The 137,216-nt window shown below is 47.9% G+C and overlaps 2 protein-coding genes across 3 annotated transcripts; one reads left to right on the top strand and one right to left on the bottom strand.

The window, feature by feature from the left end:
- Window positions 1–6,507: 6,507 nt before the first annotated feature.
- Ezr (ezrin) lies at window positions 6,508–65,464 on the top strand. The gene is made up of 13 exons (XM_045158901.1): window positions 6,508–6,660; window positions 35,238–35,321; window positions 40,987–41,082; window positions 42,049–42,323; window positions 43,233–43,316; window positions 44,296–44,442; window positions 52,875–52,971; window positions 59,351–59,514; window positions 59,862–59,992; window positions 61,361–61,521; window positions 61,927–62,019; window positions 63,630–63,881; window positions 64,156–65,464. Exons 1-13 carry the CDS (start codon window positions 6,649–6,651, stop codon window positions 64,318–64,320), a joined length of 1,761 nt encoding a protein of 586 aa, XP_045014836.1. The 5' UTR covers window positions 6,508–6,648; the 3' UTR covers window positions 64,321–65,464.
- Window positions 65,465–66,143: 679 nt separating this feature from the next.
- Sytl3 (synaptotagmin like 3) lies at window positions 66,144–120,905 on the bottom strand. 2 transcript variants are annotated; one of them, XM_045159396.1, is made up of 15 exons: window positions 120,796–120,905; window positions 116,189–116,407; window positions 111,306–111,370; window positions 92,999–93,050; window positions 91,406–91,475; window positions 89,587–89,665; window positions 84,943–85,067; window positions 82,697–82,825; window positions 76,379–76,557; window positions 74,967–75,069; window positions 70,361–70,531; window positions 69,689–69,794; window positions 68,722–68,824; window positions 67,379–67,584; window positions 66,144–66,265 (listed from the first exon to the last, which is right to left on the bottom strand). In XM_045159396.1, the coding sequence occupies exons 1-15, from the start codon at window positions 120,903–120,905 to the stop codon at window positions 66,156–66,158; spliced, it is 1,827 nt and encodes a 608-aa protein (XP_045015331.1). In that variant the 3' UTR covers window positions 66,144–66,155. The 2 variants fall into 2 exon arrangements, with proteins under 2 accessions (XP_045015331.1, XP_045015332.1); XM_045159397.1 differs by lacking the exons at window positions 84,943–85,067; window positions 89,587–89,665.
- Window positions 120,906–137,216: the final 16,311 nt, after the last annotated feature.

The following is a 137,216-nucleotide window of genomic DNA, read 5'->3' on the forward strand; positions in this document are numbered from 1 at the left end:
TGTGTGCACCTCCTTGTGCATCTGGCTTACGTGGGGTCTGGGGAATTGAACCTGGGTCCTTTGGCTTTGCAGGCAAGTGCCTTAACTGCTAAGCCATCCCTCCAGCCCATCCATCTTGATAAAGTATCATCAATGCCCTGTGCACTTTTGTGAAGCTTGTCTGAGTGCATTGTCTCCTTGTCCTCAGACGTAGTCCACAGTCCCGGTCTGGAATTTTTCTCCCAAGGTTAAGTGTTGAGAGATATTCAGATCCTTGTTTGGCCAAGGGCACTCTACACGTGTTTGTTTTCCTATTGCTTATTGACTGTCCTTTCTAAGCCAGCGAAGCTAGAGATTGGCAGATTGTGAACTTGCTGTAGTTGCTTGAGATTAACCTGGCACCTGCATGGAGACAGGCAGGGAGGAGAGGTGAGAGTGTCAGAGGAAATGACTGTTCTGTACAGCTTCTCCCGACCTTGAATTGTTTCCAAAGCTATCTAAGGTGAGGGAGGCCTTTCTCCAGTTTGACCTTGCCTCAAGAACTCCAAGCCAGGTGCTCAAAGCCCTCTTCCACCTCATGCAAGGGACAGACATACAGTTATATTCCACTGCCTGAAAAGCTGAAACCCTGAAATGAGACAGCAGTTAAGGTCAGCCCCTAGATGAGCAAATAGCAGGACAGTATTGGGCTGGAGAGGTGGCTTAGCGGTTAAGGTGCTTGCCTGCAAAGTCTAAGGACCCAAGTTTGATTCCCCAGAACCCATGTAAGCTAGGTGCACATGGTGGTACATGTGTCTGGAGTTCATTTGCAGTGGCTAGAGGCCCTGGTGCACCCATTCTCTCCCTTCCTCCTTCTCTCTCTGATAATAAATAATATTTTTGATTTTTTTCAAGATAGGGTCTCATTCTGGCCCAGGCTGACCTGGAATTCACTATGTAATTTCAGGGTGGCCTCAAACTCACAGCGATCCACCTACTTCTGCCTCCCAAGTGCTGGGATTAAAGGTGTGTGCCACCACACTCAGCTAAATTTTTTTTTAAATATGCATTTTATTTGTTTATTTATTTGAGTGAAAGAGGCAGAGAGAGAGAGAAAGAGAAAGAGAGAGGGAGAGAGAGAGAGAGAGAGAGAAAATGGGCATGCCAGGGCCTCCAGCCACTGCAAACAAACTCCAGATGCATGTGCCTCCTTGTGCATCTGGCTTACGTGGGTCCTGGAGAGTCAAACCGGGATCCTTTGGCTTTGCAGGCAAATGCCATAACTACAAAGCCATCTCTCCAGCCCCAATATTTTTTTTTTAAAGAATAGAACAGTATTCACAACCCCAGCCTCCACTGCTACGTCAATTCCGAGGCACTGATTATAACGCACATACCAACCAAACCACTGCTTTCAGATACAAACAGCCTCACAAAGGGTGAAGACGCACGAGGTGAGCAACATGCGTCAGGGTCCTGCTGCATCCACAATCTCAAAATCAGGTGTGCATCAGAATAATGTGTGGGAGAAGGGTGTTAAAGACAGGTTCCCAGGGAACCATAACGCATAGGAAGGGTGCCATGAAAGGGCCTTGGTGTGTGCCTAAGCTCCCCACCACGGTCCTAAGTCAGTCTCACAGACTGCCCTGGAATTCAGACTCCTAGTTTCTAACACAGATGAACATAGATGACATTTGAACACACTTCAAAAGATACAACATAAATAGCTTTATTGTGGTGGAACAACTTGAAGTTGACTTGTAATGTTTGCAGTTATGGGAGGCACAGGAATGTATATGTAAAATACCGCTTGGCAGTATTACATCTTAGGCAAGAAAGAATATACACACAGGCTGGAGGCATGGCTTAGCAGATAAGATGCTCACCTGCAAAGCCGAAGGACCCAGGTTCGATTCCTCAGGACCCGTGTAAGCCAGATACACAAGGTGGCACATGCTTCTGGAATTTGTTAGCAGTGGCTGAATGCCCTGATGTGCCCATTCTCTCATAAATAAAATAAAAAATTAAAAAAGAGAATATGCACATAAGTTGAAAATGAGCAAGTTCAATGTCTGCCTGGTGTGACTCAGCACGTAGGTCTAGGAAACACAATATATTATCATCTCCACTTTATGATGAAGAGCTGGAAGCTTTGCCCAAAGTGACCAGCTGGGAAGTGCTAGAAACAGAATGTGACCTTTGCTGTTTGTTTGTAAACCCTGTCATCTTTGCGTTTTTACCACATCGCCACCGGCCAGTTTTCAGAATTCCTCTGCAGGGGAAGGTTCAGAAATACTTCAGAAGGTCTTGGGCCACTGCTATTTCAAACATCCATTTAAGAAGAGCATATATTGTAAACTGAGATAAAAATTAGCTTAGATATCCTATCGGTAGTGCCTACTAAATGTGATAAGGCAATGGAGGTAGGGTGTGTTAGGAGTTATGTCCAATCTAAAATTTGTTGTGAGCCAAGCATGGTGGTGCAGGCCTTTGGTCCCAGTACTCGCTGCAGTGAGTTTGATAGCACCCTGGAGCTACAAAGTGAGTTCCAGGTCAGAACTCTCTGGACTAGAGTAAGATTCTGACTCAATAAAAAAAAAAGGGGGGGCTGGAGAGATGGCTTAGCGGTTAACCGCTTGCCTGTGAAGCCTAAGAACCCCGGTTCGAGGCTCGGTTCCCCAGGTCCCACGTTAGCCAGATGCACAAGGGAGCGCACGCGTCTGGAGTTCGTTTGCAGAGGCTGGAAGCCCTGGCGCGCCCATTCTCTCTCTCTCTCCCTCTCTCTGTCTTTCTCTCTGTGTCTGTCACTCTCAAATAAATAAATTAATAAATAATTAAAAAAAAAAAAGACAGGCTGGAGAGATGGTTTAGCACTTAAGGCATTTGTCTGCAAAGCCAAAGGACCCAGGTTTGATTCCCCAGGACCCACGTAAGCCAGATGCACAAGGGGGCACATGCATCTGGAGTTCATTTGCAGTGGCTAGAGGCCCTGGTGCACCCATATTCTCTCTCTCTCTGCCTCTTTCTCTTTCTCAAATAAATAAAAGTAAATAAATATTTTTTAAAAATCTTCTTGTGGGTGATTTATATTTTAAATTTTTTTTGCTTATTTTTATTTATTTATTTGAGACCGACAGACAGAGAGAAAGACAGATAGAGAGAATGGGCGCTCCAAGGCCTCCAGCCACTGCAAATGAACTCCAGATGCATGCGTCCCCTTGTGCATCTGGCTAACATGGGTCCTGGGGAATTGAGCCTCGAACCGGGGTCCTTAGGCTTCACAGGCAAGCACTTAACCGCTAAGCCATCTCTCCAGTCCTTATATTTTATTTATTTGCAAACAGAGGTGGAGGGAGCAAGAGAGAGAATATGGGTACACCAGGGCCTTTTGCCACTGCAAAGGAACACTAGATGCATGCATTACTTTGTGCATCTAGCTTTATGAGGGTACTGGGAAATCAAACCCAGATCTTCAAGTTTTGTAAGCCAGGGCTTTTAGCCAATGGACCATCTCTGTAACCTCTATCTTTTTTTTTTCTCTTTTTCTTTTTCTTCATTATTATTATTTTGATGTAGGGTCTCACTCTAGCCCAGGCTGACCTGGAATTCACTATGTAGTCTCAGGGTGTCCTTGAACTCACAGAAATCCTCTTACCTCTGCCTCTCAAGTGCTGGGCATGCATCATCACGCCCGGCTTCTATCTTTCATTATTATTATTTTTTAATCAGGCTGAAGAGATGGTTTAGCGGTCAAGGTGCTTGCCCGCAAAGCCAAAGGACCCAGGTTTAATTCCCCAGGATACACATAAGCCAGATGCACAAGGTGGTGCATGTGTCTGGAGTGTGCAGCAGCTGAAGGCCCAGGCACGCCCATCCTCTCTATTTGCTTCTCTCCCTCTCTCTCTCTCAAACAAATAAAATAAAAAGTTAAAACATATTTTTATTTATTTATTTGAAAGACAGACAAAAAGGTAGAGAGTGAGTATGGCTACCCCAGGGCCCCCATTGCTGCAGATGAACACCACACACATGCTCCTTTGTGCATCTGGATTTCCAAGGATACTGAGAATTGAACCCAAGCGGTCAGGCTTTGTAAGCAAGTGCCTTTAACCACTGAGCCATCTCTCCAGCCCTTTATATCTTTCATTTTAATATTTATTTGACAGAGAAAGAGGAGAGAGAATTGGCGTGTCAGGGCTTCCAGCCCCTGCAAACAAACTCCAGATGTGTGTGCCCCCTTGTGCACCTGGATATGTGGTTCCTGGGGAGTTGAACCTGGGTCCTTTGGCTTTGCAGGCAAATGCCTTAACCACTATGCCATCCCTCCAGGCCTCTTTCGTTTTAATAAAAAGGGAATTCTATTTTTTTGTTCAGGAGGAACAGACTCTCCTGATTTGAAAACTGGCCTCCCTCTTTGCCCAGCCTCTGAAACGCCTATAGCTGGAAGCCACGGGCTCCATGCCCTTGGTTGGTCACTTCGTGTGCACAGTCTCATTTAACCCTACATCTGTGTAGGAGGTGCTGCTAGACTCTTCTTCCTATTAATTAGGAAACTGAGTCAGAGCTTGGAATTTTGCCCAAAGTCACTGGCTGCTCTCTGGGGAGAGAGCCTAGCGCATACTTACCGCTGCAGGCATTTTCCATGCGTCGTCCTCGGACCTCATCCAGCGCGCAGCACACCCTACAAAACAGGTGCACCTTCACAGATAAGAAGAACTAAGCACCACCTACTCGACTTCCCCAGGAAAGGAATTCAAGAGCTCGGGTCTCAACCTTCAGCCAACATCCATCACTTGGCGGGTCAGTTAAAACCGAACCCCCTCCAGGCCGAGAACCCCTAGCTGGGGGATGCCCTGGTGACTCCCATGACTCTTAAGTTCCCAAGGGACATTGATCTTGCTTATCTCTAAGGCAGACTTTGAGAAGCAAACGCTTTAGTGCGATCCCTCTAATCATCTCACACCAGATTTCCACCAGTCACCAAGGAACAAGTGTCTAAAAAAATAATTCCCTTGATTTGCTTATTTAATAGGTTGGTATTGTGTATATGTAAGTACAATGATTGAGATGGGGAGGTAATATGATGGAGAATGGAATTTCAAAGGGGAAAATGTGGAAGGGGGGAGGGAGAGTATTACCATGGGATTTTTTTAAATAATCATGGAAAATGTTAATAAAAATTAAAATATATATAAATATAAATATAACAAAAGAGAGAGGAAAGGGAGAGTGAGAGAATGGGCACACCAGGGCCTCAAGCCACTGCAACCGAACTCCAGATGCATGCACCATCTTGTGCATCTGGCTTACGTGGGTGCTGGGGAATTGAACCTGAGTCCTTAGGCTTCACAGGCAAGCACCTAAGCCACTTCTCCAGGATCCCCCGCCCCTCCTTGGGAACTGCTAGTGACAACAACCAAAAACATTTTTTAAAATTAAGTCCTAGAACTTCTGAGACAACTCCCAATGGAACTTTCTGTTAGTCATGTCAAACGAGGCCACACACGAGTCCTTTAACCGCAGCAGGCAACAGTGGAGAGCAGTCTTCTAGGCTTCGGTCCCTCTGGGAGACTGCGCGGGCCACGTGCGCGGGGACACCGCGGCCAGGTAGCGCGCAGGCGGCCCGGGGCAGCTCCACCCACGCGAGGCCCGGCCACAGTCCCCGGGCCTCGGGTCGCGCGGTGCAACGAGGGACCCTCGTGCGTCGCCCGTCCCATCGCGCACAGTTCCCGGGCGAGGGTCTGGGTGCGCGCAGGCAGAGCTGCCCGGGGTCCCGGGCCGGGTCGCGGCCATCTTGCCCGGGACACACCTCGCCGGTCGGGCGCGGAGCAGCGGGAAGGGGCGCGGCCCGGGGACCCGCCGCCGCGCCGGGGACGGTCTGGCGCGCGGGCGGCGGGGGCGAGGGGAGGGAGCGGGTTTGCACGCGCGTGTGCCCAGACCGGGCCGAGGGAGCCCTCGTTCCACGGGACGGGTGCGGGCGGGAATCCCACGCGGGCACGGGGGTGGGCGAGCCCGGTGCGGTCGGCGGCGGCGGCTTGGCTGCACGACCCTGCGGTCCCCTGGTCCCGCACTGGATGCGCCCCTTGCGGCCACTCCTGGGAACTGACAGCTTATTTTATTTTATTTTTTTAATTAAAAAAATTATTTATTTATTTGCAAGCAGAGAGATGCAGAGAGTGAGTGGGCACGCCAGGGGCTCGGGCCACTGCAAACTCCAGACACATGAGCCCCCCGGCCCGCCCTTGTGCATCTGGCTTACGTGGGTCCTAGGGAATCGAACTTGGGTGCTTTGGCGTCACAGGTAGACGCCTTAACCTCTACGCCATCTCTCCAGCCCTTACTTTATTTTTATTTATTTTTATTTTTTGGAAAAAATAAAGAAGTGTTTCTCAAAGGTTGGGCGGATGCGGTTTCGGCCCCGGGGCAACCGTTGCTCGGCGAAGTGAAACTCGCCGCGCGCTCGTCCCCGCGCCCCGCGCCCCGCGCCCCGCCCCGGACCCCGCGCGCTGGGCGGTGACTCAGCCGGCGCCGCCCGGCCGCTTCTTAAACCCGCGCGCCCAGGCCAGCGGGGCGTGTGCTCCGGGCTTCCCTCCGCCTCCGGCTCCGGACGTGTCTCCACCGCTGCTGCTGCTGCTGCTGCTGCACAGCCGACTCTCGCGCAGGGATCCAGGCGGCCACCAGCGACCGAAAATGCCCCGGCCAGTAAGTGAGCCCAGCCCGGCTCGCGTGCGCCAGGCGCGGGTGCCCGGTCCAGGGATGGTGGTGTGGGATAGTCTTTTCTCCAAGGAGCGGGGGGGGGGGACCCCCCCAGGAATCGGGCGCTGCCCGCTCTCATGGGACCTGTTGATCCATTGGATGGGACGCTTTAGAGCCCCTTTGGGATGCTTTCCTGTCGCCAGCCTTTTCCTTGGGGATTCCGTCCGTCTTTAAAAGTGGCCGCTAATCCGACTGGGAAGTTTCTCAGCAAGTGCAAAATCGGTGGAAGACTTTTTTGGGGGTGGCTTCCGGACAACCTACACCTGTTCTCCCGGTTCCTTCAAGTGACCGGAACCACTTTGCAAACCCACACCTTCCTGGGCGACTTGAAGGGCATTTGGGGGAGAGGAGAGGCTCTGTCCTGAGGGTAGCTTGGCTTCAGCCCCTTGGCCACCAGGCCCCAGAGGCGCGGCCCTGTCGACCCGGGTAAATGCTGGGTGCTGCAGGATCCCTATCTCCGAGAAGGCTAGCCATCGACTTGAATTGCAGACGAGGCAGCCCCGGAGCCTTGATAAGGAAGCTCTTGGGCCGATCCCAGCGGTGCCGTTGAACTTCAGCTCGTTAAAATGTTGCGTGCCTGCTTCTCCGACCCTCCTTTTCTGATTGTGTTGAGATTGCTGGTGGGACCTGGCGGGGAGTTGGGGGTGGTGGAACAAGGCAGGCTCTTAGTGAGTGGCATGTCTCAGAAAGTTCTTTAACACTGGTGAGCTGGGGAGGCACTGGGCAGGGTGTGTGAGTGTGTGTGTGTGTTTGCACTTTTAAAACTTTAAAACGATGGACAAGATATCAAGACTCATCAATTTACTTCTAGTCGTTCAGACCATTTGGTTCTGTAATCAATGTTTATGTGATTTTTTTTTCTACTTTGAAACATGATTTATGAAAAGAGGCCTTCAATAGAAACCTCATTTTTCTGTTAAGTTAAAGAAATTAGTAGGGTAATAGTTTTGTGTGTGTGTGTGTGTGTGTGTGTGTGTGACATCTTCAAGATGACTGATGCATGAGACAGAAGATTTTCACCCTACAAAAAATTCTGGAACTTAAAAGTGTGGCCCATCCAAGCGCCATGATACCTGTAGTCTGAATCTGGCCTGCTACACCTTACCCTGAATACAGCGGAAACCAGGAGGGGTCTGGAGATTAGTTCCTCTGAGTCTTCTTATCTCACTAAAAGATTCAGTCCATTTGTTTTGTTGTTGTTTTTAAGATAGTACCCAGAAAAAAAAGTTAGTAATCCATTTCTAGTCACTGCCTTTTCTTACCACCAACTGTAATTTTTTTATCTTTCTGTTTTTCTCAGTTGTAAAATGTACATAGTATGTAACTTATCCTCATAACCATTTCTAATTGTGCCGTTCAATGGCGTTAAATAAATTTCTGTTGTTAAACAATCAACAACGCCATTCACCTCTGGAACATTACAATACTAAAGTCACCCATGGCGTCCGTTCCACACAACTCCCCAAACCCTGGCAACGGGCGTACTACCCTTCCCCTGTGAATGGAGTATTGTGGGGGCCTCGTGGCAGTGGAATCTTCCAGTACCTCTTTTTCCTTGGCATAACTACTGTCTTCAAGTTCATCTGTGTTGCACTGTGTGTCAAAATTCTCTTCCTTTTTAAGGTTATTTCTTATGGCCCTTATGCTTGAATGTCATATTTTTTTTGTTGTTGCTGTTGTTTGTTTTTCGAGGTAGGGTCTCACTGTAGCTCAGGCTGATCTGGAATTCACTATGTAGTCTCAGTCTGACCTCGAACTCACAGCGATCCTCCTACCTGTGCCTTCCCCAGTGCTGAGATTAAAGGCGTGCACCACCACACCAAGCATTCCTGTCATATTGTTATATATAAGTCTTTCGTGGTAAGAACTTGTTTCTGACAAAGTTAGCTGCTAAACTGTTGAGAAAGGAAAGTAGCCATCGCCTGTGAGTGTGTCTCAGAGCCTCAAGAACAAAGTAATTTTTCTGGAAGAGTATGTTTTGTATAATAGCCACAGTTACAACTTCAGACTTCTTTGAGCAATCTCCTTTTAGGTGCCGGTATGGTGAAGGAAGTCCCTACCTGCCTCAAGGGACTGTGATTCATGTTAGAGCCACCACACTGATCATAGAGAATAGGGAAATCTAGTTGGTTAGTTTTGTTTCATTGCAGGGGGTGGGGGTTGTTTGTTTCCTGCCCGGGTGAATGTTAAATGAAGCATGCATGGCAAGCTCTGTAGGTATGCCCTTCAAACAAAGGGTTATTGATTCTTTTTATTTAAGCCAAGCTAAGAATTTCATTAGGTTGCTGGAGTGCCACTGGATGTTTCCCAGGGGTAAGGGGCAATTACAGTAAGCCGTGGATACGTGGGAATCATGGGTTTGGACTTCCACCCGGTAGTTGAGTTCTCTAAGCTGAGTCAGTGGATTGGTTTATGCATAAAACAGCACAGATGAAACAATATTCATACCCTGCTGACTAAAACGATCAGGGGTTTATCCTTCAGCGAGCAGGTGTCCCACACAGAGTGTGATAGGATTCTCGTCCTGTGGAGGCCTACAGACTGGTATTCCAACCCAGAGAGACATTTGCTTCAGTAAGACCCTGACCACTTCCCGGGCTTCCAGAAAGGAAAAGTAAAGGGTGACTGAAGGACAGTCAGTGGTGGTTCCCTGGAGAAGCCCACATTTTAGTCGAATCCATGGGGGAAGATCTGGTGCCTGGAGGGATGGCTCTGCCTGGTGTCTGGACTGGTGGTTTCTATGGCTGCTTTAGGACTCTCCCCCGAGCACTGATGGACTTAGAAGGAGGGCTGACTGCTGCTCAGGAGCGCCCCTTGGCCTCTGTTCCACTGGTCCCTGGGGCAGGGTGCTGTGTGGCCTTCTTGGTGTACAGGGGCGGGGTTAGCACTAAGCCGGTTCAGGAAGAGTTCTTGCACAACCCTTCCAGGCAGAGTGGCTCCTTTCTCCCTTCCTGCCTCCCTCTGTTCTCCCCAACCCGCTTTCCAGGTCTGGTAGGTAGGAGGCAGGGCAAGGAGGTGTGGGGCACTGGAGAGCACCCCTCCTAGCCCCCCCCCCCACTATAGACAAGCCAAGGTATCAAACTACCATGCCAAAGCTGTCCGGACCATCCACGAGAGCTGCCACCAAGATGCCTTAGCTGTCCTGACGTTACGGGGAGTTCACCCCTCTGCAAGTGTGTTTGAAGTTCTATCCCGAGCTCAAGCTTCAAGATAAATTTCTCTGTCTTGTAAATGCATTCGGTGTTGCTAGGTATTGAACCCTGGGCCTCACCTCATACTTACTAGGAAAGCACTGTAGCACTGAGCCAAGGTAATTTCTGAAACTACCTTTTTGAAACTACTGTCTTTCCACTAGATTTGTTTGTTTGTCTGTTTGTTTTGAAGTAGGGTTGACGTGGAATTCACTGTGTAGCCTCAGGGTGGCCTTGAACTCACAGTGATCCTCCTATCTCAGCCTCCTGAGTGCTGGGATTAAAGGCCTGGCTCTTCTAAATATATATATATATATATATATATATATATATATATATGTATGTATATATATATATATATGTATTATTTATTTATTTATTTGAGCGAGAGAGGGAGAGAATGGGCATGTCAGGGGCTCCAGCCACTGCAGAGGAACTCCAGATGCATGTGCACCCTTGTGCATCTGGCCTACATGGGTCCTGGATAATTGAACTAGGATCCTTTGGCTTTGCAAGCAAACGCTTTAACCGCTAAGCCATCTGCCCAGCCCTCTCCTCAATATTTTAACAGGGACAGATTTTTTTTGTTTATTTTTATTTATTTATTTGAGAACAAGAGAGAAAGAGGCAGAGAGAGAGAGAGAGAGGGAGAGAGAATGGGCGCACCAGGGCCTCCAGCCACTGCAAATGAACTCCAGATGCATGCGTCTCTTGTGCATCTGGTTAATATGGGTCTTGGGGAACCGATCCTCGAACCAGGGTCCTTAGGCTTCACAGGCAAGCGCTTAACCGCTAAGCCATGTCTCCAGCCCAATATTTTTTAATTTTTTTAATTTTTTAAATATGTGTCTTCAGCTCTTCCCTTCACTGAGGAGGACACATGGCCCCATTCCCCCCTTCACCCAGGGCAGATGGTGAACTAGGTAGCTAAGATCTTGGCACGTGGGGGTGAGGAAGGCTGGCCAGGACTTCTGCCATCATGGTGCTGTAAGGCATGATGAATATTTATAGCTCACCCATTAGTCCTGCAGACGTTCGCTCTGCTCCTGTGAGAGGTGTTGAGGCGCCCAAGTGGCAGGCACAGGAGTAGCTCCTGTCATCCTGGCTTTAAAGTCTGGTTTGGTGACAGATGATAGTCACAGAAAACGCAGAGCTCCTGTTGGTGCCTGAAGGGGGTACACTGTGTGGGGGGGCAAGACTATGAGGTGCGAAGGACAGGAGGCAATGCGGACTGTCTGAACAATGACAGGGTGTTAAATGGGGGAGGGGCACCTCCAAGCATCCTGGCCCATCAGGCTCCTGGTACCACTGCAGAAAAAATCAGTTGGCTGTGCCTTGACCATACATACGTAGGCGTTTTTATCTTAACTCAAGGTTTTGACCTTCTACAAGAAGGTGACATGACCGGGTTTGCCTTTTAGAAAGCTGACTACATCCTGGAATGTGGAAGCGCACAGGAACCAGAGGGGTCATTGAGTGACCCAGGAGAGATGGTGTGATAGCTTGGGCCCACGGAGGTTAAAGGGAAAGGCATGGGTGGTGCATTAGGATTTGCAGGGCCAGGAGGTGGGTGCGGTGGCCTGACTTGGCTTCTGATTTGCTCAGCCGGCTGAGTGGTGGGGAACCAGAAAGAACCTGCTTTGTACATGTTAATAAGGTTGAAAGAACTTAGGAAGTTTTGGCTTCAACCCCATGGTGCCATTATTGGTATCTGGAGTGCAAATGGAAGAGGCAAGAGGCGATAGCTGGACGAGTCTTCAGTTCTAGAAGGACAAGGCTGGCAGAATGTAAGGTACCCAGTCTGCCATGAGCTGCTCTCTGCAAGAAGCCCAGGACCAGAGCTTAATTTGGCAGTGGCCACTGGTGTCCCCTATTATGGGTCTGTTTTTTAAAAAAATATTTATTTATTTGAGAGAGAGAGAGAGAAAAAAAGAGAGAGACAGATATAGAGAGAGAATGAATATGTTAGGGCCTTTAAGCCACTGCAAATGAACTCCAAGATGCATGCACCACCTTGTGCATCTGACTCACGTGGGTACTGGGGAATCCAACCCAGGTCTTTAGCCTTAACTGCTAAGCCATCTCTCTAGCCCTGGCTCTGGTTTGAAAGGGGGAAAAAGAACTTAGATGTTCCTTATGAAACCATTCCTCTTTTCTCTCCTATTCCTTCCACATTGGCCACTTTTGCTAATTGTTCTAAATGATAGCATTGCAATTTTGTAACAGAATTGGAATGGCTTTATTAACACTGTCAGCTTGGGAAAGGAACACAGTTCCACTTAGTAAGTTATAATTCTGTTCCATAATTTCTTAATTCTGATCTTTACTTAGACTTAAACGTTTGTGTGGCTATGACAACTTGGAGCGTGGTACCGTGGTTAAATATGCTCATCCCCTTTTAGTGTGTGCTTGTTTCCCCTCTGATCTGAAACAAGACTCACAGATTCACAGACCGCTTTCAAAATCAGGAACATACACTGAGTTAGACCTTTTATTTCAGTAGTAACTCAACTGAGACTTCCATTTATTCTGTTTTTTTTTTTGTTTGTTTGGTTTGGTTTTCCGAGGTAGGGTCTCACTGTAGCTCAGGTGGACCTGGAATTCACTATGTAGTCTCAGGGTGGCCTCGAACTCATGGCGATAAGACATGCGCCACCACGCCCAGCATTACTCTGTTTCTTTTTCAAAATTTAAAAAAAAAAAAATTGTTTGTTTGAAAGCAGAGAGAGAGAAAAGAGAGACAGAGAATGGATGTCCCAGGGCCTCCAGCCACTGCAAATAAACTTTCAGATGCCTGTTTCACTTTGTGCTTCTGGCTGTAGATGGGTACTGGGGAATCAAACTCTGGTTGTTTGGCATTGCAGGCAAGTGCCTTACTTGCTGAGCCATCTCTCCAGGCCCCTGTTTAATCTATTTTAATTGAAGGTATGAATAACATAATAGAGAATGCCATAGAAGAGACCAAAAGGTTATCAGTTCCCTCCTAACATCTGTCATCCATGCATGTGGACCTAAGGAATAAAATTTAGTCCACACATCGGTAGAGGTTTTTTGTTTGTTTGTTTTGGTCTGTTTTGTAGTCCAAGGTGTAGCTAAGGATGACCTTGAATTCCTCATCCTCCTGCCTCACCCTCCCTAGTGAGGCTAAACAGTGCACCACCATACTTGAGGCTGTACTGGGGATGGGACCTAGGATCTTAGCTTGCTAAGCCAGCACCCTACCAACTTAGCTACATCACCAGCTCGAGAGGTCTTTAAAGAGCCATACAAAAATCACTAGATTATAATGTGGATTAGAAATGTTTTGTTACGATATTTATAGTTAGCCCGGTGTCACGGTGCACGTCTTTAATCCCAGCAATGGAGAGGTAGAGGTAGGAGGATTGCTGTGAGTTTGAGGCCAGCCTGGGACTATAGAGTGAGAGCGAACCTTGAAGGAAAAAAAAAAAAAAAAAGGAGCGTGAACTGTTTAGTAAAAGCTAGCACTATGTCTCCGTCTCCTTCTGGTAGGTTCTAGTTGTTAAGATGTCCAAATGGCTCTCCCATGAGGTACTTCCTGTGTGGTTAAACCTAGTCATGGGTCATGTCATGCCTGGAGCTGGGATGGGGAGAAAAGTAGTATTGGCTTTGCTGGTGAGAAGTTCTCAGTGTAAAAGGGAAGTTGAGTGTGCAGGCACAGATTGGAGTGCTGTGAGGTAAGAGAGAAACAAGCGTCAGCGGTCCTCCCTGTTGGCCAAGTGCCCTGGGGGATATGAGAGTTGAGGGTATTTCCCTTTATTCAGTGAGATTGTGCTGTTTGAGAAAGGAAACTTCCATTCACATCATTACCCTTTTAGTCTACTGCATTTAAAAAAATATTTAATTTATTTATTTAAGAGAGAGAATATGGGTACACCGGGGCCTCCAGCCATTGTAAACGAACTCCCAAATACATCCATCACTTTGTCCATCTGGCTTCTGTGGGTCCTGGGGAATTGAATCTTGGCTTTGCAGGCAAGTGCCTTAACCACTAAGCCATCTCTCCAACTCAATTATTTTATTTTTTTTTTAAATTTGTTTATTAGAAAGAGAGAGAGAGAGAGAATGAGTGTATTAGGGCCTCCAGCCACTGCAAACGAACTCCAGATGCATGCACCACCTTGCGCATCTGGCTTATGTGGGTCCTGGGGAATCCAACCTGGGTCCTTATGCTTGTTCACAGGCAAGCGCCTTAACCGCTAAGCCATTTCTCTAGCCCCCCCCCCCCCTTTTTTCTTTCTGAGATAGGGTCTTGTTCTAGCTCAGGCTGACCTGTCATTCACTATATAGTCTTAGGGTGGCCTCCAACTACTGTGTAGTCTCAGGGTGGCCTTGAACTCACGGCAATCCTACTTCTGCCTTCTGAGTGCTGGGATTAAAGGCGTGCACCACCCATGCTTAGCTTGGAAAAAAAAATTTAATTTTTTCATTTACTTATTTGAAAGAGAGGGAGAGAATGGGTGCACCAGGGCCTCCAGTCACTGCAGAACTCCAGACACATGTGCCACCTTAGCATCTGGCTAACGTGGGTCCTGGGGAATCAAACCTGGGTCCTGTGGCTTTGCAGGCTTTGCCTTAACCACTAAGCCATCCTTCCAGCCTAGAAAAAAAATATTAAAAGCAAAATAAAAAATTTCTGACTTTGACTCCATTTTTGCTGAGGAAAATAAGAATGGATGTTACTTGACAGTGAGACTGCACACAGGTCAGTACAGGTATGTCACATTTTGCCATCTTTTTGTTGACCTAAAGTTAATTTCCACAGCGCAGTTTTGTTTTCCGTTTTGCTGGAGGGCAGATAATTTCATACTGCTGTGTGCTGGTTGTCTGTGGTCAGGTGGTTGAAATCATTGTTTCCCTTTACGGAAGGGGCAGGTGAACTAGTGTGTGTCCGCGGAATGGCCTGTGTTGCTAAGGTCTCCCAGGCACCAATGGCTTTTCTGTTTCTCACAGTTTTTAAGACAGCAATGTACAGCAGACACAAATATATCCTGTAAAGAAAGCCTGGGCTGTTTACTCCCTGTCCCTTTACAGAAAACAGTCGCCAATCCCTTGCTTCAAAGCGAGGATAAGGTAACTATTGTTGAGCTTTTGTCATGACCTTGTGTATGTTTTATGGCTAGGCCAATATTTGGAAGGAGAGCCACCTCTTTGGTTCCAGTTTTTACAGAACTGCTCTCAGAGAACAAAGCATCCATTTTATTAGTGCACAGCCAGTGCATCCTAGCCCTTGTACACACACAGGCTCCTATTGGAAAAGCCATCACCAGGCATCCGGTAGTTGGGGCTGAGGTAATATTTTAAACAAGACTGGTGTGAGTGGCTCTTCTTTGTGTATAGAGAAAGTGGCAGTGTCTTGTGTCACTTGCTAAGCCATCGTCTAGTGACAGATTTTTGGCATCTGCTAAAAGCAATTTGTACCTGGTATTTAAGTTGGAAAGAGAATGCACATAAGTAATTTTTTTTTAATGATTGAAAATTTAAAATTAACAGCTGATCTACTATCGTGTGTGTGTGTGTGTGTGTGTGTGTGTGTGTGTGTGTGTGTGTGTGAATTTCTAACTGTGGACAGCTCCGTAAACCAAATAAATAAATAAATCAAAATAAAAGAAACATTATCGGCTTCTTGAATAAACTTTTAAACTCTTGCTTGACTGACAGATAATAGAGGCTGATGGAGTAGGAAGGTGTGCCTCACTCTCAGTGGGTGATCTGAACAAGTATCTGTGGCTGGCTCTCTCTGCTCCTCTGAACAAGAGCTGGCCTGCCTAGCTGTGAGTGTGTGTGTGTGTGTGTGTGTGTGTGTGTGTGTGTGTGTGTGTGTACCTGGCCTTGTGCCTGGCCCTAAGGGTTCTACTTGCAACTAAGTTGGAAAAGCTTTTTTTTAAAAAAAAAAAATGCTTTAAAAGTTTCCCCATCACATAATAAACATCCTTTTCCCTGCAACTTAAACAGTGTACTGAAGCCTTGCAGTAAATAGATTTGTGCCTCGCTCTTTCTTTCTCCTTTTCCTCCCACCATGAATATAATCTACTCCCCCCTCCCACATTTAGATTGCCTGATGTGCCCAATACACTATTGAACCAAAAAGAACCTTCTAAGGCATTGGATTGTGGCCCTCTTTCCCCATGGTCTTAACAAATGATGGCAGACCGATTTCCATCTCATGTGCATTTCTCCTCTTTGTTCACAAGCCCTGCCCCCTCCGTGGCCTAAGACTTAGGGCTCTCCCGAGTCTGCAGGGAGCAGTGTCCTCCTCAGCCCCTCCCTGGGGAAAGACCTGCTTTTAGATAGATACCTAATACATTTTCATCGAGCTTTGCAAAGAGATAGAGTTATGTTTTATTCTTTAACTTACTATTGCGTGAAGAGTTAAAATCATTGGGTAAAGTGACTTGAGTGGGTAAGGTGTGTTGGCTTTTGTTTTATTTCTTTGTTCCTCTCTTTCTTTTTTTTAAAATTGTTATTTATTAGAGACAGAGAGAGGGAGAGAGAGAGAGAGAGAGAGAGTTAGTGAGAATGGGCACTCCAGGGCCTCTAGCCACTGCAAACGAACTACAGAAGCATGTGTCACCATGTGCATCTGGCTTATGTGGGACCTGGAGAATCGAACCTGGGTTCTTAGGTTTCACAGGCATGTGCCTTAACCGCTAAGCCATCTCTCCAGCCCCTCTCTTTTCTTTTTTAGTTTTTATTTATTTTTTGGTTTTTCAAGATAGGGTCTCACTGTAGCCCAGACTGACCTGGAATTCACTATGTAGTGTCAGGGTGGCCTCGAACTCTCGGTGATCCTCCTACCTCTGCCTCCCGAGCGCTGGGATTAAAGGTGTGCGCCACCACGCCTGACTCTTTGTTTGTTTGTATTGACTTTGTGTTGGAACTGTGAGGCAATACAAAAATAAAATAAAATGTGGTCTTGAGCAGCGCTGTTTCTCTGAGGCCTCATGTCCATGGGGATTGAGTGGACATAAACCATTGCTGTGCTGGACCCCCTTAGGTACCCGCATTGCTTCTGTAGCCCTGGGGTTCTGGGAGATTATCGGGAACTGCTTGCCTGTGGGTCTGTTGATTTCCTGTACGGTGAGTCGTGGCAGCAGATCCAGCTCTGCTCTTCATGTTCCTAAAGAGAAACTCGATTGACCAATGCCTTGCTAAGAGCTTAAAGCACACATCTCAGATTGGGATCAGCCCATATGCACTAGATTACAGTATCTATTAGTTTCCCATTAAGGTGCTGCCTTGCCTCCCTGTTACATAACGAAGGGTGTTGCTCCTGGGTGCTCCCCAGAGGCTTTTGCTTACATAATAAACGGCTGTTTGGGTGAGCCTCTTAAATGGGCCTTAGACAAGGAGGTAGGTCAGTATTGAGAACCTGGTTGTACAGGGCAGTATGGACGTAGTGTAACGACAAGGCAGCAGAACGTATGAGGATTTGGGCGAGTTTGAGGCCAGACTTTGACTACAGAGTGACTTTCAGGTCAGCCTAGGCTAGAGTAAGACCTCAAAAAAAACCCAAACAATAGCAACAAAACCCGAGCACGCCTGTACTCGGGAGGCAGAGGTAGAAGGATCGCCATGGGTTCAAAGGCCACCCTGAGACTATGTAGTGAATTCCACGTCAGCCTGGGCTAGAGCGAAACCCTACCTCAAAAAACCAGGAGTTCCTGGTCTGGGGAGCTTGTCCTTGGGGTATGGTGAGGGAGGTTCTTCGTGGACCCCTGAAGCCAGATCACGTCAAACGAGACCTGTGTGATCTGATTAACAAGAGCTGTCTTTCCCTGTCTGCCACATGTTAAAGATCTCTTGTCAGAATTGTGGTTGGTGTGGAAACTGGTGACGTTGTTGTCGCCCATGACATGACCCCACTGTATATTCCCCAACTTTTAGAGGTGTTTCATAAAGATGGTGTTGTGACCCAGCCGAGAGCAGGACATCATTATTATTATTACTATTTTACTTGAGAGAAACAGGCAGAGAGAGATAGAAAGAGAGAGAGAGAGGGAATGGACGCACCAGGGCCTGCAGCTACTGCAAACGAACTCCAGACACACGCACCACCTTGTGCATCTGGCTTACGTGGGTCCTGGGGAATTGAACCGAGGTCCTTAGGCTTTGCAGGCAAGCACCTTAACCACTAAGCCATCTCTCCAGCCCCAGGCCATTATTTTCATAGCAACTTTCTCAGACTTGAAAAACTAGAAACGAACATAATAAAGTACAAGACATCTCCTGAGTGGGGATAGTATATAGCCATCTTAAGAGATTCTTGGACAATCTAAATCCTGGCACTGGGCGTTGGAGCTGAGGCTAGGAGAGGGAGGTCGGCAAGAAAACCCAGGAAACCAAGAGGTAGGGTGGGGATAGGCAGTGGTAAGGGCTGAATAATATGCACCATGTCATCCTCCTCCAAATCATGTGACTGTATGTAGTGTCATGTGGATATTACTTCATATTTGATGATGACAAAGTTGGAACAATTTGGTTTTTAGCTTCCTATAACTTTGAAGGCATGAATAGTTTTTTTGTTGTTTGTTTGTTTGTTTTGTTTTGTTTTTTAATGTTCTTATAGCCAGGCATGGTGGCGCACGCCTTTAATCCCAGCACTTGGGAGGCAGAGGTAGGATCGCCACCCTGAGACTACATAGTGAATTCCAGGTCAGCCTGAGCTAGAGTGAGACCCTACCTCGGAAAACAAAACAAACAAAAAATGTTCTTCTGGGGCTAATTTATTCAAGCAAATTTTATAAACTCACTGATTCAAGTTGGATTTTTTGAGAAAGTTGTTGGTCTTACTCTGTTGGTAGGTAGCAAAAAAGACTTCATAGGTAAATTCAGATAAATCTTGTTTACTCTTACAGGAAAAATAATCTGAAGAATGTTTTTATTTATTTGAAAGAGAGAGAGAAACTGAGTGAATAAATATGGGCATGCCAGGGCTTCCTGCCGCTACAGAGGAAATCCACACACCAGTGCCACTTTGTACATCTGGGAATTGAACCCACGCTGTCATCAGGCTTTGCAAGCAAGCACCTCTGCATTTAACTGCTGAGCCATCGCTCCAGGTTTTTTTTTTTGTTTTTTTTTTTTGGTTTTTCAAGGTAGGGTCTCACCGTAGCCCAGGCTGACCTGGAATTCACTATGGAGTCTCAGGGTGGCCTCAAACTCACAGCAATTCTCCCACCTCTGCCTCCCGAGTGCTGGGATTAAAGGTGTGCGCCACCACACCCGGCTTTTTTTTTTTTTAGGCAGGGTCTCACTCTAACCCAGGCTGACCTGGAGCTCACTTTGTAGCCCAGGCTTGCCTCCAACTCATGGCCATCCTCCCGCCCCGGCCTGCTGGGATTAAGGGTGTCACATACAGCACAGGAAAAATGTTCTTTAACACTGCACAATATCCCTGCCTTACTAGGGGCAGATATTTGTCTCAGAAGCAGCACTAGATTGATGTTCCTCTCTAAACCAACAGGTTAGCAAAAAGAATTAGAATGGTTTGACATTTTCTTATTTCTCAGTACTCCCCCCCTCAAGCCCCCCATTGGAAAGACCTCACAAACTTCTATATTTACAAAGAAAAAGGTGCACTCCAAGTGGGCAGTGAGTTGAGTGTGCAGACCTAGTTTCCCACGCCGTGAGGCTAGAGTTAAATCCAGGATGGCATGCAGTAGCCATCTTGACCTTGTCCTTTCTGTCGGTATGTATAACCAAACACATGTTTCCGTGAACTAAATCCTTGCTGATGAGACACACCTGGTAAAAGTAAAGTCAAATGTTACAGGATCAGGATTCCACAAGGTTGTAAGATAAAGTGAAAGTGACCTTGAATGGGAACTTATTTTGCCCACCTTGGGGTGGGAGAGCTGGGCGTGGATTGATTTGTGTTTCCAGAAAGCAGAAGTCTTTTGATTATTTCTTTCCCCCTACCCTATGTAATGTCTGGGAATTCTGGTTTTTATTTCCCATAGTAAATCCCAGTGTGGAAGAAGTTGACCCCATTCACAGACGTTCACAAGAACCTGTTAAACAGAAGTTTAAGGTGGAAGGGCACAGGAGGAATATTTTCATAGACTGTTTGTTAGCAGACCAGAAAGTGGCATCAGGGGTTGCTGTGCCACACAGGCCTGGCCCTGGCAGAGGCTGGGGCAAACGTTGTCTGCGCAGATCAGCGCAGGGGCTCAGCACGCTGTGTTCCCAGCCCGGTTTGGAGGCCCAGGGAAGTGACCCTCTTTAATGTGAATGCTCTGAGAGTTCCCTTCTGCTTCTTGGGGTGTGATTTTTCTCTGATCTTAAGAGCACAAACAGGACTGGTTTGTCCGCTTTTTGTGTTTGTTAAGCAGTCTCGTTCTGACAGGAAGTGGGTCTGGGGGTAGGAAGTGGCTTACTTTCAGCAGAAAGCTATCGAGAAGGACTTGAGATTTCGTTACATGCTCTTGGAAGTTATGAGAATTTTTATCCTAGAATTTAGAACACAAACTTTTCAGTTCAAAAGCTTAAAACCATTGATTTAAAGACGTAGTTTTAGGAATAACATTTAAAGGCTGTTCAAATGTAAGCATTTAAAAACTTTTATCTATTTATTTGCACAAATGTATGTGAACACCCAAATGCCGGTCCTGCTCTATTTACATGGGCGGCTGGGAAATTGAAGCACAGGCCAGCAGGCTTTGCAGGTAAGTGTCTTTAACCACGGAGCCATCTCCCTAGCCCCAAATAGAAAAGTATTTGGGGGGCTAGAGAAAAGGCTTAGTGGTTAAGGTACTTGCCTGCAAAGCCAAATGACCCAGGTTTGATTCCTCAGGAACCACGTAAGTCAGATGCACAAAGTGGCGCATGTGTCTAGAGTTTGTCTGTAGTGGCTGGAGGCCCCAGCACACCCATTTTCTCTGTCTGTGCCTCTCTCTGCTTCTTTCTCTCTCTCTCTCTCTCAAATAAGTAAATAAAAATATTTTTAAACAAAGGGTTTTTTTTTTTTTTTTTGGTTTTTCAAGGTAGGGTCTCAGTCTAGCCCAGGCTGACCTGGAATTCACTATGTAGTCTCAGGGTGGCCTCAAACTCATGGCAATTCTCCTACCTCTGCCTCCCGAGTGCTGGGATTAAAGGCGTGTATCACCATGCCCAGCGGCGGTAGTTCTTAATTTTTTTCTATTTATTGATTTATTAGAGAGAGGGAAGGAGAGAATGGGTTTGCCAGGGCCTTCAACTGCTGCAAACAAACTCTAGATTCATGCACCACCATATATGCATCTGGTTTATGTGGGTTCTGGGGAATCGAACCTGGGTCCTTAGGCTTTGCAGTCAAGTGCCTTAACTGCTTAGCCATCTCTCCAGGTTCTTTGAACACAGAAACAATCTTGTTTTTGGTCAAGCACTGAAATAGACTAGAAGTGTACAAGCATCCCAGAACTTGCTGTTACAAGGTGTTTGTAAGTAGTAAGAACAGAAAAAATGAAACAAAAAATTGTTGTACTTGGTACACTTCCGTTTCATCTGCCCTGCTAGCAGCTAACATTGGAAGTAGCGACCATTCAGAGCCTCTTTTTATTTGGTTACATACGGCCTGGAGAGATGGTGTAGCGGTTAAGTGCTTGACTGTGAAGCCTAAGGACCCTGGTTCAAGGCTTGATTCCCCAGGACCCACGTTAGCCAGATGCACAAGGGGGCGCATGCAGTTCGTTTGCAGTGGCTGGAAGCCCTGGAGTGCCCATTCTCTCTCTCACTCGCTATCTGCCTCTTTCTCTCTCTGTCACTCTCAAATAAATAAATAAAAATCTTTAAAAAAATGTATACATACATTTTCCGAAATTAAGTGAAGGACCATGCTTGTAATGACATGATAATCTTTTGGTTATTCTTGGAGTTATATTGGTTCCTTGGACTCCCCCCGCCACACACACACAGGTAGGGTCTCCCTCTAGCCCAGGCTGACTTGGAATTCACTATGTGGTCTCAGGGTGGTCTCCGAAGTCACTGTGATCCTCCTACCTCTGCCTCCTGAGTGCAGGGATTAAAGGTGTGCGCCACACTGGCCCAGCCTGGTTCCTTTGACCCCTGAGGTGACCACCTTGCTTTTGGTTAGTGATTAGCACCTGGGCAAATGTGTAACCGAGGGCTTTGAAACACCTCCCTCAAGGGGGCAGGGGTGGGCAGAATCGTTTTTGGTCCTGGAGGTGTTAGGTTGTAGTGGGTAAGTCTTGATGTGTGCTATGGTCAGGATTTCAGTCAATTCACCCACTTGTTACATCAAACCATATGTGGGTGAACTTGAATTGTCTTGCTGGTTACCCTTCTTGTTGGGCAGCCCCCTCTCTCCCAAGGGCAGGGTCTGCAGCTCTGTCAAGGGCACTGAGCAGCCCAGAGAGGAACCTGTGCTCAGGACTCCACCACCAGGTCCATTTCTCAGTGACTCTGTATTCCTAGGAAAGTTAAAGGAACTTCAGAGCTGCAGGCCAGCACTCTGACCTCTGTGGCCGGCTGTCTGGTGGTTGCTGACTCGTGTGACAAGTGGACATTTGTCAGCTCTGACACTTGATAGTTTTATTCTTCTTATTACTTACGCAATCCAAGACTGATGTATAACCTAGTATTATATAGTTATATGGAAATTTTACCATATTCTGAGAGTGTATCCTACCCATGTCTTTCTTGCCTTACTATGCTACGAACTAAATGATGTAAGAAAAATTTTTTTTCTTTTTTCCTGAGGTAGAGTGTCACTCTAGCCCAGGCTGACCTGGGATTAATTTTGTAGTCTCAGGGTGGCCTCGAACTCACAGGGATCCTCCTACCTCTGCCTCCCAAGTGCTGGGATTAAAGCCACCACACCTGGCTATGAAAACTCTTTTTATTGTTGTTGTTCATTTTTTTTCTCAATTTTTATTAACATTTTCCATGATTATAAAAAGTATCCCATGGTAATACCCTCCCCCCCCCTTTCCCCTTTGAAATTCCATTCTCCATCCTATCCCCTCCCCATCTCAATCTCTTTTATTTTGATGTCATGGTCTTTTCCTCCTTTTATGATGGTCTTATGTAGGTAGTGTCAGGCACTGTGAGGTCATTTTATGTCTGGAGGGAGCACATTGTATGGAGTCCTTCCTTTGGCTCTTCCATTCTTTCTGCCACCTCTTCCACATTAGACCCTGAGCCTTGGAAGGTGTGATCGAGATGTTACTCAGTACTCCAGTCACTTCTTTCCCGAAAACTCTTTTTATAAGAAAACTTTTATTGACTTGCCTAACAGTATTTGTTGTGATGAACTGCCTTTTGCATCTGCATGGGTCAAAGCTGCCTCATTCTTCGCGAGAATGCCGTTTGCAATGATGACCAGTTGTAACGTAGAGATGCGGAGAGGTCGGCAGGAAGGGATATCAACCAGTGGATCGTCTTTGTCCGTGGGACTGCAGATTAGCTCAGGGCCAGGGCATTCAGACCGTTTATTTATTCTGTTGTTCCCATATTCTCTGCGCCTCAAGACTATGCAGGAGGCCTGGCAGTAAAAGCTACGGCTTGTTGTGGGAGATGCTCAGTCTGCAAAGTGCTTGCTGTGTAAGCATGAGGACCTGAGTTTGGGTGCCCGGCACCCATGTGAATGCTGGGCACAGTGGCTCACACCTGGAACCCTAGAGCTGCGTTGGCACAGATAGGTGGATTCCTAAAGCTTACTGCTAGCTAGTCCAGCTGGGTCAGTGAGCTCTCTAGATTCAGAAGCTAGAGAGACCCTGTCTCAAAAAATAAAGTGGGCGGGCTGGAGAGATGGCTTAGCGGTTAAGCGCTTGCCTGTGAAGCCTAAGGATCCTAGTTCGAGGCTCGATTCCCCAGGACCCACGTTAACCAGATGCACATGAGGGCGCAAGCGTCTGGAGTTCATTTGCAGTGGCTGGAGGCCCTGGCACGCCCATTCTCTCTCTCTTCTCTCCCTATCTGCCTCTTTCTCTGTCTGTCACTATCAAATAAATAAAAACAAAACAAAAAAATTTAAATAAATAAATAAATAAAATAAAGTGGGCAAGGGGCTCGGTGGGTAAGAGCAGTTGCTGCACAAGCATGAGGACCCCACTTCGGACCCCAGCACCCACATAAAAAGCCAGGCATGGGCCAGGCATCGTGGCGCATGCCTTTAATCCCAGCACCCGGGAGGCAGAGGTAGGAGGATCGCCATGAGTTCGAGGCCACCCTGAGACTCCATAGTGAATTCCAGGTCAGCCTGAGCTAGAGTGAGACTCTACTTCAACCCTCCCCCCCAAAATAAGCCGGGCATGGGTGTGCACACCTGACACCCAGTGCTGGGGGGTGCAGAACTAGGAGGCCTGTTGAGGCTGCCATCAACGAGCCTGTAACTGAAAAGTGGTGTGAGTTGCCGGTCCACTGAGAGACCCTCGATGTCTTCCTGTGGCTTCTGCCTGTGTGCACACCACATGCATTACACACACGCACGTGTGCGTGCACACACATGCTCACACCGTGAATACTACACAGGGGAAAAAACAAGGTGGAGAGATGGCTTAGCGGTTAAGCGCTTGCCTGTGAAGCCTAAGGACCCCGGTTCGAGGCTCGGTTCCCCAGGTCCCACGTTAGCCAGATGCACAAGGGGACGCACGCGTCTGGAGTTCGTTTGCAGTGGCTGGAGGCCCTGGCGTGCCCATTCTCTCTCTCTCTGCCTCTCTCAGATAAATAAATAAAAATTAAACAAAAATAAAGTGCAGAGTGACTGAGGAGGACCCTCCACCATTGTCACACACGTGTGCATGAGCACCCCCCCACACACACACACACATCCACTCAAACACAAAAGAGCAATAGCTTAAAGGTGTGTGGGTGGGTGGGTGTGGAATTTCTCCTGGCCCAGCCTTCCTTTGGGTGCTTGGTGACATACAGCTGTGGGCGGTTTAGGGAAGAGCCACTGTTGCCAATTGTCAGTCGACAAGCATGTGGATGCCTTTGTCAGCCACAGTATCAGGTCGATGTTGTGACTGGCGTGTGTATGGACTTCATTAAGTGAACAGTCCTGTTGTAAAGACTACATGTTGTTACATTACGTATCTTCTGTGTTTTGATATTTTTGTGTCTGTGTGTTTTCATATTTAATGAACAGTTGGGCATAGAGTTGTTCTTTGGCCTCCCTCTGAAATTTAATTTTATTAAAAAATACCTATCGCCAGGCATGGTGACACACACACGCCTTTAATCCCAGCATTCAGCCTGACCTAGAGTGAGACCCTGCCTTGCAAAAAATAAAATAAAATAAAGCTATAGACGCGGAGGGAGACCTCTTAAGCTCTTTATTTATTTATTTTAGCTTTTTAAAATTTTTATTAATTTGAGAGACAGGGAGAGAGAGAGAATGGGTGCGCCAGGGCCTCCAGCCACTGCAAACAAACTCCAGATGCATGCACCCCCTTGTGCATCTAGCTTATATGGGTCCTGGGGAATCTAACTGGGGTCCTTTGGCTTTGCAGGCAAATGCCTTAACTACATAGCCATCTCTTCAGACCCCCCCCCCCCCCGCCTTTTATAAAAATGCACAGACAGTTCACTTGGTTTGGGGCTTAGGCAGTGGTTGAGTTCAGGCGTCTGCATTTCTGCCCTAGGCCCGTAAAAGCTTACCAGGTCAATAGAAATGTTTTGCAGAAGTTGGTTGGTTGTTAGTAGCATGTGTAGAAAATGACCATTTGTCCTAGTAAATGCTATGACAGTGTTTGTAGCTTTTTGTTTTGTTTTGTTTTGTTTTTAAAGGTAGAGTCTTGCTCTAGCTGAGGCTGACCTGGAACTCACTATGTAGTCTCAGGGTGGTCTCAAATTCAGTCCTCCTACCTCAGGCTCCCAAGAGCTGGCATTAAAGGCGTGCGTCACCATGCCCAGCTTTATAGCTTTCTTAAACATTTGAAGGGGGCTGGAGGGATGGCTTAGCGGTTAAGGCTTAGCCTAAGAACCCAGGTTCGATTCCCCAGGACCCACGTTAGCCAGGTACACAAGAGGGCACGCGCAACTGGAGTTTGTTTGCAGTGGCTGGAGCCCTGGCGCGCCCATTCTCTCTCTCTCCCCTTCTTTCTCTGTCAAATAAATAAAAACATTTGAAGCGGGTCAGGATTCACAGGGCATAAAACGGGGGCCCATCTGTTCTAAAGAAAACTGTCATCTAGGGCCAGCATGTGGAGAGGGAGAAGCCGCGGCCTTCCCGGGAGCCCTGCTGCTTGCTGACCGCACCCCGAGCTTGGCGAAGTTGCAGCCCTTTCCCCACCGCTCATCTCGGCCCAGTTCCAGGGAACGGTGTTCTCAGGAGCTCACTGGGTGCCTCTTCCCGGGCTCCAGCTAACGCCACAGCTGAGCAGGACCAGGTGGCCAGTGCAGCTGGCCAGACTTCTCCCGCACCAGGAAAGGGCATGGTCCAAGATGCCCTCTCGGGCCAGATTTCATAGAACATGTGTGGTGCTGCCTGTTGACTTCAGCAGGAGCAGTGCCCATGCAGACAGGGTGGTCTGTTAATCTGAGGAAATCTCTAATAAAAGGAATAGTCATTATTTAAAAAAAAAATGGTTAGGGCTGGAGAGATGGCTTAGCGGTTAAGCGCTTGCCTGTGAAGCCTAAGGACCCTGGTTCGAGGCTCGATTCCCCAGGACCCATGTTAGCCAGATGCACAAGGGGGCGCACGCGTCTGGAGTTCGTTTGCAGAGGCTGGAGGCCCTGGTGCGCCCATTCTCTCTCTCTCTCCCTATCTGCCTCTTTCTCTCTCTGTCACTCTCAAATAAATAAACAAAAATGAACAACAAAAAAAATTTTTTTTTAAAGGTTAAATTGAATTGAGTACTGAGTATGGTGTGCTTAGCACCACTGGAGTTCGATGCAGACCAGCTGATTGATAAGTAAGTCCCTCCCTCTGTGGAGGGGGGTTGCTGGGAGAGCCCCGCTTCTCACGCTTGTCCTGGCAGAGCAGCTCAGAGGTCAACTCACAGTCCCAGGGCTGGCATGGCTGTCAGGGTCAGAGGAAAGTGACGTGGGAGTGGAGGTGGGAATGTATATGTATGCTGCTGTGTTGGCATCAGTTTGATGGCTGGCACAGCCTTCCCCCAAACATCTATAGAATGTTTTCATTTAGAGCTTAAAACAAAAAGCAGTATGCTTAATGGGATGTTTAGTTTTTAAATTTAATCTCTTTTTCTTTCATCTTTGTCTCCCTAGAGATTTTGTTTTATTATCAAATTGACCTTATGTAGTCTAGGGTTTTGGAGGGGACATTGCTTTTCAGCTGTTTATTTAAAGCCACTAAAAGCAATAGAGGGAGTCAAATTTTACTCCAGTGGACATCAGTTAGATCAAACAGAAGAGGTATATCCATGCAGTGAAATATTATATGGTGATACAAAATGAATAAAGTTGATAGATATTACAACACAGATGAACTTGAAAATGCTATGCCTTGGTGACAATAGCCAGCCCCCCCCCACACACAAAACAACATATTAGAAGAGTTACCTTATCTGAAATGTCCAGAATAGACAGCTCCACCGAGCAGAGAATAGGTTGGTTGTTGGGGTTTGGGAGGTTAAGAATAATGGGGGGACATCAAGTTTCTTTGGGAGGTCACAGATTTTCTAAAATTAGTTGGGTGTGGCTATGCAAATCTGTGATCCCAGCACTTGAGAGGTTGAGGCAGAAGGATTATGAGGTAGAGGTCAATTGGGCTAAAACATAGCAAAACATTTTCTCAAAAAAAAACCTAAAACAAGATAGCAGTGTTTACTGAATAATTCTGTGAATGTAACAGAAACCACTGAATGTACATTATAAGTGGGTGAACCTTATGATATGGAAATTTTATTCCACAAAGCTGTTATAAGATAGCACACTAATGACTCGACAGGAAAATCAGTATACACTTTTGAGTTAATTCTTCAGTTGAGAGAAGCAAGAGCTTGTGCAAGTAATCTCTCGTCTCCCTGAGAGGTTTCCCAGTCACACTCCCTTTTGTAGGCGGACATGACCGAATCCACTTCCTATCAGAGCATTTGAAAGGCCTTATCCAAATATTTGGAGACTGTTACAAGTTGCTGAAGTGGCACCTTCAGAAGAGGTCTGGAATGTTGGAAAACAGCACTGACATTTGAAACGATAGGGAAGGTCAAGCTCCTGGGGTAATTGGGCTGATTGGATAGTTCCTGAGTTGAGAGTGAATGCTGGTGTGATTAGGTGGGAGGGGGGGGACGACTCTTATCACCAAATCCACTGCCTGAAATTCAAACATTCAAATGCTACTATTTGAATTTCCTTTCTGTTTCCAGTGGCTTTCTTGATTCTTGGATATAGAAGGAAATCACTGTAATCTTTTTTTTTTTTTTTTTTTTTGGCCACACTTTGGCTGCGAAAATCTTGAAGGTTGTCTCTTGCCTGTAAATTTGTGGAGGAATCAGTCTCTAGGACTTGTTCCTCCTGCTGGAGCTTTTGTCAAAGTCTGCATTTATTCTGTAAAACTGCGAGTGCTGAGCTGGGGAGATGGCTCAGTGGTTAAAGGCACTTGATTGCAAAGCCTGACAGCCCCAGTTTGATTCCCCAGTTCACTTGTTAAACAGGACGCACAAAATGGTACATGCATCTGGGGCTCATTTGCAGCGACCTGAAGCACTGGTGTACCCGTGTGCCCATACGTTCTCTCTCCCTCAAATAAATAAATAAAAATATTTAGATTTAAACATTCAAATGCTACTATTTGAATTTTCTTTATCAAATAAATAAATAGAAATATTATTAAGTTAAAAAGTAATGTGGGTGTAGAAGAGATATTTCAGGGTTTGTTTTTTTTTTTTTTTTGGTGTGTATGGTTTGTGTACATGTGTGTACCTGTGGGTACATGTGTGAGAAATCTTTAAGCTTAAAGTCTTTGAGGAGGCAGAGGTCTTGCCCAGAGGAAACATGAACATCAGAGATTTATTTACCAAAATGTAGGAAGGAACTGGGAGATTATTTGACATAAGCCAAAACTCAGCAGTGACACATGGATTAGAATAAAGTGCAAGATTTTATTGTCATTTCATTCATTGTCTGTTTTCATTCCTCGCATCCTTAGATAGCATTTTGGTAATTAAACTGGAAAGACTCAGAAATCATGCTTCCAAGTATATTTGGAAGTCTTACTCCTTTGAGATGTTCCTGTGAAAAGCATCACTGGGCAGAAGGGCCTGGGAATTCTGGGCCAGACCGTCACGGGATTTCATGATCCACACCAGCGAAAGAAGAAAAGAGAATTCATACTTAGGTGACCTTAAAACATGGCCGCAGCCCCCCCCCCCCATTTCTCCCCTTTCTCTTCAGAGGCTGAATAACTTCCTAGAGAACTGCACAGCCATTGGCTTGGGACGGCGCCAGAAGCCACGCAAGCCAGACTTGGAAAAGACGCAGACAGTTTGAGCTGGGGTGGGGGGGAGGATCTTCAACTGCCCAGAGGTTTCCAGCTGGAGGAGCCAGCGGGTGGGTGCTTGAGGGACCAGCCAAGGAGTTTATTTGGTTTTAACAGGGTGAACCATTACCGATTAATTACAGTCAAGCCAGGTTGGGTAATAAGGTCTCTAAGCTCTGAGCCTGCAGAGTTCAGTCCCCTGCTAGAAAATTGAGAACAGGCGTCCGTTCGATCTTCTATCTTCTACCAGTATTCTGGTTTTCTCCTCCTGCTTGGGTGATGTCATTGGCCTTGCTCTGTCCCATGTGCCCCTGAGAAGGCCAGGTAGCTCATCCTTCTCACCCTTCGCCCCAGCCCCAGCCAGCTGAGCGCATCACACCTCACTTGCATCAGGCATGTCAGACCAGAAGGAAGACCAAGCCCTCCTTACGCAGATCAAGTTACTGAGGGCCCGGGGCGGGGAGTGCCTCTGGTTGGGGGTCTTCACCTCTTGACACCCACTGTTCCTTCTGGTGACACCCACATTTGGCCTGTGCTCAGAAGCACTTGAGCGACTTTTGAGAATATGGGGGTGTGACGGCTCCCACCTGTATTTCATCTGAGCACCCAGGAGCCCAAGGCACGGAGGGTTATGAGCTCCAGGCCAGTCTGGGCCATGAAGCCAGACCCTGTCTCAACAAATCAAAACAGGCAAAGAATTACAGGTTTCTGAGCTGAGACGAGACACTCAGGGGTTGGAGAAAGCATTCTGGGGGTGGTGATTAGGAGCTGAAGTCGGGAACCACTGGGGTGTGGCAGCCATGGAGGCTGGTCCAAGGGAGAAGGTGGGACAGGTGCCTGGTTGGTGTTTGTAGACTGAATGAGCGCAGGGCATGGCAGGTGCCCGCCCAGGGCCAGGCCTATGTAACACTGGAGCAAAGGTGTTACACCCTTCAGAATGTGGGCTACGGTAGGTGTAAGCTGAGCTAGCCTAGAGTAAGAGCAAACGTAATGCTCTGAAAAGGTTTACTAAGCCAAGGTTAGATACGGTCCTTGCCAATCAGCTGCCTGTTCACTTGGACAAAGATAAGATTGTGAGTTCAATCCTGATATCAAAGAATGTTGTGTCTTAACATGGTTAATAGCCCTGGTGAAAATACCTATGAAGCTCAGGGCTGTTCATTTTCTAAATATTTATTTATGTGTGCATGCTGTAGGAAAATCCCATTATTTTTTAATCTGTAGAATGCTACTTACCTATACTTTTGTATAATAATTTCTGTCATAAGCAGTGGAGAATTGTGGTGACTAGTTGCTTATACATTTTGACACTTGCGAACTCTAGGTATGAATGACTGTTTTCTGAGCTTCTTGCCCCTATAATTCTCGAGGGTGGCATTTTGACCATCTCCAAACTAGAAGGCATGCTGTCTAGCATTGTGGCGAGCCCCAGGAGGAGGGGGTCAAATGATTAACTGCTTACTGTACATACAGACACATGTGATTGTGCTGCCATCAATACTGGCCTTGTGGGACCTAAATCCAGGGCCTTCCTGCAGGCTTGACAAGGGCTCTGAGCTCCCTCCCCGCCCATCAATACTGCTTCTGACAATGATGTGGTCGGGGGAATTACCATTTCAATAAAAACTGCCGGCCAGGCTCTCTGCTCTTTAGTCTTTCACACCGCTTGGATTTGGATTTGGGAGGCGCTAAGCCTATGGACTTCCGTTCTTTGTGGGACTGTCCTCGCGCATTGAGAACCATGACGTCCTCCTTTATTTCTGTGGCGCTGGTGTAACTCGGGCAGTGGTTTGCATCCAGGTCCTCTGCGTTTATTAGAAACCACTTCTGGGAGCTGGAGAGGTGGCTTGGCCTTGAGGGCTGCTGCTCAAGCATGAGCATGTGCCCGCACCTGCTTTTAGATGTTCCAGCGACCATAACGTGGGCTTAGGGGCACTAAATGTTTGCTGGTGCTTGGGATAAGCTTGTGGGAGGATCGCTTGCACTGTCCACGTGCCAGTAACACAGGAAACACTGGTGGGTCCTGACAGATTGGCAACACATAACCCCTCTCTTAAAGGCTGTGGACCATGAACACAGCGCTCGCTTATCTGCCTGTTGCCTGGATTGCTTCAGCACACCTGTCTCAACCTGATGTAAAGATTACACAGGTGTGAGATATACATATACATACTGTATAGGAATCTATGTTATTCTGGTACCTTGGGGGTAGGGGCATCTTAAAATGTGCCCAGTCAGACCTGGATGGTGGCAGTGGGATGACTGAGCAGTGGACTGGAAAAGCCTCTTCACTCTGGCGCTGGCCCTTCAAGGTCAGGAACCATCAGCTGCCCCTAGACGTGAGCGTCTGTGTTGAAGACTCCGTCCTGGGGACCACAGTTTCCCGTGGGTATTGCAACGTGCTGTGAAGGATCATCCCATGGCACGATCACCTCAACTTAAAACTTAGCAACATGACTTGTTGCTGCTTCTGCTGTGCACATGCAGCCCTCGAAGTGGGAAGTGTGGGTTTAGAGACTTGTGCAGGCCCTCATAGCAAGCTTCGTTTAAACAACAGCTTCATATTTTTATCTATTATTTGTGAGGAGAGAGAGAAACACAGAGAGAAGGGCATGTCAGGGCCTCTTGTGATGGCAGAGGAACTCCAGACGCACATGCCGCTGTAGCGTAGCTGGCTTTACATGGGTACTGGGGAATCGAACCTGAGCCAGCAGTCTTTGCAAGCAAGGGCATTTAATCACAAAACAATCTCCCCAGCCTGCCAAGCTTAGCTTTCAAGTTCACTTACTGCGCACTCCTGAGCCTTAACAGCTAACATCAGCAGAAGTGTTTATTATACAAGCCTTTGCTTGCTTTCTCAGAGTTCTGTAAGCTCTGGCTCAAACATGAACTGGCTCAGAATCTTCAGGCAACAGTACACAGCCAAATGTGGTGGCACGTGCTATGATCCTAGCATTCAAGAGGCTGAGGCAAGAGAGCTGCCCACGAGTTTGAGGCCAGCCTGGTTTGCGTAGTGAGTCCCAGGCCTGCCAGGGCTACAGAGAACTACCTTGTCTCAAAAGCAAAACAACAGAAGCCAGGCATGGTGGCGCACGCCTTTATTTCCAGCACTCGGGAGGCAGAGGTAGGAGGATCACCGAGAGTTCGAGGCCACCCTGAGACTCCATAGTGAATTCCAGGTCAGCCTGGACCAGAGTGAGACCCTACCTCAAACACTAAAAATAAATAAATAAATAGGTCTGGAGAAATAGCTCAGCAGTTAAGGCTCTTGCCTGCAAAGCCTAATGGCCCATGTTCGATTCCCCAGTACCCTAAAGACAGGTGCACAGTGGTGCATACATCTAGAGCTCATTTGCAGCTGCTGAAGGCTCTGGTGCACACTTTCTCTACTCTCTCTCTCTTACTATTTCTCTCTATCTCTCTTTCTGCTTACAAATAAAAAACATAAACACTTTTTTCATTTTTGGTTTTTCAAGGCAGGGTCTCGCTCTAGCCCAGGGTGGCCTTGAACTCACGATGATCCTCCTACCTCTTCTTCCCAAGTGCTGGGATTAAAGGCGTGTGCCGCCACGCCCAGCTCACAAATAAACATTTTTTTCTTAAAGCAACAAATCAAACAAAAAAAGCGAGTACATTTTTCATTCCTACTAGTGTGCTTTCTTTAGCGCACAGGATGGCTGAGCCGGTAGTTCAGAGAGGAAGAAAGGTGCATCTGGACCCCGCGTGGTCACCTGCTCCCTGCACTTGAAGTTGGCATGCCCTGTCCTCCCTGTGAATGGTTTGGACTTCGGAGCTGACTTTTCCATCTCTGACCTATGTCCATAATTAAGATTCATGCTTTAGTTTATGCTTCATAATGGCCATTTTTTGGAATAAAAGGAGTTATTGATAGCAGAAAAAAATACACACGTAGGGTTGGAATTAAAGATATGTGTCATCATGCTCAGGGCCGTGTGTGTGTGTGTGTGTGTGTGTGTGTGTGTGTGTGTGTGTGTTATTAAATTATTATATTTATTGAGGAAAGTAGAGCCAAGGAAATGCACCCACTTGGCTAGAGATCCCATGTAGAGGGCCTGGGAAAAAGTGTGGAAAGAAAAGAGAAAAGAAAGTTCAGGGAGCTTCTGCCATGTGGGGAGCTGGAGGGGATAAAGAATGCATGTGGAGAGTAAGGGCTGGGGTCCCTCCTGGCTGGGCCTGGGCCTAGCCATCCCAGCCCCAGCTGGAGGTCCCAAGCGATCAGAGAGAGCGAGAGAGCACATGGCTTTATATTTTGATATGACTAAATCTTTGAGTCATTTAAACATTTTTATTTATTTACTTGAGAGAGAAAGACAGAGAAAGAGAAAGAGATTGGGTGCACCAGGGCTTTTAGCTGCTGCAAACTCCAGATGCATGCGCTACCTTGTGCATCTGTCTTACATGGGTCCTGGGGAATTGAACCTGGGTCTTTTGGTTTTGTAGACAATCACCTTAACTGCTAAGCCATCTCTCCAGTTCCAAAAGACAAAAATGTTTCCAGTTCTTTTTAAATTTTTTTTAAATTTCATTTTTATTTATTTATTTGAGAGAGAGAGAGAGATGTAGATAGATGATGATGAAAGAGAGAGACAATATGGGCATGCCAGGGCCTCCAGCCACAGCACAGGAACTCCAGACGCGTGCTGCACCTTCTGCATCTGGCTTACGTGGGTCCTGGGGAATTGAACCTGGGTCCTGTGACTTTGCAGGCAAGTGCTAAGCCATCTCTCCAGGCCTAGTCTAATCTTGCTTTTCAGCCAATGCCAGTGTTTCAACTTGTGGCTTTGGGGAAATAGTTCTTTAGAGTCCGGATGGAGGGTTGTGCCTCTCTCCTATACCAGTGAGCCTTTGTACGCATGTCAAAGCATTGCTCAGTTTTCAGTCTTGAACATTGAGGGAGGTGGCGGGGGGGTGGTGGTGGATGTTTTGTGGGTGCCCTGGCTAGATCTGGGGACTCCTGTGGTTGGCTGAGTGTAAGTGCTGTCAGTCCCCGCCCTCCCGATGTCACCTGTGCCGGGGGAGGTTACCAAGGCACCTGTGAAGTGGGGTGCAGCAGGCTTCTCTTGCTTGTATGTGCCCCTGCTGCTGCGTGGCGGTGGTATCTCCTTGTGACCGTGTGAGGGGTGTCCTCGCGTGCCTGGGCTTTCTCAAGGGAGAAATTGGAAAACTGCCTTAAAATCCGTTTTTCTGTTTGCTTTTTGAAACCGCACTGCAGTGACAGAAGAAACGCTGTAAGGCCTTCCCATCACCTGGACACGTCAGTTCCCTGTGACCCACCATTCTCATGCTATGATACGCCCCCTCTTTTATCTAAGTCGATCTCACACGTTTGCATGATAGTCAGCTTCGTGCTCCTTTCCTTGCCACATTTTTTTTTTTTTTAATTTAGAAGCAGTTTTCCTTATTTCAACTGTGTAATCAACATGTTAAATATCTGGGTGACAGTAAGTCCTGTGTGTTCACCACACCATTTCTTTCTCCAACATTCAGGCAATTTCTAATGTTGCCAAACTGTTGGGCAAATACCCCTCCTCACTTTTTCCACGTCCTCCATTGACTCCCCCCACCTCTGGTGTCTCAGGGGCTCGAACTGCCTCCCCTGGTTATGGTGGGGGTCACGAGGCGCGGGGAAAAACACATTACCAGAGGTTTCTCGGCAAAGCCGCCTAGGCTTAAGTGGGTTTTAAAGGCAAAGAGGCCGGGCATTGGAACTCAGATTTTGCACTTGGCGAGGCTTCGAGCAGCTGTCCCCATTCAGGGCTTGTAGCAGGTGTTTTGTGACTCACGTGAAGACAGGTGTTAAAGAAAACACGCAAGTGCCAAGTGGCTCTGGGGCTCCTGTGGAAGACGGAGGAGGCCACGGGTGCAAAGAGCGCTCAGTTACGTGTGACTCCTCCCGCGCTGTCTTTCAGATCAACGTCCGCGTGACCACCATGGATGCGGAGCTGGAGTTCGCCATCCAGCCCAACACCACCGGGAAGCAGCTTTTCGACCAGGTTGGTGTGTGACCTTGAGAGAGGGAATTATCACCTACAAAACCACATCCAAATCACTTTGTTTCCTAAGTGAGTTTTCTTGTTTTGTTCTCCTGAGGCAGTTGATGAAAAGTGTCTTTGAAAAGGTAAAGTCCCATTCTATGTCATGGTGACATTTATTTAAAAGAAAAAGGTCAAGGTATTTTTGTTTAATATATTTTTTTTTCCAAGGTAGGGTCTCACTGTAGCCCAGGCTGACCTGGAATTCACTATGTAGTCTCAGGCTGGCCTCAAACTCACAGCGATCCTCTTACCTCTGCCTCCGAGTGCTGGGATTAAAGGCGTGCGCCACCACGCCCAGCTTAGTATTTATTAAATATTATTTTCCCCCCAGTAATAGCTGTTCCAAAAGCAGCCTTGTCTAACGGCTCAGTCTTCCCCAAAGTGGGGCACAGTGCATTATTTGGCATTACTTTTGTAGCTTGGTGTCATGGGTCAACAGTCTTTTTTTCTGCACAAGACCAGCTAATAAATACTTCTGGCTTGCAGACCATGTAGTCTGTGGCATAACTGTTCAACCTTGCCATTGAAGTGAGTGTGGTGAGAGATTTTCCCCAAACCATTTAAAGAAATAGAGACCCATTCTTAGCTTGTGGTCTGCACAGGTAGTCATTCAGACCAGCTTTGGCCCACGGGCTGGAGCTGGCTGCCTCAGCTTTATTTAGAAACCTCCTTTGCGGTTCAGTCAGAACCAGCTTTGCAAAGAAGAGCCCCATGTCGTGGGCGTGGTGACGCCGTCAGTCACCTTGGACGGTTCCAAATCCATCACGCTCTGTGGTCTGCTTTTTTTCTCGTGATATTCTACGGAACATTGTTTTTTGTTGTTGTTTTTATTTTTATTTTACTTAATTAATTATTTATTTGAGAGAGAGAATGGGCACACCAGGACCTCTAGCTGCTGCATATGAACTCCAGACATATGTGCCACCTTGTGCCTCTGGCTTACATGGGTCCTGGGGAATTAAACCGAGGTCCTTTGGCTTTGTAGGCAGATGCCTTATCCACTAAGCCATCTCTGCAGCCCACATATTGTTTCTTTTCTTTTTTTTTTTTAAATTTTATTTATTTATTTATTTATTTGAGAGCGACAGACACAGAGAGAAAGACAGATAGAGGAAGAGAGAGAGAATGGGAGCACCAGGGCTTCCAGCCTCTGCAAACGAACTCCAGACGCGTGCGCCCCCTTGTGCATCTGGCTAACGTGGGACCTGGGGAACCGAGCCTCGAACCAGGGTACTTAGGCTTCACAGGCAAGCGTTTAACCGCTAAGCCATCTCTCCAGCCCCATATTGTTTCTTAACAAAACATTTGTATGTGGTTCATTCCAATAGGTAGCTCTCACAGCAGATGACTTGGTTTTGGTAAGCAATTGTTCCAGCAGGTTATTTATTTATTTATTTATTTATTTGAGAGAGAGAAAGAGGCAGATAAAAGAGAATGGCGGCACCAGGGCCTCTAGCTGCCACAAACAAACTCCAGATGCATGTGCCACCTTGTGCATCTAGCTTATGTGGGTACTGGGGAATAGAACCTGGGCCCTTAGGCTTCATGGGCAAGCGCCTTAACTGCTAAGCCACCTCTCCAGCCCTCCAGCATATTTTTAATGATTCTTAGATGGAATCGAGTGGTGCCTCTAGCACGCACCTCAGGGTTGGCCTTAGAAAACCCAGTCCTCTTTGCTCTCTTTCTGTTCCTCTGCCTAACTGTGTGGACTAAATGGGCCCAGACAGCGAGCAGCAAGGAGTATGCCCGGGATCCCCGCGTGGCGCTGACCAGCAGCTTGGGTCACTGGTGAGCATGCCACACACCTCACCCTCAACATCCTGGCACTCACTCAGGTCTACAGAGGCACTTTCTGGGGATGGCGGGGCAGGCGCGTGCCCGTGTCTGCACCTCCCGCCTCTGATAACTGGTGGAACAATTCCAGGTTCCAGAGAGCAGAATCCACTTTGCTGGGCTAACTAAGTTCTGTCTGGGGACAAGGGTCCAGAGGCACAAGACCAGAGATGAGTCACCAGGCCCTTGAGCCAGAGCCTGCCTTCCTGAGCAGCCCCTGCCACAGTGGGGCAGTGCTCCAATTCGGCAGCAAACCTGAAAACGGGAGCGCTTGCTTTGGGAAACCTGGGGGAGGGGGGATCTTAGCATGTTTCCTGGCCCCACCCATGCTTGATCCCATCTCCCATCTTCCCTGGCCAGTGAGCGCAGGGTAATGTTGGGTTAGCCCTGCAGCAGAGTCGCGGGAGCCCGGGTGTGCCCAGGCCAGCCCCGCAGGGATGGGTGTGGGCTAGGCTGCCTGTCGTTGAGACACCTGTCAGTGTTTTATTTTTATTATTTATTTATTATTTTTTGGTTTTCTGGCTGACCTGGAATTCACTCTGTAGTCTCAGGGTGGCCTCCAACTCACGGCGATCCTCCTTACCTCCGCCTCCCGAGTGCTGGGATTAAAGACATGCATCACCACGCCCAGCAACTGTGGTTTTTTGTTTGTTTGTTTGTTTGTTTTGTTTTTTGAGAGGATAAAGGATAAAGATATTTGCTACTGTGGGTAAAGCTGGATTTAGGGTAAAATTCTAAAGGTTGCTCACAAAAGATATTCCTAAAGGAAGTTGAACGAAACGTAGGTAGCCCAGGTCTGGGACCTGAGCCTAGACAGAACCGTGACATCCAGCACTGGCTCTGCCTCTAGCCAGCACATCTCTTGTCACCTCCTGGGCACTCTAGTCCTTATCTGTAAATTGGGGGGGGAGGGGAGGGCGGGGTTCCTAAGCAAAATTATTACTAATTTTTTTTTTTTTTGAGAAAGAGTCTCACTCTAATCCAGGCTGACCTAGACCTCATTCTGTAGTCTCAGGCTGGCCTCAAACTCATGGTGATCCACTTACTTCTGCCTCCCAAGTGCTAGGGCTAAAGGCATGTGCCACCTTGCCTGATATAAAATTATTTTTAGCTTTTTGTCTAGTTCTAGCCCAGGCTATGTAGTCTCAGGGTGACCTCAAACTCACGGCCATCCTCCTCCCTCTGCCTCCCAAGTGCTGGGATTAAAGGCATGCGCCACCATGCCCAGGTCAAAGTTATTTTGAGAAGAAAAGTTATTTTGAGCAGAGAAGGAAACTTCAGGAAGATTGGAGGAATGCAACCATAGTTACAGAGGACTGCTATGGAAAGCGTGTTCAACTCTGCCAAGCAAAAGAGACTTTGGACACATCCACCTTCCCCTCCCAAGCCAGCATGATGGCATCTCCTCTCTAACAGCCTCTCCACACCCAGTGGAGACTGGGTGTCACTGCGACTGGGCTCCACGGTGCGCTGGAGAGCCATGTGGGGGAAGAGCTGGCACTGAACAGCCCCCAGGGCTGCGTTGGGGCCTAGGGAACATAGATCTTCAGCTGTTGCTTGAAGAAGTAGACCAGTCCCTGTCCTTTGTAAAGCCTGCCATCCCCATCCAAGCCCCTTTGTGGTGGAGGTGAGGCTCCGCTTCCATGCTGCTGAGGTGTCCCTTTATGTGGGAGGACCTACGGATGGTGACACAGAGGATCTTAAAGGCGGTGGTGAGAGGACATTCATGTAGGAATCTTGGATTTCCCCCGTAAGCAGCATCTAAGGATGTCGTTTTAGAAGAATGTATTGATGAAGACAAGGCCAAGTGCAACATGTCATTTGCGGGATGCCATGGTGAGGGTGGCATGGCTCTACCGAGGACTGGTCACTGGAAATAGCCGCCTGCGTAGGACGTGTGGCAGGTCAGAGCAACCAGGGATGGTTTTCAGTGGAGACTTTGGAGGCCTCAGCTGCAGCGGATGGTTGCAGACGCCTACTTGCCCTTCCGCGCACACGCGGGAGTTGTCTCTGAGCCGTGGCCCCGGAAAGTCAGTGCGAGACGGGCGGCTGTGCAGGGGGAGGTCAGGTAGACGGGAGTGCTTTTCCAGGCGCCTCCGGACCAGGCTGAGGCTGCAGGTGGGCGGGTGATGAGGCGAGGCTGGAGTGGAGCAAATGCCTGCGCATGTATGTGGCACTTCCTTGTGGGCCCTGAAGTCTCCTCAGGTGACAAGGAGCTGCTTTGTGGAGAGCAAGAAGGCAGCAGATGGAACGTAGACCCGGTCCTGGCTGTCCCTCTTCTCTGCACCGGGCTGCGCAGGCGCACGCGGCACATGACCTCACAAAGACCCGGGAGCAGAGTGCTGTGTGAGCCTGGCTTTCCTTCACGTCATCCCGTGATAAAATCTCGGGTACAATTAATGCACCTTCCTTGTGGTTTTCCCAGACCCTCCACATCAGATCTCTAATCACATGGGTGCCTTTCCTTGGCTCTGTACTTCCCTCAGTAAATATACTTATTTAATAATATCCTTCTCTGCCTTTTTTTATTCAGTTCTTCAATTAAAATTAGGCATGAACTAAGGGTTTAGGGTTCATGGACCTTCCCGAACTCCTGGCACCCCATTACACCACCACACCTATATGGGTTCTGGTGTGCTCGGTCCTTTCTCCTTAAATATCAGAGGAGCTTTGTGTGAAGAATGGTAATCCAAGAAAAAAAAAAAGAATGTTAATCCAAAAAAAGATTGAAAGATAAAAAAGGGTTGAATGTAGTGTGTCATGAGATTTACAGTCATGTGTCCTTGACATGGCACTCAGGTTTAATGACACCCAGTGCATCCAACTGTTACTGCTTTCTCTCTCTAAGGCACTCATGAGAATAATCAACTTGGGGTTCTCTCTATAATGAGGGACTTCCCCCCACTCATGCTGTAGGGAATTTTAACATGTGAAATCCTTGCTATGACCTACATTTAAAATCCTATCAGCAATGAGAATTTCACATTTCTAGAGGCCTACATGGCCCTTGTCAGACATATACCTAAATGTCCCAACCCATTACACTATTACTACTTCTAAAATCTGCCACCATCTGCTTCCTTTCTCCCAAGGACTGATTTCCCTGTCTTTTTAAAATGTTTTACTTTTATTTATTGAGAGAGTCAGAGAGAGAGAGAGAGACAGAGAGAGAGAGAGAGAGAGAGAGATAATGGGCACTCCAGGGCCTCCAGCCACTGCAAACAAACTCCAGATGCGTGCGCCCCCTTGTGCATCTGGCTTACGTGGGTCCTGGAGAATCGAACTGCTGGGATTCTTAGGCTTCGCAGACAAATGCCTTAACCCCTGAGCCATCTCTCCGGCCCCCGATTTCCCTGTCTTTAGTAAGCCAGATTCCTGCATCGACCAGCTAAGAGGAAGATTGCCAAATGTTCTCCAAGTTATTTTAGCCACTTCCCACCGGAACACTCTTGTTGGTGAACCACAGGTCCCATGGCTCTGTGTGTTCACCACAGCTTGTCCTGGAGGTTTTCGCTCAGGCAAGCCTCCTGCCGTGTGAAGGGACAGAAGTGAGAGAGTTTGTAAGACTGAATGATGATCCTTGTCTGGTCAGATTTATACTAAATATATATCATTTGTGGCTTTGGCGGAACACCTTTGAGTCATGGGTTACTTGAGACAGTACGGGGAAGGCAATGCTCCTGGGAATGGCTAAGAACCTGGTGTGTGTGTGGGGGGGTGACCACTGGAGGCTGTTGTCCGAGTGAGGGAGTATCTCATACCTGGGTGTCTCTTGTGCTCTCTCACACAGGTGGTAAAGACTATTGGCCTCCGGGAGGTATGGTACTTTGGCCTCCAGTATGTGGACAATAAAGGATTTCCCACCTGGTTGAAACTTGATAAAAAGGTAAGTGAGGGTTAACTATTTACAGGCTGTTAGTTGGGGAGCTGTGCTCCCTGTGTGTCTTTTTGTTCCTTGTTTGTTAAAAGTTTTCACAGACAGAGGGGCTGTAGGCTTCCAGGAAGGGAGGATGTGGGATAGAGTTAGATCTCGGCATTCCTCCTCATGGCTCCCGCGGTGAGGCTGGTGATGGTTAACTGCCTCGCTTTAAGTTGACCTTGGGTATTTTTTTTTTTCCAATGAGATTAATCTTAGAGACCATGAATCACCCACTGTGTTGTCAGAGCCTGTTGTTGCTTTGTTTGAACCTGTGATGGATTATCTTCCAGCTCTAAGGATTGTGTAATGCCGCTCAGTTAGAAAGAGAAGACACCAGCTAGATGTGCTTTCTGCTAAGTCTTTGAAAGCTGTACTTTCCCCTCAGCCCGCTTCTTCCCAGGTCACTGTGACAAGTCAGGGCAAGAGTGGAGAAACGGGTTGGAGGGAGAACCTGCCGGGGTCAGTTCCAAGGTCCAAGGCCAACCGGCTTGGGGACAGATTCCAGAATCAGGTCACTAGTTAGTGTTGGGCATGGGGTCATTCGCAAATCCAAGTTTTCTGGGGTGCCAAGAGAGACAGGATGGGTTGAGTACTTAAGAGTTATTAGTTAGTGTGTGGAAGTGCTTTCAGTTGACCTTTTCTTTTCCTTCCAAGGTAGGGTCTCACTCTAGCCTAGGCTGACCTGGAATTCTCTATGTGGTCTCAGGCTGGCCTCGAATTCACAAAGATCCTCCTACCCTAGCCTCCTGACTGCCGGGATTAAAGGCATGTGCTACCACGACCAGATTCAGCCGATCTTTTTTTTTTTTTTGCTCACGTGCTGAAGCAATGAATTTCAGAGAAAATGCTTTCTTCTGAAAGCCAGCCAGCCCCAGGGCTTCTTTGAAGTCACTGGCTTTGCGTTGGTACTGAGAGTTGTCTTCTGTTACGCAGGTGTCCGCACAGGAGGTCAGGAAAGAGAATCCCGTCCAGTTCAAGTTCCGGGCCAAGTTCTACCCCGAGGATGTGTCCGAAGAGCTCATCCAGGACATCACGCAGAAGCTGTTCTTCCTGCAGGTGAAGGAGGGCATTCTCAGCGACGAGATCTACTGTCCCCCCGAGACGGCTGTGCTCCTGGGCTCCTATGCCGTACAGGCCAAGTTCGGGGACTATAACAAGGAGCTGCACAAGTCAGGGTACCTCAGCTCCGAGCGGCTGATCCCTCAGAGGTGAGCAAAGGTTGACCTGGCCCTGGCTGAACAGGGGACTCCACCCTGGGGAGCTGAAAGGAAAGGGGTGGTGTGAGAAGGAGCCGGGGACTCCGTCAAGGTCAAATGCTCCTTTAGGCCAGAACTGAAGTCATTTCCTAAGTGCCCTGCACTACGGAATGTCCTGAGCCAGCAGGTTCCTCTAAGGCGCTGATGATTAACTGAGACACAGCCAGGGAAGGCATTGCCCTTTCTCGTGGGTCTGACGGGTGACTGTCGCCTGGGCTTTCCTGGCAGTCACGCTTCTCCTGACCTGCCTGCGTAGCTCTGCCAGGTGAATGGTAGTAACCTGACCTCTGCTGAGGCTGCCATGATTTACTGATGGCCACGGAAATGACCCCTTTGGAAGGAAAGGTCATTTAAATACCTTTTGTAACTTGCCCAGCGGGGCTGGGTGTGTCTTGTTCAAAATGGTAGATCTTCAGGTTTATCGTCGGCAAGGAAAAATCAGAAAGTAGAGACCAAGGAGACGGCTCAGTGAGAATCGGTCCAGATCCCACCTAAAGCTGGTGGCTGTAGAGGGCATCTGTGATCTCAGGGTACCTATTGCCAGGTGGGAGGCAGAGACGGGAGAGTCCTGGCCAACCAGCAGTGAATGAGAGACCCTGCCTCAAAACAAGACCAGAAGGCTGGAGGCAAGGACTAGCGTCTGCAGCCGTCCTTTGACCTCCACACCCGTGCCGTGATGTGTGTGCATGCCAACACATATGCATCAGCGCACACACACCAACCAGAAAGTAGCAGGAGAAGTCCGCCGTGATTGGTTTATTTGAGAGGAGAGCGGGGGTCTGAATACAAGTGGGAAAGTGTCCTTGTGGCTCACGTCTGAGGCCCTTGGAGACGACGGCCCTGTGTCTTCTCACAATGCAGAGTCATGGACCAGCACAAGCTTACCAGGGACCAGTGGGAGGATCGGATCCAGGTGTGGCATGCGGAGCACCGCGGCATGCTCAAGTAAGTGTGGCCTTTTCAGCTTGCCTTCTTGTGGGCCTCCGGTCCTAGTGCCTGGTGAGGTACCTCAGCTTAGTCACAAGTGGAGTTTGGGCTGGAGAGATGGCTCAGTGGTTAAGCGCTAGCCTGTGAAGCCTAAGGACCCAGGTTCGGTTCTCCAGGTCCCATGTAAGCCAGATGCACATGGTGGCACATGTGTCTGGAGTTCGTCTGGAGGTCCTGGTGTGCCCATTCTCTCTCTCTCCCTGTCTCTAATAAATAAATAAATAAATCTTTAAAAAAAGAAAGTGAAGTTTCCTTTGGGTGGGAGGAATTGGTCTTCTCTTCCTCCTCCTCATTTTTCTCTTCTTCTTCCTTTTTCTTTTCTTTTTATTTTTTTGGAACAAGAGTAAGTAAGGGGGGGGGGGAAGCAACTTAATTTAAGCCTTCAGGTCCTAAAAGCTCTCACCCTTCCTTCAGAGCAGAGGAAGTCTCATGTTTGGCATTCAAGTTAGTGGAGGGGACCCTGTTCACCAGAGTTCATGACAAAGCATGAAGGAGGGACAGGTGGCTTTAAGATAGATATAAGACCATGTTCCCTGCCCATGGGCACCATGTGCATCTCAGCACTGTCCCAGCCTTACCATTTCCTTGAGCTTTTGGCCTCATAGACCAGAGTCCTTGGAAAAACCTTTGCTGTGGAAAATGATTGGAAGCCTAGAGCTGGGCTGTGTGGAGAGGGAAGGTGTGTCTCCCCAGAAACCACTGCGAGTTTCTCCTGAGTGTGTGGGACACACTGGTGACAGGGCCCAGAATACCATAGGTCCCCTCTAGAGTGCTGCCTCCAGGCTGTTCCAGTCCTTGATGCCCAGCAGCCTCTACCTGTCCCGGGCCCTGCTTGCCCGGGCTCAGCATGCAGCTGTCGCCCCATCCTGCGTGACTGGCGGGATGTGACAGCGGTGGAGGCTGCGCACCGTCACACCCCTGTTTCCCTTCCCCCTAGAGACAGCGCCATGCTGGAATACCTGAAGATTGCCCAGGACCTGGAAATGTACGGAATCAACTATTTCGAGATCAAAAACAAGAAAGGAACAGACCTTTGGCTTGGAGTTGACGCCCTGGGACTTAACATTTATGAGAAAGATGACAAGTGAGTTTATGTTTGGAGTTGGGTTTTGGCTGGTGTTGAAAGTGGTAGTCACATGTATGAGAGTTAATTCTGAAGTGTTCATTTAAGCACTTAACAGCTGAGGGTGTAAATCTTAACGGCTTTGAGACTGCAGTTGCTGTTTTGGAGGGCTGCCCAGAGGGGAACACCTTTTTGCCTCCCACAAGGGAGCCTGTGGAAAGGAAAGGCCAAGGCCCGGAATTCGGTGACCCCAGGACTCCGAGGCCTGTGAAAAGAAATGGAGGAGAGTGGCAAGTGTCAAAGGACTCCATTCGCTCCCTGGGCAGGGTAGACGCCTGGCTCTTAAGGCTTGTGCTAATCCAACCAAGAATATTGATAGCGTCATCAGACACTCTGGGATTCGGTCAACAGCAGCCTGCGTGTGTGAACAATTAGCTAAATCCCCTGAGCCTGCAGAAGGTGTCTAATTGCTTCACAGCAGTTACATTGTCTGTTAAGCAAGGTCTGCGAGCAGAGCAGAGGGTATAAAGGGCCGTCTGGCGCCTGGAGGCTGGCCTCCTGTCGGCTGCTCACGGTCACTGAGAGGCTGCGTATGCGTGCTTGCATCCCCCCGGGGACTGGAAGTTACCTGCGCTGAGAGGATGTTTCCTGGCAGCTTCTGGGATTTAGGAAGCAGCAGGAGCTGGGCCTGGTAGCTCACCACTGTGATCCCAGCCCTGGCAGAAGGATTGTGAGTTTATGGGCAGCCCAAGCCACAGAGTGACATCCCGTGTCAAAAACAACAACAACACTCTGGAGAGATGCTGTAGCAGTGAAGGCGCTTGCCTGTGAAGCCTGAGGACCCAGGTTTAGTCCCCAAGGACCCATGTAAAGCCAGGTGCACGTAGTGCCACGTGCATTTGGAGTTTGTTTGCAGTGGCTGGAGGCCCTGCTGTGCCCATTCTGTCTGAACTAAATGACAAAACCAATAACAAGGGCTGGAGAGATGGCTTAGTGGTTAAGGCACTTGCCTGCAAAGCCCAAGGACCCAGGTTTGATTCTCCAGGTCCCACGTAAGCCAGATGCACATGGTGGCACATGCATCTGGAGTCCGTTTGCAGTGGCTGGATGCCCTGGCATGCCCATGCTCACTCTCTCTCCCTTTCTCTGTCTCTATCTCTAATAAAATAAATAAATTAATAACAAAAGGAAGGAAAGAGGAGAGGAAAGGAAAGAATGAATAAGCAAGTATCTGGTGTCATAACAGGGAGGGGCTCCTTGGGTTCCTGCTGCGTGCCCCCATGGTCCTCATTTCCCTAAGGGACTTCCTGACAGATCCTGTGGTAGCCCTAGGCTCAGGCCTGGTGGAGACAGCTGCAGTTCTCGCTGCGGAGGTGTGGGGCAGGAACACTCTGGGGTCTCCACACGCAGCCATTTGATCTCCAGGTGACGCAGAGCAGCCCAGAGTTCCAGGATGGATCAGGGTTCTGTGACTTGCGTCCTGGTCGCCATCCCTAGTACCTGTTGGGATGAGCCACTCTGGCTTTCCTCACCACCCTTTCTGAAATGTTTCTCCTCTCAGCTCTCCATACCTCACTTGCCCCCTCCCACTTCTCTGGGGTCTTGGGGAAATGCCCCTGTTGCTGCAGAATCTCCCTGGTGCCAGCAGCCCAGAGCACAGGGACATTTCAGTGTGCAGGACAAGGTTGCTGCCTCATTTCCACACCCTCCACCTGCACCCAGGTGTGGCTGTGCAGGGCCAGGGGCGGGTTCCCATCCCCTGGAAGGACCGGCGCTCATGAGAGAAGGATGAGTTACGGGGCTTCAAGTGATAATGCCATTCAGAGCGTCCCTGGAAGCCAAGGAGAACCTAGGAGTGAGATGTGGGGAGCCCAAGCCTTGCTTCTGCCCCAGATTTGCTGGGTGCAGCATTGGTAGAGAAACAAAACATGTCTCAGGAAATCAAGGCGCCCAGGAGCCAGCCCACAGTTCTTCCCTGAAGCCGCTGAGTTGAGAGGCGGAGGCTCTGGACAGAGGCACGGCGGCACCCTGGTCTTCGTGGGAACACAAGTGGGAAACTGCCTCTGTCTTTGAACTTCATTCTCGAATGGCTAGATTTTGTAACAGCTGTGGCCAGGGCCGTCCAAACAGGTTTTTCCAGCTGCAGGCAAGAGCCATAGGCACAGGCTTGCTGATGTCAGCTTATAACCACCACAGCCCACAGAAATGTTCGATTTTTTCTCCCCCAAGTAAAATTTGAACCGTGTATCCCACCCAGTCTGACCCTTGCTCTCCCCGCATCCCATTCAGCAGCTCTGTAAATGGGCTTCAGTCTTCTCCCAGCTGGCCCAGTGTCCCTGGGCCGCTCCACGCCTGTCCCCAGCCCTTCTGAAGAGGGCACGCCTATGTTCAAAGGAAAAGCACTTAGGTGGACACTGACATGATAAGCCCTCGCCCAGACATAAACAGGGCAGGTGGCAGGATTGTTCTGGGCCCTGAGGATCAGAGCTCTGGTCTGGCTGGGCTGGGGGCCGAGTTGCCCCCAGTAGAGCTAATGGTGAGAATTAGATATGCTTGATATATTGTTCATGGGAGAAATCGGACCTGCAGAGTAAGGTGAGCTGGAAGAGATTGAGCGCTCTTTTGCAAATAAGCAAATCCATCTTTATCGTATCCTTTTTGGAACTCAGCAGGCTGTAACTGGGAAATGTCTCCTGGGGGACCCCCTTTTTGGTGGTGTACGCCACTGTTTAGTGGTACATTGGAGTCCTGAAAGCATTTGTCTCCCCTTTCTTGACCCCTTAGCTTGGAAGAGGAGGGAGCAGATGCCCTCCCCCACCGGGCAGTAGGCACACTGAGAGTTGAACTGAGGCGGGCTGTAATTCTGCTCGGCACTATCATGTACAAAAACTAAATTAATGCTGAAGGAAATGGATCCTGCCCGCCCTCCCCCCACAGTTTTTCAGACCCTCCTCCCTCTTTCCCCTTACCTTTTTCCTGTCCCGACATCACTCTTACTATAAACCAGCCGTGTAGGTAGAAGTTTCTGGCTCAGGGCTTTAACTCTTCGAGAGAGGATGCCAGGGCAGCTTGCGGACAGCATGAGGGAGGACCCGTGAACCCCCTGAATACTGTTCCTCAGGGACAGACCTGCCACGTCCTGCAGCGCCGATTGAGTGTCCCTATAGCTCACCAGCCTCCAGCTGACAGGTTTCAGGTCACTTGTGCCATCTTTACTTTCCCCGGGACATGAAAATTCAGAGCACTAACTACAGCTCAGCATATTTTGATGTAAACTTTAAATATAGTGAAATGGAGACTTGTGCATATTTGCTGAGTTTTAACAAATAAATACACCTATAAAATCTAAAACCTGACTTGGAGAGATGGCATAGCAGTCAAGGCACTTGCCTGCAAAGCCTAAGGATCCAGGTTTGACTCTCCACATCCCACATAAGCCAGATGCACAAGGTGATACGTGTGCAAGGTTGCACATGCACACGAGGTGAGGTATGCATCTGGAGTTTATTACAGTGGTTGGAGGCCCTGGTGTGCCAATATTCTCTCTCCCTCCTTCCCTCTCTCTCAAAATAAATTTTCAAAACATCTAAAAATCTGGGCTGGAGAAATGGCTTAGTGGTTAAGGCACTTGCCTACAAAGCCAATGGACCCAGGTTTGGTTCCCCAGGACCCACGTAAGCCAGATGCACAAGGTGACGTATGCATCTGGAGTCCATTTGCAGTGGCTGGAGGCCCTGGTGTGCCCATTCTCTCTCTCCCTCCTCACTTATTTCTCTCTCAAATAAAGAAAAATTTTTGAAAAAAATCTAAACTCTTAGCAAGACATAGAACATTATCATCACTGTAAGTAGCACATGCTTCTGTGATCCTAACTGGAACCCGGTCTGTTGTTTGTTTGTTTGAGGCACAGTGAGACCCTGCGTCCAAGAAGGTAGAGCGCAGACACCTTACCTTTGTCCTCTGACACGCTCCCACACATGAACAAAACGTGGAAAGGAAAAGGGGATCTTTTTTTTTTTCTTTTAATATTTTTATTTTAAGAAGAGAGAGAAAGAGAACAGCAAGCATGAGAATGGAGGGTGTCTGCACAATACAAAGCTAAAGAACTCCTGACACATGTGCTACTTTGTGCATCTGACTTTACAATGGGCCTTCAGGTTTTGGAAACATGCCTTTAACCACTGAACCATCTCTCTAGTTCACATTTTAATTTTTTTTTAAAGTTATTTTTATTTATTTACTTAAGAGCAACAGACACAGAGAGAAAGAGGGAGGCAGAGAGAGAGAGAGAGAGAGAGAGAGAGTTTTAATTTTTTAATACTGCACATTCACAAAATGCTAACATACATCACATATAATATAGTTTAGAATCCTTACGTGATGATTAGAGAGATGACTTAGCAGCTAAGGGCACTTCCTGTGCAAGCATGAGGGCTTAAGAGGGCCTGAAACTGTCTCCGCTTGATTCTCCAGATCCTAAGTGTGCTGGCTTGATTGTGAATGTATGACCTCATAGTCTCAGATGCTTTATTAAAATTGAGTTTGCAACTTTTGCCCCTAGCAGACAGATTATTGCTACAAAGGGTATGTCACTGGGGCTGAATCCGATTCCAACCCAAAGGTGTGTGGAGAACGGTTTGAGCTCTGACTGTTCCAACATGTAGTGCTGGTTGTTTGGTGGATTTTCTCTCTCTTTGGATCTATGAAAGATGCCACTTCCTGTGGATCTGTAAGTGTGAAATAAATCCCTTCCCTCCATAAACTGTATCTGGTTAGATATTCATACCAGAAATGTGGAGCTGTTGACAACAAAAAAATCTGATACTTGAGAACAAAGAAATAAAGATTTCTACTGTTGAAGGTTTCTTTTAAGAGATAAATAAGTAGATGGGAAGGAGGGATGCAAGAACTGGGATGCAGTAAAAGAAGAACAGTGTCAGCAACCAGAAAACCTTGTCAAAATGTGTCCTAGGAAAGCATTGCAAGTGTTGTACCTCATCCTTAATAATTACCTTCTTATCCACCCAAGACTGAAATAATGCTGCCATTATGAAAAACTGTCTACACAATTCACAAAAATGATAACTCATTTCACATTGTGTGCATTCTTTTTTTTTTTAATTTTTATTAACATTTTCCATGATTATAAAATATATCCCATGGTAATTCCCTCCCTCCCCACCCCCACACTTTCCCATTTGAAATTCCATTCTCCATCATATTACCTCCCCATTACAATCATTGTAATTACATATATACAATATCAACCTATTAAGTATCCTCCTCAGAAAAGGGGATCTTAAAGACTTTCATTTTCCAACTAGGGTTAAGAATTGAAGGAAGTTTTTTTAACCCAGAAGTGAGTCTCAATAATGTCCATGCTCGGCCCACGAGGGCTGATGCTATAATTACACTCATGAGCGGCTCGGGGTTGTTATACAGGCTTTCAGAGCCCTGAAAGGACGAAGCCAAGTCTTGAAGCCATGTGCCATACCCAGCCTTTGGCAGAACGATGCCTACTGAGCTTGGAGGCCTGTCTGGAGAAGCCGTGTAGACAAAATTGACCTGACCATCTCTGTGGCCAGCTGTTGCCTGTGGCCTCTGGGGAAACTGTTGCTCTTCTAGCCTTTTCGTGAAAGAAGGACACGGGCTGAGGACACTGGCATGACTAGGCCAGTCCTCTGCTCCTTTCCAGTGTCCTGGGAACTAACTGTAAATGGAATCCTATCTGTAAAAGTTCTGTGTCCCATATGGGACGGAACATACTCCTTGCATGTCTGGGTGCTAAGCATGTTAGCCCCTGTGAGTGATCCTGTACGATTGAGTTATACAGAAAGGGCCTATGCTAGAGGCTTCCACGTATGAAACAGCCTGGCTCGTGTCCTGTGTCACTTCTACAGGTATGCCATGACTGCCAGGCCCTAGAAGGACTGTGCCATGCTTAGAAGCCCTCTTTGGTCTTCAGAGGCCACCCTGCTGCCCTAACACATAACACAGCTTAGGGAAGAGAAAATGGGCACACCAGGGCTTTCTGCTACTGCAAAGGAACTCCAGATGCTTGTACTACTTTCTGCATCTGGCTTTAAGTGGGAATCAAACCTGGGCCTTCAGGCTCTGCAAGCAAGCATCTTTAACTGCTGAGCCATCCCTCTAGCCAAAGACTTTTTTAAAAATTTTTTTATTTATTTGAGACAGAGGGAGTGAGAGAGAGAATGGGCACACCAGGGCCCCTCTCTAGCCACTGCAAATGAACTCCAAACACATGTGCCACCTTGTGCATCTGGTTTACGTGGGACTTGGAGAATCAAACTTGGGTCCTTAGGCTTCGCAGGCAAGCACCTTAACCACTAGGCCATCTCTCCAGCAAAGAAAATTTTTCTCTTGAGGTAGGGTCTCACTCTAGCTCAGGCTGACCTGGAATTCACTGTGTAGTCTTAGGGTGGCCTCAAACTCATGGTGATCCTCCTACCTCTGCCTTCCAAGTGCTGGATTAAAGGCGTGTGCCACTGTGCCTGTCTTAAAAAGTATTTTGAGAGAGAGAACATGGGTACACCAGGGCCTCTAGCCACTGCAACACCCTCCAGATCCACGTGCCATTTTGTGCATCTGGCTTTTTGTGGGTACTAGGGAATTGAACTTAGGCTGTCAGGCTTTGGAAGCAAGCACCTTTAACTGCTGATCCCAGGACTGTTTCAGATGGCAGATTTGAATGGTGGTTTGAAGGATTCTGCTTACTTAGTATTATTCCTGGGGAAGTATTGGAAGAGTACGGAGGCGACATGATGTAAGAAAAGCAACGTGGTCTTGGAATCTTCTGATAGAAAAAGCTAGGGTTCAGGGCAGTGGTGGAATGGCATTGCTTGTGCGTTTTGGTGTTTTTATTTGAAGCAGAGAATGATAAAGAGAGGTAAAGAGACAATGGGTGCATCAGGTCTCCCAGCCACTGCAAAGGAACTCCAGATGCATGTGTCACTTTGGCTTTATGTGGGTACTGGGAAGTCACATCTGGGTCATTAGGCTTTGCAGTCAAGTGCCTTACCACTGAGCAATCTCTTCAGCCCCTCTTGTGAGTATTTTTGGTACAGTCTCAGGGCCATTTTGGAGCTGGAGGGTGACAGAGGGCAGCAGCTTCTGGCCGGACAGGAGCACACACATCACTAGGATGAGGACCGGGGGTGTGGAACCCATCTCTCCTCCCGACCACCAAGCCACAAGCAGCTGGTTTGCATGAAGTGAAGCAGTAGTGGTATTTCAACAGCACTGAGCACTTCTGTGCAGAAAGGAAGGGAAAGTAAGCGGCCTGGGCGGGAGAGGATGGGTGGTGGCAGCCCAGCACCTTCTGCTGAGAGGATGGATTGGGGGCTGTTAATCTGCTCCGGTATGCTTGATTAAGGGTTATGGTAACGGATTTGAAGAGAGGAATGGGCTGGCTGGTAAGGAATTAGACCAGCAGACCGAGGGTAGCGCTCTAGCACTATGAAGTATGGGTAAGCTGGGGATGTGGGATGTGAGGCAAGAGCTGTGGGAAGAGGCAGGTAGGACAGAAGGGCGCTCATGATTAAGAGTAGCCATTCACAGCCGGACGTGGCGGCGCACGCCTTTAATCCCAGCACTCAGGAGGCAGAGGCGGGAGGATCGCTGTGAGTTCAAGGCCACCCTGAGAGACTACAGAGAGAATTCCAGGTCAGCCTGGGCTAGAGCGAGATCTTACCTCACAAAAACCAAAACAACAACAGCAGCAACAACAAAAGAATTGGCAATATTACCAAGCAGGGTGACTCAATGTAGTTAAGTCCTGCAAAGAGAAAACAAAGTTGGATCGCACCAAGACTTAATACTTAGAGCCATCTGACTTAACCTGGAATTGTATTGGCTTTTTTTTTTTTTTTTTGAGGCAAGCCCAGCAGACTGTTTTTTTAATGCAAGAGTAAGGGAGAGAATTGGCACGCCAGGGCCTCCCGCCACTGCAATCGAACTCCAGACGCGTGCGCCCCCTTGTGTGCATGTGCGGCCTTGCACACCTGCGTCACTGTGCATAGGGCTAACATGGGACCTGGAGAGTTGAACTTTGAATCCTTGGGCTATGCAGGCAAGCATCTTAACCCCTAAGCCATCTCTCCAGCCCAGAGTAGACTATTGAATAGTGGCATTTGTCATTAATTATGCTCATTGTATTAGCTCTATTTTTTTTATTATAAAAATTAAGGGCAGGGTTTCCAAACATGGTGGTGTTCCCCCTTAGTCCCAGCACTAGGGAGGAAAAAGTGGGAGGATCTCTGTAAGTTGAAGGCCAGCTTGAGACAACATAGTGAATTCTAGGTCAGCCTGGGCTAGAGTGAGACACTACCTCAGAAAAAAAAGGAGAGAAAGAGTAAATTTGAAAACCTCTCTGTTCAAGCACATATACATCTAACCATCCCACCTCTTTTTTTTTTTTCCTTTTTTAACCTCAGGTTGACCCCAAAGATTGGCTTCCCTTGGAGCGAAATCAGGAACATCTCTTTCAATGACAAAAAGTTCGTTATCAAGCCCATCGACAAGAAGGCTCCTGTAAGTTCAGAAAGATTCCACACAGAACTGCTTGACCTTCTTACAGCTGAGTGGTTCTCAGGAGAACACTGAGGTTTCTCTGCGTTCCTAGAAGCCTGTACGACTCCAAGTTTCTTGTCATGGGAAGTCGGGGATGCTTTGGGCCGTGTGACTTACCGCTGCAGTGGGAGGCGGTTATGGGGACAGGATAGGTCTGTTCAGAGCTAGGTGCTGGAAGGGGTGGGGAGATGAGTTCGCGGGTGAAGTGCTTGCCTTGCAAGCGTGAGTACCTGACTTTGGATCCCCGGATCCCAAATGCTGGATGCTTGTCATGGGCGTCTGTAATCCCTGAGCACCTGCAGGAGGGAGAAACAGGAAACTCTCATGGGCCACTAGCCTGGCAGACACGGGGCAAACGGGGCAAGATGGGGAAGGTGAGCCCCGGCACCTGAAGTTGTCCTCTGAATTCCCACACATGGGTGCCCATATACACGTACGTGAACATAGACATCATACATCACGTGAACCATACCTACACACACAAGCTGGATGCTGTACCTCAAGTGCTCAGATGGTCTTCATTCCGTAGGAGGAAAGGACAGTTCAAATCCTTGACCTCGGCCACGTGATAGGCATTTCTCAAAATGGCACATTTCTGCTGTGGCATACCCAGCTTGTACAGTGTGTATGTGGGCAGCCACCCCAATCCCAGGCACGGACCTGGGGGTAGGGCCCATGCCAGCATCTACCCAGTGCCAAGCAAAGGATAAGACGACGTGACCCTTAAGTATGAAAGACCAGAGTGTGGCTTTCAGAGCTCCCTTGAGCTTACCATGCGTGTCCAGTGCGTTGCTGGCCATCGGGGCTTCCTCACTGCCCCTCTGTGTCTTCCGTGGTGATGCCATCCTGCCTTTTGGGCATGGTCACTCTGCCTCAGCATGTGGTATTCACCTGGGCATGTCATACTCTTCCCATGTGGGAAACAGATGAGACTGGCGGGCAGGCGCTCACCCTGGGAGGACAGGCTTAGGGAAGGGATAACTTCGTCATGTCCTGGAATTTACGGGTGTAGATTGTGAGCTGTCAATTTCGAAGCTTTTAGCTGTTGTCAGCTCAGAATATTTGAGACAGATACGTGACTGTGTTAGGGTAGAAATGGCATAAGAGGGCTGGAGAGATGCCTTAGTGTTTATAGGTGCTTGCCTGCAAAGCCTGTATTTGACTCTCCAGGTCCCACGTAAGCCAAACACATAAGGTGACAAAAGCGTGCAAGGTGGTGCATGCATCTGGAGGTTGACTTCAGTGGTTGGAGGCCCTGGAGCATCAATTCTCTCAGTCTCTCTCATTTAAAAAAAGAAAGAAGAAAAGAAAGAAGTGACACAAGAATTTATGTTACCCTCCTTAGCGCCTTGTCTGGGTGTTACCACAGTTACAGACTGGGGACTTCTGAGTTTTCATGTCACTTCTGTTCCCTCCTTACAACGTTAAGTGTTAGGGAGGCCAACATGGGCTGCGTGTGTACTTAAGCTTCTTGGGGCCAAGCACCGCTTTGCAGTGGCAGACCTCCTTGGGACGTCCCAGGGTGCTGCTGACTGCCCAAGACTCTTCCCACACATGTCCTAGTCCACCGTCATTTAAAACCAGCAGGTGCTGACATTGTTGTTTGCGAAAGTATTTTCTTTATTGAAACGTTTCCTGCTGTTTGTAAACTCTAGACTCCTTCTCCATGGGGAGTCACATGGTCCTTTAAAATTAAACCAGTATTTCGCATACTCTCAAGCTCCATGGTAACAGTTCACATCAACATGCAACCTCACCAGCTGAGGGTCATAGTGTACCCATGTTATATGGGCAGTGAGATTGGCACAGTTAGAAGAGCAAGGACATGCTGAAGTCTGTGGGCAGATGATTGTTGACTCAGTGAGATGCTTCTGATTTTATAGATTTTATAGAAGCAGAAGTTATTTCTGGGCTATACTGTTTCAGAGAGAAAGAGAAAAAGAGAGTGATGGAAAGAGAGAAGAGAGTGCTGGCATATAGTTAAACTTGTGAAAACATGAAAATGTTTCACAATTGTAAAATGTCATAGAAGCAGTTGCAATTCCTCTGGCTCAAAAAAACATTGGTGTGGCCGGGCGTGGTGGCACACGTCTTTAATCCCAGCACTAGGGAGCCAGAGGTAGGAGAATCGCTGTGAGTTCAAGGCCACCCTGAGACTCCATAGTGAATTCCAGGTCAGCCTGGGCTAGAGTGAGACCCTACCTCAAAAAGCCAAAAGCCAAAAAAAAAAAAAAAAACATTGGTATGGACACAGTCACTCCTGAACAGGTCTGTAGGAACCCTCACTCAAAAAGAAGAGAAAGGCCGGGCATGGTGGCACATGCCTTTAATTCCAGCACTCAGGAGGGAGAGATGGGAGGATCACAGTGAGTTCAAGGCCAGCCTGGGCTAGAATGAGACCCTGCCTTGAAAAACAAAACAAAAGTGCTAGAGGGATTGCCTAGTGGTTAAGGCACTTGCCTGAGAAGTCTAAGGGGTTTGATTCTCCAGATCCCACATAAGCCGGATGCACATGATGGCTGGAGTTCGTTTGCAGTGGCTAGAGGCCCTGGCATGCCCAAAGAGAGAGAGAAAAGGGGCCATTGCCCACTGTGTTCCAGGGTTGTACCCATGGCATGGACAGTCATAGTTCTCCATTCGGGTAGAAGAAAGGAATAAAGCCAGGCTAGTAGATTCTGGTGGTGACTCCAATGCTGCCACCATGCTGACAAGTGACGTGCTCTAAGGAGATGGAGGAATGGAGGAGCGATCCCGTGCGTAGTTCAGACCCTGGAGGTGTCACCGGGGAGGCAGCGTTGTCTGGGGCTGGGGGGTGGTGAGAGGAAGTAGGGTCCTCCTCACCCTCCCACCTCAGCAGGGCTGCCCAGTGGCTCTACCTAGCCTCAGTGTTTCACTGTGGGTAGAAGAAAGCCACATGTTCACGTTTTAAAAGGTTTACATAACAAGCAGGGGACTGGAGAGATGGCTTAGTGGTTATGGCGCTTGCCTGTGAAGCCTAAGGACCCAGGTTTGATTCTCCAGGTCCCATGTAAGCCAGATGTACATGGTGACACATGCATCTGGAGTTCATTTGTAGCGGCTAGAGGCCCTGGTATGCCTATATTCTCCCTCCCTCTCTGTGTCTCTCTAATAAAGAAATAATAATTTTTTTTTTTTTTTTTTTTGGTTTTTTTCAAGGTAGGGTCTTGCTCTAACCCAGGCTGACCTGGAAGTCACTATGAAGTCTCAGGGTAGCCTTGAACTCAGCAATCCTCCTATCTTGGCCTCCTGATTGCTGGGATTAAGGCGTGTACCACCACGCCCAGCTAAGTTTTTTTTTTTTTTTTTTTTTTAATGTTTAAAAAAACAGAAGCAGGGCTGGAGAGAGGGCTCAGCGGTTAAGGCGCTTACCTGAAAAGCCTAAGGACCTGGGTTCGATTCCCCAGTACCCACATAAAGCCAGATGCACAAGGTGGCACAGGTGTCTGGAGTTCACTTGCAGTGGCTAGAGGCCCTGGTGCACCCATTCATTCTTTCCTTCCCTCCTTGCAAATAAATAAGATTTTAAAAAGCAGAAGTAGAAACCCTGATGGGAGAAGGTGTGGGGTTCTTATCCGGCACCTCCTTGCAGAGGGTGCCTTGGAGCCTGCCATTTTCTTCAGGGAACTTGAAAAACCTGCTCTGGAGAACCAGCTGTATATTAAAAGCTAGCTAGCTGCTTCTCTGCCAAGTCACACAGCACGCTGGGGCCACATTTGGACTCTTATGGCCTGCCCAGGCGGCCTGTGAGGGGCTGAGGTAGTCCACCTGTCCCTTCCCCATAGAGCCTTTGGTAGCTGTGGCCTCCCAGAAAAGGCAGAAGGCTTTCAGGCAACTGCTTAACTAACCACTTCTGAGTTGTTGGAAGAGGTCTCGTGTCTGCTCAGCTGCTTCGCTCAAGCCCTCTGACAGGCCGCCTCAGCGCCCTGTTCTGGGCCACAGAGACAGGCCTCGGGAGGGCAGCTTCCCGGAAGTCCTGCCCGGGCTTCCGGCTTCCGGCTCCTTGGCCTGGCTGGATTGGAAGGGATTTGCCTTCTTTTTTCTGCGTACTTTTCCTCACTGCTGGTTTCCTTTTTTTTTATAGCTCAGGTCGTCTACCAGTTGAGAAAGTTGCCCCTCAGTCTCCTCCTGTTGTGGTTTTGTGCTGAGAAGCACAGTTTGGGTGCTTGAAATTAGAAGGCTTTGTCTTTATTTTTAACTTTGAGAAACTCGGCTTCCTCAAAGGTATAGGAGAGATTCCCTCTCCTCACCCACACAGCAGCCAACTCCTAGTAGTTTCGAGACCTGTCTTCTGGGGACAGGGTAGGAGCAGCTCCGTGTTAACCTGCAGCTTTGACCCTTGAAATATTTTGATTGATTGATTTTTTTTTTTTTTTTCCTAAAGGGGAGTTGGTAAAAATGAGTCACAATGGAACGTATTTGGGCAGTGTGCCTCTGCAACTATAACATAAGGTTGTTTTCTCTTGTGTAATGAGATAGTTGGGTAATAAAAATTCCTATTTCTCTTAGCTCTTTGGACTCCTCCCTGGGAAACCCGATGATTTAATAACCACTGTGTGTGAAACCAGAGGAGAGCCCCACCCCAGGAAGTTCAGGGTTCGGCTGGCCTCAGCCTCCTACCCCAAGGCTTCGGGGACCCATGAAAGACGAGCAGCTACTTGGGCTGTACTTGGGTGTGTCACCCCACTAGTCCAGTGTGGCTTTGGGGTTGGGGGGAGGGGACAAATGTGCTGCTGTCTTCCCACCCTGCCTCCTGTTCCAGGTGGTCAAGAGGAAGCCAACAGGCATTTTCAAATGCCTCAGTTGGGCTCCTCCTCTGTTCCCTAAGTGAACCTCTGGCAGAAAGGAGTCAGGATCCAAGGCCCTCTGTCATCCCCTGCCCTAAATTTGTGTGGCCACAAAATTTCCCCAACATTCTGTCGCCATGGAGAAGCCTTCTCTGATGGGGGGTTAACACAGCAGCCGCGTCAGTGAGCGGTCACTTTGCCGTCACTCAGCTTTTACTGTCCCAGGTACGGTTTGCGCCCCTTACGAACGTAACCGATTTAATCCTCATGACAGCCGCTAAGATACTGTCACCCCATCCCATGTGGACATTGGGGCTGAGTGATGAAGTGAAGTGACTTGTTGAGGGCAGGACGTAGACCCGCTGATAGGTATTCGCTGGGAAGACAGAGATGTGGGGACACACCGTCTGTTGGGAGTCAGAAATGCCAGCGCAAGGTAGCGCAGTAACATGTTAGCTCGCTGTGGCAGGACCCCCCCCCACACCCGGCCCATCATCCGCAGAAGAGGGGCTGGGACCCTTCAGTGGACAGCACTAGATGATGACATGTGCACTGTCAAGATGGCACAGATACTTGCGTGGGCTGTAAGACTGGCACAGCAAGGCTGTGGCATGTGTCAGGCTCAGGAATCTGGAGCGCCCGGAGGTCAGGATGGCGACCTGACTGTGAGCCGGTGGCAGTGTGAGACCTGAGAGGCTGGGGCAGAGGAGACAGGAAGCTCAGGAGAAGTTAAGGTAGTCCACAAAAGAATGTGTCTGGGGGGCATGGTGACGGGGGCTGTGGGACTGAAGAGGGTCAACACCAAACGTGGTGCCCAGAAAGCAGGGCAGCACTGGGCCACTTCTCAAGCCTGGGAGAGACCTTGCTGTGTGAGATCCATGCTCTGAAGTTCACACACTTGTACACACATGGACCACAGATCAGAAACCCTCCCTCCTCCACTTGCCCCGTAGAACAGTCATTCTAGGTCCTGAGAATATACATTTCTGGCTCCATCCTCTGCTCCATTTGGCCTCTTCAAAAAAGCTCAAGATGGACTGGAGAGATGGCTCAGTGGTGAAGGCTCTTGCCTGCAGAGCCTAACAACCTGAGTTCAGTTCCCCAGGATCCACATAAAGCCAGATACACAGAATGACACATGCATCTGGAGTTCAGTTGCAGTGGCTGGAGGCCCTGGTGCACCCATTCTGTGTCTCTTCTCTCTGACTCTTTTGCAAATAATTGAATAATTTTTTTTGTTGTTTTGGGTTTCTGAGGTAGGGGCTCACTCTAGCTCAGGCTGACCTGGAATTCACCATACTGTCTCAGGGTGACCTTGAACTCTCAGTGATCCTCCTACCTCTGCCTCCCAAGTACTGGGATTAAAGGTGTGTGCCACCACGCCCTGCTAGTTTTTTGTTTTTTCCAGTCAACATATGGGGACTTTATTAGGTCCCCAAGGCCGTGGCTTTACTTGACCTTCTTCTTGGGGCGAAGGTCTGGGGCAAGGAAGCCATCCCACGTGGGGTCCACGTCACCCCTGTTGTGTTCCGCAGGACTTTGTGTTCTACGCTCCCCGTCTGAGAATCAACAAGCGGATCCTGCAGCTCTGCATGGGGAACCACGAGCTGTACATGCGCCGCAGGAAGCCGGACACCATCGAGGTGCAGCAGATGAAGGCCCAGGCGCGGGAGGAGAAGCACCAGAAGCAGCTGGAGCGGTGAGTGGCCCCACGTGCGACGGACGTCACAGCCAGCTGCCGGACAGCCAGGGCAGCGGCACCCCGGGCAGCCGTGTTCTTCCTGCATGCTAGAGCCTGGGGGAATGGAACCTGGATCCCAGGCTTCTGAAGCCTTGCCTGGGCGTTCCTGTTCCTATGGTGCCACCCAGGTCCCCTGCATCACAGACCGCGCAGGCATGGGCTGTGGACCCCTTCGCTTCTGACCCGGCCGAGACCTACCAGGATGGCAGCTGTGGGGGGCGGTGGGGGGGGGGGGTTGTGCCCACTGTGGACCGAGGCGTGCCCAGAGCCTGATCCTCGGTGCCGCCGCCTCCTCCCTGTGCCAGGCAACAGTTGGAAACCGAGAAGAAGAGGAGAGAGACCGTGGAGAGGGAAAAGGAGCAGATGCTGCGCGAGAAGGAGGAGTTGATGATGCGGCTGCAGGACTACGAGCAGAAGACCAAGAAGGCCGAGAAAGGTCAGGGGCCACGGGCCGTCCTCGGCGGTCCTGCTGGGGCCCGGTGTCTGCTCCCACACACAGGCAGGCCGGTTCCCCAGGATGGACTCCCTTAAGAGCGTAGGTCTCAGTTGCACACAGTCCCCCAAAACGGACCAGAGAGATGATAACGCAGCTATTAGAGGAGAAGGTGATTCTGGGGGCGATCCCTGCACCCATGTAAAAAGCCGGGCATGGCCACTCATGCCTATAGTCCCGATTTGTGTGGGGCGCAGCTTGGAGAGTCACTGGGGCTCACTGGTGAGCTAGTCTGGTGGGCTCAGCTATGGGGGAACAAACAAAGAAACAGCATCCGCTGTGAAAATGTGCATACACTATACATGTATGTGCCCCACATACACTCCACAAACACGCCAAAAAAAGCAATTCTGAGCTTTATTAACTTCAGTGCTCATTGTTTTTTAATTCTCCCACAATTCTTTGAACTAAGTTACCAAGTCACCACCGTCTTCCCGAGAAAAACATTAAGGGTCAGTGAGACAGAGCCCACAATCAAACTCCAGTGAGTCACAGAGCCACGGGACGCTGCCCTTGCTACCAAACACGCATACTCAACAGCTAAGATCAGGGCTGCAGAAGAGGCTTAGCGGTTAAGGCACTCGCCTGCAAAGCCAGGGGCCCATGTTCAACCCTCCAGATCCCACGTAAGCCAAGACGCACAAGTTGCTGCAAGTGTGCAAGGTTGCGCGTGTGCACAAGATGGCACACATGTCCAGAGTCAGTTTGCCGTGGCGGGAGGCCCTGGTGCACCCATTCTCTCTCTGCTTCTTTCTCTCAAATAAATAAAATATATATATTAAAAAAATTTTTAAAAAGTCCCAGATCAAAGCCCCTTGTTGGCATGCTTACTACTATCACAACCAACTGTGGTGACAACTCCAACACACGTTCCAGGATCAAGGGCTCAGCCCTGCCCTTCAGGGCATTCAGAGCAGAGGAGAGATGACGCGTGCTGGAGCCCACGACACTTAGCAGGCCGTTTCCGTGTCCTAGCCAGTGCCCAGATGATGTTGTGGTTGACGAGGTGATGGTGCCCAGAGGCTATAGGACCAGACTTGCTCAGCAGAGGAATGACTGGTCATCTCTGCACAGTGGCCCCCAACAGGCTTGAGGAGGTTGTCATGGAAACATAACATGGATGAGCCTTGAGATGTCTCTAGGGGAGGCGTACCACCCACCCTGTGACTCAATCCAGGACTTTGTGGTTCTGGGATTAGCTTCCATCCATCCTCTCCTCCTTCAGCCCACCTGGATTGGGAATGGAAGGTTAGGACCCCTCAAGTTCTTGGCCTAGGGTTTCCAACCCACTCGGATCTGTGCCCTCTGTAGAGCTCTCAGAGCAGATCGAGAGGGCGCTCCAGCTGGAGGACGAGAGGAAGCGAGCCCAGGAGGAGGCCGAGCGCCTGGAGGCTGACCGCGTGGCCGCCCTGCGGGCCAAGGAGGAGCTGGAGAGACAGGCCCAGGATCAGATAAAGAGCCAGGAGCAGCTGGTAAGGACTGCCTGGGTTTCAAGATGCTGAATTATGGAGAGTGGCACCTGCCTGGCAGAGGCTGTCAGCTGGGGCTGTAAGTGGATCTGCCAAAGGAGATGGCAGCCACAGATTGGGCCGGGGGGGGGGGGACTGGGGGAGGCAGGCTTGTCTGAGTCCCCAATAAGAAAAGTGATCATGTGTGTGGTGTGTGGGGTACCACAGAGACATGAGGTGGAACTGCTGGGTCCTGTTGTCATGGGGAAGTTTGAAGGCAGAGACACCACTTATCACTAGGAAGGACAGACTGACACACACACACACACACACACACACACACACACACAGAGAGAGAGAGAGAGAGAGAGAGAGAGCTCACAATGGATTCTGCCAGGAGTCCAGAAACCACTTTACCCGCCCTTCTAGGCCACAGAGCTGGCGGAGTACACCGCCAAGATCGCGCTGCTGGAGGAGGCGCGGCGACGCAAGGAGGACGAAGTTGAGGAGTGGCAGCACCGGGTGAGTCTGTGCCCCGGAAACTGTGAGTGGTCGTGGGGTACGGCCTGCGGGGGACGGGGAGTTAGAGGGAAATATGGTTTAGCCTGAGGTCACATCAAGAGCTTCTGAGACCTTTCACAATCCTCTGCAGATGCCATCAGTACTAGCGAGACAGAAAGCCCCCCAGGAGTAGGCTTGACCTTACACACCAGTGAGTACGTGCTGGTGTTGGATTAGCCGAGGAACAAAGACCTACTTATTCATTTCCCCAATTTGTTCCCACCTCCCGCACTGCTCAGCCATCATCAGACACCCCTGATCGGGAACAAGTTTTAAATCCGCTTACTCGGGCATCCCCTGCAATAGGGGTCACGGAGCTTAAAACAGGAGCTGGCTGTTGGAGTCCACTGTAGGACCTTGGAGGTTTCCAGGCAAGGTTTGATGACCGAGCTTCTGTCCCTCAGCTGTGTGAGTGGGGGCTCAAACTCTGAACCTTGGTTTCCCCACAGAACAGGGGCAACATCCAACATGTCAGAAATCCCGTATACAGGTCAGCTGGAGCAGAGATCACAAGCCTTACGCAGTCTATCCCTGCAGACAAGTCCCCGTGCCCTCCAGGACAGGGCACTGCCTACGTAGCCTGGCGTTGCCCATCCCTACCCCATTCCAGTTTCCCAAGTGGTTACGAGCAGAACAGCTCTTAGATTATTGGAGAAAGTACTCATTATAAAACATTAAGTGGAAAAGCCTGGGTTTTTTTTTTTTAATTTCTTTCTTTCTTTCTTTGAAAGAGAGAGAAAGAATATGGGCACACTAGGGCTTCCAGCTGTTGCAAATGAACTTCAGATGAATGCACCACTTAGTTCAGCTGGCTTTACTGGGTACTAGGGAGCCGAACCCAGGCCATCTGGCTTTGTAAGCAAGCACTTTAACCGCTGAGCCATCTCTCCAGCCCAAGAAGCTTATTTAAAAAAACAGATCAGATTAGGCTCACATCCAGAAAGGGGATGAAGGTGATAGGAGCGAGTCTGTGCCCCATACTGATGCTGGCAGATTCAAGGTGATGGGCAGGAAGGTTCTTGATGACCAAGCAGCCCCCCTAAGAGAGACAGACACACACACAGACACTGCTCATGGCGACATTAGTAGTTGTAGGACTTGGCTAGTTTAATGATAGATTATCAGGAACACAGACAAATGACTATATACTGGGATTATAGACAGAAATGCTACTTCAAAAGTATACCTGGGGGCTGGAGAGATGGCTTAGCAGGTAAGGCACTTGGCTGCAAAGCCTAAGGACCCGGGGGTCCATTCCCTAGCACCCACATAAAGCCAGATGCACAAGGTGGTGCATGCGTCTGGAGTTTGTTTGCAGTGGCTGGAGGCCCTGGCACACCCATTGTCTATCTCTCTATATCTATCTCTGTCTCTCAAATAAATACAGATAAATAAAACATTCAGAAACGATCTGGTCTGCGGCATCTCAGTATGAGTGGTGACTGCAGAGAGAAGGCCCTGCGAACCTCCGCTCCGGTTCTGGGAGCCAGGCGGAGGCAGCGAGAACGCACCACCACTTCTTTAAAGGCAGTGGGGGAGGAGCCCTAACCCGTCTACTAATGTCTCCAAAGGCCAAGGAAGCCCAGGACGACCTGGTGAAGACCAAGGAGGAGCTGCACCTGGTAATGACGGCGCCCCCGCCCCCGCCGCCCCCAGCCTACGAGCCCGTGAACTTCCACGTGCAGGAAGGTCTGCAGGACGAGGGTGCGGATCCCACGGGCTACAGCGCCGAGCTGTCCAGCGAGGGCATCCTGGACGACCGCAACGAGGAGAAGCGCATCACCGAGGCCGAGAAGAACGAGCGCGTCCAGCGGCAGCTGCTGGTGAGCGGGGCGGGCGGGCGGGCGGGCGTGGGGCTCGGGGGGCCTCCCAGGAGCGCTTATTTTGCTTCCATCCACCCAAGCCGGCTTTGCACAGGGCCACCTCGAGCTGATCCCAGCCAGCGCCCTCTCCTCCTGCCTGCTCTTCCACGATCCCTAGGAGAGGGATCTCACCACCCCCCACCCCCACCAGCCGCTCCACGGGGTCACTGTGATGTCGCTGGGACATTGTGGCACGAACAGGTAGGTAACGAGTACCGACTGCCCCGTGTTGCAGACCCTGAGCAACGAGCTGTCCCAGGCCAGAGATGAGAACAAGAGGACCCACAATGACATCATCCACAACGAGAACATGAGGCAAGGCCGGGACAAGTACAAGACGCTGCGGCAGATCCGGCAGGGCAACACCAAGCAGCGGATCGACGAGTTCGAGGCGATGTAAAAGGCCGGGACTGAGGGTGGAGGGCGCCTCGCCGCGGGGCTCTGCCGCACTTGGCTCTTGAGTACTCTAAATCTAGAAACCTCCCTCCCTGCCCCCAATGTGTTCCAGTACCTTTAAAAAAAAAAAAAAAGAGCAGTTACCTGGCAGAAGTGTTCTGGCCCGGAACCCATGGAAGCCTTCCCGGTTGATTCTTCCAGCTGTATCGTAGTGCCAAACAGGCCTGATTTTGATGCGAGTAACGGAATCTCTTCCTGCTTCATGCTTGGAGCAGGGCCGATGGGCTTCAGGTGCCTGTAAAGCCTAACAAGCTTCGCGCCGGCCCACGTGACTCGAGGTTCACTGTCATTAAGACCACACTCCGCGGCTCACATGTGTGCCATACCTTCCCTAGTTTTGAAATGAGCTGATTGTTTGATTTGTTCTTGATTTCTATGAAGGATCCCTCTCTGCGTTTTGAGGGGTGAAAATTATTCTGAAATTTGAGTCTTAGTAAACACTCCTCCCCACACAATGATTTCCTCCCTCCAGACACCAGTGGAGGCTGCTGGCAGAATCTGTAGCAGTCATTCAGAGTGAACAGTACAGGACTCTCTGATTTAAAAAGCAAAACAAAAAAAAAAAAAAACCTTGTTTTCATCCTTAACTGTTAGAATACATTGTTGGACTTATATACCTAATGATCTGCTATAGAGTATAGTATTTATATATGTGATAATATGGGTTTGTAACATTAGTTTTAAAAAGGGAAAGTTTTGTTCTGTATATTTTGTTACCTTTTACAGAATAAAAAAAAAATATTACATATTAAAACCATGTCATCACGGCACTTGATCTGACGTGATGTAAGGATAGTAATGAAGCCGATTACCTGCTGTAATCACACCTGTACAAAAAATCATAAGTGTTCCTGGTGCACGGAACTGCACACTTCCGTTTTCTATCTAAGCTTCTTGTTTGAAAAGCATGCATTCGTTATAAGATCATTCAGACTCCAGCCATGAAGGGACCCACACCCGTTTGTCGCGAGCGCCTCGCTCTCGCCCGCTCTCGTTCTGTCTTCCTGTTCATGGGCTGCTCCAGCTACGGTGTCACGTGCAGGTGAGCCCACACTGCACACATACGCAATAAAAGCTCTCCGAGGCAATGTCCAGCAGTGGGTGTCTGCTTGCGTGGTGGGGGGCTGGGCTCGGCTGGGTTCTGTGTAGCGCCCTAGGAGGGACACTCGAGTCCCTTGGGACCCCTAGCAATCACTAGCTGGAAAGCAGGGTTCCTCCCCAGCTGTCTGCAGCTAACCTGTGCTGAGGGGTGAGGTGGGGGGTTCTACAGGAGAGGATGAGGACTAGAATGCCCCCCCCACACACACACACACATGCACACGAGGTCAAAGACAGGCTTTTCACTGTAAATAAACACTGGCAGGCATGTGTCGCCCCTTGAACATTTATTAAAATCAGACCATTTTCCACATCTCTCAAGAGGCAGTGAACCCCTGAGACCTATGTAGCCATGGTAATTGCTCTTTAAAACACACACAGAGCTGGGCGTGGTGGCGCACGCCTTTAATCCCAGCACTCGGGAGGCAGAGGTAGGAGGATCGCCGAGAGTTCGAGGCCACCCTGAGACTACATAGTGAATTCCAGGTCAGCCTGAGCCAGAGTGAGACCCTAACTTGAAAAACCAAAAAAAAAAATAGAATAAAACACACACAGGTATGGTGCAGGGAGATTGGGATGCTCTAGGCAGGTGACCAAACTGTAGTCAAGTGCATATGATTCAGAGGTTCTGGGCCCACATCGACCTCACGTCCCTCTGACTCCCGCAGGGCGGGCGGCGCCTCAGTACAGGGTGAGTGTCATGTCAGTCCATAGGTTGGGGCTGGACAGGACTTTCTGCCACTGAAGCTTTGACTGCGAGCATGAATCCGCGTCTCCAGCCGCACCTGCCTCTGTAATGACACAAGTCCACAGTGGTTGATAAGGACTCATCCTTCCTCAGCTTCTTTTTTTTTTTTGTAAAAACAAATGGCAGTGAGAAGTGTGTGTCGTACCAACTCAAGACTGCATGAAAATGCCAACCTGGCCCAGCAGTTACAGGAGCTCGCTGGCAAAGCCTGATGGCCCAGCTACCCATTTAAAGCCCACTTGTCACTGGCTGGGAGCAACAAGAGACTCTTGACACACACATAAAAAGCCAGCTTCAGATGACTAAGTCTCTGCATCAGGTGCCGGTGTCGTGAGGAACAGAATGTGCTGAGACATTTCTCAGGACAGTCCCCCCCAAAAAAAAACGTGACCCCTGTTCCCATAGTTTAAAGAGAGGAGGAGACCGAGTGGCTGATTCTTCCCCATGGGAAGTTGCTGACCTTAATACCAAGGCTGGGTGGTGGGGAACTATCTCAGCCTCGGACCCATTTGTTGGTGGAATGGATTTCCCAGAGGAAGAGATTATGTCCTGTTTAGTATTCCTTTGGGGGGGGCGGGGGAACCTAGCAGTATTATTGGGTAACTCTCAGTTGGAGGTCTGTGGAGTTGTGTGTAGTTATTTTGGGGGGGGGGGCGCCAGCGCTGCAGCTAAATGGGGCCTAGAACCTGCCTGCTCCCAGCAGGGCATTTCCCACACAATGCCAGAAGCTCCCCTGGTGAATAACAGTGAATGATGCCCTTGTTTGTCCTCAGTGAAGTCTTTCCAGAACCGCCATTTGTTTGGGTTAAGGTATTTTTCCTTTTAAGAATATAATCCTCTTACGGCTGACACCAGAAACAAAGGCAAATAACTGTACCTTGCCTGTTTTGAAGCCTTAACCTTCTGTTTCCTCAGCAGATTTAAATCTGATTTAAATTGCTGAAATACTTTGCTGTATTATCACAGTGAGACCTATACTTAGGAATTGCCGTCATGGTGAGACAGGCAGCTTCAAAGCCAGTTAACTCATGACCACTGAGGGACCATTTTCTTTCCACGGTATCCACGTAGGACAGTCACTACGGATGCAAAGCTATGGCTTTCACTATTTAATAAGCTTCCAGTGACCTGTTGCCCAAGAAGTAAAGAGACTTACTTGAGCCAAGCCTGGCTCCCCCGAGCAGGCGGTCGTTCATACCGAACAGGGCTTGGTCCCAGACGGTTAACTCCAGGCTCGATCGTTTTAGCTGAGACCTGCTCACACCGTTGAACACAAAGGAGTGTTTCCACTGGGGACAGGCCTGCTTCTTGAGCACTGGGGACTTAAGTCGCAGTGTTTGCTGGTCTGGCAGAGTAAGGCAACTGAGGAAGGGAAATATAAACCCTGAGGTCACAGGTACTCAGCTTCGCAGCATTGAATTAAAACAACAAAAAAAAAAAGTAATTCTGCAAGGAACACGGATGGGAATCTCAAGGTTTGGCCACATGTCTTCTCTCTAGGATGCTCCAACTTTAGGGTAGATTGGGATTCTGAGGCATGTGGCCCTCACTGTGATGCTTCTCAGTTCCTCATACCCATCCACTGGCACAGCCCGTTAAAACCGAGGCCCAGGGAACGGGGCTCTTAGACACGTGATCTCAGCTTGCTGGGTTCTCAGGGAAAATACGTTCAGAAAAGTTAACTTGCCCAAGGCCACGCTTGGGGGACTGTAGGGTTGACTTTCCCGACAAGGTAGGTCATTGCTTTTCCATGTTGTCCGCAAAGGAGGGTTTAGCACAACAAAATAATTGTTGATTTTTTTCCCTTTGGGGGGGACTATGACTGTAGTGACTAAAAATGACAGAGTAATCCATGTGGGGGTTAATCTAAGAGGAGGTGTTAGGCTAAGGAAATGCTCACTAACCACACTCCTTTCTCACACTTGATTTCAAAACTGATTTACTGATATGGCAAGAACTGACAGAATTTGAATTTCAAATTAAAAGGTGCTATTACTGGGCCTGGGGCGATGTCTTGGTGGGTAAAGTACTTGCCATGCAAGCATAAGGACCTCAGTTCGGGTCCCCAGCACCCCATATCCCCAGCACCCCATGTAAAAGCTGGGTGTGGCGTTGTGTGCCTGTAAAGCCAGCGTTGGGGAGGAGGAGAAGGGAGACTCTGGCACTTGCTGGCTAGCTAGTCTTGCTAAATAGATGCGCTCCAAGTTCTCTCACTGAACCTGCCTAAAAAAAAAAGGTGGAATGTGACTGAGGAAGATGGTCAACATCAAACTCTGACCTCCACATACATGAGCACACATGTGTCTACATGTGTGCATAACACACATATGCCAAAAAAAAAAAAGCCAACTTTTAGCATGTCCAAATCCCATTACTTAAAAACTGACATAAGATGAATTCAAGTGGCCTATACTTTTTGGTGTTTTTTGACAGCTTTCAGGGCCATGAATATCTGCTAGAGAGCCAGTAAACAGCATCTGATTACATCCTATCACTTACCCCTTAACAAATGAGTTGAGGGTACCATCTGACCGCACCGGCAAATTCTTGGCTCCGAGCACAACCAGACAGAGTTGACCATTAAGTGACAGCTGATCGGTCCCTGGAAGGAAAGGCAGAACTCAAGTCAAGCCCATTTTTTTTTCCCTGATAAGTTAGCGTGCGGTACCAGCGGCCCCAAACGGACAGTTCCACAGCCTCCAGGCAGAAGAGGTGCACATCCCTCATAGGTTCGATCAGCTTTCCTTACACATGACCCCTGTGGTTAGGAGAGGAGGACTGTTGAAACCCAGGAAGGGTGAGAGTAGCGGAGAGAAAAGACGTGAGAGCTCCTAGCTGGTTGTCGCTAGTGGTTTGGGGACTGGGAGCCACGAGCTGCTGTGCTCACAGATGCTTGCTGAGGGCCTCGGGGCTCCAAGGCTGTTTCCTCTCCCCGCCCAAGTTGCTGAACTGTGGCAGTATGTGTCCTTCCTCTGTCCCTTCTCTACCCTCACAGCATCCCCATGCCCTCTGTAATCTAAGCTAAATCTCTGTGAAGTGCTTGAAGAGCTGCCCTTGACCCTTGCCACTTGCTGGGCAGCAGCTCTTCCCTCTGGGCATTCATGTACCAGCGCCCAGAAGTGCTCACCGGTTCCTAATGAGCCAGACTCTCAGCCCACCATGCACACTGCTGCGGAGGGGCCCCTCTCCCAACGGCCACCAGAAACTGTCCAGCCTGCAACTTAGGTGGGGTAAAGAGGGCCCTGAAGGCCTTGCCTGCTCTGGCCACTCATCTCCCCTCAGGCCATGGGTTCCAAGGAACGCTGTCCCAGGCTACCTCTGCATCTGGGTCCCTGGGTGTGTGAGATCAGTGGGCAGAGGGAAGGAAGTGCCAAGAACCATTCTTTGCCCACCTCAGACTGCCTATCCTATAGGCTTTGGGGACAGTGACCAAGACAAAGAGTTCAGGGGTCTGGAGGTCACCTACCTTCATGGGCCTCCTGGAGCTGTCTTGGCCCCACAGGGAGGACAAGTTTGGCCCGTACAGCCAGTTCACCATGATTCTGAGGAAGAGTTTCTTCAGGTTTCTCTGTCTATGGGCAAGAGGCAGAGCTCAGCAGCAGGGTCCCTCACCCAGAGCCATCTGTGCCCCTCTGGCTGTCCCAGCTCTGTCAATGCTCCCCACCAACCCCCACAAAGCCTCTCAGGCCTGGGAGAGCCCAGGGATGGGGTGGTCATGTGCCTTGTGGTCTGCGCTTCACCTGCACTGACTCGACTCTGCCACCCTCCACCACCTTGGCATGGAAGGAGCAGTTCTGCCACCTTGCAGATCAGAGACTGATGGGCTTGAGGAAACAGGCCCCGGGGGGGGGGGGATACCGAATAGCCCCAAGGAAACTTTGGATACCACTGGGCTTGAAAAAAAAAAAAGCATTGCCACAATGCCAATTCTCTCATAGCTGGCATCAGGAGTGATGCCTTTGGCTTGGTGCTCTGCTCCTAGCCTGCTTGTCAAAGGAGGCTGGTTGCTAGCAACAGAGTTGTCCCAGCACAGTGTTCACGTGGACAACAGGAGTGAGAGAGCAGAGCACACAGCCTCGCCTCTGAAACGTGAGCTCACAGTAGGAGTGGGCACACTCATCCCCAAAGCAGACATCACCTTGGTCTGAAGTGGGTACCAGCAGAAAGACTGTGTGGCACTGTCTTCAAAGTCCCATGTGGCCAGAGGAATGATGACTTCTCCAAGAAACACCCTCCGGGCAAGGGTGCCCAGGTGCCACACAGAGACCTGCAGCTGCCGGGTCATGAGCTGGGCAAGGTCCATCTGGTACTGCACAGGCAGAGACGAGGTGGTCATCAGGGTCCTCCGGCTCCACCCCAAGCCTTCCCAAGCTTCCCTCCCAGGGGCTGAGCCACAGACTGCTGCAGTAGGAATCCAGGTGTGGTAGGGTGCGCCCAGCTGTTTAGAGCCAGGAGATGGGGGGCGGGGAACAGACCTCTCCACCCACTCCCCCAGTGCCCTGGGCCTTACAGTTACTGAGAACCCTCCTATTCCCTTATTTCTCAAAACCAAAGATTTGAGTCCAGAACTCCTGGAAAAAATAACCCAAGAACTGTACCAAGGCAGGATCTGAACTTACATAGGATCAGTGTCATCCAAAAATACCAAAATCCAGGGCTGGAGAGATGGCTAAGCAGTTAAGGCATTTGCCTGTGAAGCCCAAGGACCCAGGTTCAATTCCCCAGGACTCATGTAAGCCAGATGCACAAGGGGCACATGCATCTGGAGTTCATTTGCAGTGGCTACAGGCCCTGGTGCACCCATTCTCTGTCTGTCTCTCTTCTCTCTCTCTCTCTCCTCTCTCTCTCTGCTTGCAAAAAAACACAAAAAACAAAAAAACAGGCTTTTGTTTTTTAAAAATGGTAAGTATTGGGGTGAAGGTATAGCTCAGTGGTATAGAGTGCTTACTTGGCATGTATGAAGCCCTAGGTTCTACTGCCAAAAACCACGAAAGTTCTTTTTCTTTTTCTTTTTTTTAACTTGGTTTTTCGATGTAGGGTCTCACTCTAGCTCAGGCTGACCTGGAATTCATCTGTAGTCTCGGCGGGGTAGCCTCGAACTCACAGTGATCCTCCTACCTCTGCCTCCCGAGTGCTGGGATTAAAGGTGTGTGCCACCACGCCTGGTGCCCGGCGAAAGTTCATTTTTAAAAAATGAAAATGGTTGGGCTGAGGAGATGGCTCAGCAGTTAGAGGCCCTTGTTTACAAAACCTGCTGGCTCCGTGTTCAATTCCTCAGAACCCACACAAAGTGGCACATACATCTGGAGTTTATTTGCAGTGGAAAGAGCCCTGGCACACCTAACTCACTCTCTTTTTCTCTCCTTACGAATAAATTTTTAAAACCTGCTGACTGGGGAGATGGTTTGGTGGCTAAAGCACTTTCCATGCAAACATGAGGACCCGAGTGTGGGTGACCGTCGGCCACATAAAATGGTGATGTGCGCCTGTCATCCCAGCACTGGGGAGGCAGGGACAGGAGGATCCCAAGGATTTGCAGCCAGCCACCCTAGTTGAATCAGTGAGCTCTGGTTCCCTGGGTGACCTTAGCTCATGAAAATAAAGGGGAGAAGCTGTATAGGAAGACAGTCAACATCGATTTCCAGCCTTCACATGCGCAAGCGTGTGTGCGCACGCGTGCGCACACACACACACACACGTAGAGCTCCTGAGGCACGGTTCCACGGTTCCTCTCTGTGGTCACTGGCTGGTTTTCATCTGACTTTTTAATTATTTATTTATTTGAGAGCGACAGACACAGAGAGAAAGACAGATAGAGGGAGAGAGAGAATGGGCGTGCCAGGGTTTCCAGCCTCTGCAAACGAACTCCAGACGCATGCGCCCCCTTGTGCATCTGGCTAACGTGGGACCTGGGGAACCAAGCCTCGAACCGGGGTCCTTAGGCTTCACAGGCAAGCGCTTAACCGCTAAGCCATCTCTCCAGCCCTCATCTGATTTTTAAGTCCTTGTCCTGTCTGCCCACACATCTTGCTTTATCAAAAGAACCCTAAGTCCTCCTGTTGCCATATCCTGCCCAGTGCCCCAGCAGGATCAGGCAGCCAGTTAAGCCCAGAACACAGGGCTGCACCTGCCACCCTGAGAGAAACAAGGCTGTTACAAGGTAAGGCAAGGGGCACAGCGCGGCCTAAGGCCAGTGTCTTCTGTCACTGCTCTGTGCCACTCGTTTGGCAGCTGCTTGTCCATTCCTGGGGTTCTCTTTGGCTGGTCACCATTATCTGATGAACAGGACTGTTTCCCCCCCACAAGGAGTGACTACACTGTGTCAAACAAGATCCACTTTTCCATTACCTGTGGTCTCCAAGGCCCACCCCAGTGGACCGAGGTCACTACAAACTGTGGAGTCGGCCACGGAAATGGCTTCAGAGAACGAAGCATGCAGTAACCAAGACCACTCAGAGCCGGTACCCATTACTCCCCACGCCCTCCCCAGCCTCCACCCCAAATGTCTCAAAGGAGATATGAGGCTCCCTGGAGTCCAGAGTCCAAGGAGCATGCTGATCAGAAACCTTTGACGACCTATATGTTCACAGGTACATCTCTTTTTATTTTTTTAAGATATCTTGTTTTTATTTATTTGAAAGAGAAATAGAGAGGCAGATAGCAGAAGAGAGAATGGGTACCCCAGGACCCCCAGCCACTGCAAATGAACTCCAGAAGCACGCACCATCCGGCTTACATGAGTCCTGGGGGGAATCAAACCTGGGTCCTTTGGTTTTGCAGGCAAACACTAAGCCACCTCCCCAACCCCACAGGTACTTTTCTGATGTGATAGAGTGTGCTCAAGATAGAATGAGGCAGACTCACACATGCTCCTCAAAACCTGTCAGGGTTCCCACAGCCTCGAGCTTATAAACTGGGGAGATGTGGAATAATGGTTTCCCCAAGGCTCCCTAGCTCTCAATCCCTTCCTTCTTTGCATGAGTTTAAGAATAAGTCCGGGACTGGAGAGATGGTTTAGTGGTTAAGGCACTGGCCTGTGAAGCCTAAGGACCCATGTTCTCCAGATCCCACAGAAGCCAGATGCACAAAGGTGAGGCAAGCACAAGGTCACACATGCCCACTAGGTGGCACAAGCACCTGGAAGGCGATTTCAGTAGCTGAGGTCCTGGCACACCAATTCTCTCTCTCCCTCTTTAAAATAAAATAAAAGATATTAAAGAAAAAAAGAAGTCTGGAACTGGGGAGATGGCTCGGTGAGTTCGGCTCCCCAGCTTGCACATAAACGCCGGGCACATGTGGTGACCTGCCTGCGACCCCGGAGCTCAGGAGGCAGACTCAGTAGATTCCCCAGGGCAAGCTGGCGAGCTAGGCTAGTCAACTTAGTGAGCTGTGGCTTTGAGTGAAAGATCCTGCCTCAGAGCCACAAGGATGCTCAACATGAACCTCTGCTGACTGAATTAAGACACCCAATGCCAACCTCTAGCCTCCACAAACACACGTTCATGGGCACTGCCACACACATGCACCCACAAACATGCAAACACGCATACGCACATACGCAAAGAAAAAGGCATGGCTTGTGTTGGGATGCTCTGAAATTAGGCTAGAGATAGAATCCTTCCCAATGTATCTGGACTATAAACTTGTTACAACCGGCTTAGAGAACACCCACGGGTAAAAAAATAATTATAACTGATCTCTTTGAGACTCTGCATGCAATTTAAATAAGATAGGTACAAGTTTAAAAATGTATGTATATCTTAACTAGTCCTCCTCTGGTTTCGTAAACTGAAGTCTAGCACAAAACACTTCACTAGACTTACGGTGAGTCATTCTGGATTTCGACCTAAAATGTGAGAGGGGGCTCAAGTGTCCAAGTCGGCAGGCATGTGACTCAGCAGGTGGCCGGCAGACCAACCAGCAGTGGCCTGCTGGTGGCTTACAGAGTGGAGCCTTCCAGAACAGGACATCTCAGGCCCCACCCATACCTGCTGAGTTAGCCATCCGCAACTTTTTTAAAAACCCCAGGGGGATTCCTGCACCCATGACTTGTGACGACAGCCATTCCGCTGCCGCTTTCCTGGGAGGCTCCTGCTGCTCCTCAGCTCTGGTTTCCAGCTGGTGAGCACTGGTTCCAATGCCTGCCTCCGTGTGCATCTAAAGTGCTCGGCCAGGAACACAGACCCAGGAAACAATGGTTATGATTATTCAATGAACCTGGGGCTCTGTGCCAACCCCCAGCTCCCTGTACTTGCCAAGAAAGCCCAACAAAGCCTCCTCTCCTCACCAGTGTGAGACAGCAGGATTGCTGGGCTGCCCAGTCCTGAGTTCTTCAGATATCATAACAAAGAGGCATGTCTACAAAGAATGAAACTCAACGGTTGCATCTCCAGGGGCCCTGAATGAGAATGTCCCTCCTGTGTCCAGTCAAATGCCACCAGACGATCTTTTAAGTCACTCTGAGCTCAGTTGTTTAGCAAGGCAGGTTCTTGCCCACCACTTTCTCAGAAATGATTAATCAAAGACATTCTCAAGTCTGGTGGGGTCTGTACTTTTCCTGTACGAAGGCTAATGTCCGCTTGCTGCCCACTCGCCACTGGTTGACAGAGACACAAAGAATGCATAGGTGTCTGCACTTACGATTCACTGACTCAAGGGCTTGTAAGCTGCATGTTGGACTGTGACCCCGTTGCCCAGCCTAGGGTGGGGAGGACTCCGCTCAAGAATGTTTGCCCAGCAAGTACCTTCAAGGTCTCCTCGAAGGTCGGGTCCAGAGTGTTCTTTTGGACTCCCGTCTTGCGTTTGCCCTGGGAGGACCTGTCGGGCAGCAGGTACGTCTTTACATACCTAGTGGCCAAAGGCAGAAGGGCAATATGGGTGCTCTGCATGGGGTGCAGTCAGAGGGGCAGAGTCCACACATGGGTGCTGTCTGCCTGGCTTTCCGTGGGAACTGGAGATGACAGGAAGAGCTTAGTGACCAAGACCAGGACTGGCTTGTTAGCGTTGGTCCAACACGCTTCTGACCAAGTGTTCACCATAGAATCCTCCAGAAGTTTCCTGGGAGAGGGAATAAAGCTCCCTCCTGCCTTGCTCAGGCTCTGCTCCTGGAATCTCTGTCCCCTCCTCACCTGGCACTTGATGAAGACCCTGGAACCACCTGTGTGCCAGGCCCCCTCCCTTCACCCCCACCTCTCCCACCTAACACTCCCGCCCAGCACAAGGAGCTAAAGAGGAACAGAAAGTTCACGACTTACAATTTGCTGTTTCCCCATGTGGACTTTGAACACTGCATGTACCCCTACCATCTGAGAGCCCTGGTTTTGAACTTGTACATAAGTAAAATTGCTCATATACGTTCTTTTCTCTCTCTCTCTCTGTATTTTTCATCCTTTTTCAACTTGGTCTTGTTTTGTTTTTCGAGGTAGGGTTTCACTCTAGCTCAGGCTGACCTGGAATTTACTATGTAATCACAGGGTGGCCTCGAACTCACAGCGATCCTACTACCTCTGCCTCCCGAGTGCTGGGACTAGAGGCATGTGCCACCCTGCCCGGCTAACTTGCTCTTTTTTTTTTTTTTTTTTTTTACATCATCATATGATTTGAGAGCTGGAGAGATGGCTCAGTAGTTAAGTGTGCTTCCGGCATAAGTGTGAGGGCCCAAGGGGGCCTGAGATCACCTGAATTCAAATCTTTAGAACCCATGACTCCTCACTTTTTTTTTTCTTTTTCTTTTTTCAAGGTAGGGTCTCACTCTAGCCCAGGCTGACCTAGAATTCACTACGTAGTCTCAGGGTGGCCTCAAGCTGTCAGCAATCCTCCTGCTTCTGCCTACCGAGTACTGGGATTAAAGGCGTGCATCACCATGCCTGGCTTTCTTTCTTTCTTTCTTTTTAAAATTATTTACCAAAGAGAGAGAATGGGTACACCAGAGCCTCCAGCCACTGCAAACTCCAGACACACACACCACCTTGTGCATCTGGCTTACGTGTGTACTGGGGAATCAAACCTGAGTTCTTAGGCTTCTCAGAGAACTTAACTCCAGCCCCATTTTTAAAAAATATTTATTTTCATTAATCTTGGACTCTTACTTTTCCATGTAAATTTTAGAATCAGTACCTCTATCATTTTATGTCGAAGTTTGAAAAGAATCACTTACGGATTGTACTTTTTCTTCTTCTCCTCTCCACACGCAAGGTTCTTACAGGCCTTGATGCATATCTCTAAACAATGGGTTTTAAAGCGATAGCGAATGGCAAATTCCACTTCCCCAGTCACATTAGCGTGTTCAAAATGACCCATCTCTGTGCAGGTGCTGGTAATGCTAACCAGGCTTCCCTGAAATCAAGAATGACAGAAGTAATAAATGACTTCGCAGTTCATATGCACCAGTTTACACTTTGCCAAAGTAAGTCACCACCTGCAGTGTCCTGAGAAGTGTCCTCAGAGGGCCTAGTTTTGCCCAGATACTGTCTGCCAGCAATTAAAGGTTACACCATCCCATTCTTTAATCTCGTTCACTTGGGACCGAGTGGACTATCTCCAGTACAATTGTTCAGTGATAACCTTCAGGCCAGATAGCATTCATGTGTAATGCAGCGGAGGGGGGGGAGGAGGCAGGGTCGGGTTTAGGGTCGTTGCTAAGTGTCTGAGGTTGGGAGTCTAGTGAACCCGGATTCCAGGCTATGTCAAATGGGAGAAAAGAATACTTGTCTCAGGTCGTGGAAAAGATTAAATAGAATGAGCTAGCTACGTGGAGTATGCTGTCGAAGATAACAATAAATTTTATTTAAAATCTTTATGGGTATCTAAGATTAAAAAAAAAAAAAACAACTACCCTCATAAATCGGAACACTCTAAGTTTAGATGATGAATAAAGATAAAAAGCACAGGATGTCTGGGCCTAAAAGATAAAGTCAACCACTTTGTCACTATTGAATTTGCTTAGATGACTGTCACGATTTGCATGTAATCAGGCTTGGGGCTGACTTTATGGGAATAGTGAAGCCTGGATAATTTCTGCTTCTAATCCCAGCCAGCTCCTCCACACGACCATGCATGTTGAAAAGAAACTCAGAAAGCCTACAGCAGGGCATCAGAGGCAAAAAGAAAAAGAAAATAAGTAGATATGATAGTAGATTTAACTCAAAATGTGCCGTTAATTGCAATAAGATAGAACAGACTACATGGTACAAAAATAATTATCTGACTAGATTTTTAAAAATGTGATTATCGGGCTGGAGAGATGGCTTAGCAGTTAAGCGCTTGCCTGTGAAGCCTAAGGAACCCGGTTCGAGGCTCGATTCCCCAGGACCCACGTTAGCCAGATGCACAAGGGGGCGCACACATCTGGAGTTCCTTTTCAGTGGCTGGAGGCCCTGGCGCGCCCATTCTCTCTATCTATCTACCTGCCTCTGTCTCTCTCTGTCTGTCACTTTCAAATAAATAAGTAAATAAAATAATTTTTTTAAAAATGTGATTATCTACTGATTACATGAGAGAGCTTAAATATGAATGTATAGAGGCTGGAGATATGGCTGAGAAGTTAAAGGCATTTGCTTGCAAAGCCTGATAGCCCAGGTTCGATTCCCCAGATCCCATGTAAAGTCAGACATACAAACTGGCGCATGCATCTGGAGTTTGTTTGCAGTGGCTGGAGCCCTGGTGCTCCCATTCTCATTTCATCTGTGACATGGGAGTCTATTTCACAGGGTTATGATGAAGCTCAGTGAGGAAATATGTACATAAAGATTTAGACCATGTCTGTGTGTGATTTAGGATACGTTAATCTGTTGAAAAATCCCACATAATCTGGGTGCCATTTTCTAAATTGAGCAACTCTTTCTTTTATTTTTATTTATTTGTGTATTTGACAGAGAAAGAAGGAGAGAGAGAGAAAGAGAATGGGTGCACCGGGGCCTCTAGCCACTGCAAACGAACTCCAGACACATGCACCACCTTGTGAATCTGGCTAACGTGGGTCCTGGGGAATCAAACTTGGGTCCTTTGGCTTTGCAGGCAAACACCTTAACCACTAAACCATCCCTCTAGCCCAAAATTGAGCAACTCTTTTCCTTTGTTTTTCCTGTCTTCTTCTTCTTCTCTTGGTGGAGGGTTATCAAAAAGAATACATATAATTGAATAGTAACTATAAGGGGCTGAAGAGATGCCTTAGTGGTTAAGGCGCATGCCTGCGAAGCCTAAGGACCCAGGAGTTCGTTTGCAGTGGCTAGAGGCCCCGGTGCACCCATTCTCTTTCTCTCTCTCTTTTTCCCTCCCTCCCTCTCTCTCTCTCTCTCTCTCACTCTCTCTCTCTCTGTTGCTCTCAAATAAATTATAAAAATAAAACAACTTTTTTTTAAAAAGCAATGCTGTTCTAGATATCCATTATGTGCACACTTGGGGCAACATCCAAGATAACTTTTTTTCTTTTTTTTTTTCTTTTTTGAGGTAGAGTCTCACCCTAGGCTCAAGCTGACCTGGAATTCACTATGTAGTCTCAGGCTGGCCTCGAACTCACAGTGATCCTCCTACCTCTGTCTCCCAAATTCTGGGATTAAAGGTGAGTGCCACCTCACCTGGCTGACATTTAGGACAGTTTTTAAAGAACTATTTTGTATAACCTAGGTTGTTAAGGAAGGAGAACCTACAGGGCTGGGGTGGAACTCACTGGTACAGGACATGGTTAGTGTGCATGTAAGACCCTAGGGGGTGGGGAAACAGAGAGGAACTCTAAGGACTTCCCATATATATTGCTAATTATCTTTCAGAGAAGCAGCAACAATTTCTATTCCAGCAGTGCAGAATGCCTGAAGCATTTTTATAGTTACTAAAGTGGTTTCAAAATAGTAGCTTGCTTTAATTTTTCCCTGATTAAACTACTTGGGAGGCTGGGCAATTTTCTCTATTTGATTGTCTGTCTCTATTTGTACAGTGATTTTCATAAGCTTTTTCTAGCCTAACTCTTTGTTTCTCAGAGACATAAAGTTTTCCTCAGAAGGGCAGGCAAAGGTCTTGGACAAGACGTGATAATCAGCTATTTACCTTGTGGGAGTTTGACTGCCTCAGACAAACACTGCTTGGTTTAAAAGGAAGAGGTTATAAAGTAGGCACAATAATCTTATCTCTTTTGTCTTGTTTGCTTGAAAGGGGTTCATGTGTGGCCTAGGTCTCAAACTCACTATATAACCAAAGATGACCTTGAACATTTTTATTTTTTGTGTATCTGTGTTTGTGGTGTGTTATAAATGTCAGGTTCATATGTGCATACACGTGGAGGTTGATGTTGGTATCTTTCTCAATGGCTCTCTATCTTCATTTTTTAATATTTTTACTTATTCGCAGAGAGAGAGGGAGCATGGGCATGCCAGGGCCTCTCACCACTGCAAACAAACTCCAGATGCCTCTACCACTTTGTGCAACTGGCTTTACGTGGGTATTGGGGAACTGAACCTGGGCCATCAGGCTTTGCAAGGAAGTGATTTCATTGGTAAGCCATCTCTCCAGCTCTCCATCTTAATTTTGTTTGTTGTTGATGTTGTTGTTGTTGAGGTAGGGTCTCGCTCTAGCCCAGGCTGATCTGGAATTCACTATGCAGTCTCAGGGTGGCCTCGAACTCATGGTGATCCTCCTCCTATCTCTACCTCCCAAGTGCTGGAATTAAAGGCATGCACCATCCTGCCCGGCTCCATCTTAATTTTTGGGCTCCATTCTAATTAATTAATTAATTTATTTATTTGAAAGTGACAGACAGAGAGAGAAAAAGGCAGATAGAGAGAGACAGAATGGGCATGCCAGGGCCTCTAGCCACTGCAAATGGACTCCAGATGTGTGCGCCCCCTTGTGCATCTGGCTAATGTGGGTCCTGGGGAGTCGAGCCTCAAACCAGGGTCCTTAGGCTTCATAGGCAAGTGCTTAACTGCTAAGCCATCTCTCCAGCCCTCTATCTTAATTTTTGACACTGGATCTCTCGCTAACCCAGAGCTCACTGATTTGGCCAGACTAGCTAGCCAGCAAGCCCTAAGGATTCTTTCATCTTCACCTTCCCAGTTGTGGGATTACAGGTCCACACGGGCATGCCCAGCTTGTACAAAAATGATAGGGGTCTGAACTTAGGTCCCCATGCCTTGAAAGACAAGTGCTTCGCCCCCTGAGCCATTTCCTCAGCCCCGTAATGCAATCTCTAAATCATGAATTTGAAGGGCACACATCAATAAAATAGAGATGGCAAGAATGGAACACCCTATTACATTTGAGTGTATTAGAGAAACTGTCCATCCTAAGAAGACAGACCACAGTGCCCACTTCCCATAATGCCCACAGCCCACAATGTCCTCCACCTGACCCACCACCACGGCCAACTGCTTCAGGTGGAGATCAATGCCAGGTGGGCAAGCGGAGCCAGGTGGTGTGAGTTAGGGAAACCAATCAATGTAAGAGTTCAACAAACCTGTACAAAGCCCCAAATAGCCAAGAGGTATCCACTCCACGGTTCTTGGGTTGATTAAGTATCCTATAGCCTTGTAGGAGACTAGTGAGCAATTTGACCTAAAACTAAGGTAACAGTCCCCACTATGAGATCGTGCGAGAGTGACCGGGATGAGAAGCAGTGAGTGCAGGTTTCGGGGCACCACAGTTCTGACTGGGATGGATCTAACAGTTTTGCATTTATTTGTCAAGGGCCACGTGACTGTCAGACACTGCTCAAGAGACTTGAAAATTACATTCCGGAGGATAGCTGATAGGGCAGGTGAGTAAACTAGACAGCAGGCAGAAAGTGCTAGAAACGTGGATAGACCTGGAGCAGATGAGGAAGATGGGACTAGGGAACAGCTAGTGGGAGCTCCCTGAGAAGGTAGCCTTGGATTAGCTTTTTCTGAGCCAACTTCAAAAAGGCTCCTGCTGGCTGCATTCCAGAGTTTGCCTGTCCCCTGAGGTAGAGACAGATCTGTTGCCCAGTCTTAGAGCAGTCCCCAGAGGCCGCATTATATACTTAGATTTTCACAGCCACCACAGGGATTCGTGCCAGGAGAGAAGGTTCCAGACCAGCTTTGTCCACCTTTGTTCTCTGCAAAGAGGTCATTTGACCTTTCGTCTTCCTAGAGTGTTCTCAAACAAACAAGACAAGGTGGTCTTGGCATAAGGATAGACCTGGAGACCCGTGGGACAAGGTGGTGCACGTGTCGGGAGTTCGTTTGCAGGGCTAGAGACCCTGGTCATCCATTCTTTCTCTATCTGCTTCTTTCTTTCTCTCTCTCAAATAAATACATAAAATAAGATTTTTCTGGGGGGAGGGGTTCTGAGGCAGGGTCTCGCTCTAGCCCAGGCTGACCTGGAATTCACTATGTAGTCTCAGGGTGGCCTCGAACTCACGACAATTCTCCTACCTTTTCTCCTGAGTACTGTGATCAAAGGTGTGTGCCACCATGCCCAGCTCTCTCTCTCCCTCTCTCACTCTCTGTCTCTATCTCTCAAATAAGTAAACTTAAGTTAAAAAAATTTTAAAGCCTGGGCCGGAGATATGGCTTAGCAGTTAAGGTGCTGGCCTGCAAAGCCTAATGACCCAGGTTTGATTCCCCAGTACCCATGTAAGCAAGATGCACAAAGTGGCACATTCATCCAATTTCCTTTACAGTGGCTGGAGGCCCTGGTACTCCCATTCTCTCTCTCTCAAATAAGTAAATAAATAAGGTTTTAAAATTAAAAGCCTATCATTAGTTAACATTAATTTTCTTCTTCTTCTTCACCCCTTCCCCACCCCCAAGGTAGGATCTCACTCTCTAGCCCAATCTGACCTGGAATTCACTCTGTCATCTCAGAGTGGCCTTGAACTCACAGTGATCCACCTACCTCTGCCTCCCAAGTGCTGGTATTAAAGGCATGTGCTACCACATCTGGCTTATTAATTATTTTCTGAAGGTATGAATGTGTTTACACTGAGATGCTGTTGAGGGAGAGAGAGAAGGAAGAAAGAGAAGAGAAAAAGAAGGGAGGGAGGGAGGGAGGGAAGAAGGAAGGAAAGAGGGAAAGAAGGAAGGAAGGCAGGTCACCCTCAAAGTATAGCAAGGCTTTCTCTGCTTCCCGTCTAGGTGAAGTAATACCTCCAAGCTCTGTTCTTATTCTAGTTTTGGTGGTGGTGGTGATTTTTTTTTTTTTTTTTTGAGGTAGGGTTTCACTCTAGTCCAGGCTGACCTAGACTTCACTATGTAGTCTCAGATGGTGATCCTTCCACACCTCTGCCTCCCGGCTGCTGGGATCAAAGCCGTGCTCCAGCACACCCAGCTTATTCCAGTTTTTATCACAGCAGTCCATTTCTTCCCTCGCACACCATGCCCACTTGCCGATGTTGGGCGGGCTTTGCTCCTGTGCTGGGGACCGGACCCAGGGTTTTGTACGGGCTGGGCATGTCCTGTACCACACAGCCCCGCTCTGATGCCATGACAGCCACACCTGTGTCCAGAGTGTTGGGACCACTTACATGTCTTGAGTGTCCAGGGAAGAAAGTGCTCGGGTTAGATGGGAGAGTCTCTTGCTTCAGAACAGGACTAGGAGGCTGTTTGGGATCCTCTGGATGGAAAGGTTTCAGAATATCTGGTATGCTGACCTTCTGGGGAGGACAAGGCAAAGTTAACATCATAATGCACATCCCCACTGGACCCTATTACCCTGCGGTGATTCCAGCGAGCACAGCCTGATTATTTCAGTTGACTTTACTAATAGACCGATTTCTAGTGAGTGAGCGGGAAGTCAAGCGCACATTTAGATAGACGCATACACACATCACGCCTACAGGACGTCCTCAGGCTTTGGGCTACTTGTGAATGGTGATAGGTGGGTTATTTCAAATTAAAACAAGTCTTAAAGAACTTCAAATTCTTCCCTTTATAATGATTCTGACACTTACTCCTGGCACGAGATGCTTTCAGCTGCAATAAACGGAAACAATTTTTGCTGTTGCATGTTCATAAAAGGGGGAAATTAAGAGCTGGGTGTGGTGGCACAGGCCTTTAAGCCCAGCACTCAGGGACTACAGACTGAGTTCCAAGTCAGCTACCTCAAAACAAACAAACAAAACAAAAGCGGGGTGGGGAGTGGGCTCTAGAAAGAAGATGGCTCAATGGTTAAAGTGTTTGTTGGCAAAGCCTACCAACCTGGTTTCAATGCCCCAACACCCTGGGTACAAAGCATGTGGTTTGTTTGCAGTGGCAAGAGATCTTGGCATGTCTCTACATGCAAATCAATAGCTAACTTTAAAAAGGGAAAATCAAAATGCATCTCTAAACTTCCTAAAACCTTTTTGCTAATAACTATCAGCCAACTAATACTTTCCAATATGGTAGCTACTAATCACATGGAGCTATTTAAATTTAAACCCAAATTAACTGAAATAAAATCAGTAATCTTGGACTGGGGAGATTGCTCAGTGGTTAAAGGTAAGGTGCTTGCTTGCAAAGCCTGATGGTCTGGGGTTCAATTCCTCAGCACCCACCTAAAGCTAAGATGCAAAGAGGGGAATAAGCAACTGGCATTTGCAGAAGAAAGAGACCCTGGTACGTGTGCACACATGCATGCAAATAAATAAATATAAATAATAAAAATTAATAAATAAACTCAGTTCCTCAGTGGCATGGCCACATCACAAACGCCCAGTCACCACATGCGGCAGGGGCTCCTGCCCTGGACAGCTGAGCTTACGGACATGTTCCTCACGGCTGAGGGGCGCTAGCAGTGAGAACTCCACACAGTGGGCAAGTTGGAGGAGAACCCTCTACCAAAATGAGAGCCCACGTTTTTCCAGCTGATATTTTAACCCATGGTATGTATCAGACTGGAGGGAAAACTTGGAAATACAACAGTTGTGCCAACGCTAAAATATCCAGGAATAAATGCTACATGGGAAAACCAAAAAGAAATGATTACCTTCAATGATTTGTGCCCTCAACCCCCAGAATGTCGACTTTCTTCCAAGAGACACTGTTCAAAACTCACCATTCGAAATCCCGGGGGTGGGAAGAGGAAAGAGAAGATGTCTGTTTTTCCAGGGATGTGATGTGATGGGAAAGAGGCGAGGAGTGTATTCAGGACAGGGCATGGGGGATGACCTCCAGTAAGGATGTGACCTGAGCCTGGTGTGCAGAGTCTCACTGTGAGTGCATGGGAGCCCTGGGCCGGGCAACTCCAGAAATCCTAGTGTCTTCACTTGACAAAGCGAAAGGGGTGTCCTGGGCTCAGCCAGAGGACCGCAGCAGATGGAGGCGGGTCTTGAAAGCGCTAGAAAATGTTCAAGCAGGAGAGTAGGCTAAACTCTCACCCACTCCTGTAGAACAGCCCATCTGGGGACATCTTGACAGAAGCCCATAGCCACGGAGGAGGGCATGTGTCCACTGAGCTGACTGGAACAGCCATGTTACCCCACAAACAGCAAGTGCCGGCACCTGCCCAGCCAGGTCACCTCAGCTGGCCCGAGTTGTCTCATCCCAATGGTAGGACCAGGTTCTATTCCCCACGTAAAGTACCCACGGAAAGCCAAATGCACAAAGTGCTCCTTTGCAGCAGCAAAAGACCCTAGAACATCCATACTCACTCTTTCTCACTCTTCTCACAAATAAATTAAAATAAAAAATTTAGCTTTAAGGAAAAGGAAAAGGAAAGAAAACAGGCCAGACACTCTGGCAAGACAACATGAAGGCAGTCGCTGCAGAAGCCCCGTGGGCATTCGGGTACCCTAGAGGTGACGTTGACAGCTGTGTCTGATTGACTCCGCCTCTCCGTCTGGCCCACACACCGCCTGGGATCTGTGGCCAGAAGATGCTTGTCAGAAGTCACATCATCCTGGGACCTGGAGAGCTCTAGAAAACAAATACAAAGGTTGACGGCTGGTAGCACCTGCAAAAGCCCTCTCCTGAGAGTTCCCACAATCCACAGACCCCCCTCGGTCCAGGGAGGCAAGACAGATGGGCAAGGGACTGCAGAATGAAGGGACACTGGGTGGGTGACATGACACTGCATGCCAGAGACTGGGCAGGAGAAGGGTGGATTTCTCCAAGGTGTTACTGTGGACACACTGGCCACATGCCACTCTTAGGGTGGCAGTTGAGGGATGAATCCCCACTCGGGCTTCCTCCGCACTGTATAGCCATGGGCTTGTCCAGACACAGAGATGGCAGTGAGCAAACATGGCTTCTTAGGGGTTCCAGACAAAGCTTTAAAAAGTATGCTTATTAGGGCTGGAGAAATGGCTTAGTGGTTAAAGTGTTTGCCTGCAAAGCCAAAGGACCCAAGTTCAATTCCCCAGGACCCACGTAAGCCAGATGCACAAGGGGGCACATGCATCTGGAGTTCATTTACAGTGGCTGGAGGCCTTGGCGTGCCCATTCTCTATCTGCCTCTCTCTCTCTCTCTTTCTCAAATAAATAAATAAAGTGTGTGTGTGTATGTGTGTGTGTATACATATATTTAAGAGAAAAAGAAAGAGAGACAGACAAAGGGAGAGATAGATAGTATGGGTGTATGGGTGTGCCAGGGCCTCCTACCATTGCAAACGAACTCCAGACACCTGTGCACTTTGTGGATCTGACTTAACATGGGTACTGGGGAATCAAACCTGTGCTGTCAGAGTTTGCAAGCAAGCACCTTAACCACTGAGCAAACTCTCCATCCTACAAAGATTTTATGACTAAATATTTTTTTCTTGTGATTATTAGAAGGGAGGTAAAGTAAGATTTGAGGTGTCCTCATGATTATTTTAGTAAGCATGCCCTGAAGCAATGACCGAAACATCAGTTTTCACATCGTAGCAGGCCAGAGCACAGATGAACAGTGTGAAAGAAGGAGCCACACAGAAATTCAAGATGCAGGGCTGGAGAGATGGCTTACTGGTTAAGGCACTTGGCTGTAAAGCCAAAGGACCCAGGTTCAATTCCCCAGGACCCACCTAAGCCAGATACACAAGGTGGCACATGTGTCTGGAGTTCGTTTACAGCAGCTGAAGGCCCTGGTGCACCCATTCTCACTCTCTTCCCCCACCCCACCTCTTTCTCTATCTGCCTCTTTCCTCTTCCTCTCTCTCTCTCTCTCTCAAATAAATAATAAAACAAATCAAAATTATTCTTAAAAAAAATTCAAGATGCATCTTCAGCTCTTCCTCCAAAGCCAGCCTCCCTTTCCCGGAGGCCCCTCGTCTGTCTTCACATCTGCACCACTGTCTACTTAGAGACAAAATTTGAGCTATGTACATAATTCCAATTTTTTTCTCCTAAACGTATTAAGTCAAGAGAAACAGGTGACTAATTTTAACTCAGTATTTCATTTACAACAACATCTAAAATACTATCAAAATACGTCATGAGTATTAAAGTTATTCATGAAATAGTTCACTGTTTCCACACTAAGTCTCGGGCAGGCAGCTTGCCCTGGCTGCACCATGTGCCGTCATTCCTAGAAGACTCAAGAGTGACATACCTTATGGGCTAGCTCTTGGGCTTCTTCTGCCCTCATGCTTGGGAACAGTCCTAGATGTCTCTCTTCCTTGACATGTTTCCCAAGCCTGGGGCACCCACCTGGCCCTCCTGTCCTCCCAGCCTCTCTCCCGAGAGCCACACCACCCTGACAGTCTCACGCCTACCACCTAGAAGTGTCTTCGGACATCTGTAATGCCAGCAACTGGGAAACACTGGCACATGGCTGAATTCTTTAATGACATCTGGGGGGGGGGGTGGCCAGCCATAGCCTGGCTGTGGAGGGTGTGAGAGACTCTACTTTTCAGCCCTCAGGAGGTTCTGTTCTCCAGTTAGCTGTTCAGAGTTCACCCTAGGTTTGCACCTACTTGGTCCGTTTCAAGGTCATACATAGCTTAAGTCAGAGGAAGAACCTTCTTGAACAATTTGGGTTCTGACCTAGTAGGCTTACACATGGGTATGACTGGAGGAGTGAGGAAGGAGCAGAAAGAAACGCAAGTTGGAAAGATGTGAACTGGGGCTGGAGAGATGGGTTAGCAGTTAAGGCACTTGCCTGCGAAGCCCAAAGACCTATGTTCAACCCTCCAGATCCCACGTAAGCCAGATGCACAAAGGTGATGCAAGTGCAAGGCTGTACATGCCCACTAGGTGGCGCAATTATATGGAGTTTGATTTCAGTGGTTGAGGCCCTGGCGGGGCAATTTTCTCTCGGTCTCTCTCGCACACACAAGTGCTCTCTCTAAAAAAATATGTAAAGACTTAAAAAAAAAAAAAGATGTGGGGCTGGAGAGGTGGCTTAGCGGTTAAGCGCTTGCCTGCGAAGCCTAAGGACCCCGGTTCGAAGCTCGGTTCCCCAGGTCCCACGTTAGCCAGATGCACAAGGGGGCGCACGCGTCTGGAGTTCGTTTGCAGAGGCTGGAAGCCCTGGCGCGCCCGTTCTCTCTCTCTCCCTCTATCTGTCTTTCTCTCTGTGTCTGTCACTCTCAAATAAATAAAATAAAATAAAATAATTTTAAAAAAGATGTGAATTGAAGTTAGGAAGGAGGAACACACCTTTATTAAAGATTCTACAGGGATGATTAACTGATTCAAGCTTCTGTGATTATGAAGAGGTGGAACATTGCAGGTCTAGAGGAAAACTGGGCCTATCCTTAGCCCCTACATAGACATTCATTGCCCATTTCTATGTCTGGCCTAACCATCGCGGTTACTATTAGGTAAATCCTTCTGGCATATATGAGCTTGCCACCGCCCAAAAGCTGAGAATGTCATCAGTCAGCATCTGAGACCTATAGCCGAGATGACCTGACTTTACTGAAATCTGCCTACCTGATGTTCCCTCCAGTATATTTTAAAACCCACTTGGTTTGCATCATTCCTCTATTCAGAATTGCAAGAATCTCGTGAAACCATTACTGTATTGGAACACGGCATCTGGGGTCGCCTGAATCTGTGTCTCTGAGGCCATGCTCATATTTGGCTCCGAACAAGCTATCTCCTATTCTCTTTGTGGTGAGAGCCATCTTTGTGTCAGCACGGGCTTGGGGAGGGGTCTGAGCAGCAGGCTGTCTCCAGGATGCGAGCCAGCTACACAGCACAGGCGGCCGTCACAGCGAGGCTGATGGGCACAGAGCGGGGCAAACAGGCCCCTGATGCTCAGCTGCTCTTTCACCCTCCCGACAGCAGGACAGACTGCTGCCCGCTGCTTGGGATGATAGTCGCTGCTTCTGCTCATCTGTGGGGCGCGGCTGTGATTTCAATGGGAATGCAGATGACTAATTTAAATCAATTTGTACGACTGGCTCAGAGCCAGCGTAGAACACGGAGATCATCCACAGGCAGTTGAAGGAAAGAGGGGTGATGAATGCAAGACAGAGGGAAGTGTAGAGGAGGAGAGAGGCACGCCCAAAGACCCCAGGGCCCTTTCATGACCTGCTCTAGACACCAGCCAGCCCTGGTTATCGTAGGGGGCTCTGTTCTCTAGGACTTGTACGCAGAAGAAATAGAAATGCTGACTGAGCCCAAAGAATGCTGGAGGAGTCAGAATCCCAAGCCATGGTGGCCCTGGGTGACTTGTACCCACACGTTGCAGGCTCATTGCAAACTGAGAAGAGAAACGACAGATACTGGACCCCACAGGTCTGAAAGGTTCTGGCTTTGGAGTCATTAAATTGTAATTTTGGACTGGAGAGATGGCTTAGCGGTTAAGGCACTTGCCTGCAAAGCCCAAGAATGCATGTTTGAAGCTCCAGGTCCCACGTAGCCAGACGTAAGGTGACACAAGTGTGCAATGTCACACATGCTCGCAAGGGGGGTGCATGCATCTGGAGTTTGTTCATAGTGTCTGAAAAGGCCCTGGCATGTCCATTCTCCCTCTCTCTGCCCCTCTCTCTCTCTCTCTCTCTCTCTCTCTCTCTCTCTCTCAAATTATAAAAATAAAGCCAGTCTTGACTATGATGGCTTTAAAAATAATAATAGTAAATGGGAGCCAGGCGTGGTGGTGCACGACTTTAATCCCAGCACTCGGGAGGCAGAGGTAGGAGGATCGCCATGAGTTCGAGGCCACCCTGAGACTCCATAGTGAATTCCAGGTCAGCCTGGGCTAGAGTGAGACCCTACCTCGGAAAAAAAAAGTGGATTTTTGTGTCTCGCCATTAGTGTTAAGCTCTTTTGATCATCCTGCTGAGCTAGACAAGTTTGGGCAAGAAAAGACAGAAAGCAAGCTAGGCTGATAGATTGAAATGGTGTCTCCCCTCTCCAAGGAACCCGAGGCTGTTCTGTGGGAACAGATGGAGACAAAGGGCTCAGAGCTGTGATTGTGGCTGATGCCTGGGCCAGGGCAGTCTTCTCTGAGATCAGCTGGCCTGGCCTGAATGAGGTGGGAAGAACACATCTGGGGACAGCCACTTACTTTTCATGTGGGTGGTGACCGACAGAAACAAATTCTCCACAGACTTATTAAATCCTCTAAACTGACCAAGTTCCTGCACCTGAAAGAGGAACAAGAGAAAGTGTTATGTTAGGGAACCAGCGTGTGCCCTACCAGCTCCTCCACCCCACCCCCCCCAAAACAGCGCAGAGAAGGTGGGCTGTGGGTGCTCGGGTATGTGCCTGTGTGGGTGCATGACTGGAGGTGCAGACTGCATACACCAGGTGAGCTGGGCATCCCCTGCACTCAGCTGCCCTCCGTATTTTGGCAGCCTCGTTTCAAGAAGAAACTGGTTGTCCACCAGAAAACAACCACCTCTCGGACATGGTGATTAAAGCTTGTCCCCAGCTCATTATTGCTTGTTTGGCCTCCTTTCTCTCAAGGACCCACCACAACTCAGTGCAGACGGGGTGATAACGTGGATAGAAAGTAGGTGACATGGGGGTCCAGGGTGGTATGAGGGACAAGGTGACCAACCTGAAACCAAGGAATGCTCTCTACCAAAGCAGAGCTGAGAGGAAGAAGGGAAAATCAACCAAAGAAAATACATCACCTCCTTCCCCAAGTCTCATCCGTCCATCCAGAGTTTACCCATCCATTCACTGCCCACTTATCTATCTACCTACTAACTGACCATCCATCTTCCCGCCCACTCACCCACGGTCCATTCATGAGTCCACTGTCCATCTATCCATCCAAGGATCCATCTTTCCCTCAATGTACCCATGAGTCCACCCACTCACTCATCCACCCACCCACCTATCGACCCAGTGCTCATTCATCCACTCACCTAATAATCCATCCATCCAATGCTCGTTTATCCACTCACTGACCACCCACCCATCTGCCTAATCACCCACCATCCCTTCATCTATCTACTATCAATCCATCCACTGGGTAATTAATGCAGCCATCCATCCATCCATCCATCCATCCAGTTTTTATCCATCCACCACCTTGACAAGTTATCCACCCACTAGCCATACATCCACCCACTCCATGATCATCCACGTGATTGGGCACCCACTATCTTTCTAGCTACTGTCCATATATCCATCCACTATCCACCTACCCATGCATAAACTTCTCAGGTGGAAAACCTGGGCACTTCCTTTGAGATTGCACAGCTAAGCGGTAGTGGGTCTCTTTACATCAGAACCTGAAAACACTCAAAAGATGATACTCTCGGACTGGAGAGATGGCCTAGCAGTTAGGTGCCTGTCTATGAAGCCTAAGGACCCCGGTTCAAGGCTTCACTCCTCAGGACCCACGTAAGCCAGATGCACAAGGTGGCGCATGCATCTGGAGTTCATTTGCAGCAGCTGGAGGCCCTGGCGCACCCATTCTCTCTCTCTCTCTCTCCCTTGCTCTCCCTCACTCTATCTGACTATTTCCCTCTCTCAAATAAATAAATATATATTTTTTAAAGATTATACCCTCATTCCCAAAGGCTCCCCCATCTTCACACACCTATGCAACTAGTATTTCCCCCGGGCTCCCAGAAGCCAAACGCACATTTCAAACCCAAAGTCCCAGTGCAGAGCTGGCGATGGAGCACGGAGATGGATGCAGGCAAAAGAGGCCAGCGGACACCGGACATGCTCCGGGCCTGAGAGTGAAGGTGAAGCCCTTCCCCGTCTCCACCCGGACCTTGGCTCTCTGCCTTGCTGTGGGACTTGCTCCAAAGGCAGATCCCCATGCTCCAAGGCTGTTGGCCCAACACTCTAGCCTCCTTGCCCCTTGCCGACCCACCCTCCCCTGCTTCCCTTCCCACCCAGGGCCACCCAGACAGAGGTGTTACCCGGCCGGGGCTGCCACCACACTGGTTCTCGCTGAGAGGTGGTGGAGTAGGAGGAACCACGGAGACTTTGCTGCCAAGGAAAAACACAGCAATGAGCAACGTGCGCTGTGCGAGTTACTGGCTGACAAGTAGACAGGTACAGTGATATTTCATGATGCAAGATATTTGCCTTGCTTGTCTTTCATTCCCTCACTTAAAATATATATATATATATCCAGTAGCCCTGCTTGGCCCTCCTCCTCGGCAAGTAGTAACTATGCTGGTTATCTGAATGTGGGCAGGAGGGCCCCACCATCTGCAGGCCAAATATCCATTACGTTCTAGTTCCCTTGGTTTGAACCCAGGGCCTTATACTTGCCAGGCAAGTGCCAAACCTCCTGCCCCGCCCCCACCCCCCCACCAGTACATTCTGAAGCCGCTGGAAAGCCGGGATGGGCTTCCCACTGGGCTGCTCCAAGCCTCGGGCTTCACTTGTGAGGTCCCATGTGGACGCCTTGTTCTCTCAGTGCAAACCATACCAGAACAGGCCAAAATCTTGTGAATTAAAAATGGAGAAAAGCCAGGCGTGGCAGTGCACGCCTTTAATCCCAGCGTTAGGGAGGCAGAGGTAGGAGGATCGCCGTGAGTTCAAGACCACCCTGAGAGTACAGAGTGAATTTCAGGTCAGCCTGGGTTAGAGTGAGACCCTACCTTTAACCCTCCCACCTCTCCCCCCCAAAAAATAACAGAGAAAAACTGAAAACATGACCTAATAGAAGTGAGAACAGATGAAGGGGGAAAGAAAGGGGGGGGAAGGAAGGAAGGAAAAGGGAAGGGAAGAGATGAGAAGAAAAGGAGAAGAAAAGAAAAGAGGCCAGGTGTGGTGGTGCCCACTACCAGCATTGGAAAGACTGAGGTAGGAAAACTGTCATAAGTTTAAGGCCAGCCTGGTTGATTCAATCAGATACTACATAGCAAGTACCAGGCCACAGGACTACATAGCAAGACCCTGCCTAGGAAAAAAAATTAATAAGAAAGTTTGAAGACTGGACAAATTCCATTATGGGCCAAAAAAGTAGCTAGCGCCTGCCAGGGGCTCCCGGTAATAGTTTAAGAAACTCCATGTAATCAGGTAGGTGAATTACTCCAACTTCAGGGCTGACAGAGGTTCAGAATTTTGTACCAAGATGTTAACATCTCCTAGACCATTATTCAATGGCCAGTAGACTTGTTTATTCCACAAATACGGAAGGTGCCAGGCACCGAGTAAGGTGTTAGAGATAAGAATGGGTCTAGCATGCCATCAATGTTGTGCAATCCACAGTGATATTTCATTTCCTTAAAACATTTCAGGAGGATCTGAGGGAGGGAAAAAATCCAAGCAGTATTGAGTGAGAAGATACTAGAAGATAACTAGAAGATTTCTTGTGAGAATCTGGAAGTATCTGATTGAATCATGAATCTTTTCCAGGCACTTTATCATTAATAGAAAAAGGGAAAAAAAGCTACATTCCAATGCAGTGCCCTCCAAAATCTAAGACCTGTATGTTCTTTTGGGGAGTCCTCTGAGCTCCTGCCCCAGAGAGCCGGGCAGTGCGCCCTCACTGTACGCACCTCAGCCTCTGGTAAGACCGCAAGAGTTTCGCCCCAGCCGTTTCATGTTTGCCTGGAGGAGAAATCAGTAATGATCAGTCAGTAGTGACAGCAAAATGGAGGTGATGCAAACACAGGAAGTGATAAATTAAGGCTGTTTTTCTAATATCACGTCTAGTGATTACAAAAGAGAACCTTTGAGCGTGCTAGAAATGCTCAACAATTATATTATGGTGGCACATCGTGAGGAAGGATGTGGAACATCGTGGGGATGGTGGTTTAGCCCTCATTTTACTGAAAATCATTAACTGGTGCACTTAGGATAGGTGAATTTGTTTACATAGTGATCAGTTTTATTGATTTGCCAATCAGTTAAATTTTAAAGGTTAAACAACCAGTCCTTCTAAATATTTACATGTTGTTGAACATAATATAGCTGTATGGAAGATATTAAAATTTTGCCAATTTTTACACATGTATTAGAGACATTTAAACCCATTGACAATTCTATTTAGAATCTTCATTTTAATGTGACTGAGCCTCTTGAATTCTTTAACATCTTTTTCTAAGTGACACTTTCCTTTTTGTCCTTTTGTAAAATATTTATTTATTTGAGAGAGATAGACAGAGGTGTATATATATATATATATATATATATATATATATATAGAGAGAGAGAGAGAGAGAGAGAGAGAGAGAGAGAATGAACATGCCAGGGCCTCCAGTTGCTGCAAATAAACTCCAGATGCATGTGCCACCTTGTGCATCTGGCTTACATGGGTCCTGGGGAATCAAACCATGGTCCTTTGGTTTTGCAGGCAAATGCCTTAACCGCTAAACCATTTCTCCAACCCTGCTTTGACATTTTGAAAGCGGTTAAGTCTTAAAATCTACTATGGTAATACTATATCCTAATCTAAAAACGCTACATAAAATAATTTTTCCATGCCATGAGTTAAAGTTTGTGTATTTATTTCTATTATTCTTTTTCCACATTATCTGTCCATCATCTTGGTAAATTTACCTGACAGAAATAAAAATAATTGTGTTCTTAGGTCAAGATCATAAGATCTGATTATCAATCATGTCCCTTTCAAGACACGGGGCCTGGTGAGTCTGGCAAAGTTCTCTATGTACATACCACTTAGGCTGAACTTTGGGCTCACTCAGCTCAGATTGTGCCAAATCAGTAAACTTTAACCCTACACTTCCCCATTAGCTTCAATCCCACATTTCCCTAAAACATGGTCTTTGTCATTAACTATTTTCAGACTCCAGAGTGAGTGCTAACCATTACACTATGTAATCTCACACACTAACTATTTTCTAATCAGGTGAATTTTATTTTCTAGGCATTTTACTCCACTAGAGCTGTTGTTAACACAGCACACACTCATATGTGCGCACGATCTTAAGGGTTGGGAATCACCCTTTTTATTAAAAGTTGATACTGAATTAGATTTTCTAAATCTGGGTAATTTGGGGGGAAAAATTCTTCAATTTTCTAAGTACTCATTTGCCCTTTGGAAACATTTCATAATTGAATGTAACCCTCTAAATATTCCTTGTGATAAGGATTCAATTAATCTCTTTAAAAATGTAATCTGCTTATTTCTAGTTACAGTAGCTAATAATTTCCTGAACCAGGCTACATCTGATATATTAATGCTTTTTGTTTTAGAAAAGAGGCTTTCATGATGTATCAAAACCCCAGGGGGGAAAAAAACTTGTGCACAATTCTGTGAGCTCAGGGCTTCCTGGCCATGAGCATAGGAAGGTGGTAGAAGCCAGATTTACAGTTCAGGGATGTTTCCAGAAGCCTCTACTTTGGGCCCCCCCCCCACAGCTCACCCCACCAAGCCATCACCCTGGGTGGTCCTGTTGGTTCCTGTGTTATTTGTTTGAAAGATTTTTAATCCATTTTAAAGACTAAGATATTAGTGGCGTTTCCAAATAACTTACTGGCAGACCAGGATATTAAGAAAATCAGAGGTTGGGGAGACAGCTAAGTAGATAATGTGCTTGCTTCGCAGGCATGGGGAGCTGAGTTTGATTCCCAGAACCCATGTGAAAAAGCTGAGTGATGGTGCCCATTTGTAATCCTGCTGCTGAGGAAGTAAAGATAGGAGGCTAGCCAACCAGTCTAGCCTAATTAGGCAAGCTCCAGGCCAGTGAAGGCCATTGTCTTAAAAAATGGTGGACAGTGCTGAGAAACAATGTCTCAGTTTGTCCTCTGGCCACCACACATGAACACACACACACACACACACACACACACACACACACACACAAGATTAGTGTGAGCAGAAGAGCCACTGGAAGGGGCAAACAGTTAAAACCTTGATATCAAGTTCCAAATCTTAAAGTGGGAGACGGCTCAAGTCTTAGCTGGCTAGGTTGGTCCCAAGGAGGTCCGAAACCCTGAAAATCACACCTGAAGTTTTTCAAAATATATACTTTAAATATTTTATGTATTTCTTTGCAGAGAGAGGGAGAGAATGGCCTTGCCAAGACCTCTAGTCACTGCAGAGGAACTCCAGATGCATGGGCCACTCTGTGCCTCTCACTTTATGTGGGCACTGGGGACTCAAACCAGGGTTCTTAGGCTTTACAGACAAGCACCTTAACTGCTGAGCCATCTCTCCCGCCCCTTAAAATATTTTTTTATTATATTCATTTGAGAGAGAGAGGGATGGCACTCGGGAGGCAGAGGTAGGAGGATTGCTGTGAGTTCAAGGCCATCCTGAGACTCCATAGAGAGACACAGAGAGACAGAAGCGTGTGGGTGCATCAGGACCTCTTGCCACTACAGACTTGACTCCAGATGCATCCACCACTTTGAGGGGCTTCATGCTCTTGCTTCTGGGTTCCCTGAGGCACGGCCGCTAAAGCCATTGTCCCTCTACCTCCAAAGCTTATTTATGTGGGTACCGGGGAATCGGGCCCAGGACTGGCAGTCTTTGCAAGCAAGTGCCTTTAAACCCTGAATCAGCTCCCCAGCTCACACCTAAAGTTTTGAGTCTGTCTGTGAGCATTTCTAGGCCTGCATAAAGGGGTTCATTGGATTCCCAAGGGAATCTAGGGGGGGCACCCCCACATGCTGGGCCCACTGAGAAAAATACTCTGTGGCAGAACAAAAGGCCTCCCTCAAAGGCTGAGAGCTCAACTAATGTAACCAGCTGGCAATGACGCCCCACATGCACAAGAGCCACCCCAAAGAAAATGACTGGGCTAGAGGCTAAGAGAGTGGACTTCACCGTGAAGGCCGAGGGAAGTCCAGAAAGAGAAAGAAATGTCGTAAATAGTGACGCCGCATATCCAGCCCGACCTGGGGAAAGACTCAGAATGCAAAACACAGTGAGTTCCCAATGTTCCGGGTCGGGATGGTCGGTTCCTGCGGCAGCCTTTCCCAGGGTATTGCCACCCGTCACCGTCCCTCCACCCCCAATCCTGATGCCACCACTCGACAGCCAAGGCCCTTCAATGACGCCCTCCTGCCTTCCCTAACATCGGGGCCCCACCTGACGTCCCTGCCCAGCCTGGACTGCCCCCACACCCTTTCCATTCCAGCAACCAAATTGCTTCTTATTGCCCTGTTTAACTGGGTGTCACCCCGACCTATGCCTCCGCAATTACTGTACCACCATCTCTGAAGACTCTCTGGGCTACTCCCCCAGGTCTGAGCCCTTTATCTCAGACCTTCCCTGGCCCCTTGTCACATTCCTGGGTTCCCCTCTGACCCCCTAAAGTGGTCTTGCGGCAGCACAGCTCTCTGCTGCCCCCTGCTGGCTGTGGCAAGCTTGGGAACAGGCTCATTCTGTAAGAGCCAAATAGGACAACTTTTTAAGATTCTCCTTGGCTATATAGTATGTCAAGACCCCTCGACCTTGCCTGGGAAGGCACCTATGGGAAGTACTAAAAGTGGGCTCTGGCACTAACATTTGAATTACATGTCACCTATATAGTCGATAATACTGTTATTTATTTTTAACCAGTCAGAATGTGAAAAAGTCACTTTAAGGTAACAAGAAATGAAAGCAAGCAAGGGGAGCAGCTGGCCCACAGGCCCTCACTTATCCAAAGCCCCCCGGACAGTCTGTGTGACATGGCTGTAGGAGGCCACACAATCCCAGATCCATCTCCACCCTGCAGATCAGCGACAGATCCTAGTATGCATGGGCCCTGGGTTCAATCCCTAGTACAATCACAAACAAATGAGTAAAAACCACATGGGGGGAGGGGCTGGAGAGATGGCCTAGTGGTTAAGGCATTTGCCTGCAAAGCCAAAGGACCTTAGTGCAATTCCCCAGGACCCACATAAGCCAGATGCACAAGGGGACACATGTGTCTGGAGTTCATTTGCAGTGGATGGAGGCCCTGGTGCACCCATTCTCTCTCCCCCCTCCACATCTTTCTCAAATAAAAAAAATTAAACAAAAGAAAAGAAAACACCAGAGGAATGTAGTCACTTGGGCTACTGCCTCACACGCCCCTCTTCCCCCACCCCCAAGTGTCTAGAGCAAAAGCCTACGCGGCCCCACAGTCCTCTCTGAGGGTGAAGCACACGGTGGCTTCCTCAGGATTCTGGGACATTCCCCAGGAAGCCAAACATGGGAGAAACTGGGCCACTAGGGACAGGAAAAGACAAAGGGGAAATCATGAAAGTCCCAACCTAGTACGGCTGTGTGCTTATAGAAAAGGGACGACCTGAACCCAAGTCGCCCCAGCTCCAGGGGAAGACAACGTGGAGATGGCTATGCACCCTTGAAGGCAGAAGCCCAGGGTGACGCTTCTGCAAGCCAAGGACCTTCCAGGGATGGCTGAGACCAGCCTGAGGCTCGCAGAGCCTCTCATGCTGCGAGACAATGAGTCTCTTGCTGGAAGCCTCCGCCATGACAGAGGCTTGGTACAGAAAAGCCAGTCCAGCTCTTCGTGATATAGTCTCTACCTTCCTCTCCAGCGTCGCCTGCTGCCACCACCGTCTCCTGGATTCCGTCCTCACCAGGCTGGTCTCCATAAGTCCCTGTGGCTGTCCCATGGAAAGCTGTGTATATGCTCACCTACCCACTAGGTGGAGAGGTGACTGAGGACACAAACCTCACCTTATTCATTGTGGTGTCCTGGCTACACAGAAAGGGCTTGCCACGCAGGAGGTGATGGCTGTGAATATGCCCTTGAGAGCATCCAACACTATTTTCAGAGCAGCATGAAGCCTAAGCTCGTTCAAGCTACTCAAACAGATGCGTATTAAAATGAGGTCATGCTTTTCACCGCTTACATGTGACTTCACTCATTCACCTTAAGTTGCTATATGTGAAACCCGCAGGCACTGTGTGACAGAGGTAACAATAAGTGAGACTCAGTCTGTCCTAATCAGGGGCAAGTGGTGATAGAAGGATTCACCTCAACTATACATGGGTGGGGGGCTGTCAACATAGTGTTTTACAGTCAAGACTCAAAGACTAGCATGTCTGTGAAAACTCATTATATATCCATGTCTGTTTATCCATCTAAATACAGAAGTATAAGACCGCTTTTTCCTATAAATGGATGCTCACTTTAAACTGGACTCGGTCATATGCCGGTCAGCCATACTCACTTCTTTGTGAAAAACACTGACAGCCTCCACACATATACACAATGTGCCCTGAGCCTAATCCTCTCCTACTACCCTCCTTGGTCCCCTGTCCTTCCACTGAACCCCTTCTTTCTAACTAGTCCCTCTTCTATTTTTTAAATATTTATTTATTTGTAAGTAGAGAGGGATAGAGAGAAGATAGACAGTGAGAGAGAATGGGCACACCAGGGCCTCCAACTGCTGCAAATGAACTCCAGATGCATGCGCCACCTTGTGCATCTGGCTTTACCTGAGTACTGGGGAATTGAACCCAGGTTTGTTAGGCTTTGCCTACAAGCACCTTAACCACTGAGCCATCTCTCCAGTCCCCTCCTCTATTTTGACGTCCTTTTTTCCCCCTCCCCCGTCATCCATGATAACATGTTGATGGGGCAGTATTATGCAGGTCTTATGCAGGTAATGACAGATGCTGTGAGGTCATTAATGCGACCTCCACACACTCACTTATGACCATGCCATTGCCCTGGACTGCAGCTTCTGTGACAGATAGTGGGCTCTGTCACTCCAGCACGTCCCTTTGAGATGCCTTGGCTCATGGGGGCCAAGGATCCCAGGACAGGCTCCCTGGAATGTGGCAGTGTAACTCGATTAAGCATGATGTCATTATGGTTTGACTGTGAAATGTCCCTCACAAACTTCTGTGTTTGAATTCTCGGTCCCCAGCTGGTGGCATTGTTTTGGAAAGCTGTGAGGCTTGAGGAAGTGGAGCCTAGCTGGAGGGAGTGGTCACTGGGGTGGGCCTTGAGGTTTTATAGCTTGGCCCTATTTCCTGGCTGCTCTGTTTCCTATGTGCAGATGCAGTGTGACCATGTCTTCCTACCACAATGGACCGTTTCCCCTTAGCACTGAAATAACAGGCTTGTGCCACCACGTGCAGCATTTCCTAGGCATTGAACTCTCATCCTCAGCTTGCCCATGAGCCATCTCCCTAATCCCTAAAGCCATTTTTTTTTAAGGATGCTTTCAGGCTGGAGAGATGGCTTAGTGGTTAAGATGCTTGTCTGCAAAGCTTAAGGACCCATGTTCATCTCTCCAGGTCCCACATAATGCAGGCGCAAAAGGTAACTCAAGGGCAAGGTTGCACATTTGCATAAGATGGTGCAAATGTCTGGAGTTTGATTGCTGTGGCTGCAGGCCCTGGCACACCAACTCTCTCTCTCTCTCTTGCTCATAGAAAAGGTAAAAAAAAATTTTAAAAAAGATCCTTTTGTCCTTAGAGAATTTTTGAGCTAAGATTTTGGGGCCAAACCCAGGAAGCAAGAAGACGAAGTGATCTACTGCGCATTGACAGCCAGTGCCTGCCAAGCATTAATCATGGGGAACTGATGGGCCTGTGGACTCCAAGCGCTCCTCCTCCAGGGTCCCTCTGCCACCAGACGTTGCTCTTACACTTAGCTATGGGAGAGAAAAGTGCTCTGAACCTTTAATGAAATGCATCCCCTCCGAGTTCTGGCTGGCTTCCATGATGGCAGTTATAACGCAGGCTGGAGGAAAAGCTCCTCCACCGAGAGTCCTTAGCTAATGCTAACTGTGTCCCTGACATGGAGGGGCATGGCTGACTGGACCCTGACGCGGCTACGGCTGTGCGATGAGAGGATTCGTCTGTAGTTTGGTGTTACCAGCTTCCCGAAGAGTCTGTACTGAAACAAGTCCTGCAGGTGGGTCAGGCCCGAGGGCTCTACCAGCCTGGTGGACTGGGTGAAAATTGTTGGATCCCCACAGTGAAGCCACTGGTGTGTTCTGTATGCAGGCCCTGAGGAGCTGGGCCTGTGGTGGCTGGGGGGCTCCCCCACGGAAGATGCCCATCATCCAGGTCATGGCGTATGCTGGGGCCGAGGGACCTTTGCCAGGACATCCTATGGAACCTCACGACTGCAAAAGTGACGGTGAGCCTTTCTTTAATCCCAGAACTCAGGAGGCAGAGGTAGAAGGATTGCTGGGAATTCAAGGCCAGTCTGAGATGACAGAGTGATTTCCAGGTTATTTTGGCCTACAGTGAGAATCTACTTCAAAAAAAAAAAAAAAAAACCCAAAAATAAAATAAAATAAAACCTTCTACATTAAAAAAAAATAAAATGACTACTATTCATGCTGATCAAAACAGGCTGATTAAGCCGGGCATGGTGGTGCATGCCTTTAATCCCAGAACTCGGGAGGCAGAGGTAGGAGGATGGCCATGAGTTTGAGGCCAGCCTGAGACTACACAGTGAATTCCAGATCAGCCTGGGCTAGAACAAGACTACTTTGAAAACAAACATACAAAACCCAGGATAAATAACCAGAGAATGGGAAGCAAAAAGAAGTCACAGGATTTATGCCAGGAGGTGGGAATTCTTAAGCCATCTTTAAAAAATCAGATAAAGAAGGTTGAGGAGATAGCTCAGATGTTAAAATGTTCTTGCTTGCAAAGCCTGCAGGCCCAGGTTCAAGTCTCCAGTCCCTACATAAAGCCAGACACAAAAAGTAGGGCTTGCATCTGGTGTTTGATTGCAATGGCAAATGGCTCTCATGCAACTCTGCACACTCACTTAAATAAATTTTAAAAAACATTTTTTGAGGGCCAGAGAGATGGCTTAGCAGTTAAGGCATTTGTCTGCAAAGCCAAACGACCTCGGTTTGATTCTCCAGGTCATAAGCCAGATGTACAAGGGGGCGCATATGTCTGGAGTTCGTTTGCAGTGGCTGGAGGCCCCGGTACACCCATTCTCCCCTGCGCCCCCATCTGCCTCTTTCTCACTCTCTCAAATAAATAAATAAATAACAATTTTTTAACATTTTTGAAAAAAAGAAAAGAGATCAAGAAAACATTGATTGGCTAAAATAGTCTTAGATATTCTACTGCAAAGACATCCGCTGGTCCTCCAGCATTCCAGCCAACCTTTCCATTCTATGAGCTCCATCTTGGAGAGTCTTTAAACTCAGAAGTCAGAAATTATAATAAGCAACGCAGTTGGCAATTCCTTAGGGCAATAATTAGGCATGCCAATCAAGCAAAGATTCCCTGAACTCAGCCCGTGTTGGGCGGGTATAAGCAGTGGTCCACCTGGACCGAATAAACAAATAAGAAGTTTAAAAGGGTACAAACACTTGGAAAGCCTGGCCCAGCACTCAGGAGGAAGAGGTAGGAGGAGTGAGTTCGAGGTCACCCTGACACTACATAGTGAATTCCAGGTCAGCCTAGGCTAGAGCAAGACCCTACCTCAAAAAAACCAAAAAAAAAAAAAAAAGCATGTGAACTACCATGGGATTTAATTTACATTAAATGTAAAACGTAATAGTTTAAAGAAAATACAGGACCAGGGTAAAGGCTTTTTGGACATGACACGTACATAGACTCCTGCCTCAGCCTTTTGAGTGCTGAGATCAGCTATGTGTGCCACCACGTCTGACTTCATCTGTCTGATTTTGGTTTTGTTGTTTTGAGACAGGGTCTCACGTAGTCCAAGCTGGCCTTGAACTCACTATGTAGCCTGTGTAACAGAGGATGATCTTGAACTTCTAATGCCTGTGCCTCCACCTCCTAAGTGCTGGGATGACAGGTGTGTGACACCATGGTTCTAGGCAGGGCTGGGGCTTGAACCCAGGGCTTCATGCATGCTAGGCAAGAACTCTGCCAGCTGATGACTGCTCAGCAATACCATGTCCTGTTTGCAAAAACAGCTAAAAAAAGAAAAGTAAACACATTCAATTATAGCAAAGAGTCAAAAGAGGGCGCCAATGGAGTAAAGGTGGATTTCTAGTTATTAGTGGCCTAAGAAAGCTCCCATCATAATTATTCATTGACATGACTACATCTCTAATGGCTCATGTGAAGAAGTCCCTGAAAACCTTTTAAATATACACTCTTGGGTTCCCCAAGCCCCATGAGATTAGAAGGGAAAAATTGAGTCAGGTTTTTTTTAATGAACAGTGAAGAGTTAAATAATAATTAGAAGAAAGTAAACCTGGATATTTACCTGACTAGAGGATAAGGAAGAAGTCTGTAAACACCTACACACACATACACAGAGAGAGAGAGAGAAAAGTTCTACGGAAGACAAATGTGACCACAAATATAAACCTTCTCTGCATGTCAAAAACACAAAATGAGGGCTGGAGAGATGGCTCAGCACTTAAAAGCTCTTGCTTGTAAAGCCTGATGGCCTGAGTTTGATTCCCCGGTACTATGGAGCCAGGTGGGCAGGGTGGTGCATGCATCTGGAGTTTGTTTGCAGTGGCAAGGGGCCCTAGCATGCCCATTCTCTCTCTCTCTCTCTCTCTCTCTCTCTCTCTCTCTCTCTCTCTCTGTATGTGTGTATGTCTCTCTCTCCTTGCAAATAAATAAATAAAATATAATTTTAAAAAACATAAGGGGCTAGAGGGATGGGTTAGCGGTTAAGGCATTTGCCTGCAAAGCCAAAGGACCCAGGTTCAATTCCCCAGGACCCACATCAGCCAGGTTAGCCAAATACACAAGGTGGCATTTGTGTCTGGAGTTTGTTTACAGTGGTTGGAGGCCCTGGCGTGCCCATTCTCTCTCTCTTTCTCTCTCTCTCTTTCCCCTTCTGTCTCTGTCAATTAAATAAATAAATACAAATAAAATATTTTTAAAAAACATGAAATGAGCCCAGCATGGTGGCACGCACCTTTAATCCCAGCACTCGGGAGGCAGAGGTTGAAGGATTGCCGCAAGGCCAGCCTGGGGCTACAAAGAGAGTTCCAGGTCAGCCTGCCCTAGAGTGAAAAGCTATCTCAAAACCAAACAAACAAATAAAATGTTTAAGCAGGTTATAAACTGGGGAACTGCATTTGCAATAAAAAACTCCGTTGCTCAGGCTGGCTTTGAACTCTCTGTAGTCCAGGTAGACCTTAAGCTTGTGATTCTCCTGTCTCAGCCTTCCAAGTAGCTGGGATTACAAGTCTGTACCACCAGGCCCAGCTCAGAAGAATCCTAATATAGGAAAATGGTTCTTCTCTATTGAATGCTAAATACAAGATAAAACGATACATGCCAGGGATGTCGGTCAGTGGTAGAGGGTGGGGCATGCTCAGCTCAGGTAAGGTCCCAACACCAAAACCAAAAACCTAGAGTTGGGTCACAGTTATGTTTAAAAAATAAAGGAGCTCTACGTGCACAGATATATATGATTAGCTAGGGAAAAGATTGGAACGGAGTATGTGTGTGAATGTGTGTGTACATGTGTGTAAGTGTGCGTACACGTGTGTGTAGTACACATGTGTGTACATGTGTTGCATGTGTGTGCATGCATGTGCACGTGTGGGGGGGGTTGGGCAGTGGTAGTATCTGTTTGTATAGCCTTCTGTATTCTTTTTTGTTTCCCAGACATTTTGCAGTAGTTATTCATTGCTTCTTTAATCAGAAAATGAAACTCCTTTAAATTCTTAAAAAATATTTTCATTTACTTATTTTCAAGGACAGAGAGAGAGAGAGAGAGAGAGAGAGAGAGAGAGTGAGCAAGCGCCAGGGCCTCTTGTTAGAACAAAGGAACTCCAGGTGCGTGCATCCCTGTGCATCTGGCTTTATGCGAGTACTGGAAATGGACCTGGGGCAGCAGACTGTGAGCCATTGCCTTCAACTGCTAAGTCATCTCCCAGCCCAAATTTTGTTTTTGAGTCAAGGTCTCACTCTAGCCCAGACTGACCTGGTGTAGTCTAAGCTGGCAATCCTCCTACCTCAGCCACCTGAGTGCTGGGATTAAAACCATCAGGCAGGCTGGAGAGATGGCTTAGCGGTTAAGCGCCTGCCTGTGAAGCCTAAGGACCCCAGTTCGAGGCTCGGTTCCCCAGTCCCACGTTAGCCAGATGCACAAGGGGGCGCATGCGTCTGGAGTTCGTTTGCAGAGGCTGGAAGCCCTGGTGCGCCCATTCTCTCTCTCTCCCTCTATCTGTCTTTCTCCCTGTGTCTGTCACTCTCAAATAAATAAATAAAAAATGAACAAAAAATATTTAAAAAAAAAACATCAGCCACCATGTCTGGTGCAGGGGAAGGGGACTCCTTTTAAATGAGGAGTAAAAGCGTCTCTTCCCACAAGAGGACGAACGGGGTGGGGAGAAGCGGCGGCATAGGTGGGAGCTGGCTCCGAAGTAGAGATCAGGACTCACCCACTGGGGTAGAGGAGGACGAGGAAGACAGAGGTCAATTTGATTATCGGGATTGCGGGTTGGAAGACAGCAAGAGGCGGTATTGTTCTCCCAGGATGGGGAGCCAGTCTCCCAAATCATCACTGATAGCTGTGACTCCTGACACTCTTGAGGAGTCCCTTCCCACCCTGTCTAGGGCGACCTGAGACCAGTAAGATGCAGTAGAAATGACAAGGTGTGACTCTGAAGTGTGCCTAGATAAGATACTGCATGTCCCTGCCTTTCTGTCTTGTATCATGGGTCCTGGGGGAAGCGAGCTGCCTGCCAGGACGCTCAGGAAGCCCTTGTCCATGCGTTCAAGGATCCCAGCACAGCCACCCACACTGTCAATTCCTGACCAAGAAAGCAGTCTCCAGTCCCAAGCAAGCCTGCAGCTAAAGACAGAAACCACCTAAGATAATAAGACTTACTCTGAAGCCAGTACGTTTTGGGACATTTCTTAGGCAGAAGTAGAAAACGAACGCATAGAAAGAGGCACGTGGGGGCTGGAGAGATGGCTTAGCGGTTAAGCGCTTGCCTGTGAAGCCTAAGGACCCCGGTTCAAGGCTCGGTTCCCCAGGTCCCACGTTAGCCAGATGCACAAGGGGGCGCATGCGTCTGGAGTTCGTTTGCAGAGGCTGGAAGCCCTGGCGTGCCCATTCTCTCTCTCTCCCTCTATCTGTCTTTCTCTCTGTGTCTGTCGCTCTCAAATAAATAAATAAATAAATAAATAAATAAATAAATAAATAAAAAATTTAAAAAAAAAAAAAGAAAGAGGCACGTGGGGGCTGGGGAGAGCCCTCCTCTATTATAGGCAATTGCTGACAAGCCTGCCAGCTAGAGCCCCATTCCCCAGCACCCACATAAAGCCAGCTACAAAGTGACATCCATACTTCTGAGCCCAGAATGCCTATGGCAATGGGAGGCAGTGTCAGAAGAATCTAGAAGCTCGAAGGCCAGATAGACTGGCACACATATAGCAGCTAAAACATTATAGGGGAGACCCTGTTTCAAAAATAATGTGGAGCTGGAGAGATGGCTTAGCAGTTAAGGTGTTTGCCTACAAAGCTTAAGGATCCAGATTCAATTCCCCAGGATCCACGTAAGCCAGATGCACAAGGTGGCGCATGCGTCTGGAGTTCATTTGCAGCAACTGAAGGCCCTGACACACCCATTCTTCCTCTTTCTTGCTCTCTCTCTCCCTCTTTCTCTCCCAAATATAAATAAAATATAATTTTTTTTAAAGAATGTGGAAGGAGAAGACAAACAACCCAAGTTTGTTATCAGACCTCCACACATGCCATGGCATGCACACACACACACACACACAACTAAAAAGAAGAAGCATACATATTTGGGCTGTTTTTTTTTTTTTTTAACCTTTCCATGGTTTAAACCACCAGCTAGTATTTTGCTTACAATGTAGAGGGATAGAAAAGCCTTGTTCACAGCAAAAGCACTAGCAAACACACCCAACTCACACTTATTCTTGACCACACCAAGAACAGAAGTGTAGACGACTCCCTGGTCGGGTGCAATGGAGCTGAGGAGAGATCCCAGCACCGACTCCCTGAGGTCGCCCCATGCTGTGCTCTGGGCCTCTCTTGAGTTTTCATTTTGCCAGTAATATATGTGTAGTCAGTCCCTACATTTTTTAGTTCTCATTGTTCAAGGACCACATGTTTCCTATTTTCCCAAATGGACCTCAGTGAAGTCAATCCAGGAATGGAGCCTGGAACATCCACTCTTGTACTAGGGCCTCCTTTGGCCCAAGCGGGCGGAAGGTGGATGACCAGCTTCTACCCAGAGACGCCTTCTTTGTGGGTCCTCCGTGCCTTTCTCTGACTCCCCTGCTCCTTTTTATTTTTTCAAGGCAGCGTCTCACTCTGGCCCAGGCTGACCTGGAATTCACTATGTAGTCTCAGGGTGGCCTCGAACTCACATTGATCCTCCTACCTCTACCTCCCGAGTGCTGGGATTAAAGGCGTGTGCCACCACACCCGGCTCTCCTGCTACAGACTCCATCCCACCCAACCGGCTCACAGAACTCCTATTCTCCCCACCTGGCATGTCTTCAGGTAGCTCCGTGTTTTATGAGCCCTAATTGACTAAAATACGGCAGACAGAAAATGAGACACATCAGCATTTGCTGAAGCACCAGTAAGGGAAGAAATTGTTTGGGTGGGTGAGGATTTTTGTTTGTTTGTTTTGTTTTATAGTTGGTAGAAAGAAAAAAAAAAAACAGCAGGGGCTGAAGAGAGGACTCTGTGGGGAAAAAGAGCTTCTTGCAAAGCCTGCTGGCCCAGGTTCGATTTCCCCAGCTCCTAGCCAAAGCAGGATGCAGAGAGGCACGTGCATCTGCAATCCCAATGGGACTATGACCGTGGGAAACAGAGCCAGGAAAAGGCGAGAAGCTGTGGGCCACACTCAGTCACAGCAGATTGAGATCCTGTCATAGGCAGCGAAGCATGGGCATCTCCAGGCTGTCCTCTGACCTCCACACATGGGCCCTGGCATGCACAAACCACACACACACGCGCGCGCGCGCGCACACACACACACACACACACACACACACACACACACACACTGCACAAAGACAAAAATAAAATAATTTTTTTTAAATGGGCCTTAGGAAACACATCAGCAAAAAAGGAATGATTTATGCTCACAGTGACTTTCCTTAATCCAGATTTTTCTTTCCTTATCGATGCCTTCTTTCTAGTAGAAAGTTACTAGATGAGACCAGGAACCTTGAGATGTCACTCCTCTTTCCTGCTGGCCTTTTCAGCTCAAGTAAGTTGCCATGGTAACCTTCTTCTCCCGTTCACCCAGAACAGGACAGATGCCGAACAGAAGATGTGATAGTAACATGTGTGTGCATACTGATGCACGCAACATGCACAACCATGTGAGCACATTCACATATGTACATGCATGGACATATGCACACACATGTTCTGGCCTGAAAAGTAATTTACCTAACTGAAGTACTCCTGTCAAAACTTCCAAAAAAAAAACTTCCAACAAGGCTGAGCATGGCAGCCTATGCCTTTAATCCCAGCCCTGGGGAGGCAAAGGTAGGAAGATCATGAGTTTAAGGCCAGCCTGAGACTACAGAGTGAGTTCCAGGTCAGCTTGGGCTAGAGTGAGACCCTACCTCAAAAAGTAAAATAAGGGCTGGAGAGATGGCTTAGCGGTTAAGCGCTTGCCTATGAAGCCTAAGGACCCCAGTTCGAGGCTCAGTTCCCCAGGTCCCACATTAGCCAGATGCACAAGGGGGCGCACATATCTGGAGTTCGTTTGCAGAGGCTGGAAGCCCTGGCGCACCCATTCTCTCTCTCCCTCTGTCTTTCTCTCTGTGTCTGTCGCTCTCAAATAAATAAATAAATAAATTTTTAAAAAAAAGTAAAATAAAATAAAAACCTTCCAGCAACATATATAACATTTTTTAGTGAAGATATGTTAGAACTGTGGAATTGAGAAATGACAGAAACTTCCTTCCTGTTGAAGGAGGAATTAAAATTTAAAAACATGAAGAGTATGTATCCTCTAAAAAAGGCCCTACATACAATCCAATCAAAACTGGATTTAGGGGCTGGACAGATGGCTTAGTGGTTAACGTGCTTGCTGTGAAGGACCCAGGTTCAATTCTCCAGGTCCCATGTAAGCCAGATATACAAGGGGGCACATGCATCTGGAGTTCATTTGCAGTGGCCTGAGGCCCTGGCATGCCCATTCTCTCTCTCCCTCTCTCTGTCTCAAATAATTTTTTTTTAAAAAAATTAAATGGATTTAGGGTCTGGAGAGATGATTTCAGTCAGGTAAGTGCTTGCCTTACAACTGTGAGAGCATGTGTTCAATCCCCAGAACACTTGTAAAAAGCCAGGCATGATGTCATGTGCTTATAATCCCATCACAGGGGAGGCAGAGACAGGCGGATCCCTGGGGCTCAGTGGCCAGCCAATCTAGCCTACTTGGTGGGTTTCCGGTCAGTGAGAGAACTTCTTTCAAAAAAGATGTATGGTGGGCCAGGTGTGGTGGCACATGCTTTTATTCCCAGCACTCGGGAGGCAGAGGTAGGAGGATTGCTGTGAGTTCGAGGCGACCCTGAGACTCCATAGTGAATTCCAGGTCAGCCTGGGCTAGAGTGAGACCCTACCTCAGGAAAAAAAAAAAAAAAAAAAAAGATGTATGGTGCCTAAGGAATGATATCCAAGGTTGTCCTCTGGTCTACATACACACACATCTTCCACATGAACATTTGTGTGCATGTGTACACACTGGCTCTCACCTGTATGTGATCCATCATTTGGGAGGCTGAGACAGGAGGATTGTCATAAGTTTGAGGCAAGTTAATTACATACTGAGCCTAAGCCAGCCTGGGCTATACGGTAAGACCTGCCTTAAAATAAAAAAGGAAGAAAGGAGAGAGGGAGGGAAGAAGAAAGGAAAAAAGGAGACAAAGCAATAAAAATAGAGAAAGTGTGTGGTTTGAGACTTTTCAGTAAATACTGCTTAATAAGACCGGGTGTCCCCTCATACTTGTATGCCACACAGACGTACCCCACAATCACTTGTCTCTGCTCCTTCTAATGCCACTCACAGACCCGGCAAACAAGATTTTAAAAACACATTTTCTACTTGTGGAGAGAAACAAAAATAAAAGTGCACAAATAATTCTGTCATAAAGCAGCGCTTTGCAGCAATTACAGAAGAAATGTGGGGCTGGAGAGATGGCTCAGTGGTTAAGGCACTTGCTTGCAAAGCCTACTGGCCTGGGTTGCATTCCTCAGTATCCACGTAAAGCCAGATGCACAAAGTGGATCATGCATCTGCAATCTGCTTGCAGTGGCAAGAGGCCCTGCCATGCCTATTCTTTCCGTATCTTTCCATGTCTCTCTCTGCTCACAAATAAATTTCAAAAAAAAAAAATTTTTTTTTTTTTTTTTTTTTTTTTTTTTGCTTTTCAAGGTAGGGACTCACTGTAACTCAGGCTGACCTGGAATTCACTCTGTAGTCTCAGAGTGGCATTCAACTCACAGTGATCCTCCTACCTCTGCCTCCCAAGTGCTGGAATTAAAGATATGTGCACCGTGCCCAGTTCAAAAATTTTTTGATTTATTTTGGTTTATTTTATTTTATTTATTTGAGAGAAAGAGATAATGGTCATGCCAGGGCCTTTAGCCACTGCAAACGGACTCCAGATGCATGCGCCACTTTGTGCATCTGGCCTAAGTGGGTCCTGGGGAATCGAACCTGGGCCCTTTGGTTTTGCAGACAAGTGCCTTAACTGCTAAGCCAACTCTCCAGCCCTCAAAAACATATTTTTATTTATTTATTTATTTGTTTATTTTTTATTTTTCAAGGTAGGGTTTTACTCTAGCCCAAGTTGACCTGGAATTTACTATGTGGTCTCAGGGTGGCCTTGAACTCACACAGAGATCCTCCTACCTCTGCCTCCCTAGTCCTGAGATTGAAGGCATTTGCCACCACTCCCGGAAAAGAAATGTGCAAGCCAGAAGCTGCTGTGTTCAGAAGGCAATACTACTGAGAAGCAGGAAGTATGGGAAACTTCATGGAGCAGGATGGACGTGGCCTAGAGAGGGAAGAGCCCCAAGTATGGGTGACCAATGGGCTGAGTTAAGGCACCGGGTCAGGAAAGCACAAACAAATGGAATGGAGCGCCAGGCACGGAGGCCTGTCTACTGATAAACAGAAGACTTGGCAGGCCGCTGCTCTGGACCAAGCACCTGCACTAGGCCCCCGCAGGCCAGACCAAACCAAGATGGAGTCACTCATGCTAATCATACAACCTTTAAGGAAGCAGGTACATCCAAAACTAGACTAGCTTCTCCTGGAAACAGGGGTCTCCAGTCGATATGAGTGGTATAAGGGAGTCCTGGTGACGCCTCTACAGCACAAAGGGACCCTTTCAAAACAACGCCAGATAGCTGTGTCAGTCAAGTGCTTGCCTCTCAAGCATGAGGATCTGAGTTCAAGTCCCAGAACCCAGGTTTGAATAAAAACAACCCTGGGTGTGGTGGAGCGTGAGCGTCACCTCAGTGCCAGGGAGACAGAGACAGGAGGATCTCCGGGGCTCGTTGGCCAGCCAGGCTAGCCTGGTTGGTGAGCTCCAAGTCACTGAGAGACTCTCTAAAAACAGGTAGAAGATGCCCGAGGAGTTGGCCTCCCCATGAAGGTCTACGCGCACTCACACACACACGCTCACACACGACCCTTACCCAAAGCAGAAAGCTGGAGTAACTTGATACTGGCTACCAAGCTAACGGATTGTTCTGTCTCCTTTCCACCTTACAACATCCAGCGTTCTGCAGCAGCTCACGGGACACCCCCTTCTGCTTTGTACGGTAGCAGAGGCAGCCCCAGGTCATGAAGCTCAGGTAAAAGCCAGCTCGATGTAGAGCTAAATATGGCAAATTTTATCTTTTGACAATCCTAAGGCCATAAAGGTTATATTTAAAAAATAAAAATAAAAAGTCGTAGCACCAGATATTTCAAAACTAGAAATTATCATTTTTCTTTAGCTAAGGTTTTAAGAGCATTTACCTTCGGTTGGAAATTTCTTGGCTCGTTCCTCAAAGAACCATTCTCCAGTTTTTATTTTTACATTTCTGAAAAGCAAGCAGAAAGGCAGCTTCAGACACAGTAGGTGTGGATAGTCCCATAAGAAGGAGGAAGAGAGGGAGGGAGAGCTGGAAGGAAGGAAGGAATATCATAAAATGCTAACCTGGGCTGGAGAGATGGTTTAGTGGTCGAGGCGCTTGCCTATAAAGCCAAAAGACCCAGGTTCAATTCCCCAGGACCCACGTAAGCCAGTTGTACAAGGGGGCGCATGCGTCTGGAGTTTGTTTGCAGTGGCTGGAGGCCCTGGCGTGCCCATTCTCTCTCTTCTCTCTCTCTCTTTCCCTCTGCCTCTTTCTCTTTTTCTCAAATATATAAATAAAAATTATATATATAATATAACACCATATATATATATACACATACATACATACATACATACATACATATATATATATAAAAATTTGAAAAAAATTTTGAAAATTTTTGCAGTTTTTCTTGTAACTTGATTACATGAGGCCAGCACGTGTCCTTGTGGCCTTCCGTCCCGCTGACACTGCCCTTTCATTAGCGAAAGAGGATTGCTGGCTGCAAGAACTTTGAAAGCTCCAGTGCACAAATGTTGAATAATGAAGGGCCTGGAGGACACTCACTGAAAGATATTTGGACCTCATGGCCATCAGTGAGCAACGGCCCGAAGAGGCAGGTTGAGGGGCTTTTTTATTTTGGTTGGGAACTGCTGCTTCTGCACGTGGTCAAGCTGTCACGTTTACAAATGAATGCAACGGCCCCTGGACCGCTGAAGGTAATTTCACCATTTCACTGACACAAGGTGCTGATGGTCTATGGAGTCAGGGTTCTCTAAGGCCTAAAAAAAGTACATCCAGGCTGGAGAGATGGCTTAGAGGTTAAGTGCTTGCCTGTGAAGCCTAAGGACCCTGGTTCGAGGCTGGATTCTCCAGGACCTACGTTAGCCAGATGCACAAGGGGGTGCACGTGTCTGGATTTCGTTTGCAGTGGCTGGAGGCCCTGGCACGTCCATTCTCTCTCTCTTTCTGCCTCTTTCTCTCTCTGTCGCTCTCAAATAAATAAACAAACAAAATTTTTTTAAAGTACATCCATTTAGATCTGCTCTCTGCACAGTGATCTGATGGCAAGGAAGCTTCAAGAAGGCCTGAGAGAAACCCAGGCTGCAAAAATTCCACAGAAAGCAGCTGAATCCTGGGAAACTGACAGCACCCTCGCTAACTTCATGTTTGTCCCGCCGCTTGGTAATTCCTAACTGCCACGGTCCAGTGCATGCACACAGTTAAAATGTTTTTTTTTTTTAATATACTTTATTTATTTGATACAGAGAAAGAGGCAGAGACAGAGTCAGGGAGAGAGAATGGGTGAAGCAGGGCCTTCAGCTAGGGCAAATGAACTCCAGACACATGCACCACCTTGTGTATCTGGCCTCATGGGTCCTGGAGAAGTGAACTGGGATCCTTTGGCTTTGCAGGTAAGTGCCTTAACCGCTAAGCCATCTCTCTAGCCCTAAACATGTTTTTTTGATATTTATTTTTATTTACTTATTTGAGAGAGAGAGGTAAATGCAGAGAGAGAAAATGGGCATGCCAGGGCCTCCAGCCACTGCCAACAAACTCCAGGCGCCTGCGCTACCGTGTGCATCTGACTTACATGGGTACCGGAGAATCGAACCTGGGTCCTTTGACTTTACAGGCAAGTGCCTTAACCACTGAGCAGTCTCTCCAGCCCGCTGAAATATTTTTTACATCTAACTCTCTTGCAGCTAAAATGCTTTGCAATTTTATACACACACACAGCTCAGCTGATCTGGTTTCAACATTCTGACAGAAAAAAAAAAAAAAGACTGATCATTCAGATGGATCACTCAGATTAAATCCTAGGTGACTAGGCGAAGGGCTGGGGGATCATGATGAAGATAAAGAAATGATTTTTATCAAAACGTTCGCAACACTTCTTGCAAAATATGAATAACTGTCCTGGGTGCTAAGGCTTTATAGGTAAATGCCTTAACTGCTAAGCCATCTCTCCAGCCCATCTATGCATATTTTTAAATCCTTCCCTTTCTTAACCTCTCAAAATCTGCTTTCCTCGTCTTATTCCCACAGTCACTTGCTGAGGGAGAAACAGGGGAAGAAACAGAAGGGAAGTTAAACCCCTTTCCCAGGCCGTAGTATATGAGACAGGGAGAAACTGCTCCGCTTTCCAAGGCCTCCTCCTTGTTCCTGTCCTAATATGGGATGGTGGCCGAGAATGGGCAAAGTGAGAGGGAAGATGAGCGCTGTGAAGAAGACAAAATGGAAAGAGAGCAAGCTTGTGTTATTATAAATTATCTCTCTCCCCACAGAGCATCCTGTGTGAATTCACCTGGAAGAATGCTGTTATCTTAGATATTTTGAAAACCATCCTCATTTCAAAATAAGGAAGCTGAGGTTTAGAAATGAGACTTCATGTACTTAGTGAGTCAGGTTACAACGCTGGGCATGATGCCCTCCAGGGTGGGGGGGATACCCCCTGGGAGCTTCCTCAGCCCAGTCCTATTTTCATTTGGGTTTACAGTTAAGTGTTAGGAGAAAAGCTGCCTTTATCTGTAGGGTCACCATCGGACTTCAAATCTGAGTGGCTGACGGTGTGGGGGAGAAAGTCTTCAGACCTTTCTAGAGCTAGCTTGGAATGACTGTTGGCTACCCCGGCAGCCCAGGTCTACACCAGCACCCTGTGGCCAGGTACTGCTTGGGTTTGAATTCTCCAGCTAAGAAAGCCTGAAGGACACTGGCTCCAGAGAACCTGCTTCAAGGCAGTGACACAGGGTGACAGAAACAGAGGACACAATTCAACAGCAGAGAAAACAGGTTGAGCCACTTCTCTGGCTGAGTGCCTGGACATGCATTAAGTCCTGCAAAGGGACAGGAAACCAAGCACATTAATGTAATGGTATCCGAAAAGACAGCCTTCCTGGTCTGAGGGAAGAGAAGCCAGCTGCCATATTGCTCCGTGTGGGCGCCACTCACGCACTGCCTGCCCCCGGGTCAGATCAAGTCTCTGATTGCTCGCCACAGGCACATATGTATCAGGCTCCTTCCTCCCATAAGTTCTGTACTGTGCTCTGCACTTGCCCCCCCCCCCCCCCGCAACAAGTGGACACACCCCTCCTGTGTGCTCAGAAATCTATAACTGGCTCAATCTTGCTTTGAACAATGGGGTTGCAGTTAAATATATTCCTTATTTTCAATGACCCATTCAGAAGGACAAATTCTGCATTTAAAAATCTCACCACCAGAGATGGGGAAATGGCTTAGCAGTTCAGGCCTTTGCCTGCGAAGCCTAAGGACCCCGGTTCGATATCCCCAGGACCCACTTAAGCCAGATCCACAAGGGGGTACACGCGTCTGGAGTTCATTTGCAGTGGCTGGAGGCCCTGGTGCACCCATTCTCTCCCTCTCCCTCTCTCTCTCTCTCTCTCTCTCTCTCTCTCTCCCTTCCTCTCTCTGTCTCTCAAATAAATAAATAAATAAAATATTTTTTAAAAACCCTCATCACCAAAGGCTGGGCGGGCGGCTCACTGCTCAAGCCTGAATATCCAAGTTGGACCTGCATACCGCACATGAAAATCCAGAGGCCATGACTGGTTTCTTTGATCCCAGCACCCTGACAGCCAGAAGGGAGGCAGACGCAGGAGAATTCCAGGGATCTTGCAGCAGGCTTTAGCAAAGAACAGCAGCAGAGAAAGATCGAGAGAAATGCCGCCTCTCACACATAAATAAGTAACAGTAATACTTTCAAAAACTCATAACCAACAGGTTCAAATAAATGTGGGTTTAGTGTATCATCAGTAGGAAGAATCCAGCTCTGTGGGTAAACATCACACATAGGCTAAAAGCTTCCCAGAATGCTGCGCAGGACCACGTCAGATCTCTGTAATCGTTTTCTCTTAATTGTACTGAAGGAGATAGGTTTCGCTCTGAGACAACCGAGGCATTGTTGGGCCAGGGTGGTGGTGCATGCCTATATATAATCCTGGCATTTGAGAGCTGGAAGCAGGAAGATGGGGAGTTTAAGATCATTCTTGGCTACACATTGAGTTCAAAGCCTGTTTGGGCTACATGAGACCTTGTTTAAAAAAAAAAAAAAAAAACCCACAAAGAATAAAAGCTGATGCCTGGGCTGCAGAGACGGCTCAATGGTCGAGAGTGCATCCTATAGGAGCAAGGAGGGGGGGCTGAGGGTGCTCAGTGCAGTTCCCAGAGTTCACATGAACCTCTGGGCGTCTGTGACCCCCATCGGGATGTGGCCCCGTGTCTGTAACCCCAGTCCTGCAGGAAGCAGGGAGAGACCAGGGCATGGCTAGAGCTTGTGGGAGCAGCAAAGCTGCAGAGCCGGTGAAGAGGCTCTGTCTCAGCAAACAAGGCGGCGATGGAACGGGACGCCCGGGGTTCGCCTCCGGCCTCCGCACATGCGCAGAGCGCCAGCTCCGCCAATTGGCACCGCACACACACGACATCACACCTACCGTACACACCCACCCACCCACCCACAAAAACAAATAAATCCAAATGAACTTAACTCCTAGGCTAGTCCATGATCTGCCATTACAAGCTTTATAAATTGCAAAGAAATTGAAACATTTTAATATGAGTCATCAAATAACCCCCAAGCAGAGAAATAGCTCTACGTTAGTCAGTCTGGAAATACCTTCCTGATCGCATTTGAGGTGTGTGATGAGTCTCTCTGCCAACTGCTTGTTTGGCACCATCCTGGAGGCCTGGGTCAGAGGCGCGATGTGCACACGCACTTTGCACACGCACTTGCACACGCACGCACGCGTCACCCGCGATGCTCACCTGTCCTCAAAGCACACGGTGCACTGCCAGGCCCGGCTCCTCCGCGGGAACACGCGGCACTCGGGGCACACGCGGTGGCTGCAGCCCTGGCACACGGCCCCGCGGTTCAGCAGCGGCCCCAGCCCGCGCTGGCAGCGGGCGCAGCGCTTCTCCCGGGGCTCGCGGCTCGAGCTCCTCGCCCCTGTCCAGCGAAGGTGCTGCAGGTGCGTCCTCAGCTTCCTGCGGCCACAGAGTGGAAAAATGACCCACCAGACCCCCCCACCCCCACTTCGGGCAAGAGCGCCCACAGAGCAGACCTACCCGTGGCAAGGCAAGGGCCGTGGGGTCTGGCACTCCGGGGCTCCCACGTGGCTGTGGGAGCTGGGCTCTTGCCTCACCTGTCCGAGGCCAGCCAGGCTCAGGCTGTTCTCACCTGTGAGGCAGATCCCACCTCGGGGTAGCAGGGCAAAAGCAGGAGGCCTGGCTCGGAGGCATTAGCTGCTATTTCTTTATTTATTCTTCTGCGCCCAAGAACAGTAAATATGTGTGTGCGCATGTGTGTGTGTGGGGGGGAGGGCATAGAAAAATAATAGAAAAATCTATAAACAAACCGGGCATGGTGGCACACGCCTTTAATCCCAGCACTCAGGAGGTAGCGGTAGGAGGATTGTCACGAGTTCAAGGCCAGCCCGAGACTACTTGGGGAAGTCCAGATCAGCCTGGGCTACAGTGAGAACCTATCTAGAAAGAAAAACCAAAAAAATTAAAAAAAAAAAAAAAGAAAAATCTCTAAACACAGAGTACACATCCTTGCTACTGTACAGTAATAAAACTATGTAACTAATGCTATTGCTACTGTTATATATATTATATATATATTATATATATATATATATATATATTTACACATATATATGTCTTTTTATAATGTTTGTTTGTTTTCTTTTTTGAGGCAGGGTCTCACTCTGGCCCAGGCTGACCTGGAATTTACTATGTAGTCTCAGGGTGGCCTCGAACTCTTGGTGATCCTCCTACCTCTGCCTCCCGAGTGCTGGGATTAAAGGCGTGCGCCACCACACCCGGCCTGTTTTTATAATTTTTTATGAGAGAGAGGGAGGGAGAGAGAGAATTGGCACGCCAAGTCCTCCAGCCCCTGCGATCGGACTCCAGACGCCTGCACCATCTTGTGCATATGTCACACATGTTGCACACTGTGTCACCACATGCATCTGGCTTACGTCGGATCTGGAGAGTCAAACATGGGTCCTTAGCCTTCACAGGCAAGTGCCTTAGCTGCTAAGCCATCTCTCCAGCCCTGTGGTTTTCGAGGTAAGGCCCAGGCTGAGGTGGAACTCACTTTGTAGTCTCACACTGGCTGGCCTTGAACTCACAGTAATCCTCCTACCTCTGCCTCCAGAGTGCTTGAGATTAAAGGTGTCTGCCACCATGCCTGGCCACTAAAAATATTTTTTAAATGTGTGTGCTTGTGTGTGTGTTTTGCATGTATGCATGAGTGTGCACATGTTCATGTGTGTGAATGCAGGCACACACATGGCATAGCATGCATATGAAGATCAGAGGACAACCTCGGGATGCTGGTCCTCTCCTTCCACCTCATTCTTTTTAATTAATTAATTTTTTATAGACAACATCCATAAGTGTAAACAATATCCCATGGTAATTCCCTCCTTCCCCTCTACTTTCCCCTTTGAAACTCCACTCTCCATCAAATCCCCTCCCCATCTCAATCAGTTCTCTTTTATTTTGATGTCATGATCTTTTCCTCCTATTATGATGGTCTTGTGTATCCACCTTTTTTTTTATTGTTTTTTTTTTACTTTTATTTATTTATTTGAGAGCAACAGACAGAGACAGAAAGAGGCAGAAAGAGAGAGAGAGAGAGAATGGGCGCACCAGGGCCTCCAGCCTCTGCAAACGAACTCCAGACGCGTGCGCCCCTTTCTGCATCTGGCTAACGTGTGTCCTGGGGAATCGAACCTCCAACGCGGTCCTTAGGCTTCGCGGGCAAGCGCTTAACCGGCAAGCCATCTCTCCAGCCCACACCTTGTTTTTTTTGAGACAAGCTGTCTTTTGTTTGTTTCCCCATTGTGAATGCTGGGCTAGCCGTGCAAGCCAGATAGGGTCATATGTAACCTCCCATTGCTTACAGAACCGTGTAGCGCTTTGCACCCAGCTTGATGTGGGCGTTTGGTCAGCTTGTGGAGCAAGCACCTTTCACCGTGGAATCATCTCCCCAGCTATGTTTGCTACCTTTTTGTTGTTGTTTTCCAAGATAGGGTCTCTCTCTAGCCCAGGCTGACCTGGAATTCACTCTGCAGTCTCAGGGTGGCCTCAAACCCACGGCGATCCTCCCACCTCTGCCTCGCGAGTGCTGGGATTAAAGGCGTGCGCCACCACGCCCGGCTTGGCTTTTTTTTTTTTTTAATGACTGTTCACTTCCTGTTCAACCCTTAGTTCCCCCAGAGAAGAGTCACAGTGCAAAGGGACACTGCCTTGGGTGCCAAAAGGTGTCATTAACAGAACATGAATTAAATGTCTGTTACTTACTTTTAGAAGAGGTCACCCAAGAAATTTCCATATTGGCGGCTGGGTAATGGCTCAGAGATTAAATGTGCTCATTTGCAAAGCTGGCTGGCCTGGGTTCAATTTTCTAGCGCCCATATGAAGCCAGACATGAAAAGTGGAGCATCCCTCTGGTGTTTGTTTGCAGCGGCGAGAGGCCCCAGTGCACCCACAAACACACATGTACAAATAAGTAAATAAATAGTTTTTTAAGTCTTTTCAATTTTTCTCAGTGTATTATAGTTTCTAATGAATGAAAATTTAGTAAGTCAGGGCTGGAGAGACGGCTTAGCGGTTAAGCGCTTGCCTGTGAAGCCTAAGGACCCCGGTTCGAGGCTCGGTTCCCCAGGTCCCACGTTAGCCAGATGCACAAGGGGGCGCACGCGTCTGGAGTTCGTTTGCAGAGGCTGGAAGCCCTGGCGCACCCATTCTCTCTCTCTCCCTCTATCTGTCTTACTCTCTGTGTCTGTCGCTCTCAAATAAATAAATAAATAAAATTTAAAAAAATATTTAAAAAAAAGAAAATTTAGTAGGTTAAAAAGGAGACATAAACGGAAGAGAAAGGAAGGGAGGAGGGTACTTAATAGGTTGATATTGTATATATATGTAAGTACAATGATTGAGATGGGGAGGTAATATGATGGAGAATGGAATTTCAAAGGAGATTGTGGGGGGAGGGGAGGGAGGGAATTTCCATGGGATTTTTTTTTATATTCATGGAAAATGCTAATAAAAATTTTAAAAAAAGAAGCACATATAATACCACATCATGGATTTGGTTTAAAAAAAATTACACATTCACATAGAGTCTTGAAATAAGGGAGGGTAAAAAAGGAATTTATACCTCCTGGTTAACCATTTTCCTTCATTCATCATGCAGTTTGCCTGTGTGGTGTTTATATCAATACACTTTGAAAGAATTCTATTAGAAATATTTTTTTCTTTTGGTGCTAGGATTGAACTCAGGGCTCCTTACATGTTAAGCAGATAGTCTACCACTGAGCTAGGCTTATGGTACTGGTCCATATACTTATCTTCTTTTTCTTTTCTTTTTTTTTTTCTTTTGAGGTAGAGGGTCATGTTGCCCTGGCTGGCCTCAAACTTGTTCAGTACCTAAAGATGACCTTGAAGTCCTGATTGTTCTGCCTGTACCTCCCAAGTGTTGGGGTCGTAGGCATGCACAACCACACCCAGCCATCTGCTTAGTTTCTAAGCCTCACATCTTTCATGAATGTTAACAAACACATACCACGTTATTTACAGACGGACTTCCACAGCTAACAATGGGCCAGTTTGACACGGTTTGAGCTGCCAGTGAGTAAGAAGGACTCAAACCAAACAGTTCCAGAGGCTTAGCCAGGCCAGGAAAGTTGCTCCCTGTTGACAAAGCGGGAACAGGCTGAGCAAGTCCCCGCTTCACGCCAATGGGGAAGTAAAAGTGAGCTATGGGAAGAGACAGCAGCGGATTCTAGCAGATTTGCTGTTTCTTTCTTTCTTTTTAAAAATATTTTTATTTATTTATTTGCAAGCAGAGAGAACTAGGAGAGAGACAGAATGGGTACGCCAGGGCCTCCAGCCACTGCAAACGGCCTCCAGACACATGCACCACCTTGTGCATCTGGCCTTATGTGGGTCCTGTGGAATCGAACTCTGGTCCTTAGGCAAGCGCCTTAACTGCTGAGACAACTCTCCAGCCCAGATTTGCTGTTTCTAAGCCTCTTCTTGGTACCTCCAGGTGCCATGAAAAGTAAGGCAGGAAAATTCTTAGCCGTGCATTTCCTCATGGGGGACCCTCAGAAACCTTATGGTGCCCTTTCAATTTTCCCACGCGGTAGGAAATCGGGCGGATGGCACACATCACAAAGGCACCTTATGAAATCAATTGTGAAATATATTTTTTTTTCAATAGCAAAAATTAATGTTCAGCCTCGAGCTTTCCTTGGGAACTTTCTGAGTCAGAAGCCCTGAGGTACTAGTCACAAGTAAGCCAGAAAGTGGCAGTCCCGGGCAGGAAAAGCTCGGTCACAGAGTGAAAGGAAGCTTACCGGACCCTTTCCTCCTCGATGCTTTGAATGGCCCGATCACGGTACAGGACTTGGAGGATGATCTCTTGTTCCAGCTCCCTGAGGGACTCCAGGCCCACTGCACACGCCATTTCCTCTCCCTTGGCCTCCACTGTCCTGCCAAAGAGAGGGAGTCCAGCTGTAACCTGGCGCTCATGAAAGAGTCCTTCTCTCTTTTCACCTGCTGCCAGGCTTTTCTTGTAGCTCTTTTTCTCTTTGAGACTTTGTCGTGCTCCCAGGAGGAGAATGCTCCCAGAGGCTGTCTCCCTGCCCAAGCCACTGCCACCTGGGGAGCTCCTTCACTGGCCCTGCTGCTGCAGCCTCTGACATCCGCCCCGAGACAAGAGCGTATCTTTTTCTGAGGTTTTGCCAGAGATTCTTATAAATGATGCATGACTGCAAAGCAGATAAGTTGTGCAAAGCACAAGTGTTTATCAGGAAATATCCAAACAGCAATGAAAGGGTATCAATGACTTTTGGAAACTAACCTCCCCCGTGAAAGTGTTTCCAGGTCAGCCCAGCTGAAATGATCATTAGAAGTCCAGCCTGTTTAATGCTGTAATATCTATAGAAAGAAATGGGGGAAGGGGAGAGAAAAAGACAATAAAAATTACATCAGGTTTCCTGGCTTGAGTATTTCTGCACAGACAAAGCTTTGTGTTTTGTACAATGATTAAATTTTATTAAATAATATGGAACAGACTTGATAAACTAGAGACCCTGAAGCAGGAGTATCCAAACTGTAGTGTCAGGATTTTAGCTATACCAGAGGCCTTTAAGCGCTACACATGATTTGTATAAAGTTTTATATTGTGAAATATTTGGTACATAAACAGGTTTTCATTCTTTTCTAAGGGAATACAATAAGTGTAGCATCCTGAATAAATATAATTTTTATAACACTTCAAAAATTATCAGATATTTCTTTCTTATATTAAATGGTTTTCTTATTTATTTATTTATTTGTGTGAGAAAGAGAGCGACAGATAGAGAGAGTGTGTGTGAATGGGTGTGCCAGGGCCTCCAGCCATAGGTACTGGGGAATCGACCCTGGGTCCTTAGGCTTTTCAAGTAAGTGCCATAACCACTAAGCCATCTCTCTATCCTGAAATAAGATTTCTTACATTAAAAATTTCTGTGTTTAAGCCGGGCGTGGTGGTGCACGCCTTTAATCCCAGCACTTGGGAGGCAGAGGTAGGAGGATTGCCAAGAGTTCAAGGCCACCCTGAGATGACAGAGTTAATTCCAGGTCAGCCTGGACCAGAGTGAGACCCTACCTTGAAAAAACAAACAAAAAAAAATTTCTTTGTTTAGCTGGGCATGGTGGCACATGCCTCTATTCACAGCACTTGGGAGGCAGAGGTAGGAGGATCACTGTGAGTTCAAGGTAACCCTGAGACTACATAGTGAATTGCAGTGAATTCTGGGCTACAGCAAGACCCTACCTTGAAAAACAACAACTAAAATTCTGTGTTTGCTGGGCATGGTAGCGCATGCCTTTAATCCCAGCACTCGGGAGGCAGAGGTAGGAGGATCACTGTGAGTGTGAGGCCACCCTGAGACTACATAGTGAATTCCAGGTCAGCGTGGGCTAGAGCAAGACACTTCCTTGAAAAACCAAAAAAAATCTGTGTGTGTGTGTGTGTGTGTGTGTGTGCGCGCGCGCACGCGCATGTGTGCACGTGTGTCATGGTGCACACGTGGAGCTCAGGGTGTTGGTTCTATTCTTCCACATTGTTTGAGACAGAGTTTCTCTCTTGTTGTTGTTACTAATTTATTATTATTATTTTATTATTTGCCACTATGAACACCAGTCTATCTGGCCCGTGAGCGTCAAGAATCTCCTAACTCTGCCTCCCATGGCCATAGGTGCTCTGGGATTACAGGAGCATGGTCTGGAATTGAACTCTGGTCAGCAGGCTCGAGGAGCAAGTGTCTTTCACCACTACGCCACCTCCACAGCCCCCTCATAACTTGGTTTTCCTAACACGAATCTCACGTGCTCAGAGGTACCAAGGCCTGTGTTCAATGGCAACCGTGTGACCCTTCACCACAGGGTCCGTTCTGGGAAACGCATTGTCACTCATTCTGTCATTTGAAAGCTCCGGAGTCCGGCAGCCTAGTTACACAAACCTGGACGGTCTAGTCTACTACCTACCTAAGCTACAAGGAATATGTGTATGGAATAGCCTGGTCTTCCTAGAGTCCTGGTGAACAATACAACACAAGAGAAAATCATACGACAGAGACACAGTTGATGGAGAGGGGTGCGGCAGACTGCTTTCAGTCCATTTTGATGTTTCTTTCTTTTTTTTTTTCAAAAGGCAAAAGGTCTTAGCAGCTAAGGCGCTTCCCTGCAAAGTCCAAGACCTCATATGGGAATCTCCACGTCCCACATAGCCAGATGCACCATGACACAAGTGCACCATGTCGCACATGCGCCACAAGGGGGCGCACGTGCCCAGTTTGTTTGCAGTTGCCGAAGGCCCCGGCACGCCCATTCTCTCTCCCCGCCCTTTCTCTCTCTCTCAAAAATAAATTAAATAAATAAATAAAAGGCAAATACGCTAAAAATATCAATAAAAAAATGGTACAGCAAACACCTATAGCCGGAGCACAGTAACAGTCACTTATGATCAAGTATCACGCATCGGACATGACTGTGTGTGATCCTGCAGTGTGGTGGGGCACGTTCACATCAGCACCACCATAGGCATCAGAGTAATGAGACGGGGATTTCCCTCTCTGTTATAATTTTGACGACACCGTTATGCTAGGTGTATATTTTCTTATGTTGACTAAAGCATGCGTAGCTGACTGTACATCTTCTTAATTGAAAATGCATTAGAGAAATGATGTTCTTAATTATTGCCTATTATTGGTATAAGTATCAGCAAACCAAAAAAAGCTTATAACCAATTAGGGAAGTAGGAAGTAACCACCACAACCCCAGCCTGTCAATAATTTATGGCCTTTAATGGTTTGTGCGAGCTTCCTTAGGCACTGTCTCCGTTTAGCACAAGCTGAGAAGTTGTGCGTGCATCCCTCTACAATGAAGATGTAGAAATAGGCAGCGTACTTTCTATAACGCCACTGTGGCCATCCAACCTATGTGAATCCCTCAGCAACCAGACATCCTTTCAATACCTTAGAAGCCACCCTCCTTTTAAATCCGTGAGTGGGAAGTTAGTAGATATGCGTGTGCATGCGTGTGGAGGTTGGGGGTTGATATCCAGTGTCTCCTTTAAATTGTTACATAGCAGTATATGTGTTCACTGACATGTAAAATAATAAGATGTGGCAAGGATCTAATGACTACCAGAATTTCACAGTCCTGTGACTCTACCCTGGTCTTTGCCTAAATTCATCATTTAAGTAAATACCAAGATTTAGTTAAAGCTTATTGAAAATAAAGATGTAGTTGTGTCCTGTCCAAGTTGGTGGGCCTGCAGGCCAGAGGCTGTTGGCTTTAGCAATTTAATAATTTGATATTTTCTCTACTGTGGGATGAAGTTAAAAAATACATTGTTCACACCAGTTGCAGAAGCTGCATAAATGGGAAGAGAGGAGCTGGAGAGATTGCTTAGTGGTTAAGGCCTACAAAGCTAAAGGACCCAGGTTCAGTTCCCCAATACCCACATAAGCCAGATGCACAAAGTGGTGCACGTGTCTGGAGTTCTTCCGCAGCGACTGGAGGCCCTGGCATGTCCGTTCTCTTCCTCCCTCCCTCTCTCTCATAAATAAATAAATAAATGATTTTTTAAAAATTTAAAATGGTAAGAGAGACCACTCAGCCTCTAGATCCCAACAAAGCACCTTAACGTAGCGGCTTCCTACGGGCTTCCTATCTAGACATCATGGAAACACAAAACAACCAGAACTCTAAGCTCTGGCCCAGCCAGTCTGGCAGCTCTTTGCCACTGAGGCAAAGCCTCATGCCTCCTTGCTTCCATTTCCCAGAGGGACAAGTGAACTAGCAGACCTTAGTCCCTGAGCTCTGGGTCCCTGGGGAAGAGAGAAATCAACAGAAAAGAGCATGTGGTCAAGTTGTCATGGGTGAGGAGTGAGTCGGCCGGACGTTACCAATTCCCCAAGTCTTGTCTCCTGAACGACCAGTCTTGCTGTGCTCTTATTTCTTCTCTACTAGATGTGCTTGTAAGCCAATTTCTGTCTGGTTTGTCGGATTGTCAAGTATTTGTAAATGAAGATTTTTCTTTTAATTTTTATTTATTTATTTGAGAGAGACAGAGAAAGAGGGAGAGCAAGAGAAAGAGAGAGAATGGGCACACCAGGACCTCCAGCCACTGCAAATGAACTCCAGACGCATGCACCACCTTGTGCACCTGGCTTATGTGGGTCCTGGGAATCGAACCTGGATCCTTACACTTCGCAGACAAGCGCCTTAGCCGCTAAGCCATCTCTCCAGCCCTGCAAAAATAAAGCTTTGTGCACTGGGCTCAAAATGCTGGTCTGAGCACCGTGCTTTCTTTTCCTGTGGCGGTTTGGACTCGCTCCAGCTGCTGGTCACCAGCTCCTTGGCCGGGAGGGACCACAGTGCGTGCAAACCTGGACGGGTAGCGACAGTGCCCAGTGTTCTCACGGGAGGATCCCGGGCAGCCCGGAGAGCTTCCGACGCAGGTGCGTAGGCCTTGGGCATTCCAGAAACCCGCGATTCGGCCATCGTTACAAAACCCTTCTGATCAGTCCATCGCCCCAGCCTGGCGGGCATGCGCCCCTGACCACGCAGCGGTGGGATCGCGGGCTCCCCCTGGTGGCGGCCCACTCGTGGCTACAGAAAACCCAGCCATCCTGAAGCTCGGAGCTATTCTGGGGGCCTAGGGCGCGTGGCCTGATGGATTGGTCATTATACCCTGCCCCAGTTCTAATAAAAGTATACACGGAACAAAATAAAGTCAGAGAAGCACCGGCAGTCTGCCAGGAAGCTGGCTTAAAACTGACTGAGGGTTCAAACAAATGCCACAGCATTTGAGCGGAGCGCAGCTGGAAGCCAAGGTGGGCAGAGCAGTTGGGCACACAGAAGCCCCGCCTCCAGGTGGAAACGCACCGAGACGCCCAGTTACTCCAACTCTGGTTTGGAGGGAGATTCAAAACTGAGATTCGCGCTGGAGGGATGGCTTAGCCGTTAAGGCGTTTGCCTGCAAAGCCAAAGGATCCGGGTACGATTCCCCAGGACCTACGTAAGCCAGATGCACAAGGTGGCGCATGCATCTGGAGCTCGTTTGCAGTGGCTGGAGGCCCTGGTGCGCCCATTCTCTCTCTCTCTCTCTCTCTCTCTCTCTCAAATAAATAAATAATCTTTTTTATAAAAAGCAGAGATTCATGTATCATTATTTTGAAGATTTAAACCAAGGAGATAACACAAATCTTTAATTCACTGGAAGCATTTCACATGCAGACCGTGGAGCCTTCCCGGATTTCAAGTTGACAGTGGGCCAAAGCTTAGAAAACTCAAGCTGTGAGTATTCCAAATGCACTCCCTCTGTGGTTATTATTGACTTTCCAAGACGTGGATCTCAGTTTCTCTGCACATTCAGCCAAACTGGAGATTAATTTCTTTTTAAATCTGTACATGTGTTGTGGGGAGGGGGGTCAGTCAGTGTGTTTCCTGATGTCCTTTGTATACAGAACTGCATATTACTATAATTTACTGTCATATTTCTCTTTGACCACAGTAATGAATGACATTGTACTATTATTCCATAATTAATATGCGTATTAGTAAGTTATACTATAAATTAAATTTCAGGACAATAGAAAGCATAAAGTGTTTCCTATAATGAATGGACATTGGGTCTCATAGGTTTAAGAACACTGAATTAGAGAATCCCATCACCCCCCCCCCAGGTCACTTATGAATAACTATCATTTTCATGTTTCTTTTGTTTGGCGTCTGTGGTGTGTATATGTATGCAGTACGCACGTGCGTGCAGATGCATGCACCCTGTGCACACATACGTGGAAGCCAGAGGAGAGCGTAGGGTGTCCATCACTGTTCCACTTTATTTTCTTGAGACATTCTCTCACTGAACTTAGAGCTGCTGTTTTTCTTCAACCCCTCCGCAAGCCCCAGTGATTCTCCTGTACCCCCTTCAGCACCGGGGTGACAAACCACACCCACTTTAAGGGGGTGCTGGGAGCGAATGCAAGTCCCCCTGCTTGGGCAGCAAAGCACTGTAGCCCACTGAGCCGCCTCTCCAGTCTCCCCGTGTTCGCTTTTCAGCACGTCGCTGGGTTTGTCAGAGAGGGGCAGAGGGAGACAGAGGATGGCTGGTTACTGTTGTCAGTTGTTACGTCTCGGGGCTTGGAAACTGGTTCCGGAGTTTGTTAGCTCGCGCAGGAAGTACCAGATCTGACTTCTGGGCTGTGCCCGAGAGAGTTCATAGTTCCTCCTTCAATACGAAATATTTCAAGCACTTCAGCTGTGTCTCCCCAGTCCTCTTCAGCAGTCTCCCGCGACACTTCATCCCGATCAGGATGGCACTGAATTCTCACAAGTTCTGGGGCAGCTGACAGCTTGAAGTTCTTACACAGCAACCCTTCGAACTCACTCAAACACGCTTCATGCTGGGCATGGCAGTATACTCCTGCGATCTGTGATCCCGGCTGCTAAGGGAGGTGAGGCAGTAGGCAAGTTCAAGGTCTGGGTAACTTAATAAGACCCCATCTCAAAATAAAAAGTGGTCTGCTCGTTTGCAGTGGCTGGAGGCCCTGGCGCACTCATTCTTTCTCTCTCTCTCTCTCTCAAATAAATAAAGAAAAAAATATATTTTTAATGTTGGGCGAGTTACACCCACCGTTCGCAGATACCTTCACTTTGCCAGAACAAAACACCTGACCGAAAGCAGCTGATGGGAGGAAAGGGTTTCTGGCTTCCGAGGGAAGGTTTGTGATGGTAGGCGCATAGGCTGGACACCACATCGTGCCCCAAGAGCAGGCAGAAAGCAGCAAGAGAGTACGCTGGGCTAGTACTGGCAAGCTGGGGGCTGGCAAACCTCAAGATCTGCCTCCAGTGAGCCCCCACCTCCAGCAAGGCTCCACCTCCAAACTGCCACCAGCTGAGGACCAAGCATTCAGAGCACATGAGTTTATGGGGAGCATCTGATTGAAACTGCCCCATAAGCTCTCTGGGGACCTAGCGTCCTTATGCACAAGCTGCAGAGAAACCCAGCACCCAAGTCACAGACTGTGGTCATTCAATGTGCCGCTACTTACAGCACTGTGCCTGGCAGACAGCCAGCAAAGGCCAGCTGATACCAGTGGTGGCATTTATAAAATTAACATCACACTCGGGAGGCAGAGGTATGAGGATCACCATAAGTTCGAGGCCACCCTGAGGCTACATAGTGAATTCCAGGCCAGCCTGAGCTAAAGTGAAACCCTACCTTGAAAAACCAAAATATAAATAAATAAATAAATATAAAAATAAAAAGTAACATCATTATAGTTAATCTCTAAGGGGCTGGATCAATTGCTAACATTTTGTTTGCCATAAAAATTTATCTTTTCCTCATCTCTAAAGTTATTGCATATTTCCCTTTATATTTCTCTGTACGGCCCCAATTTCATTTGTACTGGAGTGTTCCTTCTAGTGGGAATACCAGGTTTCAGAGATCCCCTCTCACCCAGCAAGAGGATGCCCCATGGTTGGCTTGAGCTGAGAAACCCAGTGAACATTGTGACATGCAGGCTTACTAAAGGGGGGCAGGAAGTGGAGTAGAGCCGGAAGTAAGGATAGCTGGGGAGGAAATATATATGCGTTTCAGAAGGCCTCGGTTTTCAGAAATCTGAGAAATGGATAGGAAAATCCAAGTCACTTTCAAATTCAAAAAGAATGCTAGGAATGGCGATACTTTAATGGTCTCCTCTGAAATTCACAATATCATAGCGTGGGTAATGAAATCTCTCAGATCCGTTTTTCTGTAACATTGATGATCCCATTCAACACATTCCTCAATCTTTACGTCCCACGTCCTGGGTCAGGCTCTGTCCTTGCCCATGCAGAGCTCCCGGTACGCTTCCCAAATCCTGCCCCTCACGTTTACACTGGTGACTGCCAATAAATACCGTGTGGCCTTCCACCTGTCAGTCTAATCAACAATTAAAAGGTAAATAAAACCTATGGCACAGAGCTATACTGCAGGGAGATTTCTCCTCCAGCCTCTTAGAGAAGCCTGCCACACTAAACCACCCCATTCTGGCATGGCTGTTGCAGTCGGTGATCGGGGATCAAATCCCAAGTCCAGGACTCCGCCACAGCCTCTGGCACCAGCTGCTTACTGTGTGGGAAAGGAGACACCCCCCCGCCCCCCCCCCTGCCCCCCCACCCCTGCCAAGGAAGTAGAAAAATGACTCCTCCTTCATAGGGAACAAAGTCACCCAGAGCAAGTGCCCCCTTTACAGTGCGCTATGGTCCTGTCGTGAAGGCCTTAGAGAAGGAAGGGAGGCGATTTCTCCGGGACTGGCGGGGTCATAGGCAGCAGTGGGGAGACATTTCAAGCTAGGCACATGAGCCCACCTTTATCCACTGGGGATCATTCCAAGATCCGCCCTCCCCAGTGTCTGGAACCATAGACAGCTCCCAACTGCACACACACACACACACACACACACACACACACAATCTGCATTCTGTTTTTTTTTCCTGTACAAACATATATAGCTGCAGTAAAGCTCAATGCATAAACTAGGCACAGTAAGGGCTCACGGAGCATTCATAAGAACGTGCTGCAAAGCCAGGCGTGGTGGTGCACGCCTTTAATCCCAGCACTAGGGAGGCAGAGGTAGGAGGATTGCCGTGAGTTCGAGACCCTGAGACTCCATAGCGAATTGCAGGTCAGTCTGGGCTAGAGTGAGACCCTACCTCAACATATATAATTAAAAGAAATTAAAAAGAAAAGAAGGTGCTACGAAAAGGTCTTTAGAAAAGCATATGAGCTGCATCTGAAATTTTTCTTATTTTTGGACTGTGGTTGTCATGCAACTGAAATTGTGGAAAGTGAAACCGTGGGCCGGGGTGACTACTGTACGGGTGTTTTTGTGTGTGAAGTCAGGCCGCATCCCAGAGCCCCTCGCTGCAGCGTCCAGACAGACACAGTTCGTTCGCGGGACAGGGCGCATCCTTTTTAGCGACGCTGGTTGTGTCGAGCTCCGGAGGGCCAGACGCTTGCCAGGAACGGAGGGCATGCATGGGCACAAGGCAGGCCCCGTCTGCATTCAAGATGTGTGCATGCCAGCCAGGAAGGACACGTACACCAGGAAGTCACAGAAGAACTAGCACAGAAAGTTGGGGACGGGGGTGGCCGGGGCCAGGAAGGCTTCCCAGGGAAAGGTCAACACAGCCACGCTGCTGTCAACAACTGTGGGTCCGGCGGCACTATCTCGGGGTTCTCTCTCGTGGAGGCGTGTCGTAGCGACCTCAATTGGTGTGACTTGACGACGTTTGCCCAGTGACAGCGACGAACGAACAGTGCACTTCTCAGATCATGTCCCCGTTAACAGTCGATGCATGCCTCAGTGCAGCCCAACTCCGGAAGCTTGGAACCTCGCGGTTGCAAACCTCGGCTCTGCTCTTGAAAGCAGCCCGAGGGACACAGACCAGGGCGTGCAGAGCGTGCAGGGAGCGGAGGCGGGAGGGTGGGAGCGGGGCGGGGTCTGCACCTGCAGTGTCGGCTACACGCGTCCTCGCCGAGCTGGGTGGGGGTCATGGGACCAAAGGAAGCAGATGTCCGCCCTGCGCTACAGAAGGGACCGCACGGCGGGCCGCCAGCCCCACCCACTTTTTAGGGGAAACTGCAGGGTGTTCTCACAGCCTACCACCCACAGCCTTGCAAAGACGCAGCCCCCCCCCCCCCCAACCAAACCCCCCTCCAGCTGCCCACCTCAGCTCTTTCCTGGTGAAGCTCTGTGCTTTCAGCCCCAAACCACAAGGTTCTCTGCCTCCTACCGTGCAAAGGAAAAGCTGAGTGACTAAACTGGCCTTGACAGTGTCTCTGAAAAAAGAAGAAAAAATCTCCTCTCCCTCTCTCTCTTTATTTTTGCTTATGAATACCTTGGGAGGCTTTTGATGGCCACAAAGAATATGAACCCTCCTAAAGCAAGTGATGACCAAAAAAAGAAATTTTTTTTTAATAGCTCTTATCTCTAATTCCGCCCAAACCGCTCCCATTCGGAGGCTTCAGAGATTCCGTGTACAGAAGTGAGATGACGTGCGTGTGAGCCCAGTCTCATACAGAAACAAAGAGGTGCACACATGCCTCTCAGGCCTCTCTTGTCCCTTAATTCGAAGTGCCTTTCCCCAAGGGGCCAGTGAAACCCAGTCTTTAGAAGCCTTCACTGGTATGGTGTCACCCACAGCCCCATACCTGGCTTCCCCCACCCCAATACCTGTTTTATATTCATTTTCTTAACATTTTCCCAAGTTGTAGTAGCCTTAGGTCACTTAAAACTGTGTACTTAGCCGGGTGTGGTGGCACACACCTTTAATCCCAGCACTTAGGAGGCAGAGGTAGGAGGATTTCCATGTGTTCGAGGCCATCCTGATACTACATAGTGAATTCCAGGGCAGCCTGGGCCAGAAAGAGACCCTACCTCAAAAAAAAAATAAAACAAAAAAAAAAACGTGTACTTAATGCAGGCGAAAACACGTGTGTGTGTGTGTGTGTGTGTGTGTGCACGCGCGCACGCACACACACTTAAATCCCTGGATGACTGCCTCCCTGGGAAGACAAAAAGCACTATTATCCAGTGTTGATTCTAAGCATTGTTGCCCGTACTGGGACATTCTTTACTTTTTTTTTTTTATTAACAACTTCCATGATTGTAAACAATATCCCATCGTAATACCTCCCTCCCTCCACTTTGCTCTTTGAAACTCCATTCTCCATCATATCCCCTCCCCCTCTCAATCAGTCTCTCTTTTATTTTGATGTCATCTTTTCCCCCTATTATGATGGTCTTGAGTAGGTACTGTCAGGCCCTGTAAGGTCATGGATATCCGGGCCACTTTGTGTCTGGAGGAGCATACTTTTTATTTTTCACGGTAGGGTCTCGCTGTAGCTCAGGCTAACCTGGAATTCACTACGTAGTCTCAGGGTGGCCTCGACCTCACAGCAACCCTCACTAGGTTACATTCTTGCCACCAGGCTCTCCTCCCTCCTCTCCCCCACCCAGTGCTGTTTTAGAACAACGGTAAATCAACCTCTTAGGGAAAATGAACACAATTCTGTTGCGATAGCTATTACTTACAACTTTTGCTATACTTTGTGCTGCATAGACAGCTACTGTTTATGCCACACTCACTCTCAACCAGGCAACCCAGCAAGTCCGTCCGCACACTGCTTCAACAGCTCATCATGACAACAATATGAACCAAGCACGTGACTGCGCACGGAGAGAGAAGCGTCGGAGCTTTGAGAACTTACCTGGTCACACCGTAATCCGCATCTGTGGAATCCTGAAACCTGATGGTTCATTCACACTGAGAAGTTAAGGAGTTTCTACCTCCAACTATTGTGGCTGAATCATTTTTCTGCATCAATTCTAATTTCTTTTTCTTTCTTTCTTTCTTTCTTTCTTTCTTTCTTTCTTTCTTTCTTTCTTTCTTTCTTTCTTTTTCAAGGTAGGGTCTCACTCTAGCCCAGGCTGACCTGGAATTCACTATGGAGGCTCAGGGTGGCCTCGAATCCACGGCGATCCTCCTGCCTCTGCCTCCTGAGTGCTGGGATTAAAGGCTAATTCTAATTTATGAATTGATTATCTTTAACATGTAATGTGTATTTTAACTTCTCTCTTTCTACAACGTCTGTCTTGAGGAGAAAGAAGCTCAGTTTAGAGAAATTTACCTTTGACCTTAGCCAACTTAATATTCTTAAATTTTTCTTTATTGCAAAATTATATTTATGTTCACCTCCAAACTAGAGATTATGAGTGATCAAAGCACTCTGAATCAGTGAGGTAATTCAGGACAAGACAGTAATAAACTATGTATATAAGATCTCATAAGCCAAAGAAAAAATCAAATAATACTACCTTTACAAGGTACATACCAGCTGGGCATGGTGGCACACACCTTTAATGCCAGCACTTGGGAGGCAAAGGTAGGAGGATCGCTATGAGTTCGAAGCCACCCTGAGACTACATAGTCAATTCCAGGTCAGTCTGAGCTATAGTGAAACCCTCCCTACCTTAGGGAAAAAAAAGTACATACCATATAGCTTTGGGATATAGCTTTTGGGGAGGGGGGTTATTTGGTTTTTGAGGTAGCTTCTCACTCTAGCCCTGGCTGACCTGGAATTCACTATGTAGTCTCAGGGTGGCCTCGAACTCATGGCAATCCTCCTACCTCTGCCTCCCAATATTTTTTGAGGCAAGGTCTTACTCTAGCCCAGACTGACCTGGAACTCACTCTAACCTCAGCCTCCCAAGTGCTGGGATTAAAGTTGTGATCCACCACACAGAGCATCATTATTGCATTTTAAATGTGTTACTCAATATTCTTCACCTAACTTAATATTGACTTTGCCTTTTAATGTCATCAATTGAAGGAAGTTCCAATAACCACCGTTTTCACTTGCCTTGCTCCCAAAACTAATTGAGCCTATGTAGTGGACACATCCTCAGTCCTCATTTCCCCTTCATCTGTCTGAAGACAAGACACCAAAAGCCTACTTACTATAGTAATGAGGAAGTCAATTCTTCAAGTAACTGACCTTTTTCTTTTTCCTTCCCATCGGATTCAGGCTGAGGCAGACCAGCCACGTGGCTGCGCTGAATGTCTCTGCGGCTACTGCAATGGAGACAGCTTAAAATCACTCCCAGGAGCGCCTGTGGGCCAGCCTTTTACAACTACCTGGCAGAAAGACCAAGTCGATTTGATGAAATGTTCTACCCTTCCCCAAAACCCCAGTAGAGAGCAGACTGCTTCCTGTGTGAGCGGGATTTTACACTGACCTCAGGTGTAGATGACTAATGACATCTCAAAGAACAGCTGCTCATAAGACAGTTATGGGCATTTGAGAGGTACATTTTTTTTCTCATTTTATTTTTGAGACTCATACATGTGTATAAAGCGTTTTGGTCATTGCTCTCTCTTATCCCCTTATCACTCCACTAAACCTCGTCCTCGTTCTTACTTTCATATCTCTGGGGGACACTGAGTTAAGTTGGGGTTGCTTGCATAGATACACACCCCCCCCAAAAAATGAGTCTGGGGTCTCTCTTCCCCTGCCTTCCTTCTTCCCTCCCTCCATCTCTTCTACCATGTGATGCCTCCCACCATATTATAGGCCAGCCGGGAAGTCCTTCATAGATGTCAGCACCTTGACCTTGGATCTAGCCTCCAGCACAGTGGGAAATAAATATCTGTTCTTTTCAAATGGCCCAGTCCGCAGCATCCTGTTGTAGCAGCACAAATGGACTAAGACACACATTGGATAGTGAGCACATCCCATCAAGAAATAGAGTACGAAGCCGGGCGTGGCGGCACACGCCTTTAATCCCAGCACTCAGGAGGCTGAGTTCGAGGCCACCCTGAGACTCCATAGTGAATTCCAGGTCAGCCTGGGCTAGAGTGAGACCCCGCCTCGAAAAAACAAAACAAACAAACAAACAAACAAAACAAAAAAAAAAAAAGAAAGAAAGAAGGAAAAGAAATAGAACATGAACATTGTCCCCGAATCCCCTCCTTCTCACTTTTGGTCATTATCATTATCATCCTCCCCAGGGGAACTAAGACCATAACCTCTAACACTAATTCTTCTTCTGTTTATGCACTTTGTATAAGTGGAATCACCCTATAGTAACTCTTCTGGGTCTGACTTCTTTTGTTCAATATTTCTTGTGAGAATAATTCACATTGTTGCAAAGCTATTGTTTTCTCATCCTCAGCACTACATTGTCTTTTATTGTACCACTTTTTAAAGTTTTACTTGTTTATTTTGTTTTTTTTAAAAAACCAATTTATTTGAGAGAAGAGAGAGAGAGAGAGAACAGGAACACCAGGGCTTTCAGCTACTGCAAACAAACTCCAGATGCATGCGCCCCCTTGTGCGCATGTGCGACATTGCACTCTGTGTCACTATGTTTACATGGGAGATTGGAACATGAGATTTTAGGCTTCACAGGCAAGCGCCTTAACCACTATGCAATCCCTCCAACCCTATTTTGGTTTTTTTGAGGTAGGGTCTTGCTCTATCTCAGGCTGGCCTGGAATTCATTATGTAGTCTCAGGGTGGCCTTGAACCCATGGTGATCCTCCTACCATGTGCCTTAGTTCACAGGTGATTCTAATACTGACTAATACTAGCTTTCTATCCTACAGTTACCAGATTGACCTGAGACAGTTAATCTCTGTTGTCAAGGTGACTGGATCCGGAATCAAGTAAGAGACACACCTCTTGGGCAGATATGTGAATGAGGGAGGAAGAGCCTCCCTCAGAGTGGGCAGTAAAGAGGTTCCAGGAGAAAGCAGTGTCTCAGCCTGGATGCCCTTGCTGCTGGCTGGTGACTACACCTACTTCCTTGCTGCTGTCTTTGTGGCCATTGGACCTTAGCATCTTCAGCCTTCCAACATGGACTGAGATCATTGGCTCTCCAGAAATCCTCCAGACCTTCCATGCCAGACAGCTGAGGCATCCAGCCTCATGGACTAAGCACCTATCAGGTTCTGAGATTCTGCAGCCTTCAGAGGGCCACTGTTGGTCTGCCCAGCCTGTATTGTGTAAGCCCAGTCCAGTGAATCCGCTTTATAAGACACATTCATTTTATCAGTTCTTTTCCACTAGAGAACCCTAGCTAATACACACTGACAAGTGTCTGTCTCTACCTGTCTGGCTCCAGACCCTCAGCCACACCATGATCCTACCAAATTCCCTCCTAAGGTCCTACTAATTCTTCTAGTTCTCTTCTGCTACCTTGTGTGGACCTTGAGTTTCATTAGCTGTCAGCATTATGTGCGAGAGTAAGTAGGTTCCAAGTGAACACCCACAACTGAAAATGCTGGAGTTTGGGCCACCTTTGTAATGTCCTCCATAGTCTTTTAGAAACTTCCTAACTCAAATGAACCTTCCTAAGTGGCTGCTGAGAGTGTGTTATTAACATATCACTTAATATGTGGCACATTTTTCTTTGTTCATCTAGGCTGATTCCATAACTTGGTGTTGTAGTCAGGTTCGCATTGCTGGCAGAAATCACCCGACCAAGGGAAGCTTGTGGGAAAAAGAGGTTTATTTTGGCTTAAAGACTCGAGCAGAAGCTCTATGATGGCAGGGGAAAATGATGGCATGAGCAGAGGGTGAACATCACCCCCTGGCCAACTTAAGGTGGACAATAGCAACAGGAGAACGTGCCAAACACTGTCCAGGGGAAACTGTCTATAATACCCATAAGCCCGCCCCCAACAATATACTGCCTCCAGGAGGGGTTAATTCCCAAATCTCCATCAGCTGGGAACCTAGCATTCGGAACGCTTAAGTTTATGGGGGACACCTGAATCAAATCTCCACGCTTGGCTTTTGTGTATAGGGCCACAATAAAATGGACAAGCAGTAGGAGTCTCTGTGGTATATGGACTTAGATCACTGTGGGTATATCCCCCAGAGTGGTATAGCAGGGTCATGTGGTGGTTTTGTTTTTTATGTTTTTGAGAAACCTCCATACTGATTTCCATAGTGGCTGCCGTAGTTTACACGGTCTTTGCTGTTAGTTGTTTCAATAAAAGCCATTTTGATGGGGCAAGATGGAATCTCAATGTAGTTTTGATTTGTATTTTTTGTGATGGCTAGGATGTTAAGCATTTTTTTCCCATTTATCCATTATCCATCCAGCCTGTGCTAGAGTGAGACCCTACCTCAAAACAAAAAGAAAATAAAAATAAAAAGTAAAAAAAGACAGAGGCCAGTAAGGTAAAAAGGAGACATAAAGGGTACAGAAAGGAAGGGAAGAGGATACTTAATAGGTTGATATTATATATATGTAATTACAATGATTGTAATGGGGAGGTAATATGATGGAGAATGGAATTTCAAATGGGAAAGTGTGGGGGTGGGAGGGAGGGAATTACTATGGGATATATTTTATAATCATGGAAAATGTTAATAAAAATTTTTAAAAAAAAGTAAAAAAAGAGAAGTATCCATTTCACTTGTCTGTTTATTGATTAGATTATTTAGGAGGGATAGTGTTTAATTTTTTTTTGAGTTCTTTATATATTTTATATCTTAATCTTTATCAGATGTGTAACTGGCAAAGATGTTCCCCCATTCTGTAGACTCTCCCTTCAACCAGTGGTTTCCTTTGCTCTGCAGAATCTTTTCAACTTTATGTAATCCCTTTTGTCAATCCTTGGAATTGTTTCATGAATTACTGGCATCCTTTTCAGAAAGTCC

The sequence above is a fragment of the Jaculus jaculus genome, chromosome 9 (genome assembly GCF_020740685.1).
Source record: "Jaculus jaculus isolate mJacJac1 chromosome 9, mJacJac1.mat.Y.cur, whole genome shotgun sequence".
In the NCBI taxonomy this organism is placed as follows: Eukaryota; Metazoa; Chordata; class Mammalia; order Rodentia; family Dipodidae; genus Jaculus; species Jaculus jaculus.

What these genes read in the sequence shown, in the direction of transcription:
- Sytl3 (XM_045159396.1), bottom strand. Translation starts at nt 120,905, where the DNA reads ATGGCGTGTGCAGTGGGCCTGGAGTCCCTCAGGGAGCTGGAACAAGAG. An exon ending in AAGAAGAAAAAGTACAATCC is followed by an intron (nt 75,070 to 76,378) that starts GTAAGTGATTCT and finishes TTTGGCCACTAG; the next exon opens with GTATGTAAAGACGTACCTGC. An exon ending in GGGAGCCAGGCTTGGCTCAA is followed by an intron (nt 66,266 to 67,378) that starts GTAAGTCTCTTT and finishes GTGTCATTACAG; the next exon opens with AGGCAGGTGCGGCTGGAGAC.
- Ezr (XM_045158901.1), top strand. An exon ending in GAGCGGCTGATCCCTCAGAG is followed by an intron (nt 42,324 to 43,232) that starts GTGAGCAAAGGT and finishes CTCACAATGCAG; the next exon opens with AGTCATGGACCAGCACAAGC. An exon ending in CCATCGACAAGAAGGCTCCT is followed by an intron (nt 52,972 to 59,350) that starts GTAAGTTCAGAA and finishes TGTGTTCCGCAG; the next exon opens with GACTTTGTGTTCTACGCTCC.